The sequence below is a fragment of the Zonotrichia leucophrys genome, chromosome 8, assembly GCF_028769735.1.
Source record: "Zonotrichia leucophrys gambelii isolate GWCS_2022_RI chromosome 8, RI_Zleu_2.0, whole genome shotgun sequence".
In the NCBI taxonomy this organism is placed as follows: domain Eukaryota; kingdom Metazoa; phylum Chordata; class Aves; order Passeriformes; family Passerellidae; genus Zonotrichia; species Zonotrichia leucophrys.
Genome location: NC_088178.1, coordinates 2,073,117 through 2,196,186, shown reverse-complemented (window position 1 = coordinate 2,196,186; position 123,070 = coordinate 2,073,117). Strand labels below are relative to the sequence as shown.

General features: G+C 51.0%; 2 protein-coding genes across 4 annotated transcripts; both read right to left on the bottom strand.

The window, feature by feature from the left end:
* Positions 1–41,287: 41,287 nt before the first annotated feature.
* LMX1A (LIM homeobox transcription factor 1 alpha) lies at positions 41,288–85,523 on the bottom strand. The gene is made up of 8 exons (XM_064719761.1): positions 85,420–85,523; positions 84,653–84,839; positions 48,763–48,995; positions 43,821–43,990; positions 43,209–43,286; positions 43,045–43,114; positions 42,767–42,940; positions 41,288–42,080 (listed from the first exon to the last, which is right to left on the bottom strand). Exons 1-8 carry the CDS (start codon positions 85,493–85,495, stop codon positions 41,920–41,922), a joined length of 1,149 nt encoding a protein of 382 aa, XP_064575831.1. The 5' UTR covers positions 85,496–85,523; the 3' UTR covers positions 41,288–41,919.
* A 7,187-nt stretch (positions 85,524–92,710) lies between these two features.
* On the bottom strand, positions 92,711–120,839 carry RXRG (retinoid X receptor gamma). 3 transcript variants are annotated; one of them, XM_064720465.1, is made up of 11 exons: positions 120,806–120,839; positions 119,760–120,477; positions 104,325–104,566; positions 100,546–100,690; positions 99,766–99,945; positions 97,039–97,199; positions 95,790–95,919; positions 95,027–95,159; positions 94,222–94,313; positions 93,844–93,949; positions 92,711–93,150 (listed from the first exon to the last, which is right to left on the bottom strand). In XM_064720465.1, exons 2-11 carry the CDS (start codon positions 119,821–119,823, stop codon positions 93,003–93,005), a joined length of 1,401 nt encoding a protein of 466 aa, XP_064576535.1. In that variant the 5' UTR covers positions 119,824–120,477; positions 120,806–120,839; the 3' UTR covers positions 92,711–93,002. The 3 variants fall into 3 exon arrangements, with proteins under 3 accessions (XP_064576535.1, XP_064576536.1, XP_064576534.1); XM_064720466.1 differs by lacking the exons at positions 119,760–120,477; positions 120,806–120,839 and adding an exon at positions 115,684–116,102; XM_064720464.1 differs by lacking the exons at positions 119,760–120,477; positions 120,806–120,839 and adding an exon at positions 115,337–115,355.
* Positions 120,840–123,070: the final 2,231 nt, after the last annotated feature.

Below are 123,070 nucleotides of genomic sequence, written 5' to 3'. Positions count from 1 at the left end.
CAGGGCCCCCCGAGCCGCCCGCCCCAGGAATTATCTCCCTCCTAATTCCAGTTTAAATATCAGCCTGCTCCCAGCTGCTCCCTTCTCATCAAGGCTCAGACCGGCTCCAGGCAGGGAAATGTTAAGTCTCACCGGGCCCTGGTTGTGCTGGGGGATGATTTTGGGGCTGGGCCACACATCCTTGGGTGGGTTTTGGTCCTACTGACAAGGTGTAGGTTTTACAGTTTCCTGATTTGTACTGGTAATGTATATTCTAAATAAATAGTTTCTTTTGTTGCAAAAAAAAATCAAAAAAAAAAACCAAAAAAAACCAACCCAAACCCTGAAAGCAAAGCTGGTGTATTTATTGGGGAGGAAAAAGAAGAAAATGAGATACCCTGGGGGTGCAGGAAGGGTTTGGGGTGCAGAGGTGGGGGTGAACAAAGGCAGTAAATACAAATACCCTGGTGCTGGGATGGTGTGAGCCAGAGGGATGTGACTGGGGATTCTGCCTGAGGCACTGCATCCCTGCTGCCTGCCCCGTGCCTCAGTTTCCCTGGGCATACGGAGGCGAGATCTGGACACGAGGATTTGCCCATGAAAAAAACCTGAAAAACCAAAACAAAAACCCCAAAAACAAAAAAAAAAAAAAGAAAAACCACCAAACAACCAAACCAAACCAAACAAAAAAAACCCAAATACAAAAACAAAACCAAACCAAAAAAACCTGGCTCCACTCCCAGCTTGGGTCTTGGCCACTCTTTGCCAAACGCAGGCAGGTTTGAGGTGGGAAAAGGGCACTTGGAGCCTCCCAGAGCCAGGCTGGATGCAGCATCCTCCTTCCCTGCCTTCCTCCCTCTGTTCCCCCTCGCTGGCTGCTTGTGGATGAAAGGGAAACCCACAAATGCCAGACTGGATTATTTGCCTCTTCCCTGCCATATCCAAACTGGATTATTTGCCTCTTCCCTGCCATATCCAAACTGGATTATTTGCCTCTTCCCTGCCATATCCAAACTGGATTATTTGCCTCTTCCTCGCCATCTCCATCCCCCTCTCTGCATCCACATTGTTTTTCCCCTTCTCCCTCTGCCACTCACTTATCTGTAGGATTTTTTTCTTATTTTATTTCCCCCCCCCTCTTTCTCTGGTTTTGAGCAACCAAGTTCAGCAAACCCCGAGGTACAACTCCTGCACTTTTCCATTTCACGTCGCAATATTCTAGACCAAAAATTCCCAGGGAAAAAAGGCAGGGCATGCACATAATTCCCACAGCAGAAGCTTCAAAAGGCTTTTTGGTGAGCAGACAGCCCGGGCTGGCAACCCACACCCACATTATTAACAATCCTCCCCTCCTAACCGAGGGGCTGGGAGGTGTTAAAGTTACAGTTGGCAGTAAAGCCCCGTCTACAGGCAGGAGAATTTAATATACGGCAGAAGTTTCCCCTATAAAAAGCCAGGGTTATGTTTTCCTCCAGTTCACCAGGAGTCTATAACTTACGACCTCCATAAATGTGAGTGGGTCTCACAAGTCAGCCCATCAGTCTTTGGAGTAATTCTGCTTTGTAGTAAAATATTTTATTGTGCCTTGGATGCAGGCAGCACGCCCTACCCTGCTCGGGGTGGGTGGCTGTCCCCACGTCCCTCCTGTGCCAGCACCCTGGGGATGGTGTGGAGGGCCTGAAAAAAGAAAATTCAAATTTAAAAATGTAATAAAATAAAATAACGTAAAATAGCATGAAATAACATAAAATAAAAAATAAAATAAAATAAAGTAAAATAAAGTAAAATAAAATAAAATAACAAAATAAAATACAAAATAAAATAAAATAAAGCTACAATGGAGTAAAAGAAAAGAATAAAAAGATATTATAAGATAAAAAATGCAGGTAAAATAAGATGAATGTAAAGTAAATTTAAATGAAACAAAATAAAACCAAACTGAAATACTGAAATAATAAAATTGGAATGGAGTGGAATGGAATGAATAGAATAGAATAGAATAGAATAGAATAGAATAGAATAGAATAGAAAAATTTAAATGAAATAAACCCAAACCAAAATAATAAAAATGGAGTGGAATGGAACGGGATAGAATAGAAAAATTTAAAGGAAACAAAATAAACCTAAACCAAAACAATAAAATTGGAATGGAATAAGAATAGAATAGAATAGAATAGAATAGAATAGAATAGAATAGAATAGAATAGAATAGAATAATTTAAATGAAATAAACCCAAACCAAAATAATAAAAATGGAATGGAATGGAATGGAATGGAATGGAATGGAATGGAATGGAATGGAATGGAATGGAATGGGATGGAATGGAATGGAATGGAATGGAATAGAATAGAATAGAATAGAATAGAATAGAATAGAATAGAATAGAATAGAATAGAATAGAATAGAATAGAATAGAATAGAAATATCCTGCCCCCCCCGGGCACGAGCTGTTGAGAATGTGTGCTGCACCTTTTAATTATTGCTAATGAGGTAGAGTTTTAATAGCTTTACGGGGGAATTGTGGCATCTCTGTGTGTGCTGGCAGTGCCTGGGATTGTGTGGGAAGAGGGAATTGTGTGGGGGGTGAGGAGGAGAAGGGCGAGGATGAAATCCAAAGGGGGGCAGATGGATGGCACAAAGGCAGGGCTGGACCGAGCTGAAGCAGAAGAAAAATATATCCCAAAAAGGGAAGAAACAACAAGAAAAAAAAAAAAAAAGAAAAAGAAAAAAAGGAAAAAGGAATGTCATCTTTGCCTTACCATCTCGCCCATCCTCTGGGCCACCAAACCTCTCCGTTCATGCCGTCGCCTGCAGCCATCGGTGACCCCAGGCAGGGCAGCTGAGGGGCGCAGGGAGAGCCCAGGTAATTAAAAATGCAAATGAGCGCTGGGGCCGCGCGGCTGCCGGCGCCTTCCGAAGGTGCAAATTACGAGAGGGGTTTATCCTGTGCCCCTGTGCCCCTGGCTGGGCCTGTGCTTGCTCACAGGAACCTCCCGAGCACAGAAAAGGGGGCAGGAGAAAGGATGGGAGAAAAAAAATATCATTTTAAAATAAAAGAAGTTTCCCTGATTTTTATTGTCTTATTTTTGGTTTGGTTTGGTTTTTTTTTTCCTTTGTTTTTTTCTCAGCGTTTTGTGGTGAAAATGACTATTTAGAATGCAAAGGAAAGAGATATAACCAGTAGCAAATAGTCCCTAAAAACAAATTCCACAGGGGCTAAAGCAGCCCAGCCCCTGCCACAGATACCTCAGTCCTGCTCCACTCCAGCTTGGTGCCACTGCCCCCAAAAATTCAATGTATGCTTGGAAACACTGCAAAATCCCATCTACAACGCACCCAGCACGGGGAATAAACTCAGAACGGTGCTTTTGGGGTGACCCACGTGGGCTGTATCCAGACAGGACCCCAAATCGAAGCTGATCTCCCCATACCCTTACAAACCCAGGTGGTTTTTGCCCGATTTCTGTGGTTTTGGGGCATTTTGGCAGCGGCGCTGCAGGGACGGCGCCAGCGATGCTCGCACTCGCTGACTCAGCTCCAGCGCTGCTCCCTTGTCCTGTGCTAATTAGGCTCCAGCCTCTCATCTCGTTAATAAGCTTCCAGTTCATTTGCATACAAAAAAAAAAAAGAAAAAGAAAAAAGCAGGGGGGGAAGAATGGAAGCAAGCAGCTCGTTTTACCTTCAACATGTGGCTAATGCTTATTAAAATATTTAACCTTTTCCTATGGCACAGAAGCATCTGTTCCTGCAGATCCCGGCGCTTTTCCTGCCTGTAAGGGACACCTTATGGAGGGTCCCCACTCCTGCAGGCCCCCGCGGCCATGGGGAAATTATTTTTTAGAATCTCTTTCCTATTGAAACCCCCCTTTCCTACTGGAACCCCTCTTTTCTATTGAAATCCCCCTTTCCAACTAAAATCCCCCTTTCCTACTGAAACCTCCCCACTTCCTATTGAAGCCCCCCTTTCTATCAAGATCTCCCTCTCTTATGAGACCCCCCCTCCCATATCAAGTCTCAAGAAAGATAATTTTAAAAGGAAATAAAGTTTTCCCTGATTTTTGTTGTGTTGGTTTTGATTTGATTTTTTTTTCTCCCCCTTTGTTTTCTTCCCAGTGTATTGTGGGGGAAAACGATTCTTTAGAAATTTTTTTAAAAATTATAACGCAATTAAAAAAATAATAAAAAGCTATTGTAATATTTAAAAAAATACAGGTAAAATAAAATAAATGTAAGATAAATTGAAATGAAAGAAAATGAACACAAACCGAAATAATAAAACTGGAATGGAGTGGAATGGAATGGAATGGAATGGAATGGAATGGAATGGAATGGAATGGAATGGAATGGTAGAATAATAGAAGAATGGAATGGAATGGAATGGAATGGAATGGAATGGAATGGAATGGAATGGAATGGAATGGAATGGTAGAATAATAGAAGAATGGAATGGAATGGAATGGAATGGAATGGAATGGAATGGAATGGAATGGAATGGAATGGAATGGAATGGAATGGAATGGTAGAATAATAGAAGAATGGAATGGAATGGAATGGAATGGAATGGAATGGAATGGAATGGAATGGAATGGCTCCTCCATCCCCCTCTGTGCTGGTGACACTGGGACATCTCCCTCTGGATGTCACAACTGTTCTGATGCTTCCAGCAGAGCCTGGGCTCACAAAGTGCTTCTGCAGCTCCTCCCCACCAGATCAGCAGACTCTGGGGTCACCCTCAGCTTGGTGGCACTTTCCTGAGGTCACCCTCCTTGGTGGCACTTCCCTTCATGGGACAACCCAGCTGTGCTTCCTTCCCCACCCTCCCTGTCCCAAGACACATCTTCCTCCCAACTGGAGGAAAAAGCTTCCAAGGGGCTACCCTGGCTCAATGGAAAACAAAATAATTAATCTTTTCTTTGCTTATTAGTGGAGACAGCCTTATTAGAGGTATTTGGTGCTGATGACACGTGTGTGCTCTGCTCCCGTGGAAAACTGCCTGGAAATAAATGGGTGTGCAGCTCAGCTGCTGCCATGCCTTTAACCAGCACTTCCCACACGTTATACAAACTCAATTAATTGGCTCCAAAGTCCTGCTTGTTTTTGCTTTCTGACATCTCCTGACACAAGCACCCCCTCCCCTCCATTTAGTCCTGGCCACTTAGACCTCTCCAGGCCTCTGTGGGGAGCTGAAATGGGGGTGATAAGGCTTCCCCTGTCTTTGCAGACACCCCCAGCACTTCCCCAAGGTGAATTTGGGCCACTTTAAATACAGAGAGCAGAGGTGGAACTCAGAGGTTGTTTCTCGTGTTTGCAGGTGGTTTCTACCACAGCATGAGGATTCCCTCAAAAAGTTTCACTTCCCAGGGCAAGAGGCAAGACAAGGATGTCACCCTCTGTGTTCCAGAGCTGCTGCTGCTCATGTTGGTGCTTCAGGCCCCAGGGATAGCTCTTATCCTTAGTGATAGGAGGTTTTAAACTGACAGAGGGCTTGGATTAAATATCAGGAATAAATATTAGGAAAAAACTCTTCCCTGTGAGGGTGGTGATGCCCTGGCACAGGTTGCCCAGAGAAGCTGTGGCTGCCCCATCCCTGGAAGTGTCCAAGGCCGAACTGGATGGGAATTGGAGCCAGCTGGTCTAGGGGAAGGTGTATTGGAGCCAGGTGATCTTTAAGCTCCCTTCCATCCCAAGCCATTCCATGATTCCATGGCCACTCTCTCAGGCTGAGACCCCCAGCCCAGCCCTTGTGCCTTCAGTGCCACCCCCTCATTCTCCATCCCGTTATCCCAAGCAGCTTCCTTGCTGAGCTCTGGCTGCCAGCAGGGCCTGGAAAACACTGCTTTGGCAGGGATGGATCCAAAAACTCCATCAGCACCAGGCTGGGGACCGGCACCTCCCAGCAGCTCCGCGCCGGCAGCAGCAGCAGCAGCAGCATCGCCTTTGTCTCCTTCCAGAGCCCTGCGAGCTTGACAAGCGCTGCCAGGAGAGAAGCCCCGCCCGGGCCAGGGGCTGCTGGGGACACTTTGAAGCTGATGGTGGCTGAAGGCTGGCGGGGAGCATCCCGGGAGCCCCGGCAGTGCCGGCCAGGTGGAGGCGCGCCCGCGGGCGCACCTGTCCATGGAGATCAGGGCTCCGGCCCGTCTGCTGCGCGTCCTCTGGAGGTCACCCGGGCTGGCCCTGCTGTCCCCGGGCTCTGTGCCGGCTCTGCAGGCGCTGCTGCCTTTTGTCGGGAGGGAATAGCCGGTAATGGTGTGGCTGCAGCAGTAACTCCTGCGCTCCCCGGCGGGATGGCTGCTCCGTGGGCTCCAGCTCCCGAGTGTGGGAATCCACACAATCAGAGGGGTTTGGGAAAGCTGCAAGATGCAGGCCTCAGAGACAGCAGAGCTGTGATTAGAGCTAAGCAGTAGCCATGAGATAGGTCAGCAGAAAAATTATTTAAAAAGTAGAAAAGCAAGGACAAATAGAACAATGAGCTGTGTATTAACACTTGTCTAGAATAACTCTCTATACTACAGAAAAGTTTATCTAGCAAGATATTAGGAAGGTTAAAGCTTTATAATGGAGCTCTGTGCATTGTGTTTTAAGGCTTACAAGCAGGTATTGTATTCAAAATAAGCAAGCATTGTTTAACCAAAGGTACCTGTGCTTTATAGTGGCTGGATGGAACTACTGTCAATGTGCTTTTGCTTTGTGTGGTTGGTCAAGAAGCTTATAAAATAAGTTGTAACATTAAGTTTTCTGGCCTGCTGCGTAGAATGTGAGCTTCTGGCATCTTCCCATTGTCATCCCCATGGAATGAGACTGATGCTGAAAAATCAAAGAGCTCAAGGTGCTTTCCACAGCAGCCCCGTTCGCGTCTGTAAATAACCCTCCTTGCCAGCATCACCTGAGCATCTCCACCACTCCTGATGGAGGAGGGCAGGGAGGAGATGTCCCATCCTGCTGGAGAAGCAGTGGAGAAGCTGGAGAAGCAGTGTGGGGAGAGCTGCAGTGCCCAGCAGCAGTGAGGTGGGAAGCAGCAGCTGGAAACTGGAGCCAAATTCCAGCCAGGAGCACGCAGGTGCTGTATGGCACTCAAGAGTTATTTAGTGCCACAGTGCCAAACCACTTAACCCCTTGGACTGGTGAGGATGGGGCCTCACCCAGGTCTTCCCTTCATCTCCTGGGAGGTGCCCAGAGCATCCTGGCCAGGGCAGGAGGGGCAGGCACACAAAGGGACAGGCTGGCACCCTCATGGCTGCATATCCACGATCCCCCCCTCACAGCCTGGTTTGTCACACCTGGGCTGCTCCCTCTGGCACAGAGCCCAGCTGCCACCCTCAGCCTGAGCATCCCAACCCATGTCAGAGTAAAGCTCCAAAGAAAACCCTCTCCAGGGCTCCTGGGATGGACCAGCACCCTCATTTCAGGCCCTGCCCACCCTGTCCCTGCTTGGCAGGGTGATTCTGTGCCCACCGAGTGCTGCCACCACCACCCCTGTGCCGGGCACTGCCTGTCCCAGCTCAGCCTCTCCCGCTGCCCTTTGATCCTGCCCGTCAGTGACAGCTCCCCCGAGGATGTTTTGTTGGTGGTGTCACCCTTGACCATTAGCTCTTCACGCATGACTATAACGTGACATCTCTGATGCGCTGCCGCCAGCAGCCCGCCACTGCAGGGAGCAATTAAAGCCCAGTGAGTCACTGCGGGCGGGCAGGAGCAGCTTTGGCCACACGTCCCCATCGCCCTCCCAGCCCCATCCCCATCCCCACACCGCCCAAACCTCACCCAGTACCCTCTGCCCACCCCCTGGGCCCAGCAGCCGGAGGGAAGGGCTGTAGGATGGAGCAGATGGATCCAGCAGCCCCGGCAGAAGGTGACCCATCCCTGCCCGTGGGGATTTCAGGGCATCCCGAGTGCTCTGTGCTTGGGAACACCCCATCCTGGTGGGCTTCACTGAGATATTCCCTGCTCCTGTGCCGCTGTTATTTTAAGAGCAGGGAGGCCCAGGCAGCGGGGCTTTTATGCGATTAGCTGCTGAGATGAGCGTTAATTAGTTTTCAATTTCCATAAAGTACCCCACTGACAGAAAGATTAGTTAAACCTGCTCACGACTGCAGAGGATCACTCAGAAATTGGGAAGGGGTGGAGGAGGAGAGGGGGGGGAGGATGGAAAAGAGGGGTCTGAGCTGCATCACTGAGAAGGCAGCTGGACTCTGCTGGCTGCCCATGAGAAACATCAGGTATATAGATATGTGATAAGGGGAAAAAGAAAATCCGGGGGTATTTCTGGGGCCAGACCCCACAGAAAAGGTGTGTTCCTGTTGGGGAAGATGAAACAAGGAAGCCTTATAAATATGATTGTCTGGCAAAAGATGTTGAGAATATAGAAACTATGCATGAGATTGAAATGAAAGCAAGCTTTGAGATGCCACAGTTACTGAACAACGGGAAAACAATGGTGTGGCCAGCTGAAGGTAATCCCCTTTTGATGGAACAACACCCTCTGCTTGCAGACAGGCCCAAGGGTCAGAGCAGACCCTACAGCTTGGCAGAAGGGGCCCAAAGAGGAGTTTTTAGGGTTTAAAATGTAACACAGTATGGTAATGTAATGATTCTTATAGGCTGTGTGTAAATGCTATAGGATTTGTATCTTGTACTAGATTGGTTAGTGAGAATCAGAATATTCAGCACAGAAGATTTATGGTGTTGTAACGGGAACTTCACTCTCTTGCCTCTTAGCTCCTCACCTGGCCACAGCACTCACAGCAAACACAGCCCCCGAGCTCTGGGGAAGGGGTGCTGGCATTTTGATGCTTTTGTGCGTGTCCCCCCTGTTCCCAAAACCCCCTCCAAAGCAGCGCCCCCTGTGCCAGCCGGTGCCACCCGGGGGTGCTGCAGAGGGAAGCCATGGAAGTGAATCGCGAATGACATTTCATTAAGGGCTCGAATAAAGCTGTTTTCCCTCTTTTCTGCTACGCCCAAAATCCACGGTACAAAGCGCTTTTCAAACCCCAGCCCGATCCAGCCAAGCTGCGGGGCTCTTAGGGGAGCCGTGTTCCTTCCCCATCGGTTTCCAGCTTTTGGGATGGAGAGGAAAACAGTGCGGATGCCCCAGGAGGCACCACCGAGCTCTGGAGCCGGGCGGAAGGATGCTTAAATATTTTTGGGGCGTGTTTGGGCTCCAAAAGGCAGGGAGAGCGTGCGGGCCTGGGCAAAGGTGTTTGGTGCTCGGGGCAGGGCGGCAAAGCGGGGCCGAGGAGCTGCCAGGGGCGCTTCGCTCGCGTTCGGAGCCCGAGCCCAGCGGAGCGGGGGCATCGCAGGAGCGGGGACATCACTGGGACATCGCAGCATCGCTGTCCCTGCCCCCGGACGGACGGATGGAGCAGCGGGTCCCGGGTGCGCTGCCCTCGGCGGGGCCGTGCCCGGTGCCCGCGGAGCCCTGGCAGAGCGCAGCTGTGCCCAGCAATGCCCAGCAATGCCATGCCCAGCAATGCCAGCTGCCACCGCGCTGGGCGGCGGGCACAGAGCTGCCCGGCCCGCATCCCACCCGCAGCACCCCAAAACACCCACAGAGGGGTCCCTCCTGCCTCCAGCGAGGTTTTCCCCGCTCGGGGACCCCGATCCGAGACCCATCAGGGCAGGCGGGGCCGGGGCTCCTTTGGGGGCGAGCGGCTCCCGCTGCCGCCGCCGCCGCCTTTGACGTTATTCGGCTGGACAGAGCGATGTCTGCGCGAATCATTTTCAACGCTCTTCCATATTCATAATGCGCTAAATATAGGGGAGCAAAGTGGGACCTGGCGGGCAAAGCCCTGCCCGTGGTCAGAGCCGATGATTTCTCCGCCGAGATGAAACGCTGGCGTCAGCCCCGGGGCCGGGGGAGCCGCGCCCCGCCAGCCCCCGACCACGCCGAGGATGTGCTGGGGCTTTTTTTGGTTTGTGCTTTATTTTATTTTTTTTTTAATTTTTTTTCCTCATTTATTTCCCGGTGGCCAAATTGAAAATCACGTTTTTGAGGCGGTGGAGGGAGTGGGAGCAGCCCCCACCCTCCCCCCGGTGCTCTTCTTCATTAAGCGAGAAGGTTAATGATTTCAATTAGGGAGGAGGCAAGAAGCTAAGTGAGTATAAATAAAGCTCTTTCTGAGCCGTGGAAGGGAAGGAATGGGCAGGAAGGGTGTGGAGGGGGGGGAAAAAGAGGTTTATAGGGCCAGAGTGGGGCTCCCACAGCAGCAAAAAGTGCTGCCCATCCCACTGTGCTGGGCCCTTCACCCACCCTGGGCTGAAATGCTCACAGAAATACCATCAAAGTGGTGGTTTCTGCCTCCCCTCCTGACATTCCCCAAGGAATAAAGGCTCCATGAGCAGAGATCCTGGCTCTCCTTCAGCCCTGGCAGAGCCCCCCTTGCTCCAGCCATGCCTGTGGCCAAAGCTGTCCTCAGACTGATTAGCACCAGGAAAAAATACACTGTGGAAAGTTAAAACTAGCCCCATATAATGGGAAAAGGTAGAGGTTTCCTGAAGTTTCCCAGGGCCTTGGCAGCTGCAGTGAAACTGGCACTGAAGGCAGAAAAGACCGTGGGCGTCATCAAGCCTGGCAAACAAGAATTTGCAATGTTATGGATAACTCCTAATAAAGTTTATTTAGAGTAAATAATGTAGAGTAAATTCTACATTGTTTATTAGAGTAAATAATGTAAATTCTACATTGTTTATTAGAGTAAATAATGTAGGGTAAATCTACATTACTTAGAGTAAATCTGCTGGTCCCCCTCACCCTGGTGTCCCTGGTGAAGGGAGCCAAGGCAGAGCATCCCAGCAAACTCCCATGGAAGGAACCTGGAGGGCTTCTCCTCCCTGTTCCCACTGCATTGAACCCTGCCAGGATTCCTGTTCAGGTGCCACAAGGCTGTGGTGGCTCCTGGGCACAGTGGGAAAGCCCAGGCTGCAGCAGAGTCCTGGGTAAAGTCACATTCAGGGCTATGACCACGGGCAGCAGGTTCAGTTTCCTCCCCTGCTGTGAGTTTGCAATTCAGTGTGAGACAGGGTGAGAAAAGGAACGGAGGGGGCTGCTGTTCTGGGGCTTGAATTTACATATTTTGGGGCACCTGGTGTTCAGAGAGCAGAGCAGAGCAGAGTGTCCCTTGCAGCACAAACAGAGCAGCTGCTGCACTGGGCTGCTTCAGCAGAAACTCAGAGTTTGTGTTTCATGTGAGGGGTTTCGCTGAATGCAAAGCAGAGCAGGCACAGGAGGCTGTGTCTCTGTCTGTGTCTGTGTGTCTGTCCAGTGCCACAGCACAGAAACACAATGTCCAAACCTGCCAGACGCAGCCCATCAGCCCACCCAGAGATTCAGTGCAGACACATCTCTTGGTGTCTCAGGGAGCCCAGAGCATCTCTGCCCTCTCTAACCCGACCTGAACTCACCAGCAGGTCCAGAGGTGAGGAAAACCCTGGTTCAATCTCATCAGCAGGGATGGGAATGGTCCATGAGGCTGGCATTGGGCAGGGTGCAGGATGCCAGTGTCAGGAGGATGATGATGGTGCTGCTCAGCTGCTGCAGTGACAAGTCATGCCCTTGGCATCCTCCAGGACATTTTCCCTTTGTGAGAAACTCAGCAGTACCTTTTCCCTGAAAGAAATTGTAAAAAAAAGTATTCCATGACTCATGGAAAAGGTGAGATAAAGCACAGCCCCCACACTTGAATAGATATGTGGCTATTTTAATAGATGAGGCAATAAATAAAACCTGGTGGTAGAGATTTTTCAAGTTTTCATTCATTTTTGATAGAAAGAAATTACTCCTTTTCCTCCATAAATATAAAAAAAAATTCTCACTGGGGAGCTGGGAGCTCCCAGCACAATTTCCAGGTCTCCCAGTTTTACCCTAAAGCACCTGAAATGCTTTTCAAAGCCCCAACTCTGAGAGCTTAGGTGTCACAACAAAGTTTCCAGGTGCCAAGCACCCTAAAAACCCCAGCCCTGAGAGGATTTATTTTAGTTAGCACTATTCATTTACGCCATGCAGTGTTTAAAAATCAGCATTTTAGGCTGATGCCCTGATCTCATCACAGGGTTAAATATCAAACACAGCAATATCTCAAGAGGCTCAGGTGAGGATGGTTCTCTTCTCTGCCAGCAAGAACCTTCTCAGGGCCACAATTTGAGTCTCAAAACTCAGCCCTGGACCTCCCCAACGCCTTTGAGCTCACCTCTGAGACACATTTAGTAACTCGCCTTAATATTGATGCCCTCCACACAGGGAAGGACTCGGCCTTGGCCAGCATAATGATGTGTTCAATATTAACAGTCTCCATCTGTCACAGCTCCCTGGTGCCTGGCCCTGCTCATCCTGCAGCTCCAGAGCTCTCCAGCCTGCCAGCCCCTGGAGAAGAGGCCAAGGTGGGGTTTGAGATCACCTCCAAGCAGTTTAGGGGTGAGGAACAGCAGGAGGTGCCAGCGCAAACCCAGTTCCTCTGGATTCACCAGTCCCTTCCTGCCTGGAGCACCAAGTGTCACAAAGAGAGTGACACTTGGTGGCCAGAAGACCTGAGCAAGGAGGATGATGCAGCCAAGGACCTGCAGCCATGGACCTGCACCAAGGGAAATACAGGTTGGAAAATAGGAAGAAGTGATAAAGCTCTGGAATGGTCTGGGTGGTGCAGTCCCCATCCCTGGGTGTGTTTAACAAAGCCTGGATGTGGCACTGGGTGCCAGAGTTTAGTTGAGATGTTGGGGCTCAATGGTCTTGGAGGTCTCTCCCAACCTGGTCATTCTGTGAACATCCCACATGGCATCAGGGAAATATCATATTGACATGGCATGCTGCAGGCTCTGGACACATTTGTGGGGCTGCAACCACACATCCCACATTTCTTCTTCCCCCATACCGTGGGGAACTCATCGGTTTGCGCACCCACAGGTGCACAAGCACGGACTGGGGGATGTGGTGGCCACAGAGAGGGGCCCAAGGGCTCTGTCCCCATCCCATGCATGAACCTCTGGTGTCACACAGAGCTTGTCCGGGGAAGTCACACCACCCCCATCAGCAGGCTGGTGACACTTGCGTCCCCTCTGCCAGGCAGGACCCCCAGCACTGCAGAGTGCCCAGCAGCCTCTGTGAGGATGGCAGAGCAGGATAAAAGGGCTTTTCCTGGCTGGCCCTTTCTTCTATTAGGGCCTTTTCCTCTGGGTAAGCACGAAGTCTGCCTCTTTCCTGGTTGTTATTAAAAGTCAGGGCTAAAATCCCTTTGGGAATGGGGAAGGCAGATAATCCTCACTCCTGCTGACCTTCTTTCCCTCCTCGCTTTGCAGGCTTATTGCAGCTCCCCAGGAGTACCTGCTCTGTTTGTTTTACTCCTTCTCCTCCAAAAAAGAGACCCTCAAAACCCACATTTGCACTGGGGATCAGCCAGAAGGGTCCTAACAGCAGGAGCCAGCTGCCCCCCAAGCACCCCAACCTCACCCAGGCTGGATGGGGGATGCCTTCATAAACAGCAGCTACAGAGCCCACTGGCATTATACATCCTAAACCTATTGAAAGGCAAAAAAGGAGGGGGGAAAAATTTTGAAAAATAATAAAAAAGGGCCTTAAACCACCACAGAGCTCTGCTATTCCTTCTCTGGAGAATAAACAGCTCAGAGCAGTTGATTTTTCCCTTGCACAGTCAAAGATATCTGTCCCCAGCTGCAGCAGTGAGAGGAGGGGGTTATCTGCCTCTGCTTCTCCAACAGCCCCAAAACTTGGGGGTTTGACCCCCAGAAAGAGCTGATGCAGCCCTGAAAGGGCAGGGATGGCAGAGGAGCTGGGCAGAGCTGCATCCCCAGCCCCAGAGCTCTATCCCCAGAGCTCCATCCCCAGCCCAGAGCTCCATCCCAGCCCAGCTCCAGCCCGATCTCACCCAGCCAGAGCTCCATCCCCAGCCCCTGATCTGCATCCCCAGCCCAGAGCTGCCATCCCGAGCCATCCCCAGAGCTACCCCAGGCTCCAGTCCCCGCCCAGAGCTCCATCCCCAGCCCCTGATCTGCATCCCCAGCCCCAGAGCTCCAGCCCCAGAGCTCCATCCCCAGCCCCAGTGCTGCATCTCCAGCCCCAGTGCTGCATCTCCAGAGCTCCATCCCCAGCCCAGAGCTGCATCCCAAACCCCAGAGCTCCATCCCCAGCCCCAGAGCTGCATCCCCAGCCCCAGTGCTGCATCTCCAGAGCTCCATCTCCAGCCCCAGAGCTCCATCCCCAGCCCAGAGCTGCATCCCCAGCCCAGAGCTCCATCCCCAGCCCCAGAGCTCCATCCCCAGCCCCTCCTGCGCCGGGACCGGGCCTTTAAGGGCAGGTCCATCACTCCGAGGGGTTGGGAATGTGGGAATGTGGAAATGCCAGCCCTGCCGGGCGGGTTGTGCGTGGCTCCAGCTACCTCTAGTGGAAAGCAGGCAGAAGCGGCCGCTGCGAGGGGCTCAGCATCATCCCCCTGCCCCTGAGCCCCACTGAAACATCCAGGTGTGGAATAAAACCGCTTCACCCCTTAATTCCCAGCCCAAACACAGATTTTGTGATTAGATGTAGGAATTTTGGGGTTTGGGTGGCTTTTTTTCTTCCAAGAAGAGCCAGGACCTGCTCATGCCACAAGGCTGGGCTGGCTGGAGGAGCTTCATGGGGTTCAAGGGCTCGGTGAGCTGCTCCCAGCAGGGATTGTGCAGGAGCACAAGGATCAGAGACCTGATTTTCCTGGATATAAGTCAGGAAAAGCAATGTTCAGGGCAGGAGCTGGCAGCACTGCAATGAGCAGAGCTCACTGCAGAGCTGGATGGTGGCAAGGAGCTGCCAAAAACCACCGGGGATGGACAGGACAAGCTTTCCTCTGCTTTTCCATGGCACATCTGTGTGCCCTTCCGCTGGATTTTCTAGCTGTAACCCCATGGATACCAAATCCACTTCTTGTTTCCTTTTAGCCTTGAAAGGCTATTGTATTTTTGTGATGGTGTTAACAGGGATTTTAGGATGAGGGAAGAGATGAGGATCTGACTCCATGTTTCAGAAGGCTGATTTATTATTTTATGATGTATATTACATTAAAACTATACTAACAGAATAGAAGAAAGGATTTCATCAGAAGGCTGGCTAAGAATAGAAAAAGAAAGAATGATAACAAAGGTTTGTGGCTCAGCTCTCTGTCTGAGCCAGCTGGGCTGTGATTAGCTAGTAATTACAAATATCTAACATGAGCTAATCAAAGATCCACCTGTTGCATTCCACAGCAGCAGATAATCCATGTTTACATTTTGTTCCTGAGGCCTCTCAGCTTCTCAGGAGGAAAGAATCCTAAGGAAAGGATTTTTCATAAAAGATGTCTGCGACATATTTTCCACAAGCACTAGAGTGATTTTATTTCCAAAAAGAAAGTTATTTATTGACATGGATCCAGGAGCTGACACTTTCCAAAAGGTTTGGAATGGGTTGCCCTTGACAAGAGGAGGCAGCAGCTCAAAAACCTCAGGTCCTCAATTCCCCAGCCCCACAGGGCTCTGCACCCACAAAAAACTGCTGGCCTTCAAAACCATATACACAAATAAAAGTATAAAGAAACAGGAGTAGTTTACCTCCAGCAAGCTCTGGCTTTGCCTGGAAGACGCTTTTAAAAAATAAAGGTGGGCCAGGCACCCAAACCAGAAACCACTTTATCACCTGAAGGCAAGGAAAGGAGGCTGTGCCATCCTCCCCACCCCTGCCCCAGGCCCAGAAATCCCTGAAAACCTTTGCAAAAAAATGGTTAACAAGCTGCAAGTGTCAGGGACAAGTGGGGCTGGTGGGAAGGATGAGGCATTAATGAGAGCCATCTCCCAAAGCATCCATCACTCTGCTTTCATGGGCTCCTTAATGTGGTGGGAACTCTGCCATGGCTGGGATCTTTTTATTTAAAGCAGAGATAAAAAGCTGGAGAGGTATTAATATTAATTAAGAGATAGACATTCACAGAAAGTTTCTTTACCCCGTGTCACACCCAGCTCTCAGCCCCACTGCAGGGAACAAGCAGATTTTTTCCAGAAAGAGCGAAATTGTTCTGCAGAATTTATGAGTCTTTGTCACTTCTGCTGGGACTCAGGAGGAGAAGGCTGCACCAGATGAAAGCTGCTCACAACCCAGCTCTCTGTCCTGTGGTGTCTTGCAAAGATTTCCATTTTTCATGAAATTCCCTGTGGAATTCCTGAAATGGGAGGGAGTGGGAGAAAAACCCAAACCCTTGTGCTGATGCTGAAATAAGATCTTAATTTTGGAAAAGTGGGAAGAAAGAAGTTGGAGGGAAATGGGAAATGCTGTCAGTTTGCATGTTTCCCTGATTAGGGAAGGGAGCTGAGGGTTTTGGGCGATAGAGCTGCTGGATGCTGTGGTCCCTGCATCAATTAAAGGGGTTGAGTCAGGCTGGGAGAGAAGCAAAAGCAGAGAAAGCTCATTTGGAACAGGGAAACTGAGGCACAGAGGCTTGGATGAGCATCCCACTCAATACATGATTAAGGGATGAGAGAGCAGGAATGTTACAGGACACCAAGCTGGTGAACATAATGGATGAATGGAAAAATTGATAAATAGATAAATTGATAAATGGTGCTGCCCTGCTCCTGATGCCCCCAGCCAAGAGCCAGCAGATCCCAAGGGGATGGGAAACCAGAGTTTGGGGATATCCTCTCTCTCATCCCTCGGCCATGGACCAGCATCCCAAGGATGCCCCACTGCCTAATTTTACCCTGCTGCCTCCTTGGTAGCCTCGAGCCCAGCTTCAGAAATAAAAATTTAGAGAGAGAGAAAAAAATAAAATTAAAAAAATATATATAATAAATAAATAAAGCCTTGTAACCTTCTGGAAAACTTTTGACTGCTGAAATAACGCACACAGAGAAGAGACCAAGAGTGATAAATAAAAATATCCAGCTCAGTTCGGGGGGAATCCATGGATTTGCAGTGGGGGGAAGGTGATGAATGGTGAGTGATGAATTCCAAGGGTGTGTCTGGGGGGGCTTTTCCTCATCCCCGCAGGTGAGGATGTGTCCCCTGGTCCCACCCTCCCTGTCCCCAGCGTGTCATTCGGGACTCGGCCACGAGATGGAGGCTTCAGCCCGCGGAGAGGAGCAGGGCAGCGCTGCAGAGCCCCGGAGAGCTCCGGCCAGCTGTGCTGTCCCAGCTGTGCTGCCCCAGCTGTGCTGTCCCCGAGCCCTGGGGACGCGCCGGGGCTGCCCAGGCATTGTGGGAATGGATGGAAGGTTCCCAAGGTGAGCATTCCCAAAAGTGATGGAAGGTTCCCAAGGTGAGCATTCCCAAAGGTGATGGATGGATGGATGGATGGATGGATGGATGGATGGATGGATGGATGGATGGATGGATGGATCCCAAGGTGAGCATTCCCAAAGGAGATGGATGGAAGGTTCCCAAGGTGAGCATTCCCAAAGGAGATGGATGGATGGTTCCCAAGGTGATGGAAGGTTCCCAAGGTGAGCATTCCCAAAGGTGATGGATGGTTCCCAAGGTGAGCATTCCCAAAGGAGATGGATGGAAGGTTCCCAAGGCGAGCATTCCCAAAGGAGATGGTGCATCCTGATCCTCCCTTCCCAGAGCCAGGTCACCACTGGGAGCAGCTCCAAAGCCTCCTGGTTCAGTTCTGTGGAAAGCTGGAGGAAACAGGAGGGGATTCCTCACTCCCTTCCCAACACCACTGCCCCCTCACCTGGCTCGGTTTTTCTCTGTAAAGATTTTTGTAATTTTGCCTTTCATTAAAACTTTTCTGTTTCCAACACTACCACAGAAGCCATCCTGCTGGTTTCCTGCCTTCTAAAGGTAGCTGAGCCATCTTGGGTGTGATATAAATCTCCAAGAGCTTATTAGACCTGGCTCAAAGACACCAATATATCTTGAGGAGCCTAGGAACACGCTGTGAGGGCAAAATGGGACTGGAGTGACCCCACAAGATACTCCAGGAATTTCAGTCTGACATTCCCAGCTAAAAACATAGTGCTTCAGCAAAATTGTGAGACTCTCCTCTTGGGATTTTTTTTATCTGGCTAACAGGGAAATTGGGGAAAAGCAGTCAGACAGAACCAGAGGACACAGTCTCAAGCTACGTCAGGGAAGGTGTAGGTTGGATATTAGAAAAAAGGTTTTCACCCAAAGAAAACAAAGTACTGGAATGCTCTTCCCAGGGAGGTGGTAGAATCACCATCTCTGGATGTGGTTAAAAAAAGACTGGACATGGCACTTGGTGCTATAGTCTAGTTGAGGTGTTAGGGCATGGGCTGGACTCAGTGATCTTGGAGGTCTCTTCCAACCTCATTATTCGGTGATTCTGGGATTCTGGGATTCTGTGATACTGTGACTCTGGGATTCTGGGATTCTGGATTCTGGGACTCTGTTGTTCAGTCTGTGTGGGTGCTGGAGGTTCTGGTTGATGGCTGAACTGGAGCAGCAGCAGCGCACACAGGACAACATCCCAAAGGAAAACAAGCCCTGCTCTCTGTGTTGTTTAGAAGGTGCAGATCTTTCCAGGGGGAAGTGAATTCCCTTTTCCTGCCTATTTGAACCCCTCAGAGCTGCAAGCACAGACTCTGTGTGGGTGTCCCTGTCCCCTGGGGTCCCCAATTTCCCCCGGGTGCTCAAGCCACGGGGATGCCAAGGAATGATAAAAGTGCCAACATCACAGCAGAATTGGAGGCCAAGATGAAGAAGGAAAGAGGCCAAGGACACGCCCAGATTCCTCCATCTTGCCCCCTGAACCCCCATTCCAAAAACCACAAAAATCTATTTTTCACCCCTTGATAAATTCACTATCATTCTACTTAAACTTTCATGGCTTGCAATCCTTCATATAAGGTTGGTAATTGTTTTTTCCAAGGGTGAAATCAAAGGCAGAGGGGTCTTGGGCTTTTGCCAAGGTCTCTGAGCCCCCTGGGCAGGGGCTGGAGCCCTCCAGGGCAGCCAGAGGAATTTCCTGGGTTCCAACACCTCCCAATGCTGAGGCAGGAGGTGAGCAGCAGCCCTTCGATATCCACAAACCTTTGGTGGGTTTCTCGTGCTGCATTAGTCATTAATACAATCATTAATAGCGTGCTGGGGGTGATTGGCTCAGCAAAGCCGCTTGCAGCTGCTCTTGGTTGAGCTGGGATGGTGACAAGTGCTCGGAGCCTCTGAGCCTGTGCTCGGCAGGCAGAGAGAGGCACACACACAACTGGCACACACCAGGCTGCCCTGCTGGCTGGCACACACACAGATGGGCTTTGTATCCTTTGAGGAATTCTTAAAGAGCTCGTGTGCCTTGGTTGTGTGAGTTCCTTTTTGGGATGCTCCGGTGTGGCATTGTGAGGTCCCCAGGATGTGGGGGGAGGTGAGAGATGAGAATTTGACTCCAAGTTCTCAGAAGGCTGGTTTATTATATTATGATATGATATTAAAAGAAATTATATACCAAAACCACAGACAGAAGGCTGGACAAGAATGAGTAAGAAAAACCCATGACAGACTCAGAGTCTGACACAGCTGGACTGGGATTGGTCATTAATTAAAAACAATTCACATGGAACCAATCAAAGGTGCACCTGTTGGTGAGAAACCTCCAGAGCACATTCCAGGCAATCAGGTAATTATTGTTTACATTTCTGAGGCTTCTCAGGAGAAAAATCCTGGTGTAGGGATTTTTCACAAATGTCACAGTGACACTCTGGGATCTCGCTGTTCCTGGGTGCACTGCCCAAAGCCCCAGGCAGAGCCAGTGCAGGGAAAGCCCTGCTCAGCATCATTCCTGATTTCCCAGCGCAGTCCTGAGGAAGTGCTGCCCCCAAAGGAGGCAGCCTGGCCCAGCCTTCCTCCCGCACAGCCCTCATCACAGCCCTTCCCTTCGCCCGCCTGCTTCCACGAAACTTGCAGGAACTTAATTATCTCTGAGACTTCTCCCCCTGTCAAAGCAGGCTGCAGCGGGCCAGCAGCCTTCAAGAGATGATAACAGGGACGGACAGGCTGCCAGCATCCTCTGCGAGCAAGGTCAAAACCATCCCTCCCTCTCTCCCAAACCCAGGCGTGGGGGCAGCGCCATCCCTGCCTCTCCCGCAGCCACAAGTGGGAATTGGGAGGATGATGATGATGAGGAGAGGGATGTTGCTGCCGTCCGTCAAGCAGCGGGCCGGTAATAAGCTCATGATGAGGCCGGGAGGGCGGCAGGGGGGGCAGGTGCGGTCCTGCTGCTGCCCTGCTCGGCCGGCAGCTTGCGGGGATGTCAGGTGGCTCTGCCGCTCACCTTGCTGCTCATTAGCTCCCCGCAGGGCTGCCGGCCGGGCAGATGGGGCGGATGATGGGGCAGGGCCCCACCGCCGGGCCCCAGGGCGTGCTGCGGGCACCGGTGTCCGCACAGATCCCAAACGCATCCCAAACACATCCCAAATACATCCCAAACACATCCCTAACACATCCCTGCACAGATCCCAAACACATCCCAAACACATCCCAAATACATCCCAAACACATCCCAAATACATCCCAAACACATCCCTGCACAGATCTCAAGCACATCCCAAACACATCCCAAACACATCCCAAACACACATATCCCTGCACAGATCCCAAACACATCCCAAATACATCCCAAACACATCCCAAACACATCCCAAACACATCCCTGCACAGATCACAAACACATCCCAAACACATCCCAAACACATCCCAAATACATCCCAAACACATCCCTAACACATCCCTGCACAGATCCCTAACACATCCCAAATACATCCCAAATGCATCCCAAACACATCCCTGCACAGATCCCAAACACATCCCAAATGCATCCCAAATACATCCCAAACACATCCCAAATACATCCCCCTGTGAGCCCTGCACCCCTGGTCTGGGTGCACAGATCCCAAATACATCCCTAACACATCCCTGCACAGATCCCAAACACATCCCAAACACATCCCTGCACAGATCCCAAACACATCCCAAACACATCCCTGCACAGATCCCTGCACAGATCCCAAACACATCCCTACACAGATCCCTGCACAGATCCCAAACACATCCCTGCACAGATCCCAAACACATCCCAAACACATCCCAAGCCCATCCCCTCCGTGTGCCCCGCGGGGAAGGAAGGGATGCTCGCCCCGGGGCGGGGTGTGTGCTCACAAGAGGAGGATGAGGGTGAGGATGGCTGGCTGTGCTCTGTGCTCGCAGCTGCCTGCCCGAGGTTATCCCTGAGTATCCCGGTGGGTGATGTGTCTGTCAGGAGAAGCAGGAGAGCCCTGGTGGCTCTGGGCAGTGTCACAGCCTCGGTGGCCCTGGCAGGGCCGTGTCCAGGACAAGGGGACAGCCTGGTGCTGTGCTCCCCTGGGGACTGAGTCACCCTGGGGACCAAGCGTGGTCCTGGGCAGCGCCAGGATGCATTTCCTGCCAAAGCAAGGCACACATCCTCCAGCAAGAGCAGCCAGAGCTCTGGATGCTGCCTGGCAGCCTCCAAAGCAGGAGAGGGACCATAAACCACCAGCAAGGACAAGCCAGAAGGGACAAGCACAAGCAGAGGGAAAGGGATGGGGCTGGTTGGTCAATTCCTTCTAGATCCCATCTGCAGGAAAGGGGCTCCTACACACTTCCCCCATATCCCACACATCTGCTCAGTTTCCAGAGCAAGAGATGGATCTGGAAACACAGCCCCGTGCTTTTCACAAGAACAAAGCAGAGCACAAGCCCCTGCATTTGTCCAGAACAAACAACACTTCCAGGATGGACAGATATTCCCAGCCAGAGCAAGAGCTGAGCCCACTATGGAGAGCAAGGGCTCCCTGCCATTTATTGCCTAAGGAACAAATTCCTTAAGCATCTCCAGCAAGCCAGATCCAGCAGGAGCATCACCATGTGTGGGGATGTTGGAGGCCCAGGGGGACCCACACTGCAGCTGTCCTGCCAAGGGGACTGTGCAAAACCCCAGAAATGCCATGGGAATGGGGACCTGGAGAATGCATGGATGCCCTCCCAGGCTGGAGCATCCCGTGGTGCTTTCTCCACCTTTGAGGGGTGTCCCTGGTGATGTGAAGGGAGGGAACTGTGCAGCCCTGGCAGGAGGGAGCTGCAGCAGGGCAGTGGTGGTGCCATGTCACTGTGGGAGGAGATGACCCCGTGTATTCCTCATACCCAAGCAATTCTGTCATGGTCAGGATATCCAGCCACCCTTCTTTGATCTTGGCTGCCCGGCAACACCTGGATCAGAAGAAGCAGCAGAGCACTGAATTAAGGGAGGGTGAGGAAGGGACTCTCCACACTCTGCACCCTGCCAGCCTTTGCACATTCTGCTTTTGCTTCCAGTCCTCACCAGAAATGTCCGGCTGTCTTTCCATCCACGATGGTTTCCCCTCTCCCTGGGGCAGTTTGTGTGCTGCAGGGACCCACAGAGCCCAGAGCAGCTCCTCTGGGCCATGCTGGGGGTGGCCTTGCTCCTGCTGCAGCCATGGTGATGGTCACACCACGGCCCCAAACTGGCCTCCTCAAGCTAATATTTGCCTAAAGCAGCATTCAGCATCACCATGGATGAGCCCTCTCAGCTGTCCTGAAACAAGCCAGGACACCTCTGCACCGAAACTGCACAGGTCCCAACAGCAGCCATCTGCCAAGCTGTGGCTGTTCACATCAGGGGAGAACCTGGCTGTGGAAATAGGATTATTTTTTTTTCCCTGATGTTTTCCTGCACTTGAATAAAGCCTGTTTTGGAGGAGCAGCACAAATGCCCCCTCAGTGCCCTCCAATTCCCCCAGATCCAGGCCAAGAAGCTGGCTCAGCCCTGCCATCCCCAGCAGAGCTGAGAAAACCCCTCTCCCCCAGCCAGCCTTAAGCAGACACAGAGATTTGGACCAAAATAACAGGTTTATGAAGCTGACTGGCTCAGATCACTGCTCAGCTCAGCCTGCATATAAGTGTCACCACTGAAAGACCCAGATGGAGGTATTCCAAACACCTTTGCAACAGCATTGTTGAATGAAAAAAACAGAAAGCATCAAAATTAAGCTTAAGTTCCCCTAAGTTTTTTTCTTATCTGTGTTCAATTAAAATGCAGTTATTTTCTATTTATTTATAAATGATAGAAATTAATGAAATGGGAAGCCCTTCTGCCCCAGAGCTCCCACATTTATTGAGGTGCTCAACCCCACAGAGCAGACAGGGAGTGGGGGGCTCCTGTTTCAGTTTAGGGGTCACAGCCTCACACAAGCAGCACCAAGTGGGGCAGAACGAGCCTTTTTTTGCTCCTTTTGTGCAGGCAGGCTGCAGTGGCAGGGAAGGAGCTTTGAAGGCATGCTGTACCTGTGCAGAGCAGGGGGGTGGGGGAGCGTACGGAGCTATTAATTAAAACTGCTCAGTCAGATGCTATAGAGAGATTAGTTGTCACTTTGTGTTAATGGCAAGCTTGGCAACGCCGCGAGAAGGGGCAGGACTGCCCGCCGTCCCCTCAGCTGTTCAAGTGCCACACTTATACCCAGCCAGAATGACTAATTGGCAGGTTTTGTCCAACAGAAGCCCCCTTGTTATTGGGAAGAGATCAGTGCCTTAATGAAGGAGAGGGAGGAAGGGGATGTGTGGGCACAGAGGAGCTGCAGCCGCCTCTGCAGCAGAGGGCACCGGGGAGGCAGAGCTGCTGTTCTGTCCTGGTGGCACAGGGAGGCTGGGGAAGCCCAGAGCCAGGGGATGGAATGGCACCACACTGGGTTCTGCATCCCCAAACCCACAATCAGCCCCAGAGCCAGGGGATGGCACCACACTGGGTTCTGCATCCCCAAACCCACAATCAGCCCCAGAGCCAGGGGATGGAATGGCACCACACTGGGTTCTGCACAATCAAACCCACAATCAGCCCCAGAGCCAGGGGATGGAATGGCACCACACTGGGTTCTGCATCCCCAAATCCACCATCAGCCCCAGAGCCAGGGGATGGAATGGCACCACACTGGGTTCTGCACCCCCAAGCCACAATCTGCCCCAGAGCCAGAATGGATGGAAATGTTCTGCCCACCCACCATCAGTGGGAGATCCCTTGCCACCACCCTGAAAATCCCATCCATCAGCCAGGAGATCGGAAGTTCTGCATGCTCACAGTGACCCCGAGATGTGTTAGAAAGTCTCTTGTCCCAGCCCAGCAGTCAAAGAGCCAGAACTCTTCTATTCTTGTTCTCAAGGTTGCTTATAGTTTCTTATCTATAAAATTCTTTCTCTTGGCCTGCCAAGGTCCGTTCAGCAGGTCAGTCAGAGGCACTCTGCCTGCCCCTGGGGCAGTGGTATCTTTTTATGCTAAAAACTATGTGTACATTATTTACAATTACTTCCCAATACCTATCACCTATGTTCGACAGTGAGCTTCTACTCTAAACCAATCTAAAAGTGCCAACATCACAGCAGAAGATGGAGGCCAAGAAGAAGAAGAAGAAGAAGAAAGGCTGGACATGCCCAGATTCCTCCATCTTGCCTCCTGAACCACCATTCTATAAAACCCAAAAAATTCCATTTTTCACCCTGTGACAAACTAGCTGTTATATCACTTAGACTTTCGTGGCTTGCGGATCCTCATGTAAGGTTGGTAATTTTTTCCATGGGTCATAATCAAATTCACAGGTGCCTTGGGCTCTGTGGCAGGGTCTCTGAGCCCCCTGGCAGGGTCCTGGCAATCCAGGGCAGCCATAGGATGGGAAGCCCCCACTGCCTATTCCAGCTGTAATTTCTCCCCTTCTTTCCTACTGAGGTGGCCTTCCAAATTTCTACACCCAAATTAACTCCTTTTTGATGTGGAAACAGATCTGGGCCTTCTGTCCCCACCAGTTGGGACAGAGATGTGCTGAGCTCTGTGCCTGGGCACAACCTGTAGAAAAGCCTTTGGTGAACACAGATAATCAGAAAATTTACAGAAAAGCACAGAGCAGTTTGATATCAGCCCTGCAATCTTCCCAAGGATTGGTGGCACTGGACAATGTTTCTGCCCTCTGATGGACAGCCAACCCTGAAGGAGGAGAAATCAGGGAAAAATGCTCTTCTCTCCATTTTACAGAAGGAAATTCACATGTGGGGTCACAAAGCTCTACAGGTGTCCAGCACACCCAGAGCCTGCATGATTTGTGCCCCTTGAACCTTGTCCTGGTTGGTTTGACAAGATGCCCCTTGGCAAAGTGATGGGTGTAAAATGCTGAGATACAGCCTGGCTGTGCCCCCCATCCCAAGGACCGGCCTGGATATCCCCATCCAGGTGTTTTCCTGAGCTTTTCAAACTGATCAGCCAGTTTGGCCTAACCAACACAGATCCCACAGGCCTGATTCTGCCTGTGAATAACTGGTTGGAATAACTGCCTGGAATAACTGGTTCTGGAATAACTGGTTGGAGTAACTGGTTGGAATAACTGCCTGGAATAACTGGTTCTTCCCTGTCACAGACATCTTTTATGAAAAACCCTTTCCTTAGGATTTTTCCTCCTGAGAAGCTGACAGGCCTCAGGAACAAAATGTAAACATTGATTATCTGCTGCTGTGGAATGCAACAGGTGCATCTGTGATTGGCCCATGTTGGTTGTTTGTAATTAATGGCCAATCACAATCAGCTGGCTCAGACAAAGAGCCCAAGCCACAAACCTTTGTTATCATTCTTTGCTATTCTATTCTTAGCCAGCCTTCTGATGAAATCCTTTCTTCTATTCTTTTAGGATAGTTTTAATGTAATATATATCATAAAATAATAAATCAAGCCTTCTGAAACATGGAGTCAGATCCTCGCATCTTCCCTCATCCTCAGACCCCTGTGAACACCATCACACTTCCCCACCCCAAATTCAGCTTTACTGTGTGAATTCTGGGCAACAGAATGAGAGCACATGGGGATGATGATATGGAGCAGCAAGGCTTTTCTTCTCCCCCAGGCACTAGTTTGAGAAATTAGCTGAAACCCATTGAAAATGAGCCTTGTGTGAGGGGTATCAGCAAGTTTCCAAGCTGCCCTGCTGGTGTAACCCTCTGATTGCCATGGAGCAGGCAGGTGAGCCCCCAGTGCTGCTGAACAAGCTCATTCAGTGGGAAGGTGATGGGTGGAGGGGCTGCAAGCTCCTCATTGCCCATCAGGAGGGACAAGACAGGTCCTGAAGACTTTGCTTCCCTTGCTTCTGAAAACTTCTCTTTTTTTTCTACTTAATCCTTCGTTTCCAAGATGTGATGCTGACCAAACTGGACCCAAGCAAGGAGGGCATTGCATTGCACTGAAAAAAAGCCCAAAACCAACACAAACACTGCTGCACCCAAACTTTTCCTTTGTTCTCTGCTTTAGGCCACTCTGAGCCACTCACTGCCATCCCCCATGCAGCAGGTACCTGTCACAGAAGACACTTTGTTCATGTGTTTGAGGCCAAGTTCTAATCACTGAATGTAATAGGGCAAGATGAGTGATAGATTGACACAATTAATTTCCATGTTCTCACTAGTAACATTGATTTTAGGGCACTCAGTCTTTTACAAGTCACTGAATGCAGGGGAAAACTTGGCTCTGATCTGTTCAACAAAGGTCAAAAGGGTGCTCAGATCTTCGTATGGGAGCTCAGCTGCTCCAATGCCCTTCAGGGCTCTGATGTCTGCCCCCCTGTGAAGACAGGAATTGCCTCTGGACACATCTGTGGTATTCCTTGGACACTCAAGGCTTCCCTCAGCCTGTCCATCCACAGAGCAGAAGTAAAGGCTGAGTTCCACTGGTTGTTGATCTTCTAAGGACCAGCTCCAGTGCCCAATCCTTTTCCATCTTTCCTAACCAGGAGCTGATGTTGATTTGTTCCTGCTGTGATGGCTCTTGCAGCTCTCCCCAGCAGAATGTCCACCTGTCCTTCCCTTCCTAACCCAGCTGGAAGGACACAGGTCCCAGGAGAGCAGCCGTGGACAACCAGTCCGTGTGGATGAGAGAAGAGGGGGAGAGAGGTTCCATGGGGACTTTACACTGCTGGGAGACACTCAGAAATGAGCCTGTCAGGAGTCTGTTCTAGCCCTGCTTGTGGCTGCCCTGGTTGTGTCCTAGTCCATGGTTTGGGGACTCCAGGGCGGGATCTGGCCTGATTTTCCTCCTGGCAGAGAACTCCAGTGAGTGGGAGGGTGTTAAAGCAGCCCATGGAGCCTGGTTTCACGGCCCATTTTGGGGGAAACCAGAGTTCTTTAGCAGTTTGTAACAAAGGGAGAAGGAGATTACTTTCAAATCCAGCCTGGATCCTTCCTCGGAGCATCCACCACAAGATCCTGTATAGTTGATATTTTTGCCTCTGACAAAGGAGAGGAATGATGAGGAGGACTCTATTTTATTAGAAGGTTAATAAATTACTTTATTATACTATATTATTCTGTATTATATTACACTATATTACATTACATCTAAACTGAATCTGCCAAGCGCTCATCCCGCAACTGTCCCCCAACAGTCCCGACACACACTTGGTTTTGGTAGGCCAAGGAAACGAAAAACTTTGGGTAAACATTTTTTATATTTCATTTTACTTTTGTACAAGCGCAGCAAACCATGTAAGAATTGTTTCGATCACTCCCTGAGGCCCGGAGGACGTGAACCCCAGAAACGTTCTTGGGAAGACCGCCTTGCTTTTCTCTGTGAGGAGAAACGCTGCGACAACCCTGTGCTCGCCAAAGCTGCTCCCTGACTCTTCCCCCGTCCCCAGGCTGCCCCATGCTCTGCTCTGCACCCCTGCAGCGTGCCCAGCCGTGGAACAAAGCCTGTGCTAAGAGAGGCAGCCCTGAGCGAGCAGGTGAGCGCGGCCCGAGGCAGCCGTGCTATGCGCGGCATCCCCGCGGATTCACCTGCGCCGCCCAGACAGTGCAGGATTGTTTGGAGCAAAACACTGTGCAATCAAGTGGAGATAGCAGAGGCAATGGGGTCAGGCAGGCTGCCTGGGGCATCTTTCATCTCCAGCTTGGGGAGGTGGGGTGTAAAGTGCGTGCTGGCTGGGCCCGAGGTGGGCTCAAAGGCGGCCTTGTTCTGCCAGCTATCTGCCATCTCTCTGATGTCACACGTTTCGTTCGGGCAGCTCACTTCAAAGGCCCCCTTCTCCTGCTCCCTGCCTCCCTCCCTTTCTCCCTTCTGGTTTGGATTTTGTTATTGGAGGGATAATAGCCCCAGCTTTCCAAAAACGCGTATTGCTGTACAATTAAAAAAAAAAAAATTGAAAAAAAAATCAAAGATTCTTAAAGAGCAGCTGCTCAAGTTAACCCGGTTCAAGCAGGGCATGGCTGGGACAGTCACCAAGGTCTCTCATTCTCCTTCCCAGCAGCAAATCTAAACTTATCCTGGCTCTCCAGCACCCCAAACCCTCCTCCACTGACAAGAGGCTCCTCTTTATATCTCCATCCATTGGTGCAGGTCTCTTTGCATCCAGCTCCTGCCCTTATCAGAGGTCCAGTTTTGGCCAGAGTTTCTAACACCCCCTGCTTGAGCCACATCAAGCAGAGCTGTGGCATCAGGACAGGCAGCATCCAGCTCCAGAGCCCTTGCTGGGTGCCTTGAGGCACGTCCTGCAGGCGGGAGGCCAAAATTCCAGCCAGAATAGCAGCCACCACGTGCTGGCCATGCCAAGACGAGACATCTTGCTCAGCTGCAGCCTCTTGTTGAACAACTGTCTCTCTGCCAAGCTACACAAACTTGTCCAACGCTGCACAAGAGAAAGATGGCATTTCAAAGGGCTAATAAGGCTCTGGATGCAAGCTGCCTACTGGGAAAATGTGCATCCCAGTAAGTGAAGCCTGAAGAGCAGAACACATCCAGACACAGCCAAAATAAGTACTAGGTGACTTCTGGTTTTTGAGTTTAGAGAGTTTGGCAAGGGCAATTTCAAGCTTTTGTCCCCCACAACTGGAAGCTGTCCAGTATAGCCAATCTCTTCCTGCACACATGCTTCCAGAAGCTGGGGATTTAGTAGCTGGGGGGAGAAAAGCTGTGGGAGGAAAGGAGTGGAGGATGTGCTGGTGCCCAGCAGAGTCCCAGAGATGCTGGACAGAAGCTGTTTGAGCTGCACCACATCAGCCACTTCACCACATGGACATCTGGCAGCTGCTCCTTGGCTCCCCTCCTCGCTGAGGCCATCCCAGTTTTGGTGACAGCAGTGGGAAAAGGTGCATCAACATTCAAATAAAAACGATGAGAAATTCAATAGTGGGAAGAAAAAAAATCACATAGATTGCTGACCTGTACAAGTGTGCCTGGGCCTCAGAAAATAACCTTTCTAGATGGAGCCAAGCCTACCTGTCTCAGGGGTGCTCTGACCCTCAGCTGCCAGGCTGCAGCCCCTGAGGGTCCCCCAAATCTCCCCGGCTTCTGCTCTCACCCCAACACCCTGCCCTGGACAGGCAGGAGCTGAGAGGTGCTGCTGCCCTTCCTCTGCCTGGAGCCTGCTGGGGCACCTCCAGCCCCACCCCGAGCATCTCCTCATCCCTCACAAGGAGAGGGGATGCAGTTTGCATCCAGGAAGCCCTCATGTTAGGGAAGATGAAACAGGAAAGCCTTGTAAATATGATTGCCTGGAAAAAGATTTTGAGAATATAGAAACTATAAGTGAGATTGAAATGAAAACAAGCTTTGAGATACTTTAGTTACTGAAGAACAGGAATGGTGTGGCCAGCTGAAGATAATCCCCTTTTGATGGAACAACACCCTCTGCTTGCAGACAGGCCCAAGGGTCAGAGCAGACCCTACAGCTTGGCAGAAGGGGCCCAAAGAGGAGTTTTTAGGGTTTAAAATGTAACACAGTATGGAAATGTAATGATTCTTATAGGCTGTATGTAAATGCTATAGGATTTGTATCTTGTACTAGATTGGTTAGTGAGAATCAGAATATTCAACACAGAAGATGATTTATTGTATTTTAAGGGGAAATTCACTCTCTTAGCTCTTACCCCTTCTACTCTCTTACGATTTTACGCCCTTACCCTCTAATCCTCTCTACCCCTCTCTTCTCTGAGCTGTGGCTGCAGCTCCCAGCAGGGCCCTGCACCCAGGCCCTTTGCAATAAACCACAACCTGGCTTCAGAGATCTCTGCTCTCCATCCATCCCAACCATCCTACCCCCCATGCTCTTACACCCCCACAAGGAGAGGGGATGCAGTTTGCATCCAGGAAGCCGTTCTGAGGCCTTTGGGGAACCTCATGGCAGAAATCCCTCGAGGCCATTCCCTAATGCTGACAGCTGGGAGAGGGCTGAATGCCGGCAGTGTGAGCAGCAGCCTTTGCTCCCCATCCCGAGCATCCACAGGAGGATTTAAAGGACTCACAGAACTTACTGGCAGGTATTAAAAGTTCACTGGGGCTGTAATAGCAATCTGTCAGCCTGCTGCTAATCCGTCTTGACAGAAACTTTATAAGAAGCTGAAGCGTGTTAAATAGTCCTGGAGTTTAGGCAGAGCGAGCACAAGGAGGGTGGTTTAAAGCAAAGGGTGTTTCCATGGACCTCTGACCAAAAACCCACGGACCAGCTCAGGATTTGACTCCTTAAATGTCTTCTCTGGAGGAGAAAAAGGAGAGACGTGTTTAGAAAAGCCCAGAGAGCAGCACCCTGAGCAGGTGAGGTGCTGTCCCACGGGCAGCTGGGGCACGGGCACAATAGCGGCTCTGTGCACACGGAGGGATGCTCAGGGCCACCCTCTGGTGCACCTGCGCTCACCTCCGAGTCAAGAATGCAAATAATTCCCATCTGCAAATCCTGGGAAAGCCATTAGAGTGAAACTGGATCCGCTGGGCCCACAAGGGAAGGCTGCCTGCGCATGGCCGCGGTTTGGGGACGCTTGTGTCACCTGGGTGTGACACAGCCCATACAGGTGGCAGAGCTGTGGTTTGTGTCCTCCAGCCCACAGATGTGAACAGACAGGACAACCAGGTGCAGCTGATGCCTTAAGTTTGAGCTTTCATGTTTTCCAGATTCTGTACTGCATTAGTTTATAACTCTGAGCTCCATATAAAGTGTTGGCAGGTTCTCCTCACAGCTCCGTCCCACAGAACAATCCTTTTCCAGCCCCACAACCAAGTGCCAACAACAGGGAATGGAGGAGAGCAAATGGGACTGCATAACCAGGAGCTGGAATTGATCAATTAACCCCAAGATGGAAATGGACCAAAATATATAAAAGTGTGAAAATTCGTGACCCAGGGTCTATCTTGGGTGTAGCCATGACTGGGCTCTTGCACTGCCCAAGGTGTATCCTGTAAAGGCCTTTAATAAATCCCTGCTTTATTCCTTTAATAAATCCCTACTTTATTCCTTTAACAAATCCCTGCTTTATTCCTTTAATAAATGCCTTCCTTTATTCCTTTATTCAGGGGTGTCTCCTAGGACATCCAGCCAGCTGCAGGGGTGTCACACCAGTTACCCAGCAGTGCAAACCACGCTGAAAGCACAGCTCAGAATAACAGGAGTGCACTGAAGGGCAGCTCCCCATGGTTCCCCAGCAGAAACTGAGGTGCCAGGTGCACTGTAGGTTTCATTAGGGACCAGCAGCTGAGATGCCACCCCCAGAGGGTCCCTGCACCAGCAGGACATTGCTGGGGCAGGTCTGTGTGTGTTGGCACTGCTCTCAGCGTTCCCTGCAGTCGGTTTGCTCTGGAGCAGATGGCAAAGTTTCATCACCATCTCTGCTCTATTTCCCATGCACCTCCTAAGAGTTTTGCCTTGTAACTGAGAGTCCTATTCCTTCTCTGAGGCATCCCACACTCCAGCAGGAACAGTTACTATTAGGGGGACTCAAGACTTGCTCACAGGAAGAGTTTTGCACACTGTTAAACTCTCAGTGAAAGCCTCCAAAGTATTTTTTTTCAGCCTCACATTCACCACAGCTTGCTGCTGAAAGAGGGATGGAGAGCAAAGCTTTTAGCTAGAAAGAAATTAAAGGACTTTTAGCACCCAGCCAAGACACAGACACCTGGATCAGAGGAAAATAAGTCCAATAAATAACAGCATACCTGTGACGGTGTTCACAGGGGTTTGAGGATGAGGGAAGAGATGAGGATTTGACTCTGTGTTTCAGAAGGCTTGATTTATTATTTTATGATATATATTGCATTAAAACTATACTAAAGGAATAGAAGAAAGGATTTCATCAGAAGGCTAGCTAAGAATAGAATCTGAAAGAATGATGATAAAGGTTTGTGGCTCGGGCTCTCTGTCTGAGCCAGCTGACTGTGATTGGCCATTAATTAGAAACAATCACATGAGACCAATCACAGATGCACCTGTTGCATTCCACAGCAGCAGATAACCATTGTTTACATTTTGTTCCTGAGGCCACTCAGCTTCTCAAGAGGAAAATTCCTAAGGAAAGGATTTTCCATAAAAGATGTCTGCGACACACACCCAGTAGAGAAGGGTGAGCAGTGCAGTAACACACCTCCACACTCCAGTGCACCACATGCACTTGTGGGTCTCAAATCAGCTGAGCAAAGCTCCTGGGGTTCCTCCAGCAGAGAAACCTGTTGGCCAGAAGGACTCAGTGGCAGCCCAGCTACTGGGAAGCCTGGTCTGCCGTGGCTTTGTGAATTCCTCTGGTGGGCAGCCACAAGCCTTTCCTCACACCTCACCTGCAGGTGTGACATCCCGGCAGGGCTTGCCAACATAATTCCAGCAGTCCAGCAAGGGCTGTGCTCCCACCGAAAACTCCCCATGGAGCAGGACAGATTTATAAATCTCTTCAGCATCCCCTTATGCAAGACCCAGAGAAGCTTAACCCTCAAATTATTTTGGCAAGGAGCTGACAGCTGCTTAAGCCTTGCACGAACAGAAAAGCAAGGTGGGAACATTTGCTGGGAAATAAAAGAGAAACACCACTTGCCTTGCTGGGAATGCAAGGTGGGACCTGTAAAGAGCAGCTAAAAAGGGAGTATGTGTATGGGTGAAAGTTTGAGTAAGCTCATGACAGATGTCAGCAGCAAGATGCAAACCAGGTAATCTGCTAAAAACCCCTGAAAGCTCAGGAGCTTCTTGTGGAAGTTTCTATTTTCTTCTATTATTTTCTTCTATTTACTTCTATTCTATTCTATTCTATTCTATTCTATTCTATTCTATTCTATTCTATTCTATTCTATTCTATTCTATTCTATCTTATTCTTCTATTTTTTTCTGCTATTTTTTCTAATCTATTATTCTATTCTATTCTATTCTATTCTATCTTTTCTAATCTATTATTCTATTCTATTCTATTCTATTCTATTTCTATTTTCTTTCTAAGGTGCTTCTTACTAAGGAAACACCTTGAAACAACCACAGAGGAATACACAACTTTGTGCCTTTGATTTATTTCTTTTTTTTTTCCCCAAGCCCTGCTTGGGGGCTTGGAAAAGTGCGACCTGTAAACAGTAGCTAAAAAGGGAATATGTGCACTTGGGTGAAAGTTTGAGTGAGCTCATGACAGATGTCAGCAGCTAGATGCAAACCAGGTAATCCGCTATAAATTCCTGAATGCTCAGGTCCTTCTTGTGGAAGTTTCGCTTTTCTCCTATTATTTTCTTCTATTATTTTCTTCTATTTTCTTCTATTCTATTCTATTCATTTTCTTCTTCTATTTTCTTCTATTCTATTCTATTCTATTCATTTTCTTCTTCTATTTTCTTCTATTCTATTCTATTCTATTCATTATTTTCTTCTATTTTCTTATTCTATTCTATTCTATTCTATTCTTCTATTTTCTTCTTCTATTCTATTCTATTCTATTCTATTCTTCTATTTTCTTCTTCTGTTCTATTCTATTCTATTCTATTCTATTTCTATTTTCTTTCCAAGGTGCTTCTTACTAATGAAGCACCTCCAAACAACCACAGAGGAATACACAAGTTTGAGCCTTTTATTTTTTCTTTATTTTTTCCTTTTTTTTTTTTCCTTTTTTTTCCTTTTTTTTTCTTTTTTTTTTTTTTTTTTTTTTTTTTTTTTTTTTTTTTTTTTCTTTTTTTTTTTCAAGCCCCGCTTTCCTTCAGCTCGTTGTCATCGTCTTCCTCTGCTCCAAGGAAACCAGATCCCCCCGGGCAGGCACAAAGCACCTTCTGTGCCGGCCGCGATGCTATCGGGCGGGGCTGGCGGTCAGGCAGCACCTAAGCTCGGGTGGCCCGGGCTTTTGGGATGAAACAAGACTCCTCCTCCTCCTCCCCCAGCACGCCGCAGCTTTGAGGCCATCGCGGGGAGGGCTGGGAATGCAGCACCTCCTTTGCTTGTTGGTATTTCGGGGGAAAGCTCCAGCCCTGGCTGACACAACTCTCCACCTGGTGCTTCTGTCAACCCCTGCGAACATTTGCGAGCTCCTCACGAGCTCCTGGCTGGAGGTGAGCTGGTCATATCAGCAGCAGATTTTTGGTTTCGAGGCAAGGAAAAAGTAAGCAAGTCAAGGAAACAGCTGTTAAACGGCAGGAATAATCAATTAGGAGGCAATTTCATCATTTTGAATAAGCTTGCTCATAATTAAAAGCCTCCTGAAGGAAGTGATTATGCTCTAATTGATGGGAACTGGGAAGCCCAGGAAAGAGGCAGGGTAATGGTTTGTACAACCATTTCTGGGGCACAGGTCTCACTCACCACTGCTGCCCAGCACACTGCAGTGTTTTTGAGGATGCCACCTGCCCTCAGGCTTCTTCATGGCTCCAGCTCCTTGCCAAAGGCTCTCTGATGTTTTTCTCTGGGTTCATTACCCTTTCCCCATCTTCCACTCTCAGGTAGCCCAGTCTGACATGGGAAAGCCACTGGTCCAACCCCAGCCACGCTGCCCCCCTTCCCTGCCCCTGTGTGCAGATGGCTCAGCCAGCTGGTGCTGAGAATTGGCCCCATGTCTCACAGCCTAAATCTGGGGATCCAAAGGGGCTTTCAGGTGGTTCGTGGTGCCACCTGCTCAGCCATGGTGGGACTGCTCCTTTTGTCTTACAGGGAAGTGACCACCCCCTCTTCCCCAGCCTCCCTCCTCCCAGCCAACACCCCCTTTTTCATCTCAGCCACTGTCCTGTAACCACCATGTCCTGCCTGAACTTCCCATCCTGTCTCCAGCTCTGACACTGCTGCCTTTGTTGAAAAAGCAGTTTTGGCCCCGTGGGATCAGGCTCCATGTCCTGCCTGATCTTCCCATCCTGTCTTCAGCTCTGACACCCCAGCCTTTGTTGAAAAAGCAGTTTTGGCCTTGTGGGATCATGATGGTTACAGGACATGGTGTCTCCAGCTCTGACACCCCAGCCTTTGTTGAAAAAGCATTTTTGGCCCCATGAGATCAGGCTCCATGTGCCTCAGCCCCCAGGTCTTCTGCTGGGATGTCACCGCTCCGTCCTCACCCCTCCGCCCTCTCCAGGAGGAGACAGAGCAGCCAGCAGTCAGTTATAGCTGCTGGCAGGCTCCAGCTAATCCTTTTGGAAGGGTTTCACCAGCCTCCTCTCCCCAGGCTCCTCAGGGGCTCTCTGGTTACTTCCCAAATACCTCCACGCACTCGGCAGCAGAGCCAAACCCTCCAAGGCTGGGACACCAGTGTGAGGTTGTCAGGACAACACAAGCAGCCACCCAAGGCACAGGTGCTCGGCTGCATCTCCAGTTCCATGACCTCATGCTGCGTTTTCCAGGCAGTCCCAGCCTCTCTGAGCAGAGTTGCTCACTGTTTCCCCTCTCCTCCTCCTCCTCCTCCCTGTCTCATGCACAGCCCCGGGGCTCTCCGTGCTTGCATGTTATTTTGAGCTGGTGTTGAGCACAGACTTGTTTCCTCACAGATGCTCTTGGGAATGTGCAGAAAAAGCCTAAGGCTCTGTGGATGCCTCCCTGCACAGCCCCTCCTCTCCCAGGCAGATACTATTGCATCTGTACTGCAAGGAGCAGAGGTGAGAGAGCCAGTGCTGATTCAGAGCCCTGAGCTGAGATGCCAAAGCTGAGCTCTCCAGAGCACTGCTCTTGTCTGGGGGCTCTGAGAGTCCTAAATAAGGTTGGTCAGGAGCAATTGGCTGGGGCTCTTCGCCCTACCCAAAGCCCAAATCGACAGGTATTGTAAATCAAAGGGGAGAGAATGATGCAGCTGACTCCATGGATAACAGAAGGCTAATTAACTATTCTATTCTATTCTGTTCTATTCTATTCTATTCTATTCTATTCTATTCTATTCTATTCTTCTATACAACTAAAACTGAATCTGCCAAGCACTCAGTCTGCACACAGAATCTCATGACTGTCACCCAACAGTCCCCACACACACACACCTGGCCCTGACAGGCCAAGGAACCAAAACACACATATAATAACTATTCTATTCTATTCTATTCTATTCTATTCTATTCTATTCTATTCTATTCTATTCTATTCTATTCTAATTCCCTGACAGGCCAAGGAAACAAAACACACATACAATAATTATTCTATTCTATTCTATTCTATTCTATTCTATTCTATTCTATTCTATTCTATTCTATTCTATTCTATTCTATTCCATTCCATTCCATTCCATTCCATTCCATTCCATTCCATTCCATTCTATATTCCCTGACAGGCCAAGGAAACAAAACATCCTTACTTTGGATAAACCATCTCCATCACTGCATTCTACTTTTGCACCAACACAGGCACAGCAAGTGGTAAGAATTGTGTTTTCCCTTTCTCTGGGGTCCAGAGAATGTGAATCTCAGAAACCCTTGGGAAGTATTGTGCCTTGCTTTTCTCTGGGAAGAGAAACGTGGCAACAGATAGGGCTGTAGGGCAGAGCCTTTTGGGGTTCACCACCAGCTCCCCATCATCCCCTTACCTCAGGGATCACCTCCTGCCACAGCTTCCCCCTGCCGCAGCCCGTGATCCAGCCCAGCAGGCACGGCTGTGAATGAGCCCCCTGTTCCCGGGGTCATCACAGGGGAAATCTGATCCCTCCTCTGAAGCAGCAGCAGCTCCCAGGGCCCGGGGCAGAGGGAATCTGCTGCTCCTCACCGAAAGTGCCGTGGCTATTTGATCACTCCCGGTGTTTTGACATGGTTTGCAGTTGGATACGCTCGTCCCCAGCCTGTGAACTCAGAGCTGCCAATCAGGCAGGCACATGGCAGCCTCCGTGGCGGTGCCTAGGAGGTCTGCAGCTGACAAGATAACCTTTTCATGGCCAACACAAGATAAGCAGCTGTTATTCACCTTTTTACACCTGAGGAGCTTCTAACCCTTTTCTTGCCTTTCCATCGCAAGTCTTCGCCATTTAATAAAGAGGTTTTTTGTTCCTTTTTCAAATAAATTTTCCATGCAGATGACCAGCAGTGGAAGAAAAGACATAGAAAATGCAAGTAACAGCTTTGGACAGCTGGTGTTACCTGGGATCTTGCTCACAGACCTACCATAAAGCCAAGGCTCTGGTCCTCAGTGGTTTGAGCCCTATCATGTGTCACAAGACAAGTGTTTTCTAATGATGGGTGACACTTGGCACCCAGAAGAGTGTCAGTGTAGGTACCAAAACATCTGGCAAGTTATTTCACACTGGAAAGGTGACAGGAACAACCAAAGCTTTGGCATTTTCCAAAAAAAAAAAAAAAAAAAGGAAAAGGAAAGCAAAAGAAAAGCAAAGGGAAAGTGAAAGGGAAAAGGAAAAGGAGAGAAAGAAGAGAGAAGAGAAAAGAGAAAGAAGAGAAGAGAAGAGAAAGAGAGAAGAGAAGAGAAGAGAAGAGAAGAGAAGAGAAGAGAAGGGGAAGAGAAGAGAAGAGAAGAGAAGAGAAGAGAAGAGAAGAGAAAGAGAAGAGAGGAGACCCAGAATTCGTCACCTCCCACGTCCAGTTCCAAGAAAGAACCCTGTCTATGCGTTCCTTGGGATTTGGGCCCTCTCCACCTCCTGCATGCACAGAGATGACCCATGGGTGTGGGAACACAAGAAATTCTCCTGCAGGTTCTCCTCTCATATGCCATGCCCACACCACACCAGAATTCATCCCCCAAACCTCCAGGGCAGCAAGAGGCTGCAGAGCTGGCCCTGACCTGGGCTTCCATCTGGTGTATGCCCACTGCACCAGAACCTTTGCTGGGTTTGGGGGTCCCTCCTGCCCACAGGCAGCTGGAGGGAGCCAGCACAGCTCTGCTGAGTGCAGTTACACGCTGAGCCAGGGCACTCAGAGCAAGGCAAGGCTCCAGCCCTTCACTGGAGGTGGTTTTCCTAGACAGCAAGGTCACATCCTTCCAGGAAGGTTCCTTGCTCTGGCTCCTTTGTCTGTGCCCCACAAGTCTCCAGCAAACACCTGAAAACACCACCAAGGCTCAAATACCCAGCTGCAAACCCAGCCAGCACTGGCCAATGCCGTCTTGATTTTCCTTCCAGGCTGCATCTGCCACGAGTTCCTGAGCTGCCCATTCACAAAGAGCAAGTTAATTAACATAAAATCACTCAGAGCTGGCTGCCTATCAGTATCATCTAATCAGTGTCCTCAACTGACAAGTAATCTCTGACTCGATCTCTCCTTGGCCAGCAGCAGTGCCTGAACAGAAGCAGCTTTGTTTGGAGGCACCAGAGACACAAAGGTCAGCTCCCAGCCCGTTCCTGGCATTGCCCTTGCCTTGCAGAGCAAGGTGGAACCTGTGTGCACATCAGACCTTGCTCTTTTCCTCCTGCCTTTGACAAAGGGGGTGCCACTGTCCTAGGGAGCCTCTCCCCAGCTGAGAGTGGGCTCGGGCATGGAGCACAGCATGGCAAAGCAGCCCCACAAAAAGGGGGACAAAGCAAGGGGCACCTGACAGCCCACCCAGCTGTCACCTGCCCTGCAGTGACTCCACCACCTGCAGGAGATAAGGGCCAGCCAGTTCTGCCCTGGCAGGATCCATCCACACCCTGAAATAAGGAGCAGGAGGATATGAAATCCAGATGACAGGAGGACCCACATCTGCTGCTCCATGGCAAGATTGCAAACTGGGCTCATGTTCTGCCTGTGTCAAGCACTGGGCCAGCTGGCAGAAGAACAGGTTTAAAACCATGAATTCTCCTGGTTTTACTCGACAAAAATCTGCCCTCCTCCATAATTCTGATCCTTTCTCAAAATTACATGGTCTATGTAACAATTTTGTACATATACCAACATTTGCATCAAAAGACTGTTATTATAGGGTGTCACTACATTTTTGCAAGATTTTTAAAGTAGGCAACCAGTCTGTATGACATGGAGGGTTTTATTTGGGGGGAACAATTTAGCAAGTGTAAATTGGCACTTGGGCTGATGAAAAACCAGGCTGATGCACCTGAGCATTTTTCAAACAGGAAATAGCTGTAGGTGGGGAAGACAAACCTTTTATCTTTAAAACATTAATAACAAAACCCCACAAATTTAAACATGATGTTTTAAGAAGTATCCAGGTGAGAGGAATTGTTGAGGCAGTTTCAATAACCTTTAAGGGAAACCTATTTTTACATTACAAGCCTGGGTGGCGTTAACCCAGAGTTGATCCTACAAATCATGCTGGTTTCATGGGCTACAGCAGCTCCTCCACACCCCCTGTAATCCAGATCTGCCCTCTTTTCACCAGCCAAGTATTTCTCCAAGACCACCAAGCCTGGTGTTAGAGAAACTCCAAGCTGTAATTTCTCCAACCTGTCCACCAACCCCTTTCCCTGCTGCTGTCTTGAGACAGAGCAAAACCCCAAACCAACCCAGGCATCCAGGCTGTTCTTGGGCTGCACTTTATTTCACAGCTTGGGAAATAAAACTGACAAGCTTTCTTCTTACAGTCACACCATTTTAAAATTTTTTTGCTTTTTTTGGACTTAGAAAACATTTCGTAGCACAGGGACTGATGATGGGTAGGAAGGAGCACACTTTGTTTTGAACAGCAATGTGGATCCCCATTTGCTGGCATATTTGTGGAACCTCTCTGTGTCTGGGAGCTGTGGTGAGAGCAATTCCCTTTGGGAAACACCCACCCACACCTTTAGGGCAGTCCTAACATGGAGTTGCTCATGGTCCTAATATGGAAGGCTGGGGTTCATGAAGTGCTAGTCCAGGTGAGAGCTTGGTGAAGACTCCCAGCAAATCCCTCTCTGCCACGTTGGGTGGGAGCCTCGGGTGGGCTGTCTCACCTTCCAGGACACACCAGGACCCAGTTCAGTTCCAGACCACAGAATATGATGAGGCCCCAGCACAGGTTACCCAGAGAAGCTGTGGATGGCCCACTCCTGGAAGTGTCCAAGGCCAGGCTGGATGGGGCTTGGAGCAACCTGGGATGGTGGAAGGTATCCCTGCTCATGGAAGGGGGCTGGAACTGGATCGTCTTTTAAGTCCCTTCCAACCCACACCATGATAGGGTCTATGATTCTGTGAATATTTGATATCAAAAACCCATCAAGCAGAACCTTGTCAACCTACCCAAGACCTTTCTTCCTTTGGAGACGCCTCAAACCCTCCCCTCTCCCAATCAAGAGGACACAACCACACAAGAAAACACCAGAAAACACCGGGCTTTTCTTTTTTTTTTTTTTTCTTTTTTTCTTAAACAGTGATTTTTTTTTTGTCTTTTTTTTGAATTTCATCTGGGTGCGTGATTTCTGACGGCGCTGTCGGCACCTCCCGCCGGGTCAGCCATCTCCAGGCCCTGCTACATTCAGTGTCAGACAGGATGGCAGTGACCAGCCAGTGTTCTGTTCTGAGCCTCACAGTCACTTGCACGTCTCTCTCTTGACGGGGCCGTCGCTTACATCGTTTGTGAACAGCAGCACAAAAGGACACAACGCATGAAAACCAGAGTGGGGATGAGCTCAGGGCCACCCGAAGGCTCCACCCCAAGGAAAACTCCCCCCAGGGATGAAAGGCAGGGCTGTCCCTCCTTTCTGCTTCCCCTCAGGGTGGGATATTGGGCTGCAGCATTTCCCAGGGCCAGGACAGCAGCGCACCCCAGCCTAGCACCCAGGCTGGAGGATTTGGGATGAGGGGGCTGCTGGCACCTGCTGGGGAAGGAAAAGGTGATGTGGAGAAGCATGGCTGAGCTCCAATGGGCTGGGATGTCCACCAGCTCCACACAGAGCTCCTGGAGAGGTCCAGCAGCAGGGACATGGCCTGGCCACCAAGCTGTCCCCACCAATCTGCTGGCCCAAAGCAGCTTCTGGAGCCAGCTCTGCTCTGTGTCTCAACTGCGCCTCGAAACCAGTGGGGCAACCTGAGAACAGCGAAAATAACCAACCCCAAACCCCAAACCTGTTGCTTGAAATGAACTGATGCTCCTTCCCTGCCACTGGGCTTTTGCAACCTAAAACATAACGTTTATAAAAAGTAAAATTATTTCCTCTTATAACTTAAGTGCATTGAGTATCTCCTTAAATATGGTTCACACTGAAAATAAAGTTACTTTTGCTGTACAGTAAATTTCTGATAGACTTAGAAATAAACTTTGTTTTTGTTGATACAATCTGGCAGGTGTGGCCGTGCACTCCCAGCCACACGGCTCTGCACGCACACACACACACACATCCACACACACAGCCCCATCCTCGGGGACAATGCTAGGGGTTTCTAGCTCTCTATATTCACATGGGAACATCTAGCTTAAAAAGTCCCTACGTTTAAGCAGCGGGTTGAGGGAACAGAGGGGAAATAACCAAACCCTGCAGTGACACAGAGTTCCTCTCCTGTCTGCCCAGATCGTTGTCAGCTTGTCAGATTTCAAAGCCCAGCAGATGCTGCAGGCTTTCCCCATGAAGATCAGCAGTTTGCTCTTCCTAAAGGTGGGGTACAGCGCTGGGATGCTCCTACAGGAGAATCCCCCTCCCCCTGCCAAAACGAGAAATTCGTGTCCCCCGTCTGAAATCTGAAAATCCACCAGCCAGCTGCAAAAACCACTCCTGTCCCTAATCCTAGGCTCCTAAGAGAAACATGAAACTATGCAACCCATAACTTAACTCTCTCCTTGGGAATCCCAAGCTACAACATGATTTGACGGCATCCCAGCAGAGCTGCTCCCTTCCTTCCCTCCCTCCCGACTCGGGGAGCTCTGCGGCCCCTGCTGGGGGGACCACGCTGGGCTCAGGAGGTGAAGTAGGAGTTCTGCATGGAGTACAGGTGGTCGATGGGGTTTCCCACTCGTGCCTGCAGTGGCCCTGCATCTGCTGTGCCCAGGAAGCAGTCCCCCAGGTTGCTCAGTGAGGTATCGTCGCTGTCCAGGTCGTGGAAGAGGGGCTCGGCACCTTGGGAAGCAAGGAAGGGACAGGAGGGGTTCAGAGCCTGCTACCCCCAGCTTTTCTAGTGATGCCTAAGGGTTTCAGCTTTGTATTTTTCAAATCCTGTACTGCTTTAGCATTTTTCAAATCCTGTACTGAGGGAGTGGCGTCCCTCAGTATGGCAATGCTGGGATGGCCCCAACGAGGGGAGAGAGAGCTCTGAACTCCATACAGAGTGTCAGCTGCTGTCCTCACATTTTGGTCAGAAAAACAATCCTTCTGGGCCTGAAACTCAAGGACACCCTACAGCCTCAGGCCCTGAAAAGTATGAACAAAAAGTGAAATGGGGAGGAGCAAATGGGGGGAATATGACTTCATTACCTGAAGCTGTAATTGGAGGATTAACCCCCGATATGTGAATGGACCAAACTTACAATTGTCTGAAAAATGTCTGGACCATAGTCCATCTTGGGTGTAGCCCCTTGGGGAGGTTTCATCTGCCCTTAATGTACCTGAAAGCCCTTCAGTAAATACTTTTATTTACTGAAAGAAATATTTGTTTCTCTTATTCTTTTAACTTTGCCTGGCCTCTGTTTTTAGGTCAGCCCTAAAAGGCATCACTAGCACACGCCATTTAGGAGTGACGTGACCCCACCCCAACCCAGCATCTCTATGAAGGAGAGGGGGCAAAGAGAGCATCCCCAGCGCCCTACCGTAGGGGTGCATGTGGTCTCCGGGCATCTGGGGCGGGGTGAGCCCCTGCCGGAAAGGGTCGGAGCCGTAGACACCCTGCTCCATGCCCAGCAGCTGCTGCTGCGGCGGGGGCAGCGCCGTGTAGGGGTTCAGCATCCCCTCCAGCCCCGGCCCGCAGCCGCCGTTCGTCTGGGCTGCAAGATAACAACGAGATAAGATCATTGGCTGCGGGTTTTTGGGTGGCTGAGCTCGGCTGAGAAGCCTGGAGATGGGGAAAGCTGGATTGTGAGGGAGGTACCTGAGCTCAGGCGCTGCGTGTTCTGCTGGTCCTGCTGCTGCTGCTGCTGCCTCCTGGCGAGCTTCTTCATCTGGGAGAGAGGAAAGGGGAAAAAGGCAGAATGCAACTATCCCCTGGCCAAAGTCAGGAGGGAGGGAGCCCCAGCAATGGGTGCTGGTACCCACCTTTGCTCGCTGGTTCTGGAACCAGACCTGCACCACACGGACACTGAGCCCCGTCTCTGCCGCCAGTGTCTCCCGCACCTGGAGAGAACAGGGACAGCAATGTCCCTTAGTATGGCTGGGATGGCCCTTAGTATGGCCCAACGAGGCCAGAGAGTGATCCACCTGACTCCATGGACATCAGAAGGCTGATTAATTACTTTATTATACATTACATCTAAACTGAATCTGCCAAGCACTCACTGTGCACAAACTGCACTCATCCCATGACTGTCACCCAACAGTCCTGACATACACACACACACTCCTGGCCCTGAGAGGCCAGGGAAACAAAACACCATCACTCTGGGTAAACCACCTCCCTATTGCATTCTACTTTGGCACAAACACAGGCACAGCAAATGATAGGAATTGTGTTTTCTTTCTCTGAGGTTCAGAGAATGTGAAACCCAGAAACATTCTTGGAATTGCGCCTTGCTTTTCTCTGTGAAGAAAAATGTGGGGCTGCATCTCAGTGCACTCAGCTTTCCAGGAAGGGTCAGATCAGCCAGGACAAGGCCATGCTGAGCACCCAGGACATCCCCAAGAGCTGGGCATGGGCTCTTCTCCCCATACCTTCCTGCAGGGCTTGGAGGAGACCTCAAACGATGCCTTGAACGCCCTCCGCTGCTGCGTGGTCAGGATGGTCCGAGGCCTCTTGGGCCGTTTGTGATCCTTCCCATCCTCAGCGCCCTTCCCTGAGGCCTGGCCCAGCTTGCAGATGCTGTCCTCATCATCACTTTTGCCTAAGGATGAAATAAAAGCAGGTCCTTTACAGAAAACAGGCAGCACACACCATCTCCAGCATGGTCAAAATAATTGGAGGCATTTAAAACAAGCGGGTGCTGGTGGGGATCTTGTTCTGAGTATGTGAGAAGCTGAATTTGGGAGTGGGGGAGAGCTAGCGGCACTTGATGCCTGTGACTGCTCAGCCAGCAGATTTGTTTTGGGGTTCTTCTTTTCCCCAAGTGTCTGAGCAGCTGCAATGTGAAACCCTGGGACAGCTGATTTTCCCTCCACCAGAGCCAGATCTCTGCCTGCTTCACAGGAATTTCCAGCTGGAGACTCATCTGGACAGAGACACACAGGTCACATCATCCAGGTGAGGGGCCAGCAGCTGTCAAGGACCACTGTGCCCCTGGGGCTGTCCCCAAACCCAGGTGGAGACAGAGATTGGGTCCCTCTGCCCAGGCAGACCAGGCTGGGGAGGTCAGGGATGCTCAGAGAGGGCAAAGTGTTAGCCAAAAACCCCTCACAAAATCCTCCTGAGATGCTCTACCATGGAGGACAACTCCCTTCAGAGCACATATATTTTACATACATATAAGGGGCACCTTTCTGCCTGGTATTTCCTTCTTTCTGTGGAGTTTTCAATCTCCCTGCACAGAAACCCAGGGTCTTTCAGCCTTCACCCCTCAGCTACTCACTGTGATGTGCTGCCCCACTGCATTCCCAGGCACTGGGGTGTATCTCCCTGCTGCTCTCCACCATTCATGGCAGAAACTGCTCCAGGAAAGTGGACAGTGCCTCTTCCCAGCTCTCCTCATTTACTGCACCTCCCCTGCTGATGACCTTGCTTGCTCAGGTTTGACAGCACCTTCCCTCTGGCTAGCTGTAAATCACTCACAGCCTTTCCCAGAAAGCTCCTTCAGTGTTCATCTGGGAATGGCTGATGGAGCTGAGGTGCAGGTTGGACATGGATGGGGCTCTGCAAGGCTGTGCTTGGCCCAAGTCCATCCCATAGCTCTGGGAGAGGGGGATGTACCAGGGAGTGTGGGTAATTCCTGGGGAAAACAGGCCAGGTCAAACCCCACGGCAAGGGCTAATTCATGGATCACACACAGCAGGAAAGTCTCAATCCCAGGTGGGAATGAGGAAAGGCAGGAGCAGATCTCCAGGGTGAGGGGAGGCAAAGATCCCAGAGGAGCAGCAAGAATGCTCTCAGTCACCAGTCACCTCTCCTCTCCATACTCCCTATTCCAGCCAGGAGCCTTTCCCTGTCAGTGGGCAGGGAGAGCTCTTGGTGCTGGCAATCCCTAAAGAGCCAGGAGCTGGGTCTGGCCCCCGAAACCAGAGCCTTGCTGCTGCTCCAGCTCCCTTCCAGCTCACAGCACATCCATGGCATCCCCACACCAACAGGAAGGACAAACTGATGTTTCCTGGCATGTCCCAGCCCGAGGGATGCCACACTGGAGCTGGTGTGAGAACCCCAGTGAGGAGGTTCTGGTGGCTGATGGGGCTGAGCAGTGGCTCCTGCTGCTGCTGCCTCCTTCCCAGTGCCCTGCCAAGCTGCTGGCTCTCCTGAGTGCTGAAGGAGGTTAATTTTGATGGCAAGGTAGAGATTTTTACAAATCATGGGAGAAGGAATGTCAAGTGGTCAATGAACCACCCGAGCACGAGGTCAGCACCCCACTCCTCTCCAGCCACAGGCTCATGGGCTCCAGCAGGCCCATGATGCTCAAAACCCTCTCCAAGGGGGAAAACCCGCTCAGAGCAGCCTCTCCAAGCCCTCCCCCCTCCAACACCTGCTCCCCAAATCCCTCCCAGTGTCAAAGGGAAAGAAGGAAAAGCGAAGCCGGATTTGGCGGGGTATTACTTTTAATTAACTCTCCCTTTCAAGCCTTTCCCCACTGAGGAGGGGGGAGAAATTAATGAGTGTCTGGGGCTGCCCTGACGTCACCTGGGAAGGGGCCTGGGCCATGGATCTTGTGGATATTGTGGATATTGTGGGGCTTGGTGCCCCCGCTCCGACCTGCCGAGCCCACATCCCGCCGCCGGGGCCGGGACATTCCTCGCCCAGGGAGGATTTAGGGAGAGCAGGAACGTTAGGACGTTTTTAATTGGAAAGCAGGGTCCTCTTTCAGAGGGGCTTGTTTACTCAGGCTGGGCGGCGGAGGCTCGGGGGAGGCAGTAATTGAAGCGAGGGTTTGGGAGATTACAGACAACATATGGCTCGCTTTTTATCTCTGCTTTCTCATAAAGTGGCCCTTGGTGTGCGGGGGCCGGGGGCAGGGAGGGAGGGAGAGAGCCTGGGGGGCTTCAAAGCAGCCGGGGGGGACAGGGAAGAGGCTGGAGGAGCTCATCACATGCTGGTAGTGAAAGGCATCCAGAGAGGGGACACCACTGCCCATCCCATGGACACCACTCTGCATCTCCTGGACACCACTGTGCATCCCTGAACTCCCCTCTGCATCCCTTGGACACCACTGTGCATCCCCTGGACACCACTCTGCATCTTCTGGACACCCCTCTGCATCCCCTGGACACCACTGTGCATCCCTGAACACCCCTCTGCATCCCCTGGACACCACTGTGCATCCCCTGGACACCACTGTGCATCCCCTGGACACCCCTCTGCATCCCCTGGACACCACTGTGCATCCCCTGAACACCACTGTGCATCTCCAGGACACCACTGTGCATCTCCTGGACACCACTGTCCATCCCCTGGACACCACTGTGCATCCCTGAACACCACTGTGCATCCCTGAACCCACTCTGATCCCTGAACACCCTTTTCATCCTAAACACCACTCTGCATCCTTCTGTGAAAACCACACTGCATCCTGGGACACCTCTGCCCTCGTGTCTTGTCGGGAGCGCCAAGACCAAAGCTGAGAGCACCGGGGAGTCAGCCAGGGCTAGCCTATGGGTCATTGTGCCCAGGCCAAGACAAGCTGGGGTCACGGGTGAGGCAAGGCCAGGGACAAGCTATGGGGTCAGTGGGGAGATGCCAAGGGCCAGGGACAAGCTATGGGGTCAGCGGGGTGATGGCAAGGGCTGGCACCCCCCAGCCAGAGGCTGCCAGGCCATGTCAGGGGCTTTGGGTTGGGTTTCTGATCAGCCAAGGGGTTGCCTTGCCCTTTTGACTCCCACGCTGGCCCTTCACATCCCTCAGGTCTCAGCTGGAGTTTCCACCAAAATAAATCTTTCCCCCGGGGGTTTTTGCTAAGCTGAGGCTCTTGGTTTGGCAGTGGGGCTGGACCACAGGCTGATGAGTGGCTGGGGAGGAAAAGCTCCCCAACCTTTCCCCAAATGCCCTTTTCCCCCACTAGGAACAAACCCAAACCATTGTGGCTGATTTGCTTTCTCTTCCTCATTGGTTCCTATTTTAACTGGAAAGGGTTTGTATATCCCAGAGGAAAAAGCAGTAATTTTTCAATCAGTTAAGGACTTTCCCAGGGCTAAGGGAAGAGCCAGTGCCAGTGGGCTGGGTCCTGCTGCACTCCTGCCTCTCCAGCTCCTCCAGGGCTGGACCATCACTCACCAGCTCCCCTCAGCCACCTCCTCCCATGGACTCACTCTGATTTTTAAACATCACCACTGTTAATTGCAAGGAGGAAGGACTTTATTGTCCTGAGCAAGCAGGGTTGCAGGGCTCACACAGAACCCACACAGGCAGTGCTGTAAGACAGAAGGGCTTTCACTGCAGAGGAGCTCAATATTAAAGAGAAATACAATTTTTGGGCAATTTTTGCTCCCTATCTATGCAAACCATCCCTTCACAAATCTTCTCCCAGTTACAGCACTCCAGGCTTTGTTGTGTCCGTGCGTCACACCTCAACAACGCACTCCTAATCTTGATTTCTATTTTTTTTTTACTCCAGTGCTTTGCTGCAGCAGGGAAAAGACAGCCCCCCACCACAGCTGCTGGCAGTCTTTTCCAGAGCAGAGAATTTCCAAGGTAAATCCTTTCCCTCCACAAAGCAGCCTTTTCCCCAGTGAGGGATTTTAGGGGGAACTGAGAGTGGTGAGCAGCAGGGCTCTGTGGGGATGGTGTTATCCTGAGGATTTTGGCTAGCAGACCATCAGATCATTTCCACCCTCCCACTCCCCAGCACTGGCCTTTCTCACTAAACTTGCCTTCCTGGGAAACATTCAGGTTTAATTTGCATTGAGTGCAGATAACACATTTTAATGCTGGTCTGATGCTCTGGGCAACATAACCTGGCTGTGACACTCTGGCTGGAGCAGGATGCTGGCTCCCTGCCCACCACCTCTCCTGCAGCCCCCCTCGGCTCTGCAGTGTCCCCAGTGTCCCCATGATGGGTCAGCAGCTGCTGGGGACACAAGGTTTGCAGACTCCCTGCTGCCAGCTCATGTTTCAGCTCCGTGCCTCAGTTTCCCATTGTTATTAAAAGGGGTGACTACAGCAGAAGCAGCTCCCTTCTTGTTCTCAGCCTTTACAGGGGCAGGAAAAGGGACAGGCAGGGACACTGAGGCACAGGGCAGGGACAAGGGTTTAGCCCTAGGTTTAGTCAGTGGCCAGCTCTCCCTCCCACATCTGGGAAAGCTGCACGGGCCAGGAGCACAAACCCCTCCAGAAAGGAGCTCATGAGGTGGGATGGAACACAGAGCATCCTCCAGCCCTCCCTGCTCAAGCCCTCACCACCGAGGCGCCTGGAGGACCTTACAGAGCTCATCCCCAAAGGGCAGAAGCTCAGGGCAGCGAGCCCAAACCTCACCTCCAGACCCCTGTGAGGGGCCTGGCAGCGGGACCAGCCAGGGAGTCCCTTACCAGAATCCGACAGAGCCGGGCTCACCAAGCTCAGCAGCTCCCGCTCCTTCTCGTAGTCGCCCTTACAGAGAAGCTGCCCCTCCTTGAGCACGAACTCGTCGCCCTTCTGCAGGCGCCGCTCGCAGACGCAGCAGCAGAAGCAGTGCAGGTGGTAGACGCTCTTCTGGGCGCGCATCACCAGCTCGCTGGGCGCCACGGCCTCCAGGCAGCCCGCGCACTTCACCGCGAACAGCCTGCGGGGCGGACAGACCAACAGACACGGCTCAAGGGGCCAGAACACAACCTCTCTGCACACCCAGACCAACAGACACAACCTCTTGCACACCAGACCACAGGCACAACCTCTTTGCACACCAGACCAACAGGCACAACCTCTCTGCACACCCAGATCAACAGACACAACTCTTTGCACACCAGACCAACAGACACAACCTCTCTGCACACCCAGACCAACAGACACGGCTGAAGGGGCCAGAACACAACCTCTCTGCACACCCAGACCAACAGACACAGCTGAAGGGGCCAAAGCACAACCTCTCTGCACACCCAGACCAACAGACACAACCTCTCTGCACACCCAGACCAACAGACACGGCTGAAGGGGCCAGAACACAACCCCTCTGCACACCCAGACATGGCTGAAGCGATCAAGCACAACCTCTTTGCACACCAGATCAACAGACACAACCTCTCTGCACACCCAGACCAACAGACACGGCTGAAGGGCTCAAAACACAACCGTCGCAGACATCTTTTCACTAAAAATCCTTCCTTAGGATTTTTTTCCTTCTGAGAAGCTGAGAGGCCTCAGGGACAAAATGTAAACATTGGTTATCTGCTGCTGTGGAATGCAACAGGTGGATCCGTGATTGGTCTCATGTGGATGTTTGGAATTAATGGCCAATCACAGTCAGCTGGCTCTCTCTCTGTCCAAGCCACAAACCTTTGTTGATTCATTCTTTTCTATTCTTAGCTTAGCTAGCCTTCTGAGATGAAACCTTTTCTTCTGTTCTTTTTAATATAGTTTAAATGTAATGTACATCATAAAATAATAAATCAAGCCTTCTGAAACATGAGTCAAATCCTCGTTTCTTCTTTCAACCTGAGACCCCTCTGAACACGGTCACACACAACCTCTTTGCACACCCAGACCAACAGACACATCTGAAGGTGTCAAAGCACAACCTATTTGCCACACCCAGCCTGCTGTCACACCCTGTGGGTGATGGGACAAGGGACAGGGCAGCCACAGCAGGGAGATTGTCACTGTGGTGTTTTATGACAAATCCCTTCGCCGGGATTTTTTGCCTGAGAATCCTCAGAAAAGAAATGTGAACAATAATTATCTGATTGCTTGGAATGTGCTCTGGAGGTTTGTTGTATTGGGGAACTCCCTCTTTTTCCACGTGTCTGTCCATCTGATGTGTCTCTTGGAATAAAGAGAGAACGTTACCATGTGGAGAAGAGCGCTTCCGATATTTTGCTTTCATTTATGTAAGACCACGTGGGCTGGGGTCAATAGCCCACAGACTATTGACCCTATTGTCAATGGTCCAGAGTGGACCCAAACAGCCCATCCAGACATGGTCTTACAGAGATTGTTTACCAACAGGTGCACCTTTGATTGGTTCCATGTGAATTGCTTTTAATTAATGACCAATCCCAGTCCAGCTGCGTCGGACTCTCTGGTCAGTCGCGGGTTTTTATTATTCATTCCTTTCTAGCTTTCTGATGTATCCTCTCTCTTTCTTTAGTAAAGTTTTAGTATGCAATTTCTTTTAATATAATATGATAAAATAATAAATCAGCCTTCTGAGAATTTGGAGTCAATTCTCATATCTCACTTCATCCTGGGGACCTCACAACACCACAACAGGGAGATGGATCTGTGTCACCCCCTTGGTGCACTGAGGGGCTGGGGACAGCGCTGCTGGCACTCTGCAGTGACAGGGACGTGCTCTCAGTGCTGCACAGTCATCCAGTGCCAATGGGAGGGGCTGCTTTTGGGTCAACTTTAGCAGTTTTGGGGATCACCAGGTGGTTACCATAAATGCGGGCAAGCGATGAAGAACCCGATGCCCAAAAAACCAAGTTATTAAACCAAACAGCCCAGGTACCACCAGCACAAGACAGCACCAGCTCCACACAAGTTCTATCAAACCAACTCCCCACTGTCCCCTCCCTCCAACTCATGCCAAGACCCAAGGAGATGCTGGAGACAGCAGTGGGATCAGGGAGCTCATCTGTGCCTCTCCACAAGCACCTGCAGAAAGCATCCCCACCCTCCCTCACCCACAAACCACCCCATCCCTCTGGCCCCATCCTCACTTGCACAGGAATGGACACACAGGAGTGTCTAATGTATCATAAAAATCAGGAATTTCATAATAAAGATCATAGCATAAAAATCAGAAGCACATCAGGAATGTCTAATATATCATAAAAATCAGGAATTTCATAATAAAGATCACAGCATAAAAATACAATAGAAATCAGAAACACATCATGAATGTCTAATATATCATAAAAACCTCCGAGACAGCAAATCTGGGGTTAAGGCCAGTGCCAGACTGAAGACTTGACATGTCAAAAAGAAAAGGAAAAGCTCAGCTTGTTCCTTGACATTGATGTGACAGGGTTTGAGGCATCCCTAATTAAACTGTTCCCAGGTTTCAAGACTCTGGCTCCAGACTTAAAAGCCAATAACAATAACAACAGCAATAACACTTTAGGTTGGAACGGAGCTTTTCTTTCTCCCAGTTTAAATGTCCCTATTGAGAATGATCAATGATTTACAGCTGGGAGAAATGGAGGTGGGAAAAGCAGAGGTGGCAGCATCAGTGTTGGCTTCAGAGGACTTGCAGGCACCTGGAATTGACCTTAGGCACAGATATTTTCAGTAAATGGGATGTTTGAAGGTATCAAACCAGAACCTCTTTGCCACACCCAGACATTTGAGTTCTTGGCTTGGACATCACATAGAAAAAAAAAAAAAAACCCACTGTTTACCCAGCCTTGTCCGAAATATCTGTGGGAACTGGACATTATTATTCCCCTGTCTTGGTGACTTTGGCCCAGAAAGAGAAGTCAAAAGTCAGCACACATCCTGCAGAGGTTACCTCCGAGCTTTCAACCCCATCTTCTTTTTTTTTTTTTTGGCTTTTACAGAAACCCAGATAGGAAATGTGCTGAATCAGCCCCATTCTGAGAAGCAGAGGACAGATAAATGCAAAACCCTCACGGGAAAACCACCAGAAAAATGGGGATTGTTTGAAAAAGTGCCTTCTTCCTCCAGGTTTTCCCCAAGCAGTGTTGGCAAGCACAAGGGTCTGGTGTAACACTCTCCCCATGCCAGCCAAATCCTGGGCACCCTCAGCAAAACATGACATTCCCAAAGAAATAAGAAAGGGGTGTTATAAAGCTTTTATAAAACACCAGGGAAACGGGGAAATCATCAAATAAAAAGGTTAGGGAGTTTATAATTGCCATCAGTAGCTTTTAGATTTCTACATTCAGCTTTAATTCCCCAAATTTACCTACAACTGCCTGCCCCTAAGATGTATTTCCAACATCCCTGTGAAGAGAGAGATGTGCATTCCCTTGAAAGCATCCCTTCTGAAGGGTCATTTATTTCTTGTTCCACCTCAAACATACACTGGCTTGCATTAATATTTCTGCAGTCACTTCATCTTTAATTATGTCTCTTTTATGTCAAAGTGGAGGCTATTTGTATTCGTCTGGCAACACATTCTCATCCTGTTTAAATGATGTTTAAGCCCTACCTGTTGGGATTACCAACTGCTCTCAGCAATAAAATATTGATAAGATATTACTTCACTGCCAGCTAATCTCCAGGAATAAATGCGCCCAAAATTTGTTTCCCAGGCACTTATTGGACACATGAACCTTTGCCAACCAGGCACAGTAGCACCACCCCAGCAGTGGATGTTTCCAAGCCCAAAGGGTGCTGCACAGCAGGGAGGTGTGAGATTTAGGTAAAAGCTGCCTGATATCAGACACTTAAAGCCATTCCTAGGTCGCTGAATAAATGACTTTATTTCCAAAGCAGCTCCCACTGATGGATGCTGTTCAGTCCAGGTGTCCTTCACTTCCCAGTGCAGGACTCCCCCATCCCTGGGCAATGTGAGCTGCAGAGAAACCCCCATAAAACCAAAAAGAGCCCCTTATAAACACACCATAAACTGAGACCTCAGGCCCTAAAAGGTCACAGGCAGAAAAAACACAATCTGGCACAGGTAGCAATGGAGAGACAGCAAAGGGTCTTGTTGGTGTCTCAACTCCCTTGAGACCCAGACTCCAGCAATTAATTTAACATTTTAGCCTCAGTGAGACACACCAGCCTGGATCCACAGAGGTTTTCCTCCATCTCTGGGAGCTTCAGCTCCATGCCCAGCTCTCTCCTGCTTCACTTATGGCATTTTAGGGATGCTTCAGTCCTCAGTAGCGTTTTTTTCCTGTGCTTCCAAAGTTAAGTCAGGCCTGACTGGGTTTGTATAGCCAGGTGGGAAGCTGGCCAGGGCACCAGACAGGGAGATTGGGATGCTTGGTGGAGAACCAGGAGCTCAGCAAACACCTCCCTCAAGCACTGACAGTGAGTACTTGTAAATAAAACCAACATGCTCAACTTAGGACGAACTGGAACAAAAAAGACAGTGATGTGAGCAATTTTTATCACCACACACAGCCTTTTGTTTTTGTTTTTGCTTTTAAGTTTAGGTCTCTTTTGAAATGACAAGCTGCAGTTTTGAAGCCGAAAGGGACTGGCGGTGGTTTTCAAGAAAATCTTGAAGCAAAATATTTGGGTATTTCCAAAAGCACAACATTTCTGGTATTTCCCCCAGGATGCAGCCTCACTTCTCCATGCCCATTCCTCCTTCCCAACCAAGCATCCCAGACCTCTCCTTTGGGGTTTCCCATCCACCAGACCTCTCCTTTGGGGTTTCCCATCCACGCAGCATCACCAAAACCCTAAAAAATGCCGACACAGGGCCAAAGCCAGCTCTGGGATGCTCATCCTGCATTCCCTCCCTATGTTCGGGGTGCAGCCCCGGTGCCAGCAGAGCCACCAGCGCCTCTTTCCCCATTCCTGAGGGGGTGACAGGCTGAAAGGGGCCGTGATTGACGGGCGCTTCCCGGCTGCTGTCTGTCTGTCTGCGTGCCCCGCATACAAAGGCGGCCCCGCGGAGCCTCCCGGGGCGGGGACGCCGATATTGAATCGTGACGGACAAATCTCAATGGCTGAGCCGAGCCCCGGGTTGGGGCTGCAGGGAAGGGGAGCTCTGCTTCCCTCCCTGCCTGCTCCAGGGATGGGGTGAGAGGGGCAGGGGAAGCTCCTGGGTGATCCTGCATTGGCACCATCCACAGGGATGTTGGGTTCTCCAACACATCTGCCCCACTCACCCCACGTCGTGAGTTTTGGGTTCTCCAACACACCTGCCCCACTCACTCACCCCACGTTGTGAGTTTTGGGTTTTCCAGCACACCTGCCCCACTCACCCCATGTTGTGATCACACCTGAGCAGGTCCTGACCTAATGGAATCCTGGATGCTGAGAATTTTAAGTTTTCTGTGCTGAAGGGCACAGAGTCACAAGGAAATACTAAACTGGCATGGACCAATCCATCAGGAGGTGCTGGGAGCTCCAGCCTGGCCTGGACCCTTGACCCAAATGCCTTCTCCCCCAAATGTTTTTACTCTGCAAATGCTCTTATCCTCCAAGTGCCATCAGCCTCACCTTCAATGGTCCTTGCCCTTGTTTCCAACAGCCTGGCATTCAGAGCCATGAATCCCACCAGGGCCATGATCCTGGTGTGGGGATGAGCCAAGGGTGCAGGAGGAGGCTGGCAGTGAGCGCCAGCAATGAGCCACAGGGAGTGAGGACTCTGGATTGAGTTGTGTTGGCACTTGGTCACCTCCTCACCCACTGCTGCTCACTGGAAGGGGGGACATCAGCACCGGCTCCTTGAAAGGAGAATGGAGAAATGCCACTTTGCTGTCAAACCCTGCACCCCTGGCTTGGGAATGAGCCACTGCCCTGCTGATGGTGGGCTCACATCACCCTGTCCCTGCTCACGGAGCCAAAGGAGGGGCAGAGGGCATGGCCCATGGCCAAGCAGGAAGGGCATGGTGGCAGTGAGGCCATCCCCCAGTTGCAGCCATGGATCCTTGGCCCTGGCAGGAGGGATGCTGACACCACAGGAGCGACCCAGAAAGAGCAGAGTCCATCTCAGCACTATGGAGAGCAGGCTGGGCACATCCTGGGCACAACTGGGGAGCACAATCCAGAGGGCAACTCCCCACCAAGGATCACCTCCAAACCCACACTGCGCCTCCAGGCTCCCAAGCTGATGGAGGAAAACACCCACAGCCGCCCTCACCTCCCTCCCTGTGCACCCCAAGCCCTCAGGGAGCTCTCTGGTGGGACAAGGGAGGGATGTTTTCCCCGGGGCTCTTCTCCTGACCCTTCCCTGTCTCCCAGCTCCCTCCCCCCTGAGGCGGACAAGTGTTCGCTTTACTGCCTGGCAACGGGGCCGGGGCTAAGCTTGCTAAAATATGAGTGTTTTTTGGCTGGAGTACCAGAAGGCTGCAGTCCTACAGAGAGAAAAAAATTGAGCACTCCATGCCATGGCTCCAGAAAGGGGGAGAATTAGGTTTCACACCGAGCAGGCTGGACCATGGCATTCTTTAGTTAATGCTTAACAAACGCCCAAACAAAAGCAGCCAACTTCGCTGCATGTTTGTAAAATGTATTCTCAGCAGATTCGGGTTTATTGGAGAATTCGCTCGCTCTGCAGCAAGTGGCGTTTTCCTTTTTTTTTTTTTTTTTTTCTCCTCTCCTTTAATTTCCCTTCTCCTCCCTCCTCCCCCCCACCCCCAGCTCAAGCCCTTCTCATTCCTGCTGCCTGAATGCATCTTCCAACACTTTGAGGGGACATGGCAACCGAGCTGAAACGGGCTTATTTCACCCCAGGGGCTGATGTGAGCTCACCTCCATGGCCCTGGGGTGCAAGTTCTCCCCGGGGTTCAGCTGAGCTGCTGCTGCCAACAGGGAACAGGGAGCCCAAAAAGCCAAGATTTGGCCTCTGGCAGATCCACCAGGGGTGAATCACTGATTCACTTGGCTGGTGGCTGTATGCTTTGAGAGGCCAGAGAGCAAGGAAGGGAGGAGAAGCCTGAGAGTCCTATTTTTGGCCTTTCTTCACCTAACCCAGCTCTCTCAGGGTGTTAACTCAGGGGTTCATCCCACTGTGCCATGCATTCTCGGAGAGCCCATCGTGGCAGAGGATGCCAAAAAGCACAGCTTGCTCCCAAAGGCAGAGCCAATATCGGCTGTGGATGGAGGAGGGGGCAACCCCATCCAGGGACCCAGAGGCTTTGAAGAGGTTAAATTATGGAGTCTATGGCTCCTGCTCTGCAATAAGCACCTGAGCAGGTCCCATGTCCCCCCCAGGGCCTGGTCCAGTGATGAGGGACACATTGGGGGTCTGCTGGCAGAGAGGAAAGGGGGAGCATCAGAGGAGAGGGGGCTGATGCTGGGCTGTTCAACCCTCCTTCTGCTACATGGGAACCATCTGAGCTTTCCCAGGAAAGGGCACCTTCGCCCCTGACTCCTGGATGGGGTCCAGAAGTGGTCACTTAACACCTCCTGGACCCTCCAGAGACCACGGCAGGGGCACTGCTACAATGATGGGGTTAAGTAAACAGGCAAACGAAGCCTTCCCAGTGAGCAGCCGCTGCCAAAACACACCAGCAGCCCTCCCTGTGTCCAAGTAAAAGGTGGAGCAAGTGCACATCTCCCAAGGCTGCTCTGTGTTGCTCCGTTTCTCATCAAGGACTAATAAGACTTTCACCAACAAGGTCCTACAGCAGCTGATGGCTCTGTCCCCCCTCCAGGAGCCTGATAAAAATCCTGTGCTTGATGGCCGGAGTGGCCAGAAAGTGATCTCCTGAGCAAGGCCAGAAGGCCAACACCAAAATGCTGATTTTCCTCCCCACTTCCCTGAAGATCTGTTCTTTTTGTGTCCCCCCACCCTCAATAACAACGTGTAGCATCAGACAGCATCCCAGCACTGACGAAGAACCAGAGGCACAGGTAGGAGGGGGAGAGGCACACACAACACCACGTCCAGGCCCAAATGCCATCCCAGTGAAGCCAACCCAAGGATCACTCCCATCCAGCCCACAGCCCAGCAGCCCTGCATCCAAGCAATGCATCTCCCACCAAGCTGAATTTTGAGCAGCGACCCCCCCACACCCCGCCATGCCCCCAAGAAAACAAGGATAATTGAAAAACCACAATATCACTAGTCAAATTTAATATTGAGAGTGAGTGAGCGGGAGCCAGAGGTCAGAATTAATTACACCCCACCATATTTCAGCACGCTGCCGCAGCTCCGTGTCCTTTCCTTGGGGAGCAGTGCTTCCACAGAGAGGTCGACAGACATTATTAGAAAGGACTGATTTAAACGTACCCCCAGGAGCTTTTCAGCTTGTCTCTTCAGAGCCTTTGTTTGTACTGAGATTAATGGAGAGGCAAATGATGGAAAAGCAAAGTCACCAGGAGCAAGAGGATGTGCCATTGCTGCCGCCACCACCCCGATTTGGCTGGCTTTGTGAGCGGGGCAGGAAAAACCAGGAGAGAAGGAAACGCTGCTCGTGTCATTCATTTTGTGGGTAAAAATGTGAAGATCTTGAAAACTATTCTTTTTTTGTTTGTTTGTTTGTTTTCCAAGAAAAAGATATCCTGGCTGAAACCTCCCACAGGCTGGCTTTCCTACCCCCTTGGGGATTTTACACACACGCTGGTTTTTTGACGTGCTGTACCACCGTGGGGAGAAGGAGTTATTTTCATTCTGCTCCAGATTAATGTACTCCTCTTGCAAGTCATTATATTTGTTTCTGATTTTGTTTTATAAACCTCCTGTGATGGAAAATTAATACAGACACAAACCCAAATTAAACCTTTCTATTTTCCATTCAGAATTTCAAACAGAGAGCTACAAAAACAAAACAAAACAAAATAAAACAAAACAGCAAAGGAAAGATAGAGCATTCTGATTAAACAGAAATCTCATTCCTTGGGCACAGCCAATTCTTTACTGGTTCCAGCCCTGAACAACCTGATCCACATGCAAGTGAGCCCTGCTCCAAGCAGAAGAAGGACTGAGAAGAATTCCAGTCCTTTCCAGCCCCAGCTCCTTTGTGGGACCACAAATTCACCTCCACCTTTCTACCAACAGGTTCAAAAGGGATCAGGCAAATCCAGGGGACTGAGTTCAACACCTGCCTGGACCCTCGAGTCCAATCTCACCATTAGGACCCCCCAAATCCCAAATCATCCCCCAGGGCTGCCCTGGCCTTGCGAGGCTCTCCTGGAGCATCCCCACCGAGGCCAGTGCGGGTGCGCAGGGCCCAGCCGGGAGCCTCGGCTGCTCTCCAGTCTCCTAGGCTACAATCAAGGCTTGCCTTTCCCTTTATTAAACAGCAACCCCACGTTCCCCCCAAGGGCTCTGGGAGCATCCAGGGATGGGGCTGCAGGAGCAGCCGTTTCCCAGGCGTTCCGCATTCAACCGGGGCTGTTTGCGCCCGACGTGCCGACGCGGCAAATTCTCATTAGGAGGCGGCCAATATCCTGTGGAGCTTCCCGGCGCTCTGGTGGCCATAAAAATCGCTGGGCTGTACAAAAGCTAAACAGAGCAAACCCACTTGGACACAGGGAGCAGCTGCTTCGGAGCAGCTCGGCAAACAGAGATCGGCAGGAGCGCGGGGCAGGGAGATAGCGCTCGCCCGCCCCGCTTATTTCTTGCCTTATCTTTGATTTCCCTCACCCTCGCGCAGGGTTTTGCATAAATATCATCTGTGTGTGTTGTCAAGTTGTTGGGATGGGTTTGTTGGGGTTTTTTTTTTTCCCCCTCCCTCAGCAGCATCTCCACAATGGGAAGCAGCTGCTGCGGCTAACGGGGCTGCTCCGGAGCAAAATCTGCGCTCGCATGGAGATATCTCAGAAGAATCATCCTTCATACATAGCTCCGTGCACTAGAGAGCACTATAACATGTGTTTCCATGAAGTTTAACTGCTCAGCTAAACAAGCGTGCTGGAAATGCCAGAGGAATATGCTCTGGAATGAATGGAAATACTCGTCTGAAAAGACATTAAATTTAAGCCATCTTTTTTCTCTCCCCCCTCGTCGCGCCGCTGAGCTCATGTTGCTGCTCTCTCCTGGTGTGGGCTTTTGGGAGAAACAAATGTTTGGGGTGTATTTTGCAGCCTCGTGGCACTGGAGACAGGGATGAGATAACAGATGAGGGTACATGGGGGCATTTCATGCCATCGGTGGTCTGTGGATGCAGAGGCAGAGCCAGTCCAGCAGCTCATCCTCTGTGATCCCTGCAAGAGATCTGCTCCCAAATGACATCTCACGTGTGGAAAATCAGAGCTCTGCCCTTCATGGGCCTGAGCATCAGCTTCTGGGAGGTACAGAGCATCCTAGAGGGGCTCAGTCTTACAATAAGAGTGATAAAACCTCAGGAAAATTTGACTATTAAGAGTTCAAAATTTGCTTGAGCTTCTCTAGAGCTTTTTCCTCTTCATTCTGAGCAAGTTCACATTTTTAGCCAATGTCCTCTTGAAAATTCAGCAATCCACCAATGCAAATCCAAACCTCTCTTTGATTTCTGTCTAGTGAATGCATTTCAAGGTGATTCCAGCAGCCCTGAGAAAAGGCTCTGACTGATGCCAGTAAATGACAAGGCTTCTCAGATCCTGACACCAGTCAGGAGAGTCAATATCCATCACTGGGGGAAGATGCTCAAAAGGCTCCAAAGTGGCCTGAAGATGCTCAGCATTGGATGTGGTTAAGAGCATCCCCATAAAATTATTTTCCTTTGTTCTACTTGCTCTATTTTATACCCATATATGTGTGTGTGTGTATAAACATGTATGTGTGCATGAGGTATTTTTTTCTGAAAAAATCTCAGCTTTACACAGAGATTTTTAAATCCAGCCACGAGCCTAAGTTCCAGTCACACTGCAGGGCTGTGCCCAGGGATGCTGAGCCATCTGGCAAAGAGGAACTCGGGTGCTTTGCTCCATCCAGCCAAATCCCTGGCTGGATGCCATCTCACCACTCCTGACCCAAAATGTTTTTCTGGAGCTTTTTGATCTAAAAAACCATATATTTTCTTTTTTTCCCCCTTGGATTTTCACACCAAGGAGTGCTGAGGCACCGGAATGTCATTCCAGGCAAGGACTATTGATGCTCTTTCCCCCACACCCCTCACATCCCACAGCACCCACAACCCTCCCAATGTGTTCTGATCACCAGAGAAGGCTGAGCAAAGAGCAGAGACCCCTACAAGAGGAGCCAAGGGTGCAGGGACGCCCCTGTCCCCTGTGCCACCACTGGGTAATGCCACAGTCAGAGCTGCAGGGCCACAGTGCCCAGCTTGCCAGGCTACCTGAGACAGGTCCCAGCGCTGCCAAGGCAGCAGGATGAGCTTTTGATGAATTAGATGGCAAAAGCAAACATGCTTTCTCTAGGAAACAGGTTCCTGCCACTCGTCTGCTCAGGGTTATCGCAGCATCAGGGGCAGCAGCCCTTCCCAGCAGCCTCCCTCGGCCGTGGAGGCAGGATATTACTTTGTTGCTTATTCATTTTATTGCTTCTCCTTTCTAAATATTTGCTTGGCAGGGGAAGGATTCCCTTTACACCGTATCTGTTCTTACAGGTCAATTGAATTTCTGGCGCTCTCAATCCCTCTCTCCCTCCAATTGCATTTGCAAAACAAATATTGGTTGTACCAATTAGCTGCGAACCCCTCGCAGAAGATATCCCAAAGCCTTCATTCAGGAGAAGGCTCTCCCACAGCCACGGGGATGGGAACCCACTGCCAGAGTGGCAATGCCACAAATTCCACCCCCAGCAGCCAGAAATGGGTCCAGGTAGGAGGTTAGACCTGGCCAACTGATAGCTTGTTGCCAAATCACATCCTTTACATGAAAAAAAATTAAAAATAAAGGTTTTCCCTCAAAATGTCTTGTGGAAACCCAGGGCACCACAGGGAATATTTCTCTGCATGCTCTGGGGTGCCCTGACCCCCATGAGAGCACTGACTTCGACCCTCATTCATGGAGAAAGTTTCCTAGACTAGAATTCTAGTTTTCCTAGAATCCACAAAAGTGTGAAATAGATTATAGAGAGCAGTGTAGGCGCATCACTTGGTGAGAAATTTAGGGTTTGGGGTTTTTAGTGTGCTGTGGATGGAAGCAGATGGAGGGCACAGGGTGTTGTCCTGGGTTTCTTCTTCATGCTTCTTCTTCCTTCTTCTTCATGGGTTTGGGTGGCATTTTGTAATTGGGCAGAAAAGTCCCCATTGCAGCTCTTTGGGATCAGTTATTGGGTTAAAAGGGAAAATAATGTAGGTGTCAGTTCTTAATTGGATAGTTTAGCCTTAAAAGACCTTGTAAGAAGAGATTGGCCATTTTTTGCCTTCTAATGAAAAGCTGTCCAACTCACAATAGTGAGACTCCTTTACTGATAAGAAATAATAAACACCTGAGTCAAAAATGGATTACTGTCTCAAGTGCCTTCAATCCAGACCCAGAAAAACCAATGACTGGAACCCCCACAACATCTTTAGGGTTTGCCCATGCAGTGCTGGGCTTTTCTAAGCTGTCCCACCAAAAGCAACAGGCACATCCAAGCCAAGCACCTCATCACATTTCACCCACCCTGATTTCACTGCTCTGGGTTTTATCTGAGACTTCTTTCAAAGGTTTTGTGAAAATCTACAACTGCCATGGGGAGAATGACACCTGGGTGGATCAAACAGCCTTAAAAACTTGCCGGGTTCTGCCCTGACGAAGCCTAAACAAATGTGAAGAGAAAAAATGAGATGACTGGACTGCACAGCCACAGCGGGAATCCTTCACCCTCGCATTTGCTTTTGGTGACTCCCACCTTCCGCCAGCTGCCACAGGGACAGGGATGGCAATGCCAGCCCCGGTGCCACCCCAGCAGGAGCTGTGACACAGCCCCACGGCTCCCAGCCCACCGGTGGCCGCTTGCAAAGCGTTCAGAGCACACTGTTAAATGTGTCCTGCCTGTGTCAAAAGTCACAGCCCGAGGCAAAGGCACAGGGGGTGATGGATGAGCTGATGGATGAGCTGATGGATGGGCCATGGAGGTGGGACATGGATCAGCAGGACAGGGATCACCCTGCTGCAGCAGTGGGCACTGACAGTATCTGGTCCGTCCCAGTGAGGATTCCCAGGTTGACAGGGATGCCCAGCTTTGAAAAAGCCTCTTTCCCCATGTGCCACCCTCAAAACAATGCTGCAAATCCCAGAAAGCAGGGAAAGGTCACATTCCCCTCCACATTCCCCGCAGCCCAGGGCAGGCAGATTGCCCAGCCAGCCCTGGAGTGCAGGACTAACCCAGCATCAGGGAGAAATGCTTTTTGCCCCAAAACAGGGATGCTTTTTTCTCCACATTTCTCTTAATCAAAGCTGGCTGAGTTTCCCACTGAAGCTCTGGGGTAAAATCAGACAAGAAGACAGAGCAGGGCCCCCCATACCAGGCCAGGGTACCCATGGGGGGTCAGGTCACCCCAGCAGGCTGGGCTGGGGATGTATAAGATGCTGACACACAAATATGAGCCAGTCCCATCTATGACAGCATGCACACATCCAGCATCCCGGGGTGGAGGGTGGGAAGCAGATGCCTGCTTCGAGAAAGGAGGGACCAGCCACAAACCACTCATGCTCCTCTGCAGCTTGGACAAGCATGAGGCTGCTTGGCTCTGTGTTTTGGGGCCAGGCCCATCTCTCTGGTTTGAGCCCAAAGTCTCATCGAGTCAGCCTGCCCGGAGCTGGTTCTGCCACCAGGCTGTTTCATCCCCACATGAAGCCAATGTTCCCCTTTGTGGCTACAAGGAACTCAGGGCCAGAGAGAGGAAGCAGCCCCCAGTGCTGTCACCTCCCAGCATTTCACCTGAAATGGGTGACAGTGGGTGGTGGAGGCTCTGTGCCCCCATCTTTCCACTTTTCCCCTGATACCACCTCCCATTTTAAACTGATCTCCATGGGCTGCACCAGGAATGGGAGCGCTCAGGCTGGCCAAGCCCCTCCAGCTTGGAAACGACAACACAGAGGCAAAAATCTTGCTATTTACCCTCAATCCACGTCAAATGACACGATGGGCAAACCAAGGTCAGGAGCAGTAATTTGTTTTGCCAGCCTGTCTCCCAGAGCAGAGGCAGCCTGAATCCCCCTCCCTCGCAACAAGCAACACGTGTGCCCCATTCCCTGCTGGTGGCATCCCTCAGAGGACGTCACCATGGCACCTCCCAGCCCCGCTGAACCCTCTAAAGGTCAGCACCAAAGGCATGTCCACCACATATGGTTATCAGTTCTCCGTGGGTCCATCCATCCCTCCCTCCACTACAGCTGGGTGAACAATTCACAGCGCATAAATTTATCCAGCAGATCCCAGCCCACGTGCTGTTTGCTAACAGTCTGTAGAGAGGCTGTATTTTATCCCTTTGGGTTTCTTGGCCAGCACTCAAGCTCCTGACCCTGATTTATTCGCAATCGGTCAAGAGCCGCATTTCATCTCCGCAGGCCACGTCTGCACGGAGCTATTCCGAGCACGTGGCTCCATGTCCCGCAGCAGGGCCAGGGGGACACCTCGCCACAGGGCAGCCCCAGCTCCCTGCAGCACCTCCAGCAGGCAATCAGGGGTTTTTGGGTTCCAAAATGGGCTCTGAGGGGGCAAACCTGGGGCCGGGACAAACCGCGGCTCCCGTGCGCACGAAGGCAGTGAGAGCTCCAGATGCCGGCTGGGCTGGCTCCCTGCCTGTCCCCATCCCATCTCCCCATCTCCTGGCCTACCTCTCTGCCTATTTATAGCCACGGGAGACCTTTGCACAGTGCCCCAGCAGCCAGAGGGGTGAGTGAATGGGCGGGATGGCAAATGCCAGCCTTCGACTTTCCAAAATCCTTTCCCCCTTCTGCCTCCCAAGGGAGCTGCCGTGGAGAGCCAGTCACGGCCCTTCCTTTGGGACAAAGCCTTGGGAGCAGCTAGGAACTGTCTCTGAGAACTGCACCCATCACCAGCACGGCCCTGGGGGGTTTCTAAAGCAGCCTGGGCTGGGTCTTTGCTAGGGGAGCAATGTCACTCACACATGTGAAACCAACCCAAAAGGTGATGGGAGAGGCACAGAGGAATCAGGGAATTCAGGGAGGGCACAGAGGAATCAAGGATTCAGGAAAAAACAATGAAGCATCAGGGTTATAGTGTGAAGAATCAGGGGTAGCATCAGCCCTATCTGACATCTTCATTGGCAACTGCAATTAGGGACTAATTACCATGTTAATAACATTCGTAGAAGATAATAAACTGGAGAGGATGGAAGGGAGCAGAGCAATCTGAAGGGGACCCTGGAGAGATTAAAAAAAACAAAAAAAACAAAGGAAATTCGGCTTGGAAAAATGCAGCTTCTGCAGTTGAGGGAAAAAACATCCGGAGCAGATGCTGCAGGAGGAGGAGGAGGAGGAGGAAGGCAGGAGCAGAGAAGCAGAAAGAGGCTCGGGGTGGGAGCACAAGGGAAGGCAGCCCTTGGCTGCATGGCTTCACAGCACTGGGAGAAGGAGCAGCACCCCATGGTGGCACAGCATCCTGCTGGGCATTTCTTGTAGGAAAAAATAATAAAATAATAAAATAATGTCATGAGTAGAACCACTGAATGAAACCTGGCTTCAAACCTGGAGCTGTTTCCCCTCTCACACACTGCTCAGACACCTCCCCTCCTGGCCCCCAGGTGGACTGGGCACACATGGCAAGGGGAGAGGTGGCAGAGCTGTCACCTTCCCCCAGGTGGGCAAGGCAGGGGGACAGCAGTCAGTGCTGCAAAAGGAGAGCCCCCACACCCCAGCTGGACATGGGAGCAATTCCTCTCCTCCAGCTCCCTGTGCTCAGCCCCTCCTGGCCAGCATGATGGGCCACATACCCCTGTGTTCCCTGTGAGGCTGAAGCCCCCCTTGTCCCCTCTGTCCCCAAACGCCCCAGATCTGCCTGTGACATCTGCCCATGAATGATGGGACACATGGTGCACCCTGAGGGTGGCACACCTCGGTGATTCCAGTCCCGGCTACATTAACAGTGAAATGCATGGAACTGCGTTCTTGTTAGAAAATCCTGTAATTACTCAGATAACCAGAATGAGGTAAGCAGAGTGCTTTTCTTCCAGGGATCCTCACGGACCTGCTCCTCCTGGCACCAACCACGTGGGAGCAAAACCAGGGACAATGCAAGCACTCACAGTTGGGAGGGTGGAGGGGATGGAGGGTGGCAGCCTCTCTCACACTGCTCTGGCTGTCCCAGGACACACAAAGAACACTGCATGAAGCGCTCCTCCAGCAAATCTCCATCTCTCCATTCCCATGGCAGGAGGGACTCTGCCCATCCCAGAGATGCAGAGATGCAGGAAAGGGCTGGGCCCATTAAAAACCCCCTTCATCCTGAGACACAACTGCTCCTCTGCCTCTCAGCTGGAGCCTACAGCACCAAACTCCCCGGCTGGGCATCCCTGGGAGTGCCTGATAATGCAGGCAGACCAACCAGGACCTGTCACGGGTGACAAGGAAGGTGACACCAGTCGTGTCACTGTGTCCCCTCCAAGCAGCTGCTGTCACCCTGGGTGTCTGAGCCCTCCAGCCCTCCCCTGCAGCATTTGGAGGGTGTAAAAGCACAACCAGCTCAAAGAAAAGCCCAAATTCTAACCCAGCAGGAGCAGTGCTACAGCATGCAGGGGCTCTGGGCTGTGCAGGGAAGGGGCAGGAGTTTCACTGCTCCTTCAGAGGGGAACTGAAGTGGTTCCTGATGCTTGCAGGCAGGCAGGGAGGAGGGGAGAAGCTGTTCCATGATTTGTGGGCTGCTCTCAGGCTGTCCCTGCTGCCAGGTCTTGGGCAATTTGATGACTTTTGTTGCAAACTGGAAGAACGGGAGGCATATGTGAAGGAGGAAACTTGCATTCCTCTCGCCTAAGAAATCCCTTCTCACTTTCCCCCAAATCACACATACACCCAATCCCAGCCTCTCTGGGCTGGCTTGGACACCAGCTCCCCTCCCACACCCAGATGACCTACTCATCCAGAAATGGCCAGGGCCTGAGGCTGGGGCGTTATCCTGCTCTCCTTCCCTTCCCTTCCCATGTGCTGCCTGCACAGCCCTGCTGACAGCCAGGGGAACCCTTCACCTTCCACTGCTGAGCCAAGCCACGGAAAACACCACACAAAGACAGCCCCTCCCAGCAGCATCAGTGCAAAGGGAACCCCAAGCCCCCAAAATTCACCCCACCCCTCCAAAGCTGCATGCCAAGCACCTCCACACCTCCTCCTCCTCCACAGATGTCTCCAGTGGCTTGCAAACATGGATGTTGTATTTCTCTGTCCCTGTTCCCAGAATAAAATCCACACCTGGCACTCTCTGCCTCCAGGAATGGCGATCCCCAAGCCAGGCAGGGGTGGGATGATCTTAAAGGTCTCTTCCAACCTAGAAATTCTGTGATTCTGTGACTCACTGGGTGGTGGGACACAGTGATGGACGTGGCACACCAGGCCACCCTGCCTTGATTCTACAGCACCTCCCCATCCCAGGTGACTCCTCTGTGCCCTGTGGGATGCAGAGGTGGGGAAGGACCCACACCAAGCTGAGCCACAGGGGTGGCATCACCACCTGAGGCCACAAAGGCAAAGGGAGCCTCAGTCCCTGGGAAAGCCTGCAGAGAAGGAGGAAAACCACCAAAATCAAGGCCACACTGAGCTCTGGGCTAGGGAACTGTCTAATGACAGACCCTCCCTGCTGATTTCCACTGATAACACTGATAACTAACACTGATTTCCACAGAGTGTGACCTCTGAAGCCTAAAGGACACCTTGGTGGGCTGCTCCTGGGGTGGCAATGTCAAGAGCGCCAGCATGGAAACCAAACCACCTCCAAACCACCACCAAACCACCACCAAACCACCACCAAACCACCACCAAACCACCACCAAACCACCTCCAAACCACCACCAAACCACCACCAAACCACCTCCAAACCACCTCCTGAGAGGGAGAAAGGAAGGGACTGCTTTCAAAACAAGCATCACAAGGGAATTCCCACCTCTAACTCGGTATCCATGTTTTGGAGGCTGATTTAAACCTGCCCACAAAAGAAAACCCAGTCCCCAGGGCCATCCCTGCCATCCTGGGGAGCTCCTCAGTGGTGAAAAGGTGAAGCTGGGACCCCACAGGAGAGCTGTGGGGGAGAGCTGGGTTAAGCAAGACCCTGCAATCTGGCCACGGGGCGTTTGCCTCTGCAATCTTGGCTTTGCAATGAGTTCCCAGGTCCATTTAACACAGCAAGACAGAAAATTGGACACCAAAGCCTGCTGAGTGCAGGCAGGGCCACCCTGCTCCAAGCCCATCTTGCCGGGGCCTCCTGAATTTCCTTTCCCCTCCCTTTTAAATGGAGAATAAAGACAAAGCCCAAGCTCAGACCCAGATCAAACACAACCTCACAAGGAAGAGCAGCAGGAGAAGTGGAGCACAGTCCTCTCACACAGAGTTTTCCATTCCCACCTCCACGCCCAGCTGAACACAGCGCTTCCCGGCTGGGGTGGGACCCTTCTGGGTAAGAGCAGAAAAAGCTCCGGGGTGGATCCCACCATTCCCTATTCCAGGAAGGCCAGAAGCCCTTTGAACTCTGTCCTTCTGCTGGAGAGATTGAAGTGCAGCACCACACACCCCAGTGCTGGTTTAGTGCTGGTTTAGACTCACACCTTCCCCAGTGCTGAGCGCTGGCATCCTGAAAACTCCACCGACCTCTCTGTGTGCCAGGCAATTCCACAGCTGATGGACCAAATATCAGCCACTAAATTGGGTCTTTCAAGCCCCAGTGCCTTGCCCCAGGCAGCCAGCAAGGCTATTATTAGGGCTGGAGGCAGCCTGGCCTCTGTCTGCCTTCCCTGCAAGCTCTGCCCCACGGAAGGATGTGCAATTCCCACCACGGTGCCCTCATTGCATAGATATTGGATTTGGGAAATACTTGGGGTTTTTTTTGTCTTTTTGTTGCTGCAGGCCAAACAGCTCCTTCCCCACACCTGCCCTTTCAAATGAGAGCCGTTTAACACTGTTTGCAGAGCTAAAAAAACGCCCCAAACCATCGGCATCCCTAAAGCTGGCCCGGCCCCATCCCTCCGGTGGGGAAGAGCAAAGCAGAGGAGGGAGCAAGGAAATGAAAGGCTTTGCTGGAGGGGGGAGGCAGCAAACAGCCCCATGTGCCAGCAGCTCCCTGTGATGGGCTCAGCAGCCCCATCCCTGAGCTGGGGAGCTGGCAAGGAGGGGCTGGGGCCCCCCAGATACCTGCAAACATCTCCAGGACAGCTCATGGCAGGAGAGGAGAGATGCAGCATACACCAAATAGGCTCCCTTGCTCTAACAGTTAAATATCTTTGTGAAGCATCCCCCCGAGCTGGGCTGAGCTCAGCAGAGGCACAGGATCCCCCAAGACACTCTCACAAAAAGCTGCAAGGCACCCCAGTGCTGCTGCAATGGTGCTGGCAGCCTCAGGCATCCTCGACCCAGCCCCATCCAGGGCTGCTCCTGCAGGAACCCCTGTGGCTTTACAACACACCCCATTTTTCTCCCCAGTGTCACATGTGAAACAAACCCTCGGATAATCCCATTTTCCAGGTTGTAAACTCCCTCCTCAGTGGCTGAGGACACGTGGGGGCCTCCCCTCTCTGCTCTGATGAGCTCAAGGCCCTCGGTGGGGAACCGTGCCTGGTTTCTGCAAACTATGATCTAACCCAATTCCCTCCATCCCATTACTTCAGCATTTACAACACACAGCCTCCCCTGAAAATGGTTTCTGGTAAATTCTTTGAAAGCTCTTCTGGTCCTCACATCATGGTCAGGGTCAGCCAGGCATTAATGGCAAAGCATTTTCGTGCCAGGTAACTCCTTCCCCAGCAAGAGACTTTGCTTATGCTTTTTAAATTCAGGAAGCAATTAATAGTTGCCACAAAAGCAGCCAGTGCTTGTCTTGGGTGAGGGCCATAAAGGCCTGACTTGCCCTGGGGGGTTCTGATGCCTCCATCTCAGCAGGCACCTTCCAGGAGCATGGTGGTTGCAGAGGTAAACCCTTAATGGTGGTGGACACCTGATGCTGGGAAATCATCTCCATGAAGAAATGAAGAAGAAAGAAAGAAACCTGATGGGAAATCTTCATGGGAAATCTTCATGCTCCCTCTAAGCTGAGGGGCTGAGCCAGCTCAGGGGATCATTTCAGGGAACAGCATCAAAGTCAAACAAACACGAGACCCCAGCATCTTCTGGCTTCTTCCTCTCTAGGCAAGGACTTCATTCAACTCCCTCACTTTGGGACTTGCAGCTTCAAAAGACAAAAGGTCACAGGAAATGCTGTGGATGAAGCCAGGATTCCAGCAGAATCCATGGATCTGATAGCAAGGGGGAAAACTTTGGTCCCTGGAGCTCAGCATCCTCCGCTCACACCAAAATCCCAGTTCCTGGAGTCCAACAAAGTCTATTCACACCAAAAAAACCTGCTCCCCAGAGCACGGCATTCTCTGATCACACTGAAAACCCAGCATCCCTGGAGCCCAGCATCATCCACTTACACCAAAACTCTGCTCCCAGATCCCAGCAAGCTCCATTGACATACAGAAAACCCCCAAACCCTGCTCCCCAGAGCCCAACACGTTCCACTGACACCAAAATAACATCCCTTGAGCTCAGCATCCTCCACTCACACTGAACAACAGCAACACCTGGAAAGCAGAGGCAGAGACATGCACACCACAGTGCTTCCTCCCTCCTGAGCACACAGATGTCTCTCAGGGACAGGAGATCCACTCCCTGCCTGGAGACCCCCAGGTTTTAGAAGCCATCCCTTTCCATGCTGGCCCCCTCAGAGCCATCAGAAAACAATGATTTCCAGGCTCACCCCTCTGCACTAGACTTCAACCAGCTGCAGACAGGCCCGTGCATATCCTCTTCCTAATCCTTCATGCTCAATCCCTAGACAGTCCCTGGCTTTTATTATTTTCTGGCAGGAGAAAGCACCACGTTAACCCCCGTGTGCAGGCTGCAGCCTGAGCATCTCTCAGCACATCCCAGCCTGGGTCCAAAGCATAAATGAAACGTTTGTGTAGCAAGAGAATTGGTGAGGGCCAATTGCCCATTAATATTTGAAACATTTAATTCTTATTTAACAGCCTGTCCTAACAGTAATTCTTTGATATGGGAATGATGGGCCTCAAACATTTATATTTATATATGTATTTGTATTTATAATTTTATATTTATATTTATATATTTAATATTATATTATATATATTATATTTATATATATTTATTATATTTATATTTATATATTTATTAATTAATTTATTATTATATTATATTATATTATATTATATTATATTATATTATATTATATTACATTACATTACATTATATTATATTTGAATAGACCATGGGAGGCTCTTCCCATTGGGATGGATGTGCTTTTCCTATGAGGGGTTGAAAGCCATGGGACAGGGCAGGCAGGAGCATCACTGATTATTCATCACGACACAGACCCTGCACTCCTCACCTCTGCCAGACCCTTCTCTGCTCAGCAGTTCCCTCAGCTGCAGGAATACAAGAGAAATTCCTTACTGGGACATGTTTTGAGGCAAGGAGAAGGAGGGAATATTGTGTGTAAGTGCCCTGGAAGGTTCTGTCCTTGGCATGATGGTGCCAGGGAACAGAGCTGCACCTGCCCAAGTTCTGGCTGAGGATTTGCAGGTGTGGGACAGCATGTTGGGGGCACACGAGTCATGGACAGGGTTTGTATCCCAGGATCACATCCTGAGATGTGGGCTGCAGCCTCTCCATGCGGGAGAAAGCATCCTGAGCCGCCAAGGTGCTGCAGGCTTTTCCCCAGAAGGGAGCAGAGGCACAGAACCCAGCAAGGGCTGCAGCCTCACCAGATGGGGGTAAAACAGCCTCCATGTCCAAGCCTGATCTCCTGAGGGCACAGAGGCTTTGCCCAGGAGGGAGCTGAGCCCAGGAGAGGCACAGAAGGCAGGAGCTGCCCCTGTGGCCCCAAGCTCAGCCCTGACCTTGAGGCGCCGCCGCCGGCATCGCATGACCCGTTACAAAACACAGCGGGCTCTGCTCGGGGGTTACACACTGCAGGACAAATTTAACAGCCCACAGCCTTCCCAATCCCACTGAGGAATTCCTGGCAGGGGCTCAGCAATCGCCCACTGCTGTAAGTGGCCAAGTGCCACCGCGTTGGTTGGGCTCCAGACACACAGGGAGGACCTTGCTCCTCACTCCTGCAGGGAGAGATGCTCCAGCTGATGGAGGACACCAGGCAGGATGATGAAAACCCCAGGAGCAGGTGGGCCTTGAACCAGGGAGCATTGGGAATGTGGAGAGGATGTTGCTCCCAAATCCTTTCACTTGTTCCAGAAAGGTATTTAAGGGCTGCAATTAAAAAGTTTGCATTGAAGCCAGCCTGACTGTGCAGCTCTCCCCATTAAGTGATCCTTGTGGTGAATGATCAGAGGATCCTCACTCAGAAGAACAAGCAGATGGAATGAAAGCACCCTCAAAGGATGCCCAGTCCAATACCAGGGGACTTCCTGGCCCAGCCATGAGGAGGAGAGGCTCCACAGGAGAATCTGTCTCTGCTGCCACCCTCCCAGCCACACAGAGTTGGTTCTGGAGATGGAGCACATGGATGCTGCTCCAAAGGAAGGTGCAGGCCAGCAGGGTGAGAGCAGATCTGGTCACAGCTCAGCAGCAAGCCAGACCCTGCCACTCCCTCCTCCTCCTCCTCCTCCTCTTGCTGCTCTCCCATGGCCCGGCCCCGCAGTGCTGCCGATGCTGCTGCAGGGCCCCCAGCCAGCCCCGGCTGGAACCTCGGCATAAAAACATCAGCTCAGCAACACAGCAACGGGAAAAACACTCAGGCAGCCACGTGTGAGCAAGCACATGGGTGTCGGAGCTCAGTGCATCCCTCCGGGTGTCCAGAGTTGCCAAAGACCCCGCCAGGGGGCTGGGAGACCCTGGCATGCTGCCCAGAACACCTGGGGATTTGATTTTGACCCTTGGAGCAAGTTACCAGCTTTGTATGAGGACCTGAAAGTCACACAGGTTTGAATAGTGTAATAACAAAATGATCACAGGGTGAAAATGTAGATTTTAGGATTTTTGGAATGGGGGTTTTGGGGACAAGATGGAGGAATCTGGGCGTGTCCAGCCTTTCTCCTTCTTCTTCTTGTTCTCCATTTTCTGCTGCGATGTTGGCACTTTGGGATTGGTTTGGAGTAGAAGTGCACTGTCTAACATAGGTGATAGGTGTTGGGAATTAAGTGTAAATATGTTATACGTAGTTTGTAGTATAAAAGGACAACACAGAGTGCCTGTGGCTGCCCTGCTGAGCAGACCTTGGCTGGGCAGAAAGAAAATTTTATAGATAAGAATTAATAAACAACCTCAAGAGGGAAAAGTGAAGAGTCCAGACTCGTTCTTCAGCTGCTTGGGCTGAAGCAGAGACATCCTGCACATCTCAGGGCAGCAAATATCAATGGGGACTCCTGAAACAGGGGAGCTCCCACCCGAGCACTGAAGTTTGCAGCAATGAGCAATGTGGACTTGGATTCCACTGGAAGAGGGATCCTGGGTTTGGTGTTTCCTTTCAGCCCTCAGGAACACAAAAGCAGGAGTGCTGCTCCTATCTGAGTGTGGCCTCAGCCCTACAGGCAGGGCCCAGCTCTGTGATGGCCAGGTGAGGATGCTCAGGGTGTCCCAGCAGCTGATGAGGTGAAAAGCCCAGCCCAGGTTGGAAGCACCAGCGTGGAGGCAACGCAGCAAAGATGAGATGACAGAAAATGTCATTGGGCCAGTGGCTATTTTTATCTGCAAGGACCAACACTTAATACTCTCCTATCTCCCACAAAATGTCACTTGAGCTCCAGCAGAAAGTTTACACCACTTGCAGACAAGGGCTGAAACCCGAGCACGTAATCCCTGCTCCAGTCAAAAGTTTTAGTGGGATTCACAGCGTCTGGATGGGGGAAGCTGAGGAAAAAAAACCCAAAAAACTCTTCCCCTGAGAAATGGTGGCTGAGGCAGCACAGAGACAGGACAGGCAGGTCCCCTCCTGGCACCACGTGTTCCCCTGCCATATCTGCAGGGCACAAAGGGTTTTGTGAGCTACCTTGTGGCCTCCTCACCAGCCCAACCAGAATTTCAGTACCCTAAAAGGGTCTTCAGCAGAAGGGGGAACAGGGAAAGCAAGGCACTCACCACCCCACTCCCTGAACACCCCAACCCCAAGGGAGATGAAGGGCTGGGAGCAGTGGGGTGAGTCAGGCAGAGCCCACAGGGGGGGTTTGCAGAGGGTCCTCACCAGGATATCACCCTTCTGGGCAATTCCCCACTCTGCAGCAAGCATCTCTAATCACTCCAAACACTCCCCCCTCTCACCCCAAAGGGCAGAGCCTGCCGTGCCTGGGGTGGAGGGAAAGGAGCCTTCCCTCACTTAATAAAGCCAAGGTAGAGCAATGCTGTTATTAACAGCAGCCTGCCCACGGCAGGAATATTGCAGCAGCAATCCCAGGGGAGCAGCCAGGCACTGCCCTGACAGCAGAGGCAATAAGGCAGCCCCAGCACTGCCCTGTGATATTGCAAACACCAGGGAGTCCTCCCAGATCCCCCCTTGCATCACAAGCAGGGCTTAGTGATTAGGGAAGAATGGATACCTGGATACATGGAACAGCTGGGATTTGGGACAGCACCCTCCAGAGAGCTCTTCCAAGAGGGGCAAAAGAGCAGGGGTAAAAAGAGCTCCAGGCATGGCAAAACACGGTGCAGCACAGGGCTGCTCAGAAAATTAGGGTGCCATGCTAAGGGCTTCCATGGAAACTCACAGGAGGAGGATTTTCCCAGGGATAAAAGGCACAAACTCATCTGTGTCTTGGAGCTGCCCCCAGGAGGTTTTTTTTCACATCACTCTCTCTGTTTTTTAAATTAAAAAGAGTGGGCAAAGCATTCAGGATGGAGGGACAGGCACAAGGAGAGGAGCCAGCAGAGGACAGGGCTGGGTGAGCCCCTGGAAATGCTGCAGGATGCTGAGGAAAGGAGGATGGCTCTCCAGAGGGACACACAGCACCTTGGAGGAATCAAATAATAGACACTGACAAGGAAAACCCTCTCCACCAGCCCCAGAAATCTCCTCTTGCAGCAAGGAGTGGGGTAAGGAACCCTGGGGAATACACTGGAGAGGCAAAACTCGCATTCCTGAGATGGCCAAGGAGTGATCACATCCATCTCCCCTCCATCCCATTCCTAAGATCCATTTCTGGAGCATCACCAGCCAAGAAACTTTGGTTGGTTGGACGTGGTTGAAGCGAAAAACTCACACAGAAAACCTTATAGCTGAAACTTAAACAGCCTCCACAAACATCTTGCATATTTTCAAGGACACTAAGGAAATTTCACATTTTTCCCCCCCGTATTTTAGACTTAAAAAATGCCTCAAGGGAAAAAGTTATTTAGAACTACTTAGGAAATACAAAAGGATAAAAAAGCCTGTAATTATTTCTCTGCCAAGGGCTTGTCAGTTTGAAAATCCCCGCTCTTGAACCACTAATCCTCATGGAAAAAAAAAAAAATGCAGCTTCGGCAAGATGCGTCGTTGGTTGACTTTTGCTGCACTTTTCTGGCACAAGGGAACTGAAGGGAAAGGCAGAGATTTGGGTGTTGTTTCATCAGCACCTCTCACCCACAATGTGCCTGATACACGTCCTTGGCTGAAGAAGGAGACCTGCAAAGCATCACCCCAAAATGAGCCTGAGAATGGTGCTCTGCAAGCATCAGGCTGGGGAGGGAAGGATCACGGCTGATGCTTGGAGACAGAAGTGCCAAAACAGGCAAAAATAAATCAGTTCAAGGTGGGGGTATACTTACTTTAAAAGCCAAAGATTCAGGGAGTTCCTGGGATGTTTTGTTATGTGGTTGGAAATAGCATAAAGACATTATTGGCAGGGAAAGTGCACTTCCTCTGGAGGATGGGGATGGGCCATCCCAGCAGAGCTGGGATTTGGGGCTCTGCTTTAGCAGCCAGATCCATCACTTCACATCCTCCTGCATCATTGCAGGAACCTGGCTGGCCATGGAGCAACAAAACAATGCCACAGAAATTGTTGGGATTTGGGGCTCTGCTTTAGCAGCCAGATCCATCACTTAACGTCCTCCTGCATCACTGCAGGAACCTGGCTGGCCATGGAGAAACAAAACAATGCCACAGAACTCGCAGTGTCCCACATCCCAACCACCCTCCCCAGCCTGGAGCATCTCCCACAGGAGCTGGCTGAGCCACCCAGGTCCTGCTGCATGCCAGCACCTGCACCACCTTGGTTTGGGGCTGAACAGGGCATCTTGGCACAGCAGGAGCCAGAAAAACTTTGTCCATGTCATGGGCAGCTTTCCCACTGCCAAGGATAAACATCTCACACAGAGCTACACTCACCACACAGGGCCCTCCACCCACCCTCACCCATCTCTGGTGTCTTCTTTCACTCCTTTCTCCTAATCCATCTCCACAACAGCTTCTCCCATCAGCGTGGGGTTGAATGTCCTTGAGGTAATGCATGCAGGAAGCCTCTCCTCCTTCCCAGATCCAGAGCTGAAACAAGCTCAGACTCAAGAGCCTGACCTCCAAGGCTTTAAGCTCCATTAAACTTTTACACCAGTCCACTGAGGCTGCTCTCTCAGCCTCTCATAATGATGGATGCACAGGGAAGGAGCAGCACCCACCTGAGCAGGCAGCAAGAAGTTTCAGACAGTGATTTCCTAACCAAGCCCCCACACCCACAGCACCATTTAAAATTATCTGCTCAATAACACTCCAGTGAGCTGCGGGGCACAGGGGATGCCAGGATTTAAATCACCCAGGATTTCAGCTCCCTCCCCATCACCAACCCTGCTGGTCACCCCTCTGGCACAGGTGGGACTCCAGAAAAAGCCTGAGCCACCCCACCACTCCAGAGTCCACACACACCCAAGCCAAGAGGATGGTTGGGTTCAAGGACACCATTCAGGTGAGCAACACCTTGCTCTCCCTGCAGCCAGAACCTGGAGTTCAGCATTTCCATGGGGAAATTCCAACCTTGGCTTGGCTGAATCCTGTGTGTGCCTCTCCCTCACCTTCAGCCCTTGCAGGAACCTACAGAACACGGTGTGTAAGGGGAAAGGAGGCTGTCACCTTGCAGGAACCTACAGAACACGGTGTGTAAGGGGAAAGGAGGCTGTCATCCTTGCAGGAACCTACAGAACATGGTGTGTAAGGGGAAAGGAGGCTGTCACCCCCTCCTCAGCACCCAGCACAGAATTGGGGTCCCACACACCTGATAGCAGAGCACAGCTGGCATTCCCTCCTCTCCTGCTGAATCTCCAAGACCAGAAACATAAAAGATGCCTAGAAAAGGTGCCCCAGAAACAGGCTGGAGAGCAGTTCCAACCCAGACTCAACACAGCAATCATCAGGCAGAAGTTTTGTGGTTGTTCCTCAACAAACTCCCACCTCCACTAGCAGCACCCATGAATTTATTCATCTCAATCACCACTGCAAACAAGTGGCATTGCCCTCCTCCCATTTAGATAAATCACTGCAGGGGTTAATAACCCTTTTCATAGCTAAGATGCAGTTTTCCAGAATTAAAGGCTTAGCAGGGCCAGCGAATTCCAAGCAGAAATTTTGCCAACAAAAGCATCCCTGTGATTTTACAATGGCAGGGGTTGGAGGCAAAAAATGACAACACTGCCTCTTTCAAATAAAAAAAAAAAGCTGCTGCAGCTGAAAACTGCCTTCAGGTCCCTTAACCTGTTTCTCTCTCCTTTCCAAGTTTTTCCAGCCAAAAGCTTCCCTGAGCATTCAGTAGCAAAGAGAAAATTCCCACCATCCCCATCCTGCTCAGCCACCTTGGGCAATGCTATGCAGCGAAAAATCAACTTATAGCATGGCCCCACTGCCCCCAGGCAGGAAGGAAGAAGTCCTTGGACACACAGGCTCCAGGTCCATGCAAGGATCTCTGAAGCACAACATCAGAGGAGAGGATGCACCTCCCAAAGAGATCAATTGCATGCAAACAATGGATTCTCCAGGAATCGCCCTCGCCTCTTATGCTTTTAAGACCCCACTTTGCTCCCTTACAGGGCAGGGAACCTTGCCCAGAGGGATTTCAGGGGCTCCCCACCCCACTGGGACGGTGGTTGTCATTCCAGAGGAGCAGGGGAGGGGGGTTTTGCACGGCAGGGGCGGGGGGCGACGGTCCCGTGAAAAGGGATTTGTTCCGCTGTCAAGGGAAAGAAACCCACGAGGGAAGGAGAGGGGTGGGGAGCAGAGAGAGACAATGTGGGGACAGCAGTGACACGGAGACAGCTTGGGAGGAGCAGCGCTCACAAAGCACAAGGGCTGGCAGAGGAAGCCTCCTCCAGCATCCTCGTTGGCCCCGAGGAAGAGCGGGATGTCATCCACAGCGACCCTCTGGCATTGCTGCCTGCTGGCATGCACAGGAGAGGGGCTCTCCTAATGGTCTGTGCCTTCTCCTGCCAGTCTGCACCTTAATCGTGCCAATCTGTGCCTGGGAGGAGCTGCAACACAAGCTCAGGCTCACCTGTGCTCCAAGGTGGAAAACACAAAGGCGAGCGTGACATAAAAATCAGGCAGATCTGGAGAGACACAGAGGACTCATAGCCAGCGTTCAAACTCACCCAGTAAGATGCTGTAAGCACTTGTGATGATGAAAGAAGTATTTTAAAGCTAGATTTGTATTTCCAGCTCCGTTTTATGGGTGGCAGAGCCAACTCTCAGCTCTTTCTCTTGTGTGCTATCATACCCAAACCAGGCACTAGTGCAGAAGACCTGACCCCAAAAAACAGGATCATATTCATGGGCACTTGAAACACTCTACTGAAAACAGCAGGACAAAATAAATTATTTGCACTGAGTCCACCGCTGCACTCAGAAAATAAATTATTTGCACTGAGTTCACCCCTGCACTCAGAAACTCACATATCACCCTCCTGAAAGCTCCAACATTTGTGGGAGAAACTCCCATTTTCAGCCCGCCAGCCTACAAAATGTGGAACACCTGAAGGATCCCTAGCAAGCTTCTGTTAATAATACCCTAGAAAAATCCAAGATAATCAAGAAGAGAGAGCCACCAGACAGAAAACCCCCCTAAATAAAGGGGACTGGGGTGCCATCAGCCCAACACTGTGCCCTGCACAGCCCCAGCACAGCACAGCTCAGCCTTGCCCCACGCCTTTTGCAAAAGCTTTGGCATCTGGCTGTCCGTAAATATTTGAGGTGGGAAGCCAGGAATTACAGAACCCCTCTCCTGGGCAACCAAGGTTTGACCATCTTAAAAAAAAAAAAAAAGAAAAAAAACCCTACAAAAACAAACAGCAAACCTCAAACAGAGCTGCAATGAGATGCCTGCTGGTTTCACAGAGACATGTAAGACAACACTGGTGCATCCTTTGCCCCTGAGGGCCAACAACCCCAGGAGAAGATAACCACGGACCAGCTGGATTCTTTCTGCCAGGAAGCAGGATTCCAACCAGGATAAAAGTATTGAGGAACAAAACTAGGGTTTGCCACGACAGAGAGTGCTGCTAGGCCCCCTTCTGAAATCTCAAATACACAGAAATCCACATTTCTCAAGAAAACACATTTATGTAAAAAAAAATTAATCTGGCTTCACCCCGGTATTTTTGCCTTGTAAAATCCAAGTATTTTCTCCCTGCTTTAAATATCTTCCTCACTCCTGCCACAGAGGATGTGCTTGACTGAATTGCAGGTAAAGGCACAATCCTCCAGCGCAGGCCCTATCCACGCTTCGTGTTTGCATCTGCAGAGGGCATGAGCCAGAGACAAGAGAGCACAAAGAGACAAAGAACACCTTGAGAAGAAAAATACCCAGGACAATTCTCACTCCCACCTCCCTCAGACACGCTCCAGCACCGAGTGCTGAGTACCCACCACAAGGTTCACCAGAAGTGGGGAACTGTGAATCCACATCCAAACTGCTGGGTTTGGATTTTCCCCCTCCCCAGCCAGGAGCAGAACCTAGGAGATCACCCCTAGACCCCAAATTCCCTTTTCTCCTGCTCCAAGGCAGAGGGGCCTTTGAGGTCCCCCCTTGCCACACCCTGGGGATGAGCATGCAGCATCAGAACCAGAAACTGCAGTGGGTTTGGGCACGCTGAGGCCACCCCACTGCTCCAGCACAGTTGGGGACAGCCAGCAGAGATCAGTGTCCCGGCAGCAAACACCGCAAATCCTGCCCACACAGCTCACACCCGCTCCCCAATCTGCTGGCCCTGCCACAGCAGCAGGTTCAGAGCCTGCTGGAGGGCTCCCCCAGGAGCACAAACCCCAGTGGGGGCTCTCTGAAATTGCCCCCGAGTGAAATTCCCATCTCGGCAGAGCCCTCCCTGCGCCCGGCGGCTGCAGCAGGTGAGGGCTGGCGAGCCGGGGCAGGAGAGGACCCCAGCTGTCTCTCCAGCTGGTGGGGACAAAATTCTCATCAAAACCGAACAAACCCCTCTTTCTTCCCCAGCCGATTTCTTTCTGGTGCCTTTGTCAGGACTGCAAAAACCTGAAGCGATTCCCACAGCTCTAAGAGCCGCGTCGGGGGCTGAGCAGGGAGCACCAGCTCGTAGAGTGGGGTAAAAAAGGTAAAAAAAAACCCCATGGTATGTCCAAAATGAGATGGCAGAAACCATTAGGAGTCCCAAGGATGCTCAGGTTGTGACTCTGATGGTACTGACCTGCAGTCTCCAGGATCCCACTGCCAGTGGGGTGGCCCCAAAGCCACCCCGTCCCCACCACAGAGGGAGAGCTGACAAGTCTATCTGCCTAGCTCCAAATGTGCCAAACCTCACTCACTTCCAGGCCTTTCTGTGAAACATTAATTGTAAGACAAGGCTAATTAAGGGTTGAGAGAAGGGGCAAGATGCCAAATCTCTCCTTTGCTCCCTCTGGAAAGGGGGAGCCCCATGAGTGAGAGGACAGGGCTTGCTGGACATGGAGGCAAGGCCTATTTAGCTTGCCTGGCATTTCCAGCACAGATCCTACAGTGGCCCCTGTAACATCCCTCCTGCTGCTTCCCTGCACAAAAAGCTGACTTAATAACAAAAACCAAAAGAGGTGGTGCTTGGTCCCAGCCCAGCAGTACCAACCATGCTGTCCTCGGTGGGGATTCAGCTGCCCCACAGCCACACTCCTCCCAGGCCACAAGGAGTGAGCACTGTTCCTCCAGGAGCTCTGGGTGAGGACTGAGAGGTGTTTGCTGCAGGAGGTGAGGTGCTAGGTGGGGATGGAGAGCAGGCAAGAAGCATGGGAAGCACCAGAGGGAAATACTGAGAGATGGGGAAAGAGAGACCACCAAGAGGGATATTGTGTGTGCTCTGCTACCTCGTCCAGGCCAGCCTGACTGCTCCCAGAGCCTGGCCAGCTGGAGAAACCCAAGTCAGCATCATCCTCTCCACAGGATGCCCACAAGAAGGGAAATGGGCCTCCAGAGAACATGCTGGACTGGAGCTGGGCAGGCCTGTGGCTCTCTGGAGGGACAGTTCTGTCCCATCAGCCACAAAAAGCACTGAAATTCCTACTTCTCCAAGCGAGACAAGGCAAGGTGAGAGACCACCAGGACAAACCCACCACACCACAGGAACTCTCCAGCTGGTGGGACCAGGCTGTGCTGAAGTGTCCAGCATTGCCTCCATTTGATCCATCTGGGATTATTCCCCTCACAGCCCTTCCGGGCTGGGGAAGCAGCGCCAGGTAATTGCACAATTCCATGACCCACGTTCAGCAGGATAAACAACTACCATGCTCCAAACCTCTTCCCCCTGCCTCCTCTGCCCCAGCAGCTGCCAGAGGAGCCTCCAGCAGGCCAGAGCAGGCTACCCCAAGCCTGTAGATCCATCCACAGCCTGGCAGGACCACGCTGCTGAGGACTCAGGCTCATCCCCATGCAAAGACACCGGGTGTGATTTGAAAACCCAACACCAGCAAGTTCCTTCGCACGCATGGAAGGTGGAAGGATTTTCATTTATTTCCCTTTGCAGCCGGACACAACTTCAGATTTTAACTCGCAGAGGAGGAGGCGGCAGCACCCACACAAGCCCCGTGACTCCGGGATTTAGGAGGCAGGCGAGGAGAGCCCCGCGTGGAAGCTGGCACCGGCACAGAGCCATCAAGCCGTGCGAAGACAAGGGCGAGCATCACACAACTGCCTGCCTCGGCCGGGGAGAGCCCGGCACGGCGGCTCGGGGGCTGCAGCCGCCCCTGCACTGCCGGCGCCCACATGCCAGGCCTGCTCCGAGATGTGCTGGCCATCTGCTCCTGCCAGCCGGGGCTGGGGCCGGGGCTCTGCGCCGCGGCTGGGGACGTGCCAAGCCGTCCCGCCGTCGCCACGCTGCCCAGCTGCGCCCCCCGTCATGACCGCACCGCTGTCAGCGGCCCCCAGAACCTGCCACGGGGATCTGCCCGTGCCTCCAGGCCCTCCCTGCTTGGACAGTGCAAACCTACTGTGAAACACCACTAGGAAAGAGGGGGCTCAACGATTCCTTGGTCCCATGTAGATTTTAAAGCTCCAGAGCAGCCCTACTCTTCCCATGGCTCCCAGCAATCCTCCCTGTTTATGGGTAGGTTTGGTGTTGCCCCCCCCAAATCTGCCACTGCAAAAACCCAGCCCCTGACCACCATTACAGGGGCCCCACAGCCGGGTCATGTCCCCAGCAGCCGGGGAGCCGGCCAGGGCGAAGACTGAACCTTGTCATAGTTGAGACTTATCAGGTTTGGACAAGCGCCGGGGGCTGCCGCGGGATTCGGGATGTTCTGTAACGAGCGTCCTCTGCCCCAAATAGACGCTATCCCAGGGGCACGGGCTTGAGCCGTCCCTCTCCAGGAGCCCTCCCTGTCAGTGCTGGGGAAACTGCTCCAAGAGTGACCCCCAAGTTCCCACACAGCATCACCATCCAAATCACCCCTGGGCCCCGAGCCGTGGCACCCCAAAGAGATGCCAAGACCTGACCTGGCACCCACGGCCTTTAATCCATCCTTTTCCAAGCCCTATCCCAAGTTCTTCCTCTTTGTGAAAGACAAAGAAATGTAAAACATGTGTTTTAACAAATTCTCCTCGATTTCTAGAGTCCAGCGAGTCAGATGCTCGCTCAAACCCGTCCGTAACACTTTCCATGGGTGTATTTATAACCGAAGGCATAGCTGCCGTCTCGCGCTCCCTCATTAACCCTCTGCGGCCTCGCCACAAACAGAGCTCAAACAGAGAGCACAGAGACGTGCCGGAAAATTCTGCACCTACTCCTCCCTGGGAAAACACCCCAACGTTCACCATCTGGAAGAGAAATCCCTTCTTTCAATTTCAAAAAAAAAAAAAAAAACAAACCCACAACCAAACACAACCACAGAACACCGACGCCGTGACCGCGGCAGGTTGGATCCCGACCGCTTCCCTGACACCCCCAGCATTCCGCACGCAGCTCTCCCACCCGGAGAGGCCTCCGGAGCCCGGCTACGCCGCTGCCACGGGGAGGATCCGCGGCTCTCCACTGCAAGGAGTGTCAGTCACTTGTGATAATTAACCAGCTCGAGATAATGAGCTCAGTCTGAGAGCAGCGGCTCTTGCTCCGCGCGCTTCGCTCGCAAATCCCTGCTATCGGCGCCGGCACCGCGGCCAAGGCAGGCACGGTGCTCCTGCACCCAGCAAAATGCTCACTCCAAAGGCAGGATGGGTGTTTGGGAAAAGAAAGAAGGATTTTTGGTAAATTAGGAGTGTTATATAAAGCTCTGAAGAGCCCAAAGGAAGCAGTTCTTTGGGACTCTGCTCTGCATCCTTACCATCACCAGGTAAGGAGTCACACCAGCGGCACAGCAGAGTCCTGTGGGGAGGATGAAAGGAGAAGGGACACAAACCTGCACCCTGTGCTAAAATAATTAATATTAAATGCAAGGGGACAATTAAACGATGGCAAGAAGCAGGCAGGGGCAGGAGGGAAAGAGGCCAGCAGCGAGTTGGGGTTAAAACCATCACACCTCGGGAAACCGCCCATCGCAGAGCCTCAGCCTCCCGGCTCGGGCAAAAGTCACAAACCCAAACACAGCTGGGAAATAACCAGAAAAAATGGTGCTATCCCCGGGCCTCAGGAAAAATTTGTGACATTTTTTTCCCGCAATCATCCTCGTCCATCCCAGCAGTGAGAGAGATGGGCACAGCAAGAAGCCAACTGCGGCACCGATTTCTTTCGCGGCCAACAGACATCAGAGGAGGGTTTCAGGTTGGAGCCACTTCAAGAGCTCACAAGCTGCAGTCAAGAGTAAAATCCACATGTGCTGCAAGCTGGAAAGGCATTTCTGGGTGACAGTCACCCCAATTTCCCCTTGATGGTCCAAACAAAAATACGGAAAAAGCAGAAAACGAGGATTGAACCGTGGTGGAAATGTATGGGAGCCAGTAGCTAAATTTCTACAGACAAACAAGCAGCACACCCAATATCAACAATTTTTTTTGCCTACAAAAACCCACCCCGTGGCACAGCTCTCTCCTTTCCACTCTCACAGCAGCTAATTCTTCCGCTCTTTCGTAAACATTTGAAAACAAGGTCACGCGCACAAATTCTGCTTTCAATTTGCCTTGTATCCATAGTGATTAAACTCAGACCCACAATACGGGATTTAAAGGATGAAAAAAAAACCCCAAAACACCCAAAAAATCCCAAAACCCCAACTTTAAGAAGGCCTGGAGCTGGGCTAGACCCCGGCACGCTCACCAGCTCGGCGAAGGCCAGGGATGGGAGCATCAGCAATCACTGTTTTCTGCTACAAAAAAGGGAATTAAATTGCAGGGCTTGGACAACCGTGCTATCGCCATAGCGAGGGATGTGGCCCCCCACCTACACCCTCCTCGAGAAACAACCAGCCCAGAGGCAACAAAAATTTAACAGCTCCAAAAACTCAGCTGGGCAGCGGGGTCTGGAAAGGAGAGCAAGAGCGGGATGAGCAGGGAAAAACGAAAGCAGCTGCAGGGGAGGAAAGACTCAGCAGCCTTCTCCCCATTCCCACTGGAATGGTTTTTCTTTTCAAAAAGAAAAATGCATTTCTCATTGTCTTTCCCCCTAACCCCACACTTCCAAAGGGGAAAGCGTCAGGGTTGGGAGGCTTTAAAACCCAAGTTTCTTCACCATCACAGACCCAGAAAAACCCCTGAGTGAGAGTCAACACTCCAAATCCAGCAGGGCCTTCCCTGGCTCCTGCCGAGTGCCTCAGTTTCCCCACCAACCAGGGGGGAGAGCAATAGCATTTCCCTGCCTGTGAGGATATTGGGATAATAACCTCGTCCAGGACCAGGTCAGGGAGGATACAACTTTCCTCCTGCCGATGCTCCATGGGAAAATAAAGCCAGGGGAAAATGCTTGGCCCCGTCCCCGCGCAGACCTGGGGCTACCGTGGGTCTCCCAGGCTCCCAACAAAACATCCTCAATTCCCAGAGCACACACAACCTGAGCACAACGAAACACCTCTGAAAAGGGGAGAACCGGGGGGCAACGAGACCGCGGCAAGCGCTGACACCTCCGGGCAAACACGGGGCAGGGAAAGCCACCGGGAAAGCAGCACCGGGACACCAGTCCCCCCCACCACAAGCTTTCGCAGGGCACTGGGGCTTTGTGGGCGCTGAGAGCAGGGCGAGGGGGGCTCCCCGAGGGGCAAGCCACACTCACTTCTCATAGTCCAGCTTGCAGTAGAGCTTCTTGTCGCGGTAGAAGCAGGTGGTCTGCAGGGGCTCCTTGCAGGACGCGCACTGGACGCACTGCTCGTGCCACAGGCTGTCGTTCAGGCGCAGCAAGAACCGGTCCAAAATCACTCGCTGGCACCCTTCGCACACCGACTTGGGGGTCGCGGCTCTGCCTGCGGGGAAGGAGCCGGGGGCTGGGGTGGGCGGAGGGAAAGGCGGCCGGGGAGGCGAGGGACGGACGGACGGACGGACGGACGGAGGGTCCCGCGGGTCTCGCTTCCCCCGTGGGTCGCGGGGGGACGGGGGTGTGCGGGGAGCTGCTGCGGGATCCAGGAGGGACCTGTGCCTTAGGGCAGCTCAGGGGGGGACACCTCGCCCCCAATTTCGTTCCTTTTGCAAAGGCGGCAGCGGAGCCGCAGCTCAGAGAGAGGGCGACGGTTTGAAAGCGATATTAAAACGAAGATAAAATGAAAAAATGAATTATTTATTGCTCGATACGAAGGATAGCCCTTCGTTACAAGGGGGGTTTAGGGGGACACGCGATTTAATGCGATCGCGGAACGAAGCGGGGACAGCGAAGGCGGGCGCCGGGGGCACACCCCGGGCGAAGGCAGCGGCGCCGGGCAGCACCGAGCCGGGCAAAGCCGTCGCCGGGCCTCCCGAACCCCCCGTGCCCATCCATCGCTCGGGCCCGCCCGGCCGCGCCCCGCCCTGTGGGGTCCCCAGGAGGGCAAGCGGGGCGCCCCGACTTACCCAGCAAGGAGGAGAAGGGGGTCGCGGGGTCCAGGGCGCTCTGCAAACTCTCCTCCATCTTCAGCCCGTCCAGCATGGTGGGGAGCCGGGCCGGGCGAGGGGTCGCGCCGCCCGCCTGCCAACACAGCCCGGACGCACCGCGCTCAGCCCGGCCGGGGCTTCCCCGCCCGCTCCCGGCGCCGCGCTCTCTCCTCCCTCCTCCTTCCCTCCTTCCCTCCCTCCCTTCCAACGGGAGAACCCCTCGGGCCCCCCGTTCCGGCTGCGCAGCCGCTGCCCCGGCCGGGCTGGCTGCAGCCCCCCAGCCCCGACGTGGGGAGGATGCGGGACGGGAGGATGCGGGGCTGCCGTCGGCGGGGCTCGGCCGCTTACCTGGGGCGGCCCGGGCGGTGTCTCGCTGCCAGGAGCCGGCGGGAGAGGCGTCGGCAGCCGCGGCTCCTGGGGCGTCCTGCGGCGGCTCCGGCCTCCCCCGCTGTAGCGCTGCCCGCCGCGTCCCCGCCGCCGGCGCTGCCCGGGGTGCGCAGCGAGCCGCGGCTCCCTGGACGGCTCGGCAGAGGAGCGCACGGACCTGCGGGGAAGCGCCCGTCCGACTGCTGCCAAGGCACATTTCCTGGAGCTGATAGCTCCCTGCCCGACCCCCACCCCCTGCCCTCCCCTCTCCACCCCACTCGAAATAAGTTTCCTCCCCGCTCTCCTGCCTGGCTGCAGGCACCGGCCCCGCCACGCCTCGAGGGGCCGGCGGCCTTTCCCGGCTCCGGGGTGCACGGCTCGGCCTGGCCGCCCCGGCTCCGCTCCGCTCCCTGCCTTCTTTTTCCTTCTTTTCTTAGAAAGCCAAAAAGAAGGAAAGACAACAAAAAAAAAAAAAAAAAAAAAAAAGGTAGAGGGTGGTGCCCCACCACAGCGTCTCTCCCAGTAATGAAACCGGCTGGAAATCGAGTTCCCCTTCCAGGAGCAGCGCAGTCCGGCAGTGTTTGGGGAAAGCCGGTCCCCTGCCCGCGGCGCTCCCCGGCGGGGATGCGCTCCCCCGCGCCGCGCATCGCCCCGGGCGCCTCGCTCCCGCTGCTCCGGAGCGTTTAGAGAAAATCAGTGCTGGGACGAGGAGGAAAACAAAAAAGAAATAACAAAAAAAAAAAAAAAAAAAAAAAAAAAAAAAAATCCCAACACCAAAGCCGGAGAGCTGCCCCGGAGGGCTCGTCTCCAATGATCCCTGGCGCCGAGCGGGGCTCGGTGCGCTCCGGTTCCGCGGGGCCGCAGGGGGAAGCGGCCCCGGAGAAGCCGAGCTCCGTCTCCGCCAAACCGCATCGCTTTCGGGCAGGGGAAACCCGCGGAGGAACGGTCCCGCCCGGCCGGGGAAGATGAAACTTGGAGCCTTCCCGCAGCCCCGGCGCTTTCCCGTCCTTCCCGGCTCTCCCTTCCCTCCTGCCTGCGGAGTTTCGCTGTTTTTCGGGGAGTTTGGCGGCCCCGCGGTCGGAGCGGGGCTGGGGCCGCGTACCTGCGGCTGCCGGAGCAGCCCGGACGGGGATCCGCGGCTTCCCCGGCACGGAGCAGGGCTGGATCCCCCTTCTCCGGCCGCGGAGCTGCGAGGGAGCCGCTGCAGGATCGCGGAGGATGGGAGGCTTTTGGGGACCTCACCTCCTGCGCTCACCGCTGACCTTGGCACCAGGGGCAGATGCGCTCCCAGCCTCTCTGAGGGGCATCCTCGTCACCGAGTGCTCCCCACACCCAGATGACGTGGGCGATGCAGGGAGCGAGGTCGTGTCCTCTGGGAATTCGTAGGAAGGAGAGAGGCCGCAGGTTAGCACAGGCAGCTCAGCGCCCTGCCAAAATCCCCCGGGAGAGGGAAACGCGGTGCTGGGACAGCCCTAAGTGCATCCCGGTGTGACTCCACCGGGAGTTCGGGCAGGGAAGCCTTGGTGCTGTCACACGGGTCAGTGTCACACGGCTCTGACCACTCACATCCAGCAGGGCTGGGCTGCAGCAGGGAGGCTCTGGGCTCTGACACCTTTGTCTTTGGCTCTCCCGAAGGTCTCCGAGCAGCCACAGCCGAGTGTCAGAGCGGCCAGATCCACTGGAGCCACCTTGCCAAGGCACCAGCCCAGCGAGGACTGACTGCAGCACGACCAGGGGCTCCAGGCACTGCCTGCTGCTCTTCCCCAGCCTGTCCATCCCACAGGGCAGATTTTCCTCACCCAGCCAGGGAGTGGCAGCCCCGTGGGGTGGGAACACCACCACTAGCACTGCTAAAAACTGTGTCCCTGTGTCCCTGTGCACTTTGCTGGCAGGCTCAGCCCGCCCACCTGATTTTCCCTGCTCAGAGATGCAGGAGCAGCTGGGAGGGAAGGCATTCTTTCCTGGATGTTGCCACCCCATGGTTTTCCTCCTCCTCCTCCTCTTCTCCATACAGGGAGGGTTTGGAGACTGTCTCACCTTGCAGCTCTCGTGTACCATTCCCAGCTTGGTCTATGAAAATCAGGTTTGGGGGCTGAGTGTGTAACACCAGGGTGTTGCTGCTCATGATTTACACACCCACCAACTCCCACACAGGTCAGAGGTACTGGAGCACACCTGGCCTTGTGCAAAAAGTGATCACCAGGTGAATAAATGCAAGAAATACACTCCAAACCCCCCAAAAGTGCAACTTCAACACGGGCAGTGGCTCTACAAAACATGGGGGGAGTATTTCAGGCAGCGCACTACAGCCTCTGAGGACCAGTTTCCATTATTAGCTCACCCAGAGCTGAACTAGGGGCAACATCAGCAGCCAAAGAGAATTAAACCAGAGCAAAAGCAGGTCCTGCCTTTTCCCTTCTAGCTGTAGGGTCTGCAGGCAGCCAGGTGTTGCAAAAAGTGGGCGGTGCTGGAGAAGTGCATGAAACAGAAGCAGCCAACCGAGTGAGCAAGGCCACAACGTTGGCAGAGGGGCTGCACATCTTCCCCAGCCCTGCTGGGGCTGCCCAGCTGTCAGTTCTGTGCAGGTCCCCACTGCTCACTGCTGGAAGGGGACCAGCAGCACTCAGCTCCCAGTAGCCACAGCCACAGCCAGATCCCTCCTCCAGCATCACCTGAACCCTGCCCAGCCAAGCAGATGCAGAAAGCCCCAGGAGCAGGCAGGGCTGGCCCCAGGAGCAGGCACACAGGAGATCCAGGGAGAAGATGGCTACAAGCCACCTGCCTTGGGACAGGAGTCACTGGGCCAGCACCATCCAGGTGTCGCAGACATCTTTTCATTTAAAATCCTTTCTTTAGGATTTTTCCTCCTGAGGAGCTGAGAAGCCTCAGGAACAAAATGTAAACATTGATTATCTGCTGCTGTGGAATGCAACAGGTGCATCTGTGATTGGTCTCATGTTGGATGTTTGTAATCAATCACAGCCCAGTTAGCTTGGACTCTCTGTCTGATCCACAAACCTTTATTATTCTTGCCTTTCTATTCTTAGCTTAGCTAGCCTTCTGAGGCTAGAAAGAATACTTTTCCTTCTATTCTTTTTAGTATAGTTTTAATGTAATGTACATTATAAAATAATAAATCAAGCCTTCTGAACATGGAGTCAACATTCTCTTCTCTTCCCTCACCTGAAAACCCCTGTGAACACCATCACAATCCAGGTGCCTCAAATGCCCAAAGCCAGCTTGGCACAGAAGAAAAAGCCTTGTCCGGCAGCAGAGATGTCCCTGGATGCCACTCCCCATGCAAGGGGCACACCTCCCTGTCCTGCTGCCACCCCCAGAGCCCTCAGGGGCACCAGCAGCCCACAGGCTGTCAGGTAGCCCTGGGGTGATCAAATCCTCTCCTTTCACCCCTGAAATCCACCAGACCAAGCCTGTCTCGGGTAGAGTTGATTGCACAGAGGGCACAGGAAGAGAGGAGAGAGAAATGGAGTGGCAGCCTTGCTTAGAGAGAGGTTGGTCTTTGTCACTCACGCTGATAAACACCTGGGGATTTATCAGGGCTTCTCTACCACAATGTACCTTGCCATCCTCCCTGAGAGAGGATACACACACTGCTTCCCACTGGCATCAGCAGCAGCTCTGGGGAGCCCCCTCCTCTTCTTCCCCCTGCTCCCTTGCCCCAAGAGGCACCAAGGGCCTCCCATGGGACAGCAGAGAGCTGGGAGAGGGACACAGAGGGGAGGAGCAGAGGAACCAGGCAGCAAAGAGAGCATCTCAGGAAGCTCAGGTGAGATGGCAAAGGCAGTCCCAGACAAGAGGTCCTTGGGGAAAGGTCAGTGTTGGTGGCACTCAGTTGGATTCACACTGTTGGTGTCTTGTGATGGTGGTCACAGGGGTTTTCAGGTGAGGGAAGAGATGAGGATCTGACTCCATGTTTCAGAAGGCTTGATTTATTATTTTATTATATATATTACAGTAAAACTTTACTAAAATAATAGAAGAAATGGTTTTCTTCAGAAGGCTAGCTAAGCTAAGAATAGAAAAGAATGAATAACAAAGGTTTGTGTCTTGGACAGGGAGCCGAGATAGCTGGGCTGTGATTGGCCATTAATTATAAACATCCAAGATGGGCTAATCAAAAATCTACCTGATGCATTCCATAGCAGCAGATAATCATGGTTTACATTTTGTCCCTGAGGCCTCTCAGCTTCTCAGGAGGAAAAAATCCTAAGGAAAGGATTTTCATAAAGAGATGTCTGCGACAGTGTCTGAGAGTCATGTCAGGTCTACAGGATGTGCCCCTGAATCACTCAACCCATCAGGGAGCCCAGAGCCAAGCTGAACATAAACCAGCTCAAACTTTTACAGTTTGAGATGTATTTTTTTATTCTCAATCCAGCAGTGCTGTTGTTGGCCTCAGCAGAAACTGGAGCAGCTGCTACAGAACCCAAAACTCCATTATTTTATGAAGCTCCCTCCACAGAGCATTGCAGAGGCAGCAGCTCAGAATTAATAAATGCTTTGACACATTTGGCCTGTGCACCAGAACTAAGCTTGTCCATGGTGGGGGGGACCTGCTGCTAACTCAGGAAGCTCATGAGATGTGATGCATGGTGGCAGAGAGAAAATGGCCTTGCACCAGTCATTCCCAGAGCCTGGCTAGCTTATTAATCCCAGAGCAAAGGGAAAATTGTCTGAGCTTGATCTGAGGCTATGAGAGCCTTCATGGGGAAAGCAGTGACTGGATGGAGCTTTCTTTGGTGTATCAATGATGGGGATTTCTGCTGTTTTATGAAAATTAGGTTTTTCCAGGGCTGGGGAAGCTCCAGCCATGCCAAGCTGCTGTCGTCCTGCAGCAGCTCACACAAGGATAACCACAGCAGTGAGTTACTGCCAGCTGCTGTGGGATTTGTTCCTTGGGGTGTCCAAAGCCTCACTCCTATGCTTTGCAAGGCTTGGGGAGGCACAGCTCTTGGACAACACCCCTGTAGAGAGGTCTATAGTATGAATGAGGAATCCAAGGGCTGGGACCAAATCCAGGAGGTTGCATCAACCCTCAGGTCCCCAGTGACTGCAGGCAGAGCTGGGTTGCTCCATGACTTGTTTCCCCTGCAGAGGACATTGGTTTGCTAGGGGCACTTTCAGATGAGCAACTGGTGTCTCACCCACAGAGGCCACGTGGAGAGTCATGGTGTCTCTGCCCTGCCAGACACAGGGCGGAGGAGTCTGTGGTGTGCTGTGTGTTAATTCCTTTTTCCAAAAACCCAGTAGTCATCTGGAGAAACGGGACAAAGCCCTGCTCAAACTGCAGCCTGCAGACCTTGAGAGAGAGACTACCCTTCCAGACTGCTAAGAGTGAGTGTGTCCAGCAGCCACCTCGAGGCTTCCTGCCCCATTTTGGTTACCATATCCATCACTTCCAAAATATCACAGGCAGCAGCCTGGGATTGTTTACAAACAGTGGATTGAGATCAGCATCAATCAGAAGAGAAATCCAACCCAGCCAGCTGGGGGCCAGCTCTTAGAATTTTACTTCTCTCAGAGGGGAAGCCTGAGCAGCCCAGGTTGGAGGTGGCCTCCTGCTTCATCTGACCAGCACTGTGGTGTGGCACTATCCCAGCACAGCATCTCAAATTCCAGCAACACTTTTACAATGAGCAGGCTGTGTATTCTCTGTATTTAAACACCTCTTTTAACAAAAAAAAATGCTTTTTCACTTAAAAAAGCATCTTCTTGGTCAGTGCTTTTCACAGGTTTTGAAAATCTCCTTGGGTTTTTCTCAGGAGGAAAAGAAAAAATTGAAGCGTTTTTGTAATGTTGGGGTTTTCCCTCTTTTCCTCCGCTCTTTTAAGTTCTCCTTTTCCTCCTCTCGGCGAAAAACTGGAAAATGAATCATGTCCCCGTGTGGGAGCTTTAACAAAACGTTTCATTTTTATCCCCCTTCCTTTTCTGCTGTCAGCCCTCCTCTCCCTGCAACCTCCCCGAGCCGGCAGCGTCGCAATCTGTCACGCGGACAGCCCAAGCTGCATCTCACCCCACTGTCTGCTGAGAGGGTCAGGAGGGGCAGATCACTTAACACTACACCTGTTTTATGAATAATAATACAGACAGTTTCCCTGGGTTCCTGGGAGGACGTTTTCCCACCAGGATAAGCGCTGCATATTGAACAAATTAATGTCTTTAACTCGTTTGACTCTGGTTAGCTCGGCTGCAATGGGGAGCTCCAGCAGGAGAAAGAGCAGGAAAGAGCAGGCAAGCCTTTGAGGGTGGTTTGTTAGAGGGTCTTGTTCTTTCCTTCCCTGCAAGTTTCACTCGTGGAAGTGGGAGATTATAAATTTTGGGGTTGGTGAGGTTGTTTTCAGAGGAGAAATATGGAGGGGGAAAAAAAGAATGGGACACGTGAAGCTTCAGGAAAATCAGGAAAATGGAAAGTTTTCCACGAGCACACAAGGTCTGTGTCACTTCAAAATGCTCCACCTGGATCAAAATGAAACACTTTGGTTCTTCTGTCAGTGGCTAGACTAGCTCAGAAAAGAAAACACCAAACTAACCAACCAACCAACCAACACCAGACAACCACCCTCTCACACATTAAAAACTTACTTTAAATATTACTTTAGAACTTCAAACAATTCCAAGAGTTTCTCTTTAAGATGGTGGAATGAAATGCTTTGATTCACAGCAGCAAGTTTCTCTTGGTCATTCCTTGGCAGAAACAAGAAGGAGCAATACCTGTCTTCTCTCAGCCAGAGGACCGTGTCCATCAGCACAAGCAGAGATATCCCAAGGGACATTCCTGCCCTGATCTGGGCAGCCCAAAAGTGTCAGGAGGAACCCTCAGCCCCACCCCAAGCTGGACCTGTGACCACAGCAAAAGAAGACACTGCTCTTCCACTCCAATCAGTGCCTCACTCGTAATATTTTATTTGTTTTGTTGACTTTTATTGAGAATGAAAAAATAATTTAAAGCAATTATCTGTACAGGGGGGCAGGGGGGTGGTTAGCTGGGTAGAGGATCAGTGACCCCCCCAGACAGGCCAGGGAGGGCTCAAGGGGGTGATTTACAGCTGTCCAAAACCACGACAATCCCACCGAGGAGGAGCGGAGGGCCAAGGACATCTCTGGAGCTGGCTCAGAGCACAGGGGCAGGAGGCTCTGCAGGGGCACAGGGGGCCAGGCTCTGGCCAGACAGACCCTCAAGTGACCTGCAGGGGTGTCTCCAGCATCTCCATGAGGAAGGTGTCGATGGGGGTGTCTCCAATCAGCTTGAAGAAGAAGAGGTGCTCCAGGCACTTCAGCCCGATGGAGCGCAGTGCCGGCAGGCGCAGGAGCAGCTTGGCAAACCTGGGAAAGAGCAGAGTCAGAGGCACAAGGGAGCCACTGCCTGCCCTCTCCCACCCATTTCCAAGCCTGCACCAGCCCAGATTCTCCCAAAAAAATGCTTTTGGGGCATTCTCAGACTTAGATTTCCTTAAGCTTTCAATATAAGCATTTGTCGCCTCGTGTGGAGGGAATATGTACCTTTCCAAAACAGAATGTGGCATTTTTAAAACTTAAACAAAAAAGAAGATACATCCAGATTTGAACATCTTAACATGACCTATAACTCCATGGTATCATTTAAATCTATCTTCAAAAACTCCCCAGGCTGTCAGAGTGTGTGCAGCCCCCCAGCTGCCAGCCACTGCCTCTGGTTTGGAGGCACGGCTGGAAGGGGGTGTAGCTGGCAGCCTGGTCCCTGTTCCCCCTGCCCAGAGCCCACTTGCAGTGTCTGTGGTGACAGCCAGAGCCCACTGGCAGTGTCTGTGGTGACAGCCAGAGCAAAAACCAGCAGAGGATTCCGCGGGCACCGACCCAGCTGCCGGCGCTTCAAGAGCTCGGCCAGCAGAGGGTAGGATTGGATTAGAAAGCAACAAAATTCCAGCTCCACAGCACCCTCAAGGCTGGGGATTTGGGCACTGTGGTTCAGGCAGAGCCAGCACAGGCAGGCTCCTCTCTGCAGGGTGGGAATCACGCTGCCCTGCCGGGGGCACTCACCGCCCTGGCTGCTCGGGGTACTTCTGCTTCGTGTAGGCTTCCAGCGTGGCATAGACCTTCTCCCGCAGGGATTCCACTTCTGAGGGGCTGGACAAACCCTTGGCATCTGGTCAGGGGAGGAAATACAGCTGGGGAAAAGGTCTCTGCAGAGGGGGTCTTTGCACTCTGTGCACAGGCAGGAGAGGAATGGGACAAATCTTGGTCTGCTGGGAGCTGTCCCTGCCCATTGCAGCAGGGGTGGAATGATGTGGTCCTTGAGGAACCTTCCAACCCAAAGCATGAAATCTGTCTGCAGCCTTGATGCTCAGTGTCACAGCGACCTGCTGTGGCCCAGAGGGAGTGCTTGTCACCTGGGACTGTCCCCAGCCTCGGGCTTACCTGGGTTAAACAGGACAATGGCTCGCAGGCACCCCAGCTCCGACTTATCCATCTGCATGTCTTTCATTTTGGACACCAGCTCTGTCAAAACCCTGCATGTGGGGGACATGGGTGAGCAGGCAGTTAGAGACCAGTTTCTCCACTGAAAAAAAGGCACTGGGAATACCCTCAATTCTTCTCTGCAGGAAGAGAGGCATCTTTGAGGCACAGCCATGCCCCACACTGCTGTTCTACAAGTGCATCAGCAACATCCTGAGCATCAAATTTGCTCCTGTTCTCACTTTGTTCAGCACACAGCACTCCCAATTTGCACTCACTCAAGGAAAACCACATGGGTTTTCTCCACTTTTTACTGTGTGGTGCAAAACATGGGCACTGTCCTTACATGTGCCAGGTGTGAAGGAGTGGTGAGGCAGTGTCCTGCCAGGCAGGGAGCAGGCACGGCAGGGACAATATCCATGCACTTGTTACACAAGCAAGTTGGGGTTTGAGGCTTTGCCATCTAAAGCTCTTGGTGAGCAATATTAGGCCTAGATACAGCCACAGCAAACTCTCTAGACATAAGCATTCCTCCCCCTGCACACCCAACCCAACATCTGCTTCTGCAGCTGCAAATCCCTTCCCATTGTGCTTTCACCCCATTCTTGTTTTTTTAAGTCAGTCAAACATCCCCTGCTCATTCCAAGCCACTCCTGCCCCAAACCACAAAGGCTTTGCTCCAGTTCCCTTTAAGGACATGTTTCCCACTCAGAGGGGAAGGCAGAGCCAGCCTGGCCAGCCCTGCTGGGGGGTGGCAGCCACGTACCTGTCAAAGATGGAGCCCACGCCGGCGCTGTGGGCGCTGCTGCGGTGCACGTGCAGGCCCGTGGCCAGCAGGATCCCATCCTGCACCGACACAGAGCGATGGGAGAAGGAGGCAATGAGCAGCTCATTCCAGCCTGCAAGCACAGGAGGGCAGGACACGTCAGGCAGTCTGGCCAAAAAGCAGTTCCAGACAGAGCAGCAGAGCTGGTTTCTCCCTGCTGGCTTTGGACTGAACTCAGGGGAGAGTTGGCACCCCAGGTACCAGTGCATCCCTTGCAAGAGGTGGGAAATCCCTTGGAAATATCTGGGAAATGCTCTCAGGCACATGGTGTGATACTTGGGGTTGTTCTGGGCAGGGACAGGAGTTGGACTTTGATGATTCTTGCAGGTTCCTTCCGGCTCAGGATATCTTATGATTTGATGACCCTGACTAGCAGTAAGCGAGAAGCAGAAACTTGCTCAAAGGGAAGGAGCAGAAACTGGCTCAAAGGGAAAACAATTAAAATTACAAAAAAGAAAAGAGGAAAAATATTCTGTGTTTTCTTCCTAAAAAAAACCACATTCCTAGCAACTCCAATCTCTTTACAAACAACAGATTTACTGCCCCATCCACAGCCTCTGCCAACCCCTCATCGTGTCTCAGAATGGGACATGGAGGAATGGATTGGCTCAGGATTGCACATTCACCACCCAGCCTGGCTGGCTCTCCCACAGCCCAGAGAAGGGACAGGGACAGCAGGGACAGCACAGGTGGGGGACATTACCTGCCCGGAGGAGAATGACTTGGTCTTCCAGCGTCAGGTCGGAGAAGTGAGGGATGCGCTTGGCCCACTCGACCAGAGTGAAGAGCTGCTTGTCAGCAGCGTGGCAGATGTTGGTGACAGGGTCATTTGTCTAACAGAGAGGGGTACCAAAAGGAAAAGAGCAGAGGAAAAGAGGAGAATTCATCAGTGGAAAGTCTTTGATAATCGCAATTGAGTTAACGATACTCAATGCCACAAGGACAACATCCAAACTGCCAATAATCTCAGGTGGGTGCTGTTGGGGAGAGCAGGAATTTGTTACCACTGTCCCCTCTGCAGCCAGCCAAGTCAGCTTGATGCCTTGGAGTGGCGACCTAGAACAGAGGCTAGACCAGATTAAGAGGCTAAAAACAGGTATTTATTGAAGGTCTTCAATTGGAACACCTTGGGCAGTCAAAAGAGGGGCTACACCCAAGATGGACAACGCTAAGTTTTTCAGACAATTATAAGTTTGGTCCATTCACATATCAGGGGTTAATCCTCCAATTACAGCTTCAGGTAATGAAGTCATATTCCCCCAGTTTGCTCCCCCCAATTCACTTTTATTTATACTTTTTGGGGCCTGAGGCTGTAGGGTGTCCTTGAGTTTCAGGCCCAGAGGGATTGTTTGTCTGACCAAAATGTGAAGACAGCAGCTGACACTCTATATGGAGTTTAGAGTTATACACCAGAGTAGTACAAGATTTGAAAAATATAAAAGCTAAATGCCTTAGGGCATCAAGCTGGTTGCTAGATTTTTCTGTTTGCTTGTTACCCTTTGCAAAGCAAGTCCCTCATGGCTGGCTCCAGTCCTGCTCCCCAGGGCATATCCAAAAGCTAGGGAGCAGCCCCTGAACAGGCATGAGCACCAGTTCCATCCAAACCAGCAAAACCACAGCAGTAAACCTGCTGTGTTCAGCTCCACCCCAGCCAGGGGCAGACAAAGAAGTGTTCAGGGCTGTGCACGTGTGAAAGCCAGCACAGGGCTCAGGCTCTCCAGCATCTATTTCAGTGAGGAGATTCCTCATGGAAACTAAAAGAGACTGGGGAAAAAATGCTTGGAAAATAACATATAGTTGTCATTTAGAGTATCTCCAAAAGAGAAACTGTTGGTGATTTTTAGGTGCTGTGGAGCAAAACCCCCTTGTACAATGCTTGTTGTTCACGTGACGCTGGTCTGTTCAAATCCCAGCTCCAATCTCTGGCTGCAGGTGCTGCCAGGGGCTCTTACCGAGCTCTCTGTGCCCATGTCACTGTAGGCCTCTGTTTTGGGCTCCACTGCCAGCTCAGCTTCCAGGATCCTCTCCACGGGCATGTCCTCACTGCCACTGCTCGTGGACTCGGCCTCGGTCTCACTGCGCTCCCTGCTCCTCTGCCTCTCCTCCTGCACAGCTGTGGGACACAAACACGGCTCTCTACAGCCACAGCAACGCTCCTCTGCTCACAGGGGGTCCCCACAGGTGGGATGGAAACCCCCTCAAGCAGGAGACAGCAGAAAATAATATCATTCACATGCTCTTAAAAAATTCCTCCACCCAGGGTTTTTCTCCTGGGAAGCTGAAAGGCAGCGAGAGAGGCCTCAGAGAAATGGAAAACAATTCTTATCTCATTTGTTTCTCCTGTGTTTTGCTCATGTGGAATGTGTTTGGAGACTGTTTACCCGCAGGTGATTGTTCCATTGGGTTCTGGTGTGGGTTGTTTTCACTCTTTGGCCAATCGGGGCCAAGCTGTGTTGGGACTCTTTCCAGAGTCACAAGCTTTCATTATAATCTTTTTAGCATTCTGTAAGTATCCCTTCTGTATTCTTTAGTATGGTATCGTATTCTTTAATATAATATAGTATAATGAAGTAAAAAATTAGCCTCCTGAGAACATGGAGTCAGATGAATCATTCTCTCCCCTCATCAGTGAACCTGCATTTTACAATAAATGGTTATGTCAGATGTGCACCCATTAAAATGGTTGCTCCCACATCAAAAACTCTGTTGCTGCACACCAGTAGCCTCCAAATTTGACCAAAGATTGTGATTTCCAAAGTATGAAGCTCCAGAACAGAGGGAAGATGAGTTGATGCCTCCAGGTGGCAGTCTGGACTCGGCTGTCACTGGGTGCTGGAGGAGGCAGCACTCACAGCACTCCTGCACTCACAGACAGGTTTTTGTGCTCTCAGCATGCTTCCAACAATCCCAGAATGCTTTCAACAATCCCACAGCAGCCAGAGCATCCAGCAGCAGGGCTAGACAGTCCCCAAACCCCAGCTGGATTCACACCTGCTGCTTGTCTCATTCCTGAGCAAAATCCTACCCAGCCTGGCCCAGCCCTGGCATCACCTCTCCCTCCACCACCTCTCTTCCTGATCCTCCCCACTAGAAAATTCCCTCTACACCAGTATCCCAACACCTTCACTCCCTTCTCCCCTCTGTATGTTTTCTAAAGAAGACACAGAACATGAAATTCTCTCCAAAGCTCAGTTTCTAATTCCCAGGACGTGTGTAAGAGAGGTCAGTGTAGGACCTGTGTATCTTGTGTGCAACAAAAGTCCTGGTAAGGGAAATACAACAATCCTGCTTAAGAAGTGACCAGCAGGCATTATATTTGTCTAGTTCACTGCTGGGGTGAAGTGGCAGCACCCAAGGAGATGGATCAAGGTGGGCATCCAGCCTGGTGCTTGTGAGGGAGGGCAACACAGGACAGAAGTATATGCCAGCCTGCTGGGGGAGAATATTTGTGCAGAAAAAGCCATGCAGGTGTTTCTGAAGTCACCAAAATCTTACTGGAATAAAGAACATGGCAAGGAAATACCAGTCCCATCACTCAGCCCCTGAACTCAAGCTGCACTCTGTCCCCAGCTTCTGCAGCTCCCAAAAAGCCCCTGTGATTGCTGCAGCCAAACTCTCACAGGATCCACCAGGTTCCTGGGGTTTAAATTTTCACTCTCTGCAAAAGGAAGTTGTGCTAACACCCTGGTCCTCTGAACCACTTTGCACCTGGCTGGAAGAGGGAGCTATGCCTGGGATTAAGTTTTTGATTCCAGCCTGGCATTGTGCAGTCCCCTGCTGCCCTGTGAGTTTGAGGCAGCACAGCTTTGGTGATGCTGCAGGACGAGAATCAGCTCATGCCCAGTGTTACAGCTGCTTCCCTGGGCAGCTCTGCTACTTTATCTTAGAAAAAAAGGAGCTTAAATGCTCCTGTGTTGGTTGTCACTTCCTGACGTTGCATCTGTTAGGATAATTTGGGAGACAATCCAGCTCAGCAGGTAAATGGAAATGACAGAAAACTATAAAATGAGAGATAGAAATAAATCATTCACCCTAATCCTCCAGTACAAGAATTAGGTGGTGACAAATGAAGTCAGCAAATTAAAAACAAAAAAATGAAAGTTGCTCTTCACAAAGGAGGCAAGAAGTCTGCAAGACCCCTCACTGCTGGGTGCTGTCCCCAGCAGAGGTTTACAGGTTTCCAAGGGGTCCAAGCCACTAAGAGTCACTAACTAGAGGCAAGGTTGGGTCAGGATCAGTTAAAAGCTTCGATACTCACCCATGTGTGTGATTAGGTGAGAAGAAAAATACACTGTAACAGCTTCCCCATCAGTCTCTTCCCTTATTAGCCCTTATTAGGAAAAAAGCCTTCACAGAAGGAAGAATTTTTTGCACCCTGTCCAACATGGGAACAGGCTGCTTAGGGAGGTGGCAGAGTCACCATCCCAGAGGTATTTAAAGGACAGGCATATGTGGCACTTAGGGACAGGGTTCAGTGGTGGAATTTTCATTGCCAGGCCAATGGTTCCACTTGATCTTAAAACTCTTTCCCAACCCAAACCACGATTCCCATCTCCTTTACGTAATGAGGTCCCAAACCCCCTGATGAATGCACCAGCCTTGGAGGGCCACCAAGAGGCTGATTTATCCTAATGAATGGCGGAAAATATCTCCAATCCCATTGCTCCCAGCAGCCCTACCTTCCCTCTTCATCCCCATGGCGAGGCACTTCTGGTAGCGGCAGTACTGGCAGCGGTTGCGCTGGCGCTTGTCGATCAGGCAGTCCTTGTTATCCCGGCAGGTGTAGATCAGATCCTTCCTGATGGTCCTCTTGAAGAAGCCTTTGCAGCCCTCACAGCTGTACACCCCATAGTGCTTCCCTGGGGAGGCAAGGGAATGGCTGGCCAGGCAGGTTTTTGCCTTTCCTTCCAGCGTGGAGGAGCTCAAAGCAAATCCAAAGGTGGAAAAACTGCAGGGTATCACCTTGAACTGGCTTCAAGACTTAGCAGCAGCAGTCAAACCACAGGACCACTGTTTTTCCTGGGATAAGGAGGGGCTGCATGCCAGTGGAGTGATGTGGAGCATCTGAGGTGCACAACAGCCACAGGCAGCAAATGGGGTGCACTGATATGGAGAGGGCTTGCAGGGCTCACTGGGGTACAACAGAAAACCCAGGCACAGGCAGAGCCCAGCTGACTCAAAGCACAGGGAAATGGGAACACAGAGATTTTGGTAGATTTACCTTTGGCAAACAGGGACAGAAGGTAAAATGAGGTTACACACACGAGGGAGAAGAGCACAGTGTTTAGGTTTGGTCACTTTTGGGCACAAATTTGCAACACAGCCAGCCAGACCCAGCCATGAGCTTGCCATGCCAGTGTGGCCCCAGCAGCCTCCACACTGCTCAGTGCTGCACAGTCTCAGAGCACCAGGAGAGTTCTCACTGCACAAAGCCTTCCCCAAGAGAGAAAGCCTCCTACCTGAGGACCTGTCCCCACAGATGGCACAGATGTGTTTGGCTAGGGATCCTGGACTCGTGGATGGATAATTCATGTTCCCCATCCCCGGGAGACCCGGCAAGGGCTTGACATCCTCCGAGCTGCTGACATTGTTCAGGACATTGAGCTGCAGAAGCCACGGGACAGGTTAGAGGGGAGAGACTCACATCTCAGTGAAACCATCCCCAAATGGAGCTGACCCTTCCCTTGCTGCTCCTGCCAGGCTTGTCCCCCAAGCTTACCCCCATGGGGCTGCCCTGGGCAGACAGACAGACAGACAGACATCCTCTGCTGAATCCAGCAGGAGAGGCTTAAGCAGGCACTAAAGCAGACACTGCCTGATGTTGTAACCAAAGCCAGGACTTAGCAGAGCTGGAAAAGGGCAGGCACTACCCTCAGCTGCTCAGTTACAGCCTCCAAGCCACGAGGCTGCTGGGATCCTGGCTGCTTCATTAGAGGATGCTGATTGTTGGCTGCTGGCAGCCACAAACACTAACAGCTTAGTAAAGCAGAGCTCTGCAGACAGGTGATTTGTTACAATCAAACCTGCACTGCTGCATGGCTAGGGAAGCTGTAATGGTGTTTAAGAACAGAAAAAAATAAATAAAAATTAGTGGGTTAGCTTCCCTGACTCACAATATCTGCATATGCACATGAACACATGGCCATTTGGTGCCTCTCTGGGACTTAGGTTCCCAAACACCATCACAGGTGGCAGATTTGGTGTTACCAGATTATTTTAAAAAAAGAAACAAAAAAAAAGGGGGGGATCAGGCTGAGCATCGAAAAATCAGCAGCTGTGAGATGCAGGCAAAGGATGCAGAGCCCCCAGCTGAGATCCCCAGGAGCTGCTCCTGGCTGCTGAAGTTAAAGGTTACAAACCCACATTGATTAGAGACCAAAGCCTGACGTTGCCCAGGGCTTCCTTTTATTGCTGTTTGCTTTGGAGCCACGTCAGGCAGGGCAGGGAAGGGTAAGGGCCATTGAGCACGTCTTGTCAAAAGCTGTCTGGGCAGAACAATGTCTCTCCAAGCCCACCACCCACCACCAAATCACCTTCCCCACTGCTGTGGGCTGAGGGCTGGGGATGGTTGTTCCATCCCTGGGTTTGTTTGGAACAGTTGTGCCAATTTATCAGCTCAAAGAAGGCAGAAGCAAGGATAGAAAACAAGAATTTGGATGAAGATCCAGCTCGAGCCTTCATTCCAATCTCTGTAACATTTAAAACAGTGGATTCCATGCATGTTGCTGAAATTTCTCCATTTGCCCCAAGAAACTGCACATTTCCAAAAAAAAAAAGTGGTAATTTCCACAGAAAATTTTGGTAAACAACAAAGGTTCATCCCATTGGAATTTTTTGATGTGTCATTAGAAAAATAAAAAAGATGAAGCCTGTTCTCATCTTCCCTCACTGCTATCCCTTCATTTTCAAGCTTCAAATGTTTTAATAACACAGAAAATAAAAATTATCCAGCAAAAATCAGGAGCCAAGTAGTTTTGCTCCAGTAGGACATATAAGTGTATTGGGAAAAATTACCCAGAGGAACAGAGGTTTGATCTCCCCAGCAGAGACTCAAACCAGGCACTGGCAACTGTAAATCCTTATGCTTCAAGATCCAGGCCAAGGAAAGGAGAAATAAACCCCTTCCTCCCCACAAGTGTCCATCATCTTGGCAAAATGCTGAGCCAGGAGGAACTTTTTATGGTTTAAAATGTTACTCAGAACTCAGGTACCACCTTTTCTTCCTCTCTGCCTGCACTTTGAAAGAATAAAAGGGAGAGAGGGTACAGAGGAGGGGGACACACAGGGCAGTTTTATCCATCAGTGTCCTTAGAGCTTGACTCTTGCAGGTGAAGTGCAATCATGGATGATATCTGGGACAACTGCTTGAACCCAAATCCATTAGCTGCCTCCCTGCTGAATCCCCAGGGCCCAGCTGTCTCCTTGCATTAGAGGCAACACAAATGGAACCTTCTCCTCGGATCTGGGAACTTGGCACAGCGCCCAGGCTGGGGAAACCACTTCCCAGAGCATCCCCAGTCCCAAAGGAAAGGCTTCCAACCAGCCAGTGCTGCCACAATTTCCTGTCCAGCCCTCCTGTCCTCGATGTCAGGGGCACAAATACCGTCAGATCCACGGGGAACAGCTGGGTGCTGCAAGGGGATGAGGGATCCTCCAGCACTCCCACTGCTGACAGCTGGGGCCCATAACAGGAGTTGAGGATGCTGGGGCAAGGTAAGCCCATCATCATCCTCTTTCAGAGCTTTTCAGGGGCCTCCTCATACTATTTTTTCCCAGCCTTCCAGGCACTAAGAAGAGCTTCAGGCATTCCAAGGAGTAGCAGCAGGGTAAGGGCTTGGGGACCATCTCCTTGCTTTTTCCTCAGCAGGAGCCACAAGGCTTCTGAGCACTTCCCACCTTCAGGTCCCACTAACAAAACTCAAAATCTTGCTCCTAAGAGGCAGAATTTTCACTTAGATCGGGACACCCAGAACATTTCAGCTCTCTGTCGAGATGCCACAGTGCCACCAGAAATGCAGGAGGCAGTTCCAGGCTTTTGGAGCAGCATGTCTCCATCCCACAGAGCCACCCTGGGAGGCTCCCAGCCCTCCCATGGCTCTGGGGAGGCTCCAGCCCTAACACCTGTCTGGAAGGGAAACCTCAGCACCCACGTGAGCACAGGCAGCAAGGATGGGAGTGCTCAATTTTGCTTCAGGCCAACTTGAGATGCAACACAATAGGTGGCTGGCATTTAGCATTAACATTTGTCTCTCCCTAGAAAGTCTGTCTCCTTTCCAGATAAACAAATGAAGCAGATATGCTTCTGCAGGAGGAAGGGCAACGTTTCACACACTGCAGCCCTTGGCTATCCTGTTTCCATGTACAGTAATTATACACTGCAGCATTGGGGAGCTGGACTGCACCCACAGCAAGAACAAAGCTGGAAATTAGCTCTATTTCTTCATCCTGTGTGGGAACCCAGGACATTCCTCTGGCTGCCCTGGGTGATTCCAGACCCTGGCAAGGGGCTCAGAGACCTTGGCACAGTCACAAACACCTGTGCCTTCGATTTTAGCCCATGGAAACAATTACCAACTTTGTGTGAGGATTTACAAGCCACTAGAGTTTGAGTAGAATGATGGTTAATTTGTCACAGGGTGAAAAAGTAGAATTTTGGGGATTTAGAATGGGGGTTCAAGGGGCAAGATGGAGGAATCTGGGCATGTCCTGTCCTGCTTCTCCTTCATCTTCTGCTGTGATGGTGACACTTTTTGATTGGTTTAGAGTAGAGACAGAGTGTCTAACATAGGTGATAGGTATTGGAAAATTATAAAAAAAGGACACATATTTCTCAGTATAAAAAGTTAACACCACCCCAAGGGCGGGCACTGTGCCACAACCCGACCTGCTGGACAAAGCTCAGCAGGTCAGAGAAAGAATGGAACAGATAAGAGAAAATAAACAACCTTGAGAAGCAGAACCAAGGAATCTCGACTTCTTCAGTGGTGGGCCTGGGAAAAAAGGACTTTCTAATACCTTGGAGATCATCTCAACCACAGAAATCTGAGAATCCTGTAGGGTATTTTAAAACTGGTGCGCTCTGCGTGTCTCTGCAAGGCTGATTAATGCAGATTCACAAGCTAGAAAATATTCTTTCCAGCTGAGCTCTGAGTGGCCGCACTCCCCCACCAGCCAACCCTCTCCCTCAACTTTTGGGACTTCACCCATCCTGCACACAAAGAAATCATCCCATCCCCACCTGTGGGCTGGCGTGTGCCACGAAATTGACGCCGGGGGCGGAGGACAGAGCGACGGGGTGCGAGCCCAGCGAGGAGGCGATGACCCTGTAGGGCGAGCCCAGGGCGCTCATGGGCGCCGGCAGCGCCCGCGCCGCGCTCCCGGGGGGCTCCAGGAAGCTGGGGGGCCCCTCCACCACCGGGCTCCCCGAGGACAGCCCCGAGGACAGGCTCACCGACGGGGAGCTGGCGTGCACCGGGGAATCTGCAGGGAGAAACGGAGAGACGGAGTGTGATGGAGAACCTTGGTGGTTGTCGCCGTCGTGTTTCCTGGGAAAATCCCTTCGCCGGGATTTCTTCTCCTGGGAAGCTGAGGAGCCTCGGAGAAAAAGGAAAACAATAATTATCTGGTTTGCTTCTCCTGTGTTTTGCTGCTTTGGAATGTGCTTGGAGATTGTTTATCCAACAACATTGGTTTCACGTGAATTGTTTTGACTTAATGACCAATCACAGTCCAGCTGTGTCGGGACTCTGGAAGAGGTCACGAGTTTTTCTTTATTATCTTCTAGCCTTCTGGAAGTATTCTTTCTCTATCCTTTAGTATAGCATTCTTTACTATAATAGAGATCATCAAATAATAAATTAGCCTTAACATGGAGTCAGATTCATCATTTCCTTCCTGCCACGGGGGACCCCGAAAATACCACAGGTTGTGTCAGCTTAAAATGCCAGCCCAGCCTCAAAACCAAGCAGCAAACCACGCTGTAAAGAGAGAAGAACAAAATGTTGGTTACAATACAGGAAAATGAGTTATATACTGTTGGAACGCTGGTTACTGAGAATTTGAGACTTTCTGTGCTGACCCCCCAAGAGAACACTGCATTTAACCTGAATCCATAGAGAAGACTTCCAAAATTAAATGATAAAACTAAGATTTATGAGTGTGTAGTTTGAATAGAAGTGTGTAATATCACATAGTAGAAAACTTAGAGTTCAAAGTTTTAGAATATAGAATATATATATAAATTTTATATATATATTTTATATGGAATATATGAAACAAGACAGAAGTTTTAGAGTGAAAACTAGTCCTTCTCCTTCATGAATTTGAGCAGTATTGTATAATATATAATATATAATATATAATATATAATATATAATATATAATATATAATATATAATATATAATATATAATATATAATTTATATACAGTATATATATTAAATAAAAAGTCCGCATTGTGAGTCACGGGTAATTAAGTTACTGAGTTAAAAGCAAAAATAATTTAAGTGTCTTTTCTTAATTAGACAGTTTATTCTTAAAAGGCCTTGTAGAGAAAGAAATACAACCCCATTTTTAGCTTGTTAGAGTGAAGTGCTGCAAAACTCACAGTTTGTGAGATTGTAATATAAATAAGAACTAATAAACATCTAAGTCCAAACAAGAAATACCATCTCACACATTTAATCCCAACCTTGGCAGAAGAAAGAAACGAAAGAATCCACAATATACAGCAACAAACGTTATTTGGAGATAATGCTTAATAACAAAATATTCCTTTTCCACTTTGGTGCCTCAGCAGACTTGGAGGAAGGCACCACTGCCTGCCTGCCTCAGGCTGATTTTCAGTTTGCTCTGAACTCTTCCTTGAGGTCCCATTTCTTTTCCAGCTCTAGGGACAGCACATTTCTGAAACCCTGACATCCTCACCAGCCAGCCTGGAAACTCTGAATGCTCCACAAGTCTTATGATGAAGCACCTCTGCTCCCTGAGGTGCCTCTGGCCTTGTGCTCCCACGGCTCAGTTTTCCCCCTCCCCACTCACTGTGTGTCCACTGTGCCTTTTCCCATGTTCACTCCCAAAGCTGGGTGCCAGCACCTTCCACAGCAGCTGGAGCAACCCAGGAATGGCTCATGACATGCTTGCAATGCAAGTTTCAGGACAAGGCAGCCCCAAAACCATTTGTCCTTTATTTCTCCTCATTTGTACAGATCAGAGCAGAGACTCTGGCCAGGCAGATGTGCCAGGGCACTCTCACAGCTACAAGGACAGGGGTTTTCCTCCCTCCACACTAAACAGAGCTGCAGTGCACATCACCAAGCTGAGCCACACGAGATCAGTCTGCCCCTGAACCCTGCTGAGGAAGAGGTGGTGTAAAAAACAACATAACCCTGATCACTGCCACTTCAGGGCACGCTCTGAGGCTGAACTGCTCAGCCAAGGCCTAAATACTGTCTTCTGTAGGACCAGTCTCAAATATTCAGGCATCAAATGCCCACTAATCCCAATGGGTCATGCATTTAAGTTCATATTAAGGATTTCCATGACCTTTTCTCCCTCCCTCAGAATTTACCAGCCCTAGTTAGCATTAGCTGTCATTAACATTTCTGTGAACCATTATTTCTCCGCTGATTTTCCAACACAGGAGATGATTCCCTGGAGTAGCAAGGCAAAGATGTTGTGTGGGAAGGTCACACAGCTGCTTTTTCACGGCTGGCACAGAGGATGCATTCTCCCCTTGCATTTGCAAGTAAGGCAGTGCTTGGGTGTTTTGTTTGTTTGTGGTTTTTTCCCTCCTTTTAACATTACTGCAAAGTTATTTACGTGACAGTGTTTGTTATTCTACCTGAAGTAACAATCAAATCTGATTCAAAGGGAAGACGCACAATAAAGACGGGAAAAGGTCAGCTTGCTGAATAACATTAAAGACATTTGTCAGAGTCAAGGAGGACTCCATCCGCCGTTATCAACCCGCTTCAGACTTAATTCTGCTGAGGGAGGGGGAGAAAAGGTCTTTGTCAATTCTTGCTTTGGCTTTTTGGATCAATTCTCCCGGTGGGAAAGCGATGTGCAGCAGGAGGAAGCCGGCTCAATGACAACAGCAGAAGGCTCAGAGGCAGCGAGGCGCTCTGGAGGCAGGAGCAGGGCTCTGCCTGCTGCCACAGAGTCACCCCACATCCCCCTGCCACCACCAGGGAGACACACAGCCTGCTTTCTGCTAGCAGACAGCAAAATCCCTGCCTTGGAATGGATCCCAAGTGCTCCAGTCCTTCATCCCAGTGACAGAGCGCCTTTAGCACTGTGCTGTTTGTCTGGAGCCTCCCTTACCTCAGCTCACACAGGCACCTCAGATGTTTCTTGGGGCTTAAAAGGACCATCCTGGCCATTATCAGCTTCAGAGAAAAGCAAATGCATTTTTCATCACCTGTGGTACCACAACACGCAGTCCTCCCCAGCATCTGCAGCACAGACCTAGAAAGAATTTGCTTTTACGCCTCTTTAAATAACTAGGTAAACAACATTGCCTCTGAGGATTCCTCAGCTTGGAAAATAAGTCATTGCAGGGGATACTGGGCAGAGATCTATCACACCAGGAGAGCTGAGCAGCACAATGATTCTTCATCCTTTTCCATTAACACAGAAAAGGGCATATTTTGAAAGTATCATGCAGAAGATTTAAACCAATAAGGAAAGACACCCAGGAGAGTTAACTGTTTGCTTTTATGCCAGACCTTTCAGGAGTGCTGCCACTGCTGAGATTCTCCATTAGAGAGGCTCCAGGTTGCACAAGGACCCAGAGCAAGGCTTTCACACCAGGAGGCTTCTGGTCAGTGCAAGCCCCATGGTGACAAGGGGCAAATTTTTCAGAGCTGTGCCCAGGGGGATCCCCTAGACCCCAGGATGGGATCAAAGCTCTAAGCCAGGAAACCTGGAGGGTTCTACCTCTGTTATGCCAAAAATGAGATACCAAAGAGGACCTGTGAATGCACAAAGGAGTGTTTGCTGGTGGAGATGGATGGATAAATGAAAATACCCACTGGAGAGCACAGAGGTGTAAAGCCAGGCTTTGCCAGGGCCTGATGACACAAACCAGAGTTGACATGCTTGTTCCTACAGTGCCTGGCTACATTGTCCTGCCAAGGCTCTGACAAACGCCTTGGTCAAATCCAGCAGTGTTACATTTCCATTTACAAAACAACAACTTTATCCATCTGTTACAAATTGCAATAAAGCCCCCATCTAGAAAAACACAACAATGATGACAAAAAGCCCACAAACAACAAAAAACTTTGACTTCCAGTCCCTTTCTGGAATAAGTCTGCTAAGTAATCCACCACAGGAGCAGAAATGCATTCTCCTGCACCTGGGGAAAATCCTCCTCTCAGCTTCTCATTTTCAGGCTAGAGTGCTCAGAGAGGGTTATAAGAAATGAGTGTTAGCAGACTATCAGCTTGTGAGAGGAGCAATTTTCATGGCTGAAAGGTGTGCAGGAAGAGCCAAGCCAAAGCATCCTTGACCCCGGGGTTAATTATTCGCTCAGCTGAATACACTCAAACTTGTTTCAGTTCAAAGAAGCCAGGGAGGTTTGGACTGTGCAAAGAGCCAAGTTTTGAAAGAAAATAATTAAATTAAATGACTTGCAAGAAAATACTTATGGTCTGTGTCCCACATCTCCCAGCAGAACCCAGAAAGGTCTTGGGTTCACTGGGATGGAATGGCTTTACTGCAGGTATTTTCTCTCATCATCTGGGAGATGGACAAATGGCAGTGGAACAGGGCTGTGTGTTGGGGAAGATGAAACAGGAAAGCCTTATAAATATGATTGCCTGGCAAAAGATTTGGAGAATATAGAAACTGTAAGTGAGATTGAAATGAAAGCAAGCTTTGGGATACTTTAGTTACTGAACAACTGGAAAACAATGGCATGGCCAGCTAAAGGTGATCCCCTTTTGATGGAATGACACCCTCTGCTTGCAGACAGACCCAAGGGTCAGAGCAGACCCTACAGCTTGGCAGAAGGGGCCCAAAGAGGAGTTTCTAGGGTTTAAAATGTAACACAGGATGGTAATGTAGTGATTCTTATAGGCTGTATGGAAATGCTGTAGGATTTGTATATTGTACTGGATTGGTTAGTGAGAATTGGAATATTCAGCACAGAAGAAGATTTATTGTATTGTAATGGGAACTTCACTCACTCTTACTCTTTTGCTCTGTCTCATCCTCTTTACCACGCTCTTGCCTTCTCTCTCTTTACTTCTCTGGGGCCTGCTCTGAGCTGTGGCTGGCAGCTCCCCGCCAGGCTCTGCACCCAGGCCCTTTGCAATAAACCACAAGTTCCAAGCCCTGGCTGCGGAGATCTCTGCTCTCCATCCATCCCGACCATCCTGGGGAGGAGCTGCAGTGCAGCAGGGAAGCAGCTGTGGGATGGAGCAGGGTGGGCTGGGGAGACAGGAGTCAGTCCTGCAGCCAGCCCCAGCCAGCCACCCCCGCTGCACAGGGCACAGGTGACATTTAGCCAGGCCTGCAGTGTCCATCAGGTAATGCAAGGTGACAGCAGGGACGGGGACGCCCCGAGCACAGGGCACCAACCACGCTGGCCATGTCCCCACACAGCTGGGGAAGGCCAGCTGGGACCTGCACTGAGCATCAGGGCTCGCTGCTGCTTTTCAACACCCACCCTGCACTCACCATTGGCTTATTTCTGATCCACAAGTGGGGCTGTTTGTCCTTCTGCCATGCCTGGACAGGTACGTCACCGTCATATTTTCTGAAAAATCCCTTGGCCCAGGATTTTCTCCTGGGAAGCTGAGAAGCCTCAGAGAAAAAGGAAAACAAATTCTTATCTCATTTGCTTCTCCTGTGTTGTGCTCAGATGTGGAATGAGTTTGGAGATTGTTTCATTGGTTTCATGTGAATTGTTTTGACTCATTGGTCAATTATGGTCAAGCTGTGTCGAGCCACGAGTTTTCATTATTATCTATTTAGCCTTCTGTAAGTATCCTTTCTGTATTCTTTAGTATAGTTTAGTACAGTATTTTTTCTCTATAATATAAAGTTAGTGTGGTACTAAACTATAGTTTAGTGGTTTTTTCTATAATATAGTATCATAAAATAATAAATTAGCCTTCTAAGAACATGGAATCAGATTCATCATTCCTTCCTGCCACAGGGCACCCTGCTAATACAATACAGGGAGTTTCCTGTCCAAGTTCAGGGCAGCTCGATTTTGTACTTATTTCTCTCTGGAGGAGCAGGGGAAGGGAGGACAGGTGGATTGTGTGGATTTTCCAGTATCTCTGCTGCAAACATGCACTGCCCAGAGAAGCCAGTGCCTCCATCAGCTCTCCACAAGCTGCCTTAAACAGAAGCACACACTCCAGCCTTCTCTTTGAAGGGGGCAAAGCTTAAGAAAGAAGAATTTGGTTCTGGGTGCTTCACTGTATGAAAGTGGCTCTGCAAATTACAGCATTGTTTGTGGCAGGGAGCAGCTGAAGTACACACACAGAAATACAGTGTCCATACTGTTGCTTTAGAATAAGGATAATATCCAATGCCAGCTTAAGCATCCCTGCTGACATTAGGAAAAATAATGAAGACAGACCCCAAGAAACCCTCAGTTCTCTGCATTTTGAAATTACTGCCCTTGAGGACATAAGCAACAGCATTATCCTCACCCACCAGCTACTGAGGCTGAGCAAGCACACAAAGCTTTGATACTCCACTCCAACTGTGCTTCATCTTCACTTCAGCAAAATCCTAGTCCAGGGATAGGAAACTTGCATGAATGGCCTCATAAATCAGGAGTAGAACACCATCTACACCACAGCAGATGTGGAGGTGTCCAACACATGCACCTGCAGAGCACAAAAGCTCCAGGTCCACCAATCCAAGGCTAAACAGCCAGGTCTGGGCTAGCACAGTGAAACTGAACCAAGGTGAGCTTGATAAAGGCACTTTGGATGCACCTCTGTGCTCCAAGCACTTCACAGGGGAAGCTGAGGAAGGTGTGGAAACATAGACAAGTGACCCCAAATATCTCAGTGAAGGCAGTAAGAAGAGAAGGAACCAGGCTGCAACCACTAAAACTGCCTTGATTTTCACACAAATAATGGCAGCAAACATCAGCTTCAGCGGTTACACCTGAGCAGAAAGAAGAATCAAAATGCAGAGCCCAAAAACATCCAAGCACTGCACACACTGTTTAAACCACCACAGGCTGCAGGCTTGTTTTGGACAATGTCCCTTCAACTCTAACACCCAGCAAAGCCTTGAGAGAAATACCTGTGTTCAACACTGAGGTCTGACCTCATCTAAGGCCTAAAACAGTCCTTGAAGAGCCCTGGCAAGCCTAGAGATGATGATACTCTCAACATTCACAGTTTCCTTTTTAATATCAGAGAGAATCAAAAGCTGGAACTCATCAAACAATGCAAAACACTTATGCTCCCAAGGCTTCAGAGAAAAGGTTGACAAACATTTAAAGGTGTGAGCTGCCCTGCCTGACGCATGGCTTTGCAGATATTTCATCCTCTGCAGATCAGAAAGCATTGAGAAGTGGGCAGAGACAGGCAGAGAAGGGCTGATTTCAGGAGAGGAGCACGAGTGTGCGTGGGAGGTGCAGCCTGGCAAACATCTCGTCCTTGGGGACGACCTTGAAAGGGAAATACCTGAGAGAAACACTCCTGAAAGGGGCTGCAGTGATGGCAGCAGGATCCCCACCATAACTGGAATCCAGCCAAGTTCTGCTGCTGTGACTGCAGAAGTTGTTTTTGTTTAATACACAGAAGTTGAACCAAAAAACTCTTCCCTTTCTGGGGATATTTTTAACCAACCATCCAAGCAGATTCCCACAGCCAGTACGAATATCCCACAGAAAGGTTAGTGGGTTTGCCTTGCTTTTAAGGTCCAGTGACCTCTGTGTTTCCATCTTTCCTGCTCAACTCCATGCCAATAAATAATGCAGCCTTCCCTGAGCACTAAAAATGAGGAGGAAAACTCTCAGGAGCTGTAGTGGCACATATGGGAGCAGGGGTTTCTCCAACAGGGACCTACAATGGGCAGCACAAAATTTCCCTCAGCCCTCCAGGTGGTGGGAAGAGCTGCTTCCTCTCTTCTCTGGTAATGCTCCTGTGCCTCCCTTGCAACAGGGGCCATCCAAAACCTGGCCACAAAAAGCTGTGTGTCCTGTCCAAATGTCCTTGGACTTACTAAGCTATTGACCCACTGTCCACTTTCAGTCCAATCAGGCCAAGACCTCAAAATAGCATCTGCTGCTGAGCCTGCACCAGGGAAAGACTCCTTTAGCAACTACACATCAAGTAATTAAAACAGAGCTGGAAGCCAAATTTACTCACCCTAACAAGGTGTCACATCTCCCTGGTGGCCACAGTAACACACAAGAGTTGGATAAAGCTCCTTGTCTCCAAAAAAAAAAAAAGGAAAAAATCGTTGAATTTGAGGCCTGAAGGGTTTTTTCCATGATTGTTTGATCAGATTTCCCACTTGGCCGGCAGCCACTAGAAAAAAACACGTACAAATTCCTACAGTTTTGTTTGAATTTGTGGAGAAGCTACAGGTCTCCAGGAGAATGGATCCCACTGACTGCAAGAATTGTGGTTGCCCCAGGCAACTGAAGGCAGGTGTCTCCTGCTTTAAAAGAAAAATTTTCACAAAATTTAAAACCTCATTTTCTTAAAATTTCATTTTCTTAGATACCAGAGTTGCCCAGTCACTAAGGGCTCTTTTCCACCCTCACATGCACAATTACAGGAATGGACACAGCAAGCCATGACATCCAGGGGAAAAAGCATCCTGCGGGTCACAAAACCCGGGACCATCACCTGTGAAAAAGGTGCCAGCCAGGCAGGCAGCAGAGCCAGCCCAGCACAATGTGGGTTTTCCTCTCCCTATCCCCTAAACGACCTGGCCTAACCCTGCTTTGCTTGGGAGAGCTGACAAGATTGCAGCCGGAGGTGGTGTGGCCACAGGCCAAGTTACATGAGTACCAATAAAAGAGACTTTGTGGAGGAGCCAAGTTAGTTCTTGTCCCCAACCAACGGTGCCAGAGAGTGCCCAGAGAGAGAGGACAGCCAGCACAGCATCTTTCCTTGCCCTGGGAGCTGGGCTTGGGGTGAGGTGCATCCTTCTGGACAACAAAACCACATTTTTAAGCTCTTTTTTTGCTCCTGTAGCCCAGCACATCTCCTGCTTTAGATGTCTATGGGTGACTCCTCTGAACATTTTCCCTGTTATTCTACAAACTCACCTGTGACACCTTGGAGTCTGATTGTCCTTTTCTCATCACAAATCATGTGCTTATGACCAGCTTGTGGATGTATTTCTCAGACAAATTTGGCGGTGCTAGTCAGATGTTTAAGATCAAAGTGAGTGTTGCACACCCCATCAAAAACATGCACCTTATTTCTAACCTGAACACAGATAAAATTAAGGTAAAACAGATGTAACAGCTACCTGAAAGCAAAGAAAAAGACAGCAAGCTGATACCTTTTTTTTTGCCATTATGCTGAAATTGAAGCCCAGAATTTCAGAGCTAAAGGAAATCTGGATGCAAGAAGAACAGCAGAACCTGCATCCCCTTAACTTTGACTTCCAGCAACACCGTGCAATGAATGCTACAAGCTGACAGCTCAGTGTGGACCCTGATTCCAGGAAGAGTTTCGTGGCTTTTCCAAGGATAAACACCAGGAACACATGGTGGGCCTGATGGAGATGCAGGCTGCCTGGGGGTGAGGACCCAAGGCAGTGGAAGATCCCTTCCACCATGGTCACCACCATCTCTCCTCCTCCTTCTCCAAAGCCTGGCTGCTCTTTCACACAGCCCTAAAGCTGTCTGCCCAAAACAGGCACTGCTTCCTCAGCCAGCCAGAATTCCCCTCAAAGGAGAGGGAGCTGCCACAGGGACATGGAAGCCCTCTGGCTTTGAGGGGAGAATGGCGAGGAGTGGCAAACTCCATCCAGGGAGCACAAGACAGGACAGAGGGACTGTTTTAAAGCATCCTAAACAAAACTTGGCCAATGCTTTTGCATCTCTGCCAGGCATTCACATACAGAAAATATCTCTGTTTCTAATACCAAGCTGGAAGCAGGTTAAAACCCCAGTTTAATATATTAAAAGGAAGTTAAACTCCCAATATACTGAGATAGAGAAGTCCCTTCGCCTTTATTGGTGGAACAGAAATCCCTCTGCTCCTATTACCAATTTCCTCTCCTAGAAATCTCCCAAAGGCTCTGCTGAGTGTTGTGACCCTTGTCCCTACAGGGATCTCTGCCTGGTTCCTATGAAGATCAGCTTGACTGTCACTTTTCCTTTGGTTCGTTGCAAGTTTGTAACAGAAATAAATTCAACACAAATAACACTCTCATTGTTTTGTTCTTATTTGTAATAGAAATAAATCAAACACAAATAACACTTTCATTGTTTCCTTCTTATTGCAGCAGTAGGAGAGAGTTCAGCTTGTCTTTGCTGGGTCCTTAAAACCACCAGTGAGCAACAGATTCTCCCAACGAGAATCTGCAGAAACAGCCTAAAAAGGTATTTTGAAAAGTCAAGCTCTTGTGAAACTCGAGGATAACTTGATGCAATACTTTCCTGGAGTTGGCGAATTACCAGAGGTGAGCATCTGGTGAAAAAGGGAGGGGGAAAAAACCCCACACATAGTGGGAACATCCCATGTGCAACGTGATGTCTGCAGGAACTGCTTCTCCAGCAGAGAAATACCAGGCTGATGTACACAGAGCAAATCCTGGAGGCATTTCCTCACTTTGAAGGGCTGGGAACAACTTCAGGAGCTTTCCAGAGGCACCAAGACTTTGCACACACATGCACTTTGTTCCACCAATACTAGCAGCAGTCCATAGGTGGGTGCTCCCAGCCCCTCGCAGCCGAGCACTCCAACCCACAGCTCCTCAGCCCATTCCCCCTGTGTCAGGGCAAGGGGAATAACCTCAGATAAAACATAAAGAGTATTCCCAAAGAGCATTTCCCGAGAGGAGCCGCGGTGCCTGCAGCCAGGGCTCGCTCTCGGTGGGCACAGCGGTGTCACAGCCTCCCTTGGCTCATCTGACACAGCTCCACACGATGATGGTGGGATCTGTGTCACAAGGGCAGGAGACAGCCCCGCAAAGCAAGGAATTAGCCCTCGTAAGATTTTCTAGGGAGGCGTTTCACGTTTAAAAAGTAATTTTTTCCTCCCCTCAACAAGTTAATAAAAATGAAATGGGAAAGATGCTTACTCGGTTTGACGCTGTTCTTACAATGAAGAGATTCAAGCCAGCACACACAGACACAAACACGCATCTCCCAAGCGATCCGCTGAACTTCAAAGCGCAGCCTGCAGAATTTCAGGCAGCCTGGCGTGGCCGTGCAGAAGTTCACAGCACATAAAACCACAGGACAGCTTCGATCACAAGCACACGGGCACTGCAGGTTACAGCCACATCCCAGCTAGGTTAAATTCCTAGCTGGGAATTTAAATTTTTAAATTCCCTTTACGTTTTTTAATTCCCTTTACACCCCCCCTCGCCGCCACCGTGGGACCAGTTCCTCCCCCTAACCCCGTAAACGCAAGTAAAACACTTACTGCCAAAGCCCGCAGGAAACTTAATGAAGTGAGGATAATTCCCATACATGTTTAATCTTCAGTTCATCGCTCGCCTTTCCCGACACAAGTGCCTCCTCTAAACTTCAAAGCCGTCCGGAGCGCAGCCGGGGCCGGGGCATGGCTCTGAGGGGGCTCTCGGAGGGTGCCGGGGCAGCTTCTCCCCGCCGCGGGCCCATGCTCGCCTCACGCCGGCCGCGGCCGGGCCCGGGCCGCGCCAGCCCCGCGTTCCCCCGCTCCTCCTCAGCGCCCGCTGCCCTGCTCGGCTGCCTCGGCTCCCCGCGAATTCCCGGCGCTCCGGGCACGCAGCATAATCGCCCGGCGGAGACGCCAATCAATGCACGGCGGCTCCGCTATGGATCGGGAATCGGGAGCAGGGGGAGAGGTTAAGTTGTTCAGGGGAGGAGCGTCGTGGGGAAGGAGGGGGTGATGTGCTGCTCCACCCGTGTTGGTTCCAGCAGCTCCGGCCATGTGGAGCAGCACATCCACCCTGCGTCCCACAGCAGATCCTGCCTCAGCTGTGCTGCCGAAATCACGGCACGGCCCTGGGGCTGCAGCCACCCCTGGGAAATGCAAGGCTGAGGGCCAGCAGGACCTTCCTGGGGCTAGCGGAGCTGGCGGCTCAGCTCCCATCCCCAGCCCCACCCAAAAAGGAGCACAAAAGTCACGCAAACCGCACCAAAAGCCTCATTAACCGGCTGCTAAAGCTGTGTGGGGTGAGAGGAGGTGGGACAGAGCCCGGGGGGGCTCAATCCATGAGTGTCGATCCCAGCAACCGCAAGGATTTCTAACCTGTTGGCAAAGTTTGCTGTTTCAGGACAACACTGGCTTTGCCTGCACTGCTGGCCTTTAACAGCCACGCTGGGGATCCTTGTGAGGAGCAGGGAGCAAAATCCTGGCACCAGGCAGGGATACCTCAATACTGACTGCATACACTCAGGAAACTTCACAGCAAAGCTTCAGACAGCCCCAGACCCACATCCACAACTTCATCTAATGCCCAGCCCTCCCAACAATGAAGTTCTGCAGGAAATGTGCAGGAATAAGCAGGAACAAGCAGCCAGCTGCCAGCCAGGGCAGAGCCACATGCGGTCCCCAGCACTGTCCCCTCCAGTGCCCTGTGCTCCGGGTCAGGAACAACCCCATTCCCTGACTGCCAAACCCCAGCCCAGCTCCTGCAGCTCTGGGGAGAGACAAGGACACAGCACATTCTGGGCTCTGATCTGGGAAGCCCCAAATGAAGCCTCCTCCAAAGGAATGGAGGAGGGAGCAATTTTGCTGGAGGCCTGCATTAATATGTGTGCTGGAGGAGAAGGTGGCTTGCAGACCTGGCATTGCCACCAGCCACACGGCAGAGAAAGGGGCTACCAAGGGGCTTTGCCTTCCCATGGGGAGCATGGCATGCAAGCAGCAAGACAAAAAGAGGGAAGATCAGATTAGGATGTTCGACATCCTGCAGGAGCCTTCTGGCACTTGGCTCCCTCTAGGTCATCCCAGAACCCATTTTGCCCCTTGGCACAAAGCATGCTGGAAGGAGAGGGTATGGAATCTGCCAGCCCAGAGCTGCTCAGAGCACCCAGCAGCAGCTCAGGCAGATGCTGACTGAGGTGCAGTCAGCCCTGAGGTATCAGTCCGAAGGAGAAGGAAAGGTGGCCCTTGTTAGCTCTGTTTCTTCCTTTGCTCTCAGACATTGCCACATCCATTTATCTCTAGCTAGAACTTAGGCAAGGGAAAAGGTTTTTCCTCTCCCTTATGTTAACAGCCTTTATTTTTAAAAGGTGATTTTATTTCCTCCAATTTCTGCTCTGCATCTGCTCCAGGGCTTAGAGTTTACCTGGGAATGGGAACCTAACACTTGGGAGTGCATCTCCACAGAGCAGAAGAAATGGATAACCTCCTTGTCAGGAGCAAGGAGGTTTGCAGGCAGTAGTATCAGCATTCTGTATAGCCCATTAGCCATGGCCTAGGTTTACACATACCTTCTTTTTTTCTCACAATTAAAAAAACAACCAAGAGATCAGTATTCAGGGTAGGTTCTACTGAGGCAAAAAAAAAGCCACCAAGCAACTGCAGTCTTGCAGGGGGAATACAAACAGCAGAGATCACTCTTGTGTTTTCTATCTTGCCACCTTTCACATCTCGTTTGTTTTACTGCACAAACATTAATGGCACTGCAGAACTGTTTTTAGAGGTGGAGAGGCAGCTGAGCACACATCCCTCTCACTGGCCACAAGTTTTTAGCTCTGGGGAAGGGAGACCAAAAGGGTTTGATGACCAGCACCAGAGCACAACACAGCAGGATCTGACTGTGTGGTGCTGTGTCCTGTCCCTCTCCTGCTCAGCTGAGCTGGTGTCCTGCCCTGCCACCACCCCAACATCCAACAAGACCATCCCCAGGGAATGTCCTCAGCTCAGGCCAGTCCTTCCAGTGTTCACAGCTGCATCCAGGTGCAGGAGATGTAGGCACAGCTCCTGTTTCAGTGCAGGCTGCCCCACACTCCACCCTGTCTAATCCATGAGTGTCAATCCACAAGGATTTCTAACCTGCTGGCAAAGTTTGCTGTTTCAGGACAATCCTGGCCTTGCCTGCACTGCTGTCCTTTAACAGCCACGCTGGGATCCTTGTTAGGAGCAGGAAGCAAAAGCCTGGCACCAGGCAGGGATGCCTCAATGCCCGGCAGGCAGAAACCCAGGGCACTGCTGAGGATCACACTGCAAGGTGCCTTGTTTCAATCTCCTGATAGAAAATTGGATTTCTCAGCAGGGCAAGTTTTTTTCCCCTCTGTCACAAGACTGAAAGAAACATTTTTCAATTAAAAAAACCTATCAAGCAACCTGCTTTCAAAAGAAGTGATTTTTCACACACACACACACACACATACAAACACACATACTGAATAAGATCCAAAACTTCCACACGAGAGAGGGACTTTGTGCAGCCTGCTAGAGGGATGTTTCTCTGATCTGGTGTCATGGGAAAGCTCTGGCATGATGGAAAGCCTGCCTGTCCAGCGCCCATGCAGAGCTGCAGTGTGGCCTTGTCCCCCAGGTGCCCACCAGCACCCAGGACTCAGATGCTGCTTTTGACACAAATCCACTCTTGCACACCAGTTTCGCTTCCACCTGCCATGCCAGCCTGGCTTGTCCCTTGCCCTCAGGCTGGCCAGGAGGGTTTGTGCCCTTGCCAGGCAGGGGCAGAGGCAGCTGCATGCCCTGGGAACGGGGAGGTGTGAGCAGCTTTGTGTTCTAAGCACCAGCCGTGCCGAGGTTTAGCTGTACCATTTATTCTCACCCAGCACGCGGGATCTCAGCGGCTTTAATTCCATGCTAATGAAGTTTTAGTAGGGAATTATTTTTATTGATCTGCCCAGAGCAAAGAGCCTGATTTTAGGCCGGCTCTGTCAGCACCCCTTCCCCACAGCTCTTTTCTTTCTTTGGGAGAGGAAAGAAGACAAAACAGCTCTGAGCTCCTTAAAAAGGTTGGCAGTCCCAAGCAGTAAGTGGATTACTTTATTGATTTTTAGCAGATCTGGGTTAGTGAGTGCTTAGCACTGCAGAACACATGCACACACAGAGCAACTTCAAGGAAACCCCTCCAGGCCCTTTCCTCAGGCAAATCAAGTGGCAGGCAATTAATTTAGGAGGCCACCATGGATTTTGGAGCGTGGAGAAGTTCCAGTCCCTGCACCCAAGTCAGTTTGTGACGGACTCTAAGGAGCCAGCCCAGCCTCTCTTAAGCAGCACTGCAGGACCCTACAGAGGCAGCCCGTCAGTTTCTTGTAGAATAGCAGAATTCACAGCTTCAGAGTATTAAATGCTTTTTATTCCCCTGCCTGTCCTCGTTGTTGTGTAAAAGGAGAAGGCATTATGACTGCCACTGTTAATTTAGGAAGGAAAACCATGGCCATGCTGCACCCAGATGGGATTCAGTGCTGCCAGGGGGCAGCCAGCAGCCACACAGGGGGACATCAGTCAGAGCAGGACTCCTGACAAAGCAGAAATATTCAAGCCAACCAAGATGCTAATGTTGTGTTGGGATACCCAGCTCACTCACTCACCTTCCAGGTAACTTTCCAAGGCCACTGTACTGTAGATAGATTTCTGAGCGTGCTGGAATAGCATCTCAAAGAACTCCTCCACCAGTACTGCACCACCAAGCCTTTAGGATGCTGGTCTCTGGAGCCTGACTGCATAAGGGCCTACAGGGGAATAATTTTATCCCACCTTGCACCAGAACCAGGAAAGCTGGAAAGTAAATATGGTCCCTTTTCCTCAAACTAGGAAAAACCCAAATATGTTGAAGAATTCCATCAAGCCTCACCCCGTATTTGTTCAAAGGCAAAGGCAGTCTATGTATATACTAATGACATAGATATGGCCAAATAAAAAGGTTGCAGCTCTTATAATCCCACAACATTCATCTTCCTGCTGCCACACTGCTCCAGAGTAACAGAATTCCAGGGAAAACCACTTCCTGTGGGGTGCTGGTGTTGGGGCTGGGGCTCCCTTCCCATGGCTAATGAGGTGCAATAAGGGCTACCAGGCTAAGTGCCCCAAGAGCCAAAATGCCCATTCTCCTCCCTGCTGGCCTCTGAGGGTGACACAGACACCAGGTGACCTGCTCCGGGCCAAACTGGGAGTCAGTGCCAGAGCAGGGACTTGAAACTGGATTTCTCCAGGCTGGCACAGTGCGTGGAGCCAACCTCATCCATGTGTTGCACTGGTCCGTGGCACTGGCCTGGGACTGGCACAAGTCACCAAAAGCAGGCTGCCTCCCTGGAGATGGAAAGGAAGGGAGCTGCTGCATCAGCCCTTCCCCATCCATCCCTGCCCCTCCTCATGCCCAGCAATAACCACAGACACCAAGCTAATGAAATTAAGCCCAAAGCCCCTCCGGGCTAATGCAATTACGGACAGCAGCACATTCAAACAGCAGCACCACCAGCACACCTGCAGGAGCACAGCCTGCCCTCTGCTCCTCCCCAGGCCTTCCCTGTCTGTCCCTGAGCCCCACCCAGTGTGAGTGCCATGCCCAGGGTGCCAGGGGATGCCATCCCCGGTGCCAGGCTGCTGCAGGGAGGGAGGGAGGGAGGGCACTGCCTACCTTGCAGAAAGCACCGTGCCATGCAGCCAAGCGCAGCCTCTGGGGGCAGATTTAAAGAAGCCTGTTTAAACCTTGGGAGACCTGCAATTACCAGCACCCTAATGAGGCCCTGGACACTAATCAGTGGTGTCACTGAATCCTCTTACGCCTGCCTAAGCACCTCCAGCAGCTTTGCTGGTTGCGGAGCCCAGCTGCCCAATCCTGCAGGGAATTACCTCCTCAGACAGGCACCAGTGGTGGTGGCACTGAGGTCTTTTGACACAGATGAAGGTAAAGCACTCCCAGGCATTTGTGCAAGGTGACAGAGATACCTGACAAGGCCTCTGCCCAGCCCAAAGGCACCTGGGCTAAGCCCACACTGGAGATGCACTGGAGCTGATGCCTTAGGATTTAGCTTTTCTATTTTTTCAGATCCTGTGCTGCTTTAGTGTATAACTAAAACCTCATAGCCTGTCAGCTGCTGTTCTCCCATTTTATTCAGACAAAACAATTCCTCTCTGGGCCTGAAACTCAAGGACACCTTGTTGTCTCAAGCCCAGGGAGATGTAAACAACAGTGAACTGGAGAGCAAACCTGGAGTAAATTACTTCATTACCTGAAGCTGTAATTGGAGGATTAACCCCTGATATATAAATGGACCAAACTTATAACTGTATGAAAAGCTTGTGACCATTGTCCATCCTGGGTGTAGCCCCTTGGAGGCTTTTGACTGCCCAAGGTGTAGTGTGGTATTTTTGGGGTCCCCCAACAAAGGCAGGAAATGATGAATCTGACTCCATGTTCTCAGAAGGCTAATTTATTATTTTATGATCTATATTATATAAAAGAATACTATACTGAGCTATACTAAAGAACAGAGAAAGGATACTTACAAAAGGCTTAGCAAGGTACTAATGAAAATCTTGTGACTCTCTCCAGAGCCTTGACACAGCTGGCTGTGATTGGTCATTAAGTTAAAACAATTCACATGAAACCAATCAAATGATCACCTATTGGATAAACAATCTCCAAAGCAGCAAAACACAGGAGAAGCAAATCAGATAATTATTGTTTTCATTTTTCTCTGAGGCTTCTCAGCTTCCCAGGAGAAGAAATCCTAGCAAGGGGATTTTTCAGAAAATGTAATGGTGACAGCGTAGCTATGGAAAGCCTTTAATAAATTCCCACTTTTACTCTCTTAATCTTGCCCAGCCTCTCTTCTGGGTGGCCACTCCAAGGCATCAGGCTGAACAAACATGGCTAAACCAGCAGAGATATTCCCATGCTGCCACTCCCTGGGATGCAAAGGGCAGATTTAGGCCTGCCAGCTGTACCCATGGAGCCCAGGGGATGCTCCAGGAGAGGCTGGAGCCCCTGGGTGAGGCTGGCAGGTGGCCCTGTGGCACTGCTGGTCACGACTGGCAGGGCGACAGGCGGCTCTGCCTCTCTTGGAGCTCCCTGCTCCAACAATGCACTTTTGAATATCATGAGGGCAGCAAAAACAACAGGTCCACTATAACCATGAGATATCCTGAGGCAGAAAATCCATTGGGAGCCCAGCTAGAGAGAGCAGAGTCAATTAGACACTTTCTGGGGCGTCAAGCTGCCAACAATCCCGGCCTTTGTGCCAGTGAAGAATCACTGCCTATGTGCTTCCCAGAGACTCCCCCTTGCCCCAGCAGAAAGGTCAGCAGCGTCATGGAAAAGCATGCACAAAGGATTCCTGGGAAGGTGGATCCAAAGAAGTGGCCATTTGGATCCTCTGGAAAATAATACTTTGTCAAAAGCATCGGCTGCTTTGGGTTGGGAATTTTTTTTTTTTTTTTGCAGGGGAATGAGCAAGCCCGTGATGCAGGGGATTTGTGCTGCAGCATGCATTGTATCCTGAAGCAGTGGTGGGGTTGAGAGGGTGGAAGCTCAGAGTTTGGGAGTTCACAGCTCCCTCCTTGCTTTCAGACTCCAACTTTTTACCTTTCCTGGAATAAAGATCAGAGAGACAAACAAGGAACCACAGCATTCCAGCTGGGAGAGTCCCCCATCCCTCACACTTGAAGGGAAGCACCTTATTTCTCTTATCCGTGGCACAGGACAGCAACCTGTGCTGTAAAACCAGGATTCCAGGCTGGATGAGCACTGGATGAAGTGAGGATTTCTATGTGCAAGCGCTGAAGTCGCTCAGATCCAAAAGCAGGTCTCTGACAAAAGGGCCTTGTGTCCAGAAGAGATTTTGTTGGGAAAAGAACACTCAGCTCTTAAGTTCACCTTGACAAGTCATTTGGTGTTCAG

Bases quoted from the DNA above. Each gene is read 5' to 3' on its own strand.
- LMX1A (XM_064719761.1), bottom strand. From the start codon at position 85,495: ATGCTGGACGGGCTGAAGATGGAGGAGAGTTTGCAGAGCGCCCTGGAC. The intron at 48,996-84,652 runs GTGAGTGTGGCT...TCCGCCCCGCAG, and splicing joins TGCAAGCTGGACTATGAGAA to GCTGTTCGCGGTGAAGTGCG. The intron at 43,115-43,208 runs GTGGGTACCAGC...CCTCTCTCCCAG, and splicing joins TCCAGAACCAGCGAGCAAAG to ATGAAGAAGCTCGCCAGGAG.
- RXRG (XM_064720465.1), bottom strand. From the start codon at position 119,823: ATGCTATTCCAGCACGCTCAGAAATCTATCTACAGTACAGTGGCCTTG. The intron at 95,160-95,789 runs GTAATGTCCCCC...CTGTGCTTGCAG, and splicing joins AGTCATTCTCCTCCGGGCAG to GCTGGAATGAGCTGCTCATT. The intron at 93,950-94,221 runs GTAAGCCCGAGG...TCCCCTGACCAG, and splicing joins CATTGTCCTGTTTAACCCAG to ATGCCAAGGGTTTGTCCAGC.